The following is a 138302-nucleotide window of genomic DNA, read 5'->3' as shown; positions in this document are numbered from 1 at the left end:
CCAGCAACCATATGGTGACTCACAACTGTCTGTAATGTGATATGATGCCCTCTCTGGCCTGCAGGTATCTATGCAGGCAGAGCACTGTATGCTAACGAAATAAATCTTCAAAAAGAAAGAAAGCAAGAGAGTGACACAAACAGCTCTTATAACTGTGCCACCGTGTGCCTCCCTACGTAACAGCTGCCTAAGGGCAGCAACGGTGATTTCCTGGCAAAAGCAGCCTGGCCCAGAGAGGAGAGGAAAAGGAAAGAGAGCTTTGCTGATGGCTGCATGGCAGAGGTAAGGCCCTCTCACAGGTGACAGCACTGGCAAGTCAGTACACAGGGATGGCCGTGATGAGTGCAGGCTTTGGGAGTAGGAAGCCATGGGGGAGTCAGGCAAGACGGTTCATGCCTGTAACCTTAGGTGGGGGCAACGGGATCAGGGGTTCAAGTCATCCTCAAGTGCATACTGAGTTTGAGGCCAGCCTGGGCTACATGGGACCCTGTCTCAATAATAAAGAGACAAACAGATGCTAAGTAAAGTTGTAGGTAAAGAAGAAAGGCAGCTGCCCAACACTTAGGGTGCAAAAATTTAAGGGAGTGTCAAAACCTCGGCGATCAAGTCAAGTAATTATCTGGTGCAATGTATATTTATACTACATGAGCAGTATAAGTATATTGCAGTGCTGGAGACACAAGCACAGGTCATGAACACCAGGCAGCAGTTGTGTAACTGTTAGCTGGAGAGATGGCTAAGAGCCCTGCTTGCTCATTTGTCTTTTGTTTTTGTTTGTTTTGTTTTGTTTTTCGAGACAGGGTTTCTCTATGATAGCCTTGGCTGTACTTGGCTTGCTTTGTAGACCAGGCTGGCCTCGAACTCACAGCAATCTGCCTGCCTCTACCTCCTGAGTGCTGGGATTAAAGGTATGCACCACCACAGCCAGCTTCTGGTTGCTCATTTGGTCCTGGATTTAGTCCCATTATGCACATGGCTTGTTACTCCAGCTCCAGGGGGTCCAGTACCCTGTTCTGCCTTCCCTCAGTGCCAGACAAGTGGTGCAAATAATACATTTAGGCAAAATGCCCTTATGTAGGCTTAGATTTTTTTCAAAAACCTACTTCATTTGGGGTTCTAAAACACTTCTACTTCAATTCCAACCCACCAACTGAGGGGTGGGAGAGAAAGAAGGTTAACAGGAAAAGAGGGTTGTGGACATTTTTAGAAATAGTTTCTTGGGGTGATTCCACTCTTTGTCATCAGTCCAGCCAAACAGCAAACAGCAAACAGCAAACAGCAAATAGCGATCCGAATCAGCAGTGGCCGCACCATCCAACAGAAGAAACAGCAAGACTCTGCCACATCGGCACAGATCTGAGGAAGCTGCCAAAATCAACCAGAGTACCACATGAAGTTCTCTAGAGCATTTCTTTCTGCAAAGTGTGGAAAAACACCGAAGACAAGCAAAGCGATGTAAACCACGGCAAGGCAGAGTGATGCAGAAGTGTCCTCATCCCTCACATGAGACAGCTTCCAGTAAAACATCACATGATGCCCTCTCACAGGTCTGTTTTCTGCTAACAAAGGTCAAGAGACTGTCTTCTGTGGTGGAAAAACACTCCTACATCCCATACTTGGGACCAAAACAAAACCCTACATTCATATGATACAACTGAGTCTTCAAAAACAAACAAACAAACACCCAAAAACTTCCACTTCACCCGTACATATAAAAATTAATTTCTTTTGTTTTTTCAAGACAGGGTTTCTCTGTGTAGCCTTGGCTATTCTGGAACTTTCTCTGTAGACCAGGCTGACCTCCAATTTACAGACATCTGCCTGCCTCTGCCTTCAGAGTCCTGAGATTAAGAGTTCGCCACCACGCCCAGCTATGCAATTTTTAGAAGTTATTTACTTATTTATTTTGGGTGTATGTACTTGTGTGGTCATGCACATGGCATGACATCAGTGTCTATGCCAGATGACAACTTGCAGAAGTTGGTTCTCCCCCTCTACCACGTGGATCCTGGAGATAGAATTAAAGTAGTCAGAGATGGACATGGCACAGCTTTAATCCCAGCACTCAAGCACTCACAAGGCAGAGACAGGTGAATCACTATGAGTTTGAAGCCAGCCTGGTCTACAAAGCGAGTCCAGGACAGCCAAGGCTACACAGAGAGACCCTGTCTCGAAAAACAAAAAAACAAAAACAAAAAGGAGTTAAAGTAGTCAGTTTTGGCAGCAAGTGCCAGAACCTGTCAAATGTTTGTTTTATTTTTAGAGACAGGGTTACTCTGTGTAGCCTTGGCTGTCCTGGACTCACTTTGTAGACCAGGCTGGCCTCGAGCTCACAGAGATCCTCCTGCCTCTATCTCTAGAATGCTGGGATTAAAGATATTTGCCTCCACAGCAAGGCTGACACAATATTTTCAAAAGACACAATTATTAATAAGAAATTCATAACACTTAAAGAAGTGAGGCCAACATGCTACAGAAGTGCCTGTGCATCTGTGTTTATTGCAGCACAAAATATGGAACCAACCTAAGTGTCTATTAATGAATGGATTCAGCACCTTTACATGCTAAGCCATCTCGCCAGCCCCACAGTGAACTCTCCCACCCCCTGAGACAGGGTTTCTCTATGTAGCCTTGGCTGTCCTGGAACTCACTCTGTAGACTACGCTGGCCTCAAACTCACAGAGATCCGCCTGCCTCTGCCTCCTGATTGTTGGGATTAAAGGAGTGTGCTATCACTGTGTAGCACACAGTAAACTTTAAAAAAAAAATTTACTAAACTTTATTTTATGTGCATTGGTGTCAGATCCCTAGGAGCTAGAATTACAGACAGTTGTGAGCTGCCATGTGGGTGCTGGGAATTGAACCCACGTCCTTTGGAAGAGCAGATAGTGCTCTCAACCACTGAGCTATCTCTCCAGACCTCCCAGTGAACTTTTATTCAGCCATAAAGAAGAATTTTTGCAGGCAACGCAATGGAAATGGAGAACAAATGGAACAAACTGAAGATCATCACATTATCTGAATAAGCCAGACTCAGAAGAAAAAAAAAAATGTCAGGGGTTTTCTTTTATGTCCCAGTGACATAGTGAAATGTACCTAGAAGGACTGCAGGAACATGCTGAAGAAAATCGAAATTGGCCAGCATTCCAAGTGTAGTTGCCTCCTCTCTGGTAAGAGACGAGAGGGCCCTGTGCAGTACCTGTTGTTACTCAGGTTCTGGCATGCAAACGGTGGCTAGTGGGGGCCTAGACCTACATCACCACTTTTGCTGTCACGGTCAAGTCAGCTTCCAGAGGACTGAAGGACCAGGAGTAGTGCGACCATCTGAGACATCCCCAGTCTGCAAGAAGTGGGTTGATTTATGTAACAACAACAGCAAATGTTTGCAACCCACGGGCTGAGCGCACAGCACAGTGGTGGAGCTTCCCAATTGGCCTAGATGAAGCCCTCAGGCGCCTGATGTTCCTCCTGGCCACCAGGAGGTGGCGGAGTCAGCCTGCATCTGGACAATGGTTTCTCACTGAGTCTCAGCTCATGCTGGCTTCTTTCGTGGCAGCTCACATCCGTTTGTAACTACAGCTCCAGAGGATCCAATACCCTCACACAGACATACATGCAGGCTAAACACCAATACACATAAATTAAGAAAAAAATGAACAAGCCGGGCGTGGTGGCGCACGCCTGTAATCCCAGCACTCGGGAGGCAGAGGCAGGTGGATCACTGTGAGTTCGAGGCCAGCCTGGTCTACAAAGTGAGTCCAGGACAGCCAAGGTTAACACAGAGAGAACTTGTCTTGAAAAACCAAAAAGAAAAAAATGGACATCTCTGACTTCCTTTCTAGACTTCTCAGTCACCCTCAGTATCCACCCAGCCATTTAGGAAGGGTCAGATACCAGAATGAAAAAGGCCTATGAGTTATGTGGGTTTGGTTTTGTTTTGTTTGGTTTGGTTTTTCAAGACAAGGTTTCTCTATGTAGTCCTGGCTGTCCTGGACTCACTTTGTAGACCAGGCTGGCCTCGAACTCAGAGATCCACCTGCCTCTGCCTCCCGAGTGCTGGGATTACAGGCGTGTGCCACCGCTGCCACCATTCAGCCAAAGTCTGTGAGTTTAATTTGTTTGTGTGTTCAAAGATTTTTGTGTAGCCGAGGCTGGCCTTGAATTCACTAGGTAGCCTAGGTTATCCTTGAACTCTTAATCTTCCTGTTTGAGCTCCAGCACTAAAGGGAAAAGTTTTGGCTGGGGATTCAGCTCAGCGATAGATAAAGCATGTGCTTAGCACAGCACACACTGGTAACAACAAAAGAAAGCTTAGTATTTAGAGCCAGCTCGTGTCTACAGTCCCAGCCACTTTGGGATACTGAGGCAGGGGAATCACAAGTTTGAGGCCAACTTGGATTATTTTAATTCTGAGTATAGATTTAACTGTTTCCCATTGATTTTTGGTGATGGTTTTGGTTTTCAAGACAGGGTTTCTCTGTGTGTAGCCCTGGATGACCCAGACTCACTTTATAAACCAGGCTGGCCTCAAACTCATAGAGACTCACCAGCCTCTGCCTCCCAAGTGCTGGGATTAAAGCTGTGCATCCCCATGCCCGGCGATTTTTTTTTTAATTACTATGAAATGAAATGAAAATACACAGGAGCTCTCTCTCGTTGTGGTCTAACCCCATCTTCCTAGGGCTTTCACTGCTGAGCCGAGTGGGAGGAACCTAAGGGTAGATAACGGGGATGAGTACAGTGACGTCAAAGGTCTAATGCTTCTCAAGAAATAAGAGGAGACGTTGGGCATGGTGGCGCACACCTTTAATTCCAGCACTCAGGGAGGCAGATGGAGGTGGATCTCTGTGAGTTCAAGGCCAGCCTAGTCTACAGACAGGGCTACACAGTAAGACTCCATCTTGAAAAAAAAATTTAAGTTAAATTTTAAAAAGGGGGGGGCGGAGGGCAGAAGAAATCAGAGGAGAGACCCTCCACGGCTAAGAGTACTTCCAGCCGGGTGATGGTGGCGCACGCCTGCTATCCCAGCACTCGGAAGGCAAAGGCAGGCAGATCTCTGTGAGTTTGAGGCCAGCTTGGTCTACAAAGTGAGTCTAGGACAGCCAAGGCTACACAGAGAAACCCTGTCTCGCGAGGGTGGGGGAGGAGTACTTCTTCCTCTTGCAGAGGACCTGGGTTTGATTCCCAACACTCATGAATGTCAGCTCACAACTGTCTATAACCCCAATGCAAGGATGTACATGATATACAGAGGTACATGCGAGCAAAACACTCATATATATATATATATATACATACACAATAAAATATTTCTTTTAAAGATGGAAATCAGTTCAAGGCCAGTCTGGTCTAGAGAGGAAGTTCTGGCCAGCCAGGGCTACACAGTGAAATCCTGTCTCAAAAACAGCAAGTGTCACCCAACCAGCCCACCAGCCAAACAAACAAAAGACTGAAAAGGAGGAGCGGGGGTGGGGGTGGGGTGGGGGGGTGGGGGGTGGGGGGGTGGGGGGGAGGGTGGGGAGATAGATACCCATGCCTAAAAAAGGGGTGTGTGCTCCTGGAGGCTGAGGCAGGAGGATCCGGAGCTCCCTGCTAACACAGGCTGTATAGTAAGACCTGTCTCATATATAATAAATAAATAAGCAGGGGCTAGGGGTGGCTCTGTTACTAAAGTGTTCGCTGGTAAGTATCAGGGCCTCAGTGACGGTTTCTGACACCCCCATTGGGCTCAGAATAGTGCATGCCTTTAGTCCTCAAGAGGCAGAGGCAGGTGAGTTTGAGGCCAGCCTGCTCTACATATGAGTTCCAGGCTAGCCAGCCCTACACAGTGAGATCTTATCTCAAAAGGAAAATTGTGAAAGGTCCTATGTAGTGGCCCGGGCCTAGAGCTTGATGACTAACCCTTCTGGTCAATTTGGTGAGCTCTAGGTTCAAAGAGAGAAGCTATGTCAAAAAAAAAAAAAAAAAAAGTCAGTCATGCCAGGTGTGGTGGTGCATGTCTCTAATCCCAGCACTTAAGCACTCAGGAGGCAGAGGCAAGCAATCACTGAGTTTGAAGCCAACCTGGTCTACAAAGAGAGTCCAGGACAACCAAGGCTACACAGAGAAACCCTGTCTCAAAAAACAAACTAACAAAAAGGGAGTCAGGACCTCAATCACTGGCCTCCAAAGGCACTCTACACACACACACACACACACACACACACACACACACACACATCTGTATGTGAACATGCATACGCACACACCAAAATAAATAAAGCCAATGAGGACAAGAAATGGGCCTGACCTGGGATTCAGCAGGCCACAGCCTTCTTCCCGCCTCCTTTTCAGAGCCTCACCTCAGGAAGCTGAGGTTGTAGGTGTATTCTGAGGCTCTCTGTGGATTCTGGCAATGTACTGACACAGCTCTTGGGCGGCTCTGCTGATGGCCTTGAAGGTGCATTAAGCCCCGGGGTTGGGCTGTAGCAAACGCGTCTGGAGGTTGTTGGGAATCTGTTCTGTTCAGTAACTGCTGTTTTTGCTCTGGGAAGCAAACAGCTGCTCTAGCAGCCCCTTTGGGGACCCAGGGCGAGGCTGCGATGTGCTCAAGGGGGAATTCTGTCACAGGCTAGGAAGAAGGGAGGGAGAGTCTTAGAGATTGAGAGAAGGGTCCCTGTGAAGCTCCCAGTCACTGACAACCAGACAGGGACCCAAAGCCAGGCTCTTCCCCTGCTGTCCCAGTGGCAGGCACCTAAGGGTCCTCTAGTGAAGCAAAGGTGGGGAGGAAGGGTCCTAGGTAGGGAGGAGGGTAGGAGGTCCTGATCCCCTAGGAATGACCTCTCTCCTGCGGTCCATCAGTTCTTGATTTGGAGAGAGATACCACCCAGGACAAGGAGCCCAGGGCTCAGGTCTAGGCAAATGAAGAAAACCCTTTCTAGAAGGAAGAAAGAACTGGTCGGGGGAGTCAGTCAGAAGGCAGATGCAAACCCAGAGCACTGTCTCCCTGAGAGGTAAGCCGCCGCCCACCCCACCCCCAGCCCTGCCTGCCTGTGGGCAGGCAACATTTCCAGGCTGAGCCACATCTGCAGCTGGGCCTGACTCTGGGCTGAGGAGTGAGAGAGAAGGGGGCTGCTGTCAGGCATGGGTGAGTGTGGAAAGCAGAGGCGGAACACGGAGGCAAAGGGGTGGAGAAAAGGAGGAAGGGAGCAGGAAGAGGCAGGAAGCTAGGAGGGGGCTAGAAAGGCAGCCTGTGTTTAATGTTGGGAGTGAGCTTTGTTCCCTTGGTGTGCTGAGAGCTTTTCAGGACACAGTGCTAGGGGTGGGGTGTGGGAAGGGGGCAGGAGAGGAGGATGCTGGGATGCTGCCAAGGGCTGAGAAGGGGCTAGTGGTGTTAAGAAATGATCTTAAGGGCTGGAGAGATGTTTCAGCAGTTAAGAGCGCTCTCTGCTCTTCCAGAGGTCTTGAGTTCAATTCCCAGCAACCACATGGTGGCTCACAGCCATCTATACTAAGATCTGATGCCCTCTTCTGGCCTGCATACACTCATAAAATAATAAATAAATAAATAAATCTAAAAAAAAAAAAAAAAAAAGAAAAAGAAAAGAAGAGAAGGAAAGAAATGATCTTAAGGGCTAGGTATGGTGGTGTTCACTTTTAATCCCAGCACTCAGAAGGCAGAGGCAGGCGGAGCTCCATGAGTTTGAGGCCAGCCTTGAACTGGTCTACACAGTGAGTTCCAGGAAAGCCAGGGGGTACACAGAGAAACCCTGTCAAAAAAAAGTAATAAATACATAAATAAATGCAAGCAAACTTGGGCCAGTGAGACGGCTCAATGGGTCAAGGTGCTTGCCACAAGCCTCATGATCTGACCTTGATTCTTAGGACTCATATTGTGAAGGAGATAACCAACTCCTGCAAGGTGTTCCGTGACCTCTGCATGTTTGCCATGGTAGGTGTGTGTACACATAACACTACATTAAAAAAAAAATTTAAAACCCTTCTATGACTCCCATGATTTGATGGGGCAGAGGCATGCCAATCATTGACACCCCATCAGAGACGGATGTCCCACCCATCCTGATTCTCAAATCTCTACAATCTTTTTTTTTTTTTTAACTTTCAAAATTAACTGTCAAACACCCAGTTTTACCGAGCTATAAGGCCAGAGGGAGACACGTCACAGGGTCACCAATTTCGTCTAAAAACTAAAATATTCCACCACAGTCTCATTGGTTTACTGTGTCATGCCCAGGGCACTTTGGCACAAAGTATAGAAACCCCAGGTTGGAGCTTTTTAAAAATCATTTTATTTTAGCCAAGCAGTGGTGACACACACTTTTAGTCCCACCACTTGGGAGGCAGAATCAGGTGGATCTCTGAGTTTGAGACCAGCCTGGTCTATAGGAGTTCCAGGATAGCCAGGGCTACACAAAGAAACCCTGTAGTGAAAACCAAACCAAACAAAACAAACACAACAAGCATAGAAAAGCAAAACAATTTCCTCTCTTGGAATGCAAGCTTTCTGGGGGACCTAACCACAAACAATCTATGTAAAAGGCACTGAACCGGTAAAACCTGCCAAATTGATTTTTCCAAAGGAGATAAAAACAGCTTTAAGGCTTCTAATGTGTGGCTTTAAAAAAAGAACTTGCTTGTTTGTTTTTGCCTTTCCTTGTTCCTGGGTTTGTTTCAGGACTGTGAGCCTTGCGTGTCCAGGCAAAAGTGAGCTCAGAGCGATCTCTACTGTGTTCCCTCGTGCTTGCCCCACGGTCTGGTCTCTACGCTTGCCCAGAGCCAGGCCTAGCAGATGGACCTCTCTTTCGGCTCTTACCCTCGAGGTGAAGATTCTGGTGCTTAGTGTGAGGCAGCCACACCTCACCCTTGTGCAAGGGTGCTGTGTGAGTCGGGTACCTCCGTGCCTGTAGCTTCATTTCCTGTTGGAGACTCCTCGGTCCAGTTTCCTGAGTTCTAAAGCAGAGGTAGCTGTGAAGCCAAAAGAGGAGTCATTGTTGTTAAGGGGCCACACTGTCATATCTTGTTATTAAATCTCTGTACCTTACCAGAATAAGTTTCTGGCACTTGGGAGGCAGAGGCAAGCGTATTGCTGTGAGTTCGAGGCCAACCTGGTCTGCAGAGTGAATCCAGGACAGCCAAGGCTACATACACAGAGAAACACTGTGTCGAAAAACCAAACCCAACCAAACCAGACAAAAACAAAGAATAAGTTTGTTTCCTAAGTCTAATGTAGCCTGCAAACCATATTTTTCATGGATATATGGTGTGTGTGTGTGTGTGTGTGTGTGTGTGTGTGTGTGTGTGTGTATCTGCCCCTTTGCCTTGCTGAACTCCTGAGCCTGTGATGCTCCCTTCACAGGATGATGTTCTTGCACTTGTCTACCTCACAGGCAGCCTGGAGCCCTGAGGCCCCAGCTCTTCTGGCCAGGTGCTCACAGCCAATTACCTCAACAGCTGTTTGCCATCAACCCTAACCCTTCCCCATAAAGGAGTCCTTAAAACCAGCGAGGGGCTGCTCTCTGACACCTTGACTTAGGGGGTGGCAGCTGTTTGGTCAGTCTAAATAAAGATTCTTTTCTTTTTTTCTCTTTTTGAGACAGGGTTTCTCTGTGTAACCTTGGCTGTCCTGGACTCACTTTGTAGACCAGGCTGGCCTCGAACTCACAGCAATCCACCTGCCTCTGTCTCCCTCTGATATCTTGCTCCTACAGGGTGGAAGAGGAAACCGATTCACACAAGTTATCCTCCGAACTCCACAAGTGCACCTTTGAGGACACACACACACGAATAAACAAATGTATGTTTGTAAAGAAAAAGAAATTGTACCTAAAGCAGTGCGGGGATTGGGGAACATAACAGCCCAGCAGTCTGAGGGAAAGGGCCGGGTGGGCGAACACAGCTGGCGATGCAGCTTTGAAGCGGAGGGGGGCAGGTGTAAGCCCTAGGCGGTGGAGGAGTGGCCCACACTCCTCACTCAGGGCTCCCTCTCTTTATATCACTGCACCAGGTTGCTACTCTGTAATTCACCCCGTTCCTGTTTCTTGCCAGCGTGTTTTCTTCCTTTTGGATCCTCCAGGCAGTTCCCTCCTAAACTGCCCTCAGCCCTAACCTTTTCTCCTCTTTCCATCCTAGCCACCTGGACTGCTCACCCCCATCACATGACCCGAGCGTAAATCGTAGAATTCTTCCCACGCCAGCTGCAGGTCTGCAGAGGGCTTTGCAGAGGCTGCGGGCAACGCATGCGCACTGTCGGCGCACCTGCGCCTCTGCTGGCCGCGGAGGCCAAACATTTTCTACGCACCCTGCGGCATCATCCTGGTCTGGTCCCTGTGATAAGATATGGGCCATGGACAGGGAACCCGATTGGGCTAAAACTCCAGAGGTGATCCGGTTCTTGTTGCTGATACACGCGTAACAGGCTGGCCACAGAGCCAAACGTCTCCTTCCGCCAGGGCCTTTGGGCTGTGTCCTGGACTCTGCAGTTCTGCCTTCAGGTAGTCAGAACCCGAGTGCAGTTACTGGTCTGCACTTTTAGCCTCGTGACCTTGGCCAGGTTGCTTGACCTTGGCGGGCCTGGAGAAAATAATGATGTTGCGTCTCAGAACCAGGACAGGTAGCTCCAGGTTTTCCAAGCATCCCCAGTCCTTGCCTGCGGTAGTGCGTGGCTGTCATACTCCCACTTCGCTATGTGATCCAAACATTTTGGGTCCCCTTTTTTCTCTCCCTCCTCCCTCCCTCCCTCCCTCCCTCTCTCTCTCTCTCCCCTCTTCCCCCCTCCATCTTTCCTCTTCTCCCCTCTTCTCTCTCTGGTTGCTTTTCTTTCTCTCTCCCACTCCCCCTGCATGCCCCAGAGCTGCTTCCAGTAAACTTGTATTTATATACTTTAACTTGTCTTTCATTATTAGGTCATATCACCTTGATAAGGTTTATCAAATAATGCCACCGACCTCATGGAGGCTGGAGGTGGAGGGAAAACTACTGAGTGTTCTGTGCTGTCTCACACTCTCGGCCAGTGCAGAATACAGACAGTTCACTTGTAATTCCAGAGCTCAAGAGGCTGAGGCAGGAGGATTATCGCTAGTTTGAGGCCAGCCTGGGTTATCTAGGGAGACACTATCTCAGTACTCTGCTATAGGGTGAGTGGTGCTGGTCATTGCTCTGGATCCTCAGACCCACCCTCAGTGTGAGAGGCTTCACAGATGGGGAAACTGAGGCTCAGTGAGAGGCTTCACAGACAGGGAAACTGAGGCTCAGTGAGAGGCTTCACAGATGGGGAAACTGAGGCTCAGAGATGTCCGGAAGCCTGGAGCCAGGTAATAGATTCCACATTCAGCATGATTTCAAAGCAGGGTGGTTTTTAAATTTTTTTCTAATAGGATTTCATGTGAGTTTACGCTGCCCTCAAACTTGCTCCGCAGCCAAGGACTGTGAAAGGGTCATCTTGAACACTTGATACCCTCCCCTTCTTTGCTCCCACCTCCCAAGTGCTGGCATTATCCGAGCCAGAACCCACCAAAGCCAGGCTCCTTGGTGAGTTCACAGTCTGCCATCCCACTTGCTCTTTGAACTATCTCCCCCCCCACCCCCCACCCCAGCCCCCAGACAGGGTTTCTCTGTGTAACAGCTCTGGCTGTCCTGGAACTCACTTTGTAGACCGGGCTGGCCTCAAACTCACAGGGATCCACCTGCCTCTGCCTCCTCAGTGCTGGGATTAAAGGCGTGCGCCACCATGCCCGGCAAACTATCTTTTTTTTTTTTTTTTTTTTTTTTTTTGAGAGAGGGTTTCTCTGTGTAGCCTTGGCCATCTTGGACTCACTTTGTAGACCAGGCTGGCCTCGAACTTACAGTGATCCACCTGCCTCTGCCTCCCGAGTGCTGGGATTAAAGGCATGCGCCACCACGCCCGGCTTGGCAAACTATCTTTTTAAAACTAGCATCCATTCTGATTTTACCCATCACCAGGGGACATTCCAGGTACATCCTCTTGCAGAAAACAATCTTTTTGGGCCCCTGCTTCTACTGAAAATAAGGAGCTGCTTTATATTTGCTGTGATCTTTGAGGAAGTTCCTTGTACACATACCCCACACCACCTGAAAGTCGATGAGTAATGCAGCACCCCCCACCCTACCTCCGAGCCAGCCTCAGGCTCTCCGATGTAGTCCCAATCCCAATACCCTCTTTTTCCAGAGAAGCTAAATCCCTTTCTGTTGCTGGGTCTTTGCACCTACTGTGTGTTCGACAGGGTGCTCTCCCATCCCCTTCTGCTACCTTTTCCTTGGCCCAGGGAGCCCATTCTGACTGTAGCCTCCTCGCCTGTTCCTTGGATCAGGTGGCCTGTCACCAACTTTCACAGCTACCTTTCCTGTTTCAGATCTTTCCAGAACGCATGACTCTTTCACTACTATGTGTCTTTGCCATCAGTCTCTCAAGGGCAGGAATCATGCCTTACTTATGGTGCTCGGTTCGGACATCAGATGGCACCCTTGTTGGCCCACTTGACTGCATGAATGGCAGTCGAGCCCTCAACATCCCGACTCCTTAACAATAAGAGATGTCAAGCCTGGCCTGGTGGCGCACGCCTTTAATTCCAGCACCAGGAGAGGCAGAAGCAGGTGGATTGCTGTGAGTTCGAGGCCAGCCTGGTCTACAAAGTGAGTCCAGGATAGCCAAGGCTACACAAAGAAACCCTGTCTCGAAAAAACAAAACAAAACAAAACAAACAAACAAAAAACACCCCCCCAAAAAAACGAGAACAAGACAAAAACAAAAACAAAAAACCAATAAGAGATGTCTCAAGCTTCTAACCCACATTTCCGTGGTAGATGCATTAACTGTGGAGTCTCTGTTGACACATGCCAGCTGGTTAAGGAAGGCGCATGTGGTATGTCGCAACTGTACCCGGGGTTCCCTTGCATTTACACACACTAGCTCCTTCTCCAGATGAACCCAGAATCTACCAAGTGTTCTGTAAGCCAAGGCCGAGCTGATATGTGGAGAGAAGACATATTGTACCTTCTGTCTAGGAAGGAAACGAAAGTCCCTTCGGGTGCAGACTGAGGTAGAGGGCAGATGTCTGGGTTCCTTTTCCTGTTGCTAAGGAAGAAAAATATTTAGTTTGGTTCACAGTTCAAAAGGAAGTCTGTTATATAGCAGGGTAAGCACAAAGGTAGGCGCTGGAGATGGCTGGTCACGTTCTGTCCACAGTCAGGAAGCCCTGAGCTCACAGCCTAGGGAATGATGCCAACCACAGTGGACGGGTCTTCCCACCCGGCGGGTCTTCCCACCCCAGTGAGCCCGATCACAATACTCTCCCACAGGCATGCCAGAGGCTAACCTTATCAAGCTAAACCCCTCACAGGCAGACCTGGAGGCTTGCATTGTTGTTGATTGCAGCCCCTGCCAAGTTGACAGTCCATACTATCTGTCACACCAGAACACGGTCAAACCTTCTCAGCCAGGTGCTGGTCTCTCGAGCTAGGACATACAGCGTTTTTAAGTTTGACCACAATTCACTTCATGACCTTGGGAAAAACTCTTCCTTAGTCTTTCGCTTCTTATCCTGAGGTGCAGTATCAAATGTGGTTCGGAATTCAAATTATAAAGTTGTATTACTAGGGCCTAGCCTGAGCTCCATTGGCAGACTGATTGCACAACATAAGCCAGGCATGGAAGTGCATGCCTATGAGCCCAGCTTCTCGGAGAGGGTAAAAGGAGGATGAGAGCTTGGAGGTCATCCTGAGCTACATACCAGGTTTAAGGCCAGCCTGAGCTACTTGAGGCCCTGTCTCAAAAAAAAAAAAAAAAAAAAAAAAAAAAAAAAAAAAGCACATGCTAGGGGGATGGGGCCAGTGCTAGCACACACCTTTAGTCCCAGCACTTTGGAGGCAGAGGCAGGTGGATCTCTGAGTTTAATGCCAGCCTGGTCTACAGAGTGAGTTCTAGGACATCCAGGGCCTCACAGAGAAACCCTGTCTCAAAAACTAAACAAAACAAATTATCACAAAAAAAATGAATAAATAAAGACAGAGGTATGGTGGACACCTTTAATCCCAGCACCCAGGAGGGAGAAGCAGGTGTATGTCTGTAAACTCCAGACTAGCCAGGGCTGCATAGTGAGATCTGTCTAAATAAGTAAATAAGTAAGTAAAATACATTTGTTTTCAAGATAATTGAATTACTGCTTAGTCACTACTCAACGCAGCCTGTCTGAGTCTCCAGGTCCCCATCTGTAAAGTAATCACTTAATTTCCAAATGATATGAGAAGGGGTCCTGGATCACAGGGCTGTTCCCGTTCGTGGGGTGCTCTCTGACTTCACTCCTTCATCTGCTGTCCTTGGTGATTTGTTTTCACTTATTATCATTATGTCTGACCGCATGTGGTCAGAGACCAACTCTAGAATCAGTTCTCTCTCGTTATGTGGGCTTGGGGGTGGAGGGTCAACTCAGGTTCTCAAGCATGGTGGAGAATGCCTTTACCCACTGAGCCATACCCATTTGTTTCAGTTTTTCTTTCTTTCTTTCTTTCTTTTTTTTTTTTTTTTGAGGCAGGAGATTGCCATGTAGCTCAGACTGGCCAAAATTCACAGAAAGTCTCTTGCCTCAGTCTCTCAAATGCTGGGATTACAGATGGATTGCAACCATGTCTAGCAATCCTTTAGGCTTAAAAATTTTATTCATTTAGTAGTTGTTATTATTATTATTATTATTATTATTATTATTATTATTATTATTATAATTATATGATGTGTGTATGTACATGTGCTATGGCAGTCATATAGAAGTCAGTCAATTTTAGGGAGTTGGTTCCAGAGAACTGTTGTAAAAACTTTATTATATTTACTTAATGTGTGATGCCGAGTGCCACCGTGCATGTGTGGAGGCCAGAGAGCAACCTGTGGGAGTCGGTTTGCTCTTTGCACCAAGTGGGTTCTGGGGACCAAACTCAGGTTGTAAGCATCTTTACCCACTGGGCAATCTTGATAGCCCTTCCTTTGTGAGGTTTTTGTTTTTGTTTTTTGTTTTTTTAACTGGGTTTATGTAGCTCTGGCTGTCTTCGAACTCACTATGTAGACCAGACTAGCCTGGAATTCTTGGAGGTTCACCCGACTCTGCTTCCTAAGTGCTGGAATTAAAGCTCTGTGCCACTATGCTCGGCTTTAGGACTCTTGTTAACTTACTACGTATACATCGTTCTGTCTGCATGTGCATCTTCTGCAGGCCAGAAGAGAGCATTAAATCTCATTATAGATGGCTGTGAGCTGCCATGTGGGTGCTGGGAATTGAACTCAGGACCTCAGGAAGAGTAGTCAGTACTCTTAACCTCTGAGCCATCTCTCCAGCCCTTTGTTTTTGTTTTTGTTTTTCCGAGACAGGGTTTCTTTGTGTCTTCTTTTTTCCCTAATGATTTATTAATTTTTGTTTTATGTGCATTGGCATTTTTTTCTGCTTGTATGAGTGTCTGAGGGGGTCAGATCCCCTGGAACTGGAGTTACAGACAGTTGTGAGCTGCTGTGTGGGTGCTGGGAGTTGAACTGGGGTCCTTTGGAAGAGCAGACAGTTCTCTTAACCACTGAGCCATCATCTCTCCAGTGCCACCTCACTGCCCCCAGCTTTGTGATTCTTGTTTGTTTTTCTAGACAGGGTTTTTCTGTGTGGCCCTGGCTGTTCTGGAACTTGTTCTGTAGACCAGGCTGGCCTTGAATTCAGGGATCCTCCTATTTTTCTGTCTCCCTAGTGCGGGGTTTAAAGATATGTGCCACCACACTTGACTCCTTTGTAATTTTTTCATTTTTTAAAATTTTTTAAAAATTTTTTTATTATTATTATTTTTTTTTTTTGGTTTTCTGAGACAGGGTTTCTCTGTGTAGCCCTGGCTGTCCTGGACTCGCTTTGTAGACCAGGCTGGCCTCGAACTCACAAAGATCCGCTTGCCTCTGCCTCCCAAGTGTGTGCGCCACCACCATCCTTAAAATGTTTTTTAAAAGGTTTATTTATGTATGTATTTCATGTGTATTTGTCTGCATTTATGCACACCAGAAGAGAGCATTGGATCCTATCAGGCTACAGGCAAAGACAATTGTGGGTGCTGAGACTTTAATTCAGAGCCTCCATAGGAGCAGCCAGTTCTCTTATCCATCTCTGGAGCCCTGTCCCTTTGTGATTTATACATCAGCTGGACTCGATCATTTTTCTTTGGCACCGGTTACATTTTATTTTATTTTTCACTGTCAGGTATCACACCGGAGACGTTGCATAACAAGCAAGCAACTTTACTACTGAGATACTCCTCCCATTCTTGTTCTATATTTCAAAAGTAATCTTCATTAACAAAGATGACACAGTGAAAACCGATATGTGACCATTTAAGTAATATACACTCCAAGAAGGAGATGCTGAGTCCAGAGTTGATTCAATATTGCTAATTAGATTTGGACTTTGGACGTGTGGCTTTGTATCATGTCTTGTGCAGGAGTGCAAGCCCAATGTACAGAATATCAGCTTATACATAATGATGGGAAAATAACATTTATTAGTGAATGAAAGATAAATAGCACAACAGCAAGTGCCTCAGGTGTTTGTTTTTGTACCTGAAAACAAAGATTAGAAACGACGCTCTGTTATTGAGCAAATTTAGTAAAATGATGGATGAAAGGTGGGTGACACTGAGCCTAGCGCTGGGACAGGGATGGGTAAAAAGACCACAGAGACACAGGGATAGTTTCAGTGTACAGTAAGTCTATGTTGTGGCTGGGAATTGGTACAGTTAATAAGAATCTACCCTCAGAGCTCTTGGTTGGCAGGAGAAAATGGAAGGCTCCCAAAAATGCAGAAAGAGCATCACAGCCTTGCTTTCGGGAGATTCCCAGGGCCCGGGCTGCCAATGCAGAGCTGGCGAAGGGGATTTTAGGACCCTGAGCCTCGGGCGCGCGCGTAGGATGCAGGGGAGGGCGCACCCGGAGCCCATCCGCATCCTGGAGGGCGGGGCCTCACGCCGAGGTCGTGCTACGATTGGTGGAAGCGCGCGGGTGACGGTGACGGCTGGCGCGAGGCCCCGCCCCAGAGGCCCCGCCCTTCCCGCGCGCTCTGGCCGCTCGGCAGCCTCGCTCTGGCCCGAGTCGCGCCCCCGCGCCGAGTCCGCGCGTCAGTCGGTCCCGAGCGCGGCTGCGGGGCGACGGGCTGCAGACAAGCGGGGTGCGCGGCTCGGGGGAGGCGACGGTGTCGCGGGAGAAGCATCGGAACCCGGAGACTCGCAGAACGCCATGGCCCCCATTGGCCTCAAGGCGGTGGTCGGAGAGAGTAAGTGCCATCGGGGTGCTGCCCGGGGGCCGGCGGAACCCGTTATCCAGGCGCCGCCCTCCCGAGAGGGAAGCCCCTTCGGCTTCCTGCGGCCGCCAGGCTTCCCTGACTCACGCTTCTCCCAGATCCCCTCTTCATCTCAGTCCTGCTCACCCCGACGCCTCCTCGGTCGCTATTCCTCCATCTCCTCTTCATCTTCTCCCTCCTCCTCACACCCCGCCTTTATAAACATCCCATTTCCCTTTTTACCTTCATCCCTTCACCTCCATCACGCCATCTCTCCTGCTCCATCCCATCCCGTCTCTTCTCTCCCTCTTCACCCCAGACCACGTCTCTTCCTCCCCCTCCCGCGCCTTTATCCCCCTCCAGCCCACTACCCTCCTCTGGAGCATCACCCTTCGGCACCCCAACCCGTCTCCGCTGGTGGTATTCCTTTCCTACCGTCCCCTTTCCTTGCCCTCTACATTTCCAGAGCTCCCGATTCCGCTCCCTTTTTTTCTGTCTCCAGTCCCTCCCTCTTTCCCACTCTCCCTCGTGAATCGTGACGAACGAAGCCTGGCCTGCGTCCTCCTCCCTCCCTGCCTCCCTCTCCCGGGAGCAGGGCGCTGTCCCCGCCTGCAGAGACCCACCTGGGAGCGGCTGGGCGCGCGCCGCCGGGGCCACTCCTGTCGGCAGGGGAGGGGACACGAGGTTTTCCTCCCGCGGGGCTCTCTCCGCCTCCCCTTCCCGGGGCTGGACTTCAAGGGCGGGGTCTTAGCGGGGTCCCGAACCCTTCGAAATCCCAAGGGAGACGGGAAGCGTTTCTGAGTGCCGCGGGAGGAGTGGCCCCAGCCAGCCAGCGCCGCAGTCTGCAGTCTTGCTGCTTGTGGGACTCGGGTCCCCGGGCGTCGCTGCAGGGAAGATATGATTGTTTATGGGTTTGCATGAAAGACACAGCAGGCATTTAACATTTTATTTTAAGATTTACTTTTATATTGGATGGTGATCGTCGAAGTGAGGGCGGGCTATGGGTATTTTAAAAACGGCATTCTTAAATAAGATGGGTGACCTAGGTAGAAAACTAGCACCTCTTCAATATTTTGACACGTCTTTATAATGAAAACGTGTGAGAACTGCTGTGGCTTTCGCTATCTTTTTGGAGTAAGAGAAAATGAAAGCGCCCTTTTCCTGTAGGAGAGGTGGAAATTTACAGTTTCCTTTTTCAGTGAGCTTCTCCTATGATAGCCTGCTCCACCCCACCCCCACCTCCATCAAATGCAGCATAACTGTTGATCATCCTAACTGTCCTCCCCCTATTCGTTTGACTGGTATATGGGAATACTCTTTTGGTGGTATCTAGCCATGTGCAACCTTCCCTGATATAGTACTATATTATACTTGTATTATATATATTTGTATTATAAAAAACAAAACCCAAAATGGACACTTTTTAAAATGCTCATGCGAACACCCATGCTGTAAAGGTTATCTGAGCTGTTTTCTGAGGAGAAAACAGTGTTTAAGGCTGGAAGGATCCATAGGGATTTTCTAATGTCAACATCTTCGTTTTAACCCATGGGAAAGAAATTGAGGCTTGGAGCAGTCAAATGACTTGCTGAAGTCATTGTTAATTAAAAAAAAAAAAAAAAAGGTCCAATGTGCATTTTCTTGCAATTTAAGTAAAACCAACCTCCTTGCTTTCAATATATATACAATTTTCTACAGTACCCCCTTTTCAGGGTTTAGAGGTGTGGCCGTATTCCAGGTGTTATAATCGGATATTACATTTTGAGAGATAAAATGTCTAGTCTAGAACCTCCCCCAAGACAGTCTCTATAGCCCTGGCTGCTGACCCAGGAGGCACCGTGTAACCTAGGCTGGCTTTAAAATGATCTTAATCCCCTCCCCTCAGCGCCACAAACGAAGAGATTATGGGCGTGAGCCACCTTGTCCAGCTAATTTGTTGTTGTTTATTTGAGCGAAGGTCTCTCTTGCTCCCCAGTGCAGGCTGGCTTTGAATCATCGTACTACTCCTACCTCAGTTTACCAAAATGTTGGGATTACAGGCTTGCACCCCCACACCCAGCTCAGAAGTAAGGTTTTTGTATTCTTTTGTCAAGATCCTTGATTATGTAGGTGTCACCATAACCTCTTGCCTTGCCTCTTCTAGAAGTAAGCATCAAGATTTAAAAAAAAAAAACAGTATGCAATATGGCTAAAATTTCTCTTGAAACAAAGTGAAACTGTGGTGTACAAAAATAAACCCAGCTTTTAAAAAAATTGGTGAATGTGTGAACAGCCTTCTATTTCTGTGACAATTGAGCTAGACATGTGCTTTAGGAAAATACATCACTGAAAACTGTTTTAATGCTACCTCCTAGTTTTTGGTGGGGTTTCTACTTCGGCTTTTAGGGTGAGATGAAGATTTTTTTTTTCCTTTTCTGCTGTCCTGAGAACTGAGGCTGGAATAGCCCAGGTGCGCCGGGAGCTGGCCGAGGCTTGGGATGAGCTAAATACTGATCTCCAGCTTCTCTCTGGAGTGTACGGCGGCCACTGTCATTCTAAGCAGTGGGGAGATGGGGGGGATTGAACCTGTGGCCTCTAGTATGCTAGGCTGGAACTCTGTCCACTGAGCTACATCTGCAGCGAAAGCTATGTTTTTTAAATCCACTATGCGGGCTGGAGAGATGGCTCAGCGGTTAAGAGCACCGTCTCCTCTTCTAGAGGTCCTGAGTTCAATTCTCAGCAACCACATGGTGCCTCACAGCCATCTACAATGAGATCTTATGCCCTGTGCTCATATACATAAAATAAGTAAGTCTTTAAAAATAAAAATAAAATCCACTATGCACCAGTTTAAATGTCACCTTCATAGCCTGGTCCTCTTGGTCTATAGTCGTATAGTCATCATCTTAGTTAGGTGAGACCCTGTGACCAAAACCAACTTGGGGAGGAAAGGGGTTGTCCCTGTCACAGTTCATCACTGAAGGAAGTCGTGGCAGGGCAGGCACCTGGAGTCAGGAGCTGATGCAGAGACCATGGAGGGGTGCTGTTTACTGCCTTGCTCAGCCTGCTTTTCTCACAGAGCCCAGGAGCACCAGCCCAGGGGTGGTCCCGCCCACAGTGGGCTGGGTCCTCCCATTTAAATCAGTAAATTAAGAAAATGCTTTACAGGCTTGCCTATATAGCCCCATGTTACAGAGGCATTGCCTTTTTGTTTTTGTTTTTCGAGACAGGGTTTCTTGTGTGTAGCCTTGGCTGTCCTGGACTCGCTTTGTAGACCAGGCTGGACTCAAACTCGCAGAGATCTGACTGCCAATGTCTCCCTGAGTGCTGAGATTAAAGGCGTGTGCCACCACCACCTGGTTCAGAGGCATTTTCTTAATTGAGGATCCCTCTTCTAGCTTATGTCAAGTTGACATAAAACTAGCCAGCACAGTCACTGGCAAAATTTTTCACAAGTAAAAAGTGATCTTGTTCATTTTGCGTTTGTCTGTTTGGCGGGGAGGCCCACCTCTGAATGTTGTATCCATTTGAATGTCACAGTCTGGTTCTGTGATACGGGTTCTGGACCCCAAACTTGCAACTCAAGTTTATAATTAGCAGTTGACAAATATTTGCTGAATGAACAAATGCCATTTAGGATATGAATAAACGTAAAATAAATGTAGTTTTGAACCCCTTGCCTTCCCCTATAATCTGCCCCAGTTTAACATAGAGCCCTGCACATGTGCAGTACCAGCCCCAGTGCCTTCCTGGTCCCTTCTAAGTTAATCTCACTGGACAGCCCACAGGCTGTGGGTATAAGAAAAGAAGAGGATGGGGGCTGGAGAGATGGCTCAGAGGTTAAGGGTACTGACTGCTCCCCCAGAGGTCCTGAGTTCAATTCCCAGCAACCACATGGTGGCTCACAACCATCTATAATGAGATCTGGTGCCCTCTTCTGCCAGGCAGGCATACATGCAAGCAAAACACTGTTTACTTAATAAATAAAAATAACTCTTTCAAAAAAAATTAAAAAGTAAAATGTGATTTCTAGGGCTGGGGAGATGTCTCAGTGGAGAAAGTGCCTGCTATGCAAGCACGAAGACCTGAGTTCCGATCCCCAGCCTCAGGTGAAAGTGCCGGGTGTAGCCAAATGCGTCTGCAACCCTAGCTCGGAGGGAATGCCTGGAGGAGACAGATGGATCCCTGGAGCACAGGGCTAACCAGACTAGCAAATCTGTAGATTGTGGGGTAGAAATGATAGCAGGAGACACCTGATGTTGGATTCTGACCTCCAATTGTTTGAACAAACATTTCTTTTCAATGGCAGGTATACACACACACACACCACACACACACACAGCACACACACACACCACACAAAATATGTACATTTTTAAGAATTTTATTCTTTCATCCAGAGCGGTATTAGTACATGCTGGCTATCTCAACACCAGGGAGGCAGAGGCAGGAGGATTGCAGCAAGTTCTAGGCTACTGTAAACTGCACGAAAAGTTCCAAGCTGGTCAGGGCCATGTAATGAGACCAGCTCCCGCCCTCCCTGAAAGTGACTCCTATGGCATTTGCTGGTGTGTGTGTGTATGTGTGTGTGTGTGTGTGTGTGTGTGTGTGTGTGTATGAGTGTGTGGTGTGCGTGAGTGTGTGTGAGTATGTGTGTGAGAGTGTGTGTGTATGTGAGTGTGTGGTGTGTGTGTGAGTGTGTGTGGCAGTTGTTTCTTTTCATCACTGACTACTGTGCTGTCACATGGGTGTCCTCCATCTTCCAGGTCAAGGACCTTTGAGTTACTTCCAGTTTTGGGCAATTTACAAATAAATGTTCACCCACAGATGAAAAAGCAATTATTGCATTGATTTATTTTATTTTGTATATCTCTGTGTGTGCACGTGCTTACCATGGCACACATGTACAAGTCCAGAATTGGCATGTACATATAAACATATATTACTACCTAAATGCCTAGGGGTAGGGCTAGTGGATTGCATGAGAAGCATGTTTAACTTCGTGAGAAACTGTCACGCAGAATTCTGAAATGGCAGGACCAAATTGTTATTCCAAGCAGTGGTGCTCAAAATTTCTTGCCAGAACTTTGGAGCTTGAGGTCAGCCTGGTCTACATAACAATTTCCAGGCCAGCCTAGGCTACAGACTGAGACTCTGTCTTCTTGTGAGCTGTTGGTATTTTGAGCTGGCCATCCTGAGAGGCGGAAGTAGCTCACAGTTTCCATTTGCATTTGCTGAGAGCTTCCCCAGTGTAGTTCTGTATGCCAACAGTGAAGTGTCCAAATATTTGCTTTTGTTCTCTTCAAGGCAGGGTTGTTTATGCTATTTTTATATTAACTGGCTTTGTTTCTCAGTTTATTTATTTATTTTTCTTGTTTCCCTCCCACCCCCCAGAGACAGGGTCTCTCTGTGTAGCCTTGGCTGTCCTGGACTGGCTTTGTAGACCAGGTTAGCCTGAACTCGCTTTGTAGACCAAGCTGGCCTCAAATTCTCAGCCATCTACCTGTCTCTGCCTTCCCAAATGCTGGGATTAAAGGCATGCACCACCACGCCTGGCTTCTCAGTTTATTTCTTAACCCGGCTATCATACTATAATTGAAACTCTGTTATATTATTAAACAAGCTTCACAGCACAAGAACTGAGCATTTCTTACTCTGTTCTTAACCCTCTAAGCAAAGTTGGTTTCCTCCTAGTTTACATCCCAGAGATACTTGCACACTGTAGCTTTCCCTGTTCCAGCTCCTTCTCCTGATGTCTCTTGGACCTCTCCAATGGCCGAATCCCCTACTTCCTTTCCTATCTAGCAGGAAGTCCAGCCCTATTCTCTCCCTGCTCAGTGATTGGCTGTATGCTGCTTTATTGGCATATTAGGGGACAAGTGGGGAGCAGTGTTTACATAATGTTGAGACAGGACATTCTCAGAACAAGGATTGCAACCAGATATGGGGGAGGGGTACCAAAATCAACATTTGAATAACTTTATGCCTACACAGGGCTTCTCTGTGTAGCTCTGGCTGTCCTGGAACTCATTTTATAGACCAGTCTGACCTTGTCACAGTGATCCACCTGCCTCCACCTCCAGAGTGCTGTGCTGGGATTAAAGGCTTGTGCCGTCACTGCCTGGCAAATATTTGCATTTTTCATTAGGATGTTTGTTTTCCTACTATTGGGTCTTTACATATATATTAGTCATGTGATTGGCAATGTCTTCTCTCTTCTGTGATTTTATCTTTTTCATTCTCAGTGTTTTCTAAAGAGCAGAACTCTATGGCCTGGTGCAGTGGCACATGCCTTTTATCGCAGTACACGGGAGACAGAGGCAGGCAGATCTCTGTGAATTCGAGGCCAGCTTGGTCTACAGAGTGAGTCCAGGACAGCCAGGGCTACATAGAGAAAACCTGATTTGAAGAAAAAAATCCAAGAGCAGAAGTTTGTCAAGAGCAGAAGTTTGTTTTGTTTTTTTTTTTAATTTTTAATTTTTTAAAAAAGATTTATTTATTTATTTCATATACAGTGTTCTGCCTGCATGTACACCTGTACACCAGAAGAGGAAACCAGATCTCACGTAGATGGTCATAAGCCAGCATGTGGTTGCTGGAAAATGAACTCAGGACCTCTGGAAGAGCCGACAGTGCTCTTAACCTCTGAGCCATCTCTCCAGCCCATCTTTTTTTTTTAAAAAAGATTTATTTATTATTTATGCAATATCCTGCCTGCATGTATGCCTGCATGTCAGAAGAGGGCATCAGATCACATTATAGATGGTTGTGAGCCACTATGTGGGTGCTGGGAATTGAACTCAGGACCTTTGGAAGAGCAGTCAGTGCTCTTAACTTCTGAGCCATCTCTCCAGCCCCAAGGAGTTCTTAATGTTGATTATCACATTTTTCTTATGGATTTTTTTTTTTAGATTTATTTATTTATTTATGAGTACAGTGCTATCTGCACATATACCTGCATGCCAGAAGAGGGCACAAGATCACATTATAGATGCTTGTAAGCCACCATGTGGTTGCTGGGAATTGAATTCATGACCTCTGGAAGAGCAGCCAGTGCTCTTAACAGCTGAGGCATCTCTCTAGTCTTTTCTTATAGATTCTTATTTGCTTCCCAAGAAAGCTCTGTCTAGATGAAGTTCATAAAGATTTCTCCCTAAGTTCTCTTCTAAACGTTTTTACCATTTGAGGTATTTACTTTATTTAGATTTGAGTAATTTTGAGTTAAATTTTATACAACATGTGAAGTATAGTCCAGGTTTATTTTATCTCTTGTATTTAAACGTCCAGTTGTCTCCGCACCACTGAACTGTCCTTGGGTCCTTGGTGACATCATCTGGGTGGGCCTGGCCTGGACATTCTGCCCTGTGTGTGTGCTGCATGACCATTTCCATCAGCACCTGCTCTCCTAAGTGTCTCAGCTTTACCGTAGGTGTGGGAGCCCGCCCACACCGTGACTCGGCTTTACCGTAGGAGCCCGCCCGCACCGTGATTCTTCCCAGTTTGCTCCTTCGTCATTTTGCTTTATTCCCTTACCGGCACACATCTCGGAATCAGCTGGTTGATTTCCGTTAAAAACTGGAATTTTTATTGTAATTGTGTTGACTCTGAGGGAGATTTGACATCTGAACAACTTTTCCTAGTTGAGTTTATTTGCTATATTGCAGTGTGTCTATCTAAATTCTTTGTTTCACAAATAAGAGAGCACACGCCATGAAACAGAGAATCCCAGAATACATGGCAAATTTATAACAATTAATTGTGTTTCCCTAAATTAGCAATGAATGACTAGAAAGTCAAATATGGGGCTGAAGAGATGGCTCAGAGGTTAAGAGCACTGGCTACACTTCCAAAGGTTCTGAGTTCAATTCCCAGCAACCATATGATGGCTCACAACCATCTGTAGTGAGATCGGTGCCCTCTTCTGGTGTGCAGGCATTACATGCAGACAGAACACTATGTACATTTAAAAAAAAATCTTAGGGAAAAAAAGTCATGTCTGGAGGTCTGGTCTATGGAGCTGGGAGAGGCACTGAGTGCTGGGGCACTTCCCTCACATCTGGAAGGCTCAGGACTAGGTTTCCAGTGTAGCCTTCTGCCCTTAGGTATAAATCTAGCAATATTTTGCAGATCTGTGTGTTGAAAGCCATAAATCCGAGGGCTAGAGCAATGGCTCAGAGGTTAAGAGCACTGGCTATTCTTCCAAAGGTCCTGAGTTCAATTCCCAGCAACCACATGGTGGCTCATAACCATCTATAATGTGATCTAATGTCCTCTTCTGGCGTTCAGGTGTACATGCAGGCAGAGCAATGTATAAGTAGTAAATAAATCTTTAAAACAACAACAATCCATAACAAAAGAAATCCAAGAAGGCATAAATAGGTATACCATATTCATGGATTGAGAACTGTCACTTTTATTTACTTTTTGAAATGTCCTCAAATTCTCTCTGTATTACAGCAATTTCTTAGCTGTGTAGCACCTCAGTATTGAACTGGATTTCTTGTTTTTACATTTATTTCAAAGGGGAACTTGTGGTAGTCAGGTCTCTCCTTCCACCTTGTTGGTTGGGGATTGAACTCAGGGTGTCAGCCTCGGGGGACAAACACCTGCTGAGCCAGCTTGCCAGCACTCAGACTGTAACTTTCTGAAGAACCTCCAAAGCAGCTGCAGGGCCTCACCTTTCCTCTAGGTGTCTGAGGGCTCTCGTTGTACAAATTCCTCAATTCCTGGCCAGGCTTGCTGCCTCCTCTCCTCTGCTCTTCCCTCCTTCCTTCCTTTGAAGGATCTTTTTATTAGTTACAGGCTAAACTCAATTCCTTTACTTTCTTTCTTTTTTTCTTTTTCTTTTCTTTCTTTCTTTTCTTTTTTTTTAGGCAGGGTTTCTCTGTGTAACCTTGGCTGACCTGGACTTGCTTTGTAGACCAGGCTGGCCTCAAACTGATAGCGATCCTCCTGCCTCTGCCTCCCGAGTGCTGGGATTAAAGGCATGTGCCACCACGCCTGGCCCGTGTGAGTATCTTTTATTACACTTTGGAATACTAGGGTTCAGGGAGGTGGTAAAATGGCAATGGAGAATTTGGGTATCTGGTCTCCCCAAATTACCTGCCGCTCTACCCTTGATCTTTAATGAATTTATCAGGCCAATTTTTATAGTTTCCACTGGCAATTCAGCATCCTTAAATTGTGCACTGTGGTCCTGAGCTTGCCCTAGGAAAACTGTGTCAGGAAGGCCACCAGCTTTGGGGCTGAGCAGCAGGACCCGGGTCTTCCTAAGGGCATGTGGGTGGAGTTAAGCACTGTGAAGTGCTACCGAGAATGCTGTTTCCAGGATGGATCTTTAATGTAAACATCTTTTAATGCTTTTCCTCCAAGCTGTGAAGCTGAGCCTAGGCCATTTGATACATAGCTGGTACCCCGCCCCCCCCCCCAACCTGACTGTCGTCAGCAGAGAACTGTCAATCATTAGCCTCTCCGCAATCTGCCAGATTCTCATCATGGCAGCCCAGTTGCTTTGAACAGTTCACAGAAACTTTAGCAAACTCTTCCTTAGGAGGTTTTGCTTTAGTCACAGCTTCTCCAGACAACTTGCAAGAAAGAACAGAAATAGGTTCTGCTCTGGCAAGCCTCTGTGAATTCTGCAAGACCCTGTGTGAGCTGTTCTCATTTAGGGCCGGAGGGGAGCCTGGCTGTGAAGGTCCAGGTTCAAAGTGGTCTCCAGAAGTCAGTCTTTCTGTAGTGGCCTTTGGAGATCTCAGAAAACCCAAGGGGCATTGAGTGAAGCTGGATTTCACTCAGTGACCGCCAAGGGCCCTTGGAACCGAGCGCCTTTGTTCATTCAGCCACCACATAGACAGCCTATCGGTGCTAGAAGCTGTGCAGTAGGTGTTGGGTGAGGGAACCTGCTCCTCCTGCCTTGACCGTCACAGTGCTAGGACTATAGGCCTGTGTCACCAGGGCCCAGCTAGACCTACTTCTTGTGGGGTCCAAGTAGCACAGCAATGCCCTGTCCTGACTGGGACTCTGGATAATGTTGAGGCCCATGGGAAACAAGTGAGGACAAGGAGACCTGGAAAAGGAAGAGCTAGCCGTGCAGGAGGTAGTGTCTGTGGGGCCTGAGTAAGGCAGGCAAAGGAAAACCTGGATTTGGCAAGAAAGAGGGACCCCATAAGTGAGAATTCTGGAATTTTGGTTTCTTTAAAAAGCACAGAAATAGAGAGCCAGGTGTGGTGGCGCCCGCCTGTAATCTCAGCACTGGAGGAGGCAGAGGCAGGCAGATCTCTGAGTTCAAGGCCAGGCTAGTCTATAAAGCGAGTCCTGGACAGCCAGAACTACACAGAGAAACCATGTCTAAGGAAAAATTAAAAAAAAGACAAAACCCCCACAGAAATATTATAAGAACATGTGTTTGTTTTAATCCCAGATGTGGGGATGTGGGACTGTCTCAGACTGTCCGCAGCAGCTGACTGTGATCTGCCTTGTCCTCTAGCACAGGTGCGGTTTTGCCAGCTGCCTATAGATTCTGCGATTGTGTGACATTTGGAATTCTGGGCCCCAAGAGGTGGGATTAGTGGTTGTTGGTTGTTTAGGGAGATTGCTTGCTGTTTGTTAGTAGCCGTGGTCAAAGAAGAAACAAAAGGAAAGAAATGAGATTCAGGGATTTTCCTATTTCCTTTCTCCCCTCTTTCTTTGTTTCTCTCCTATCTTGTGTTAGGGGATGAAACCGAAGCAGGGGACAAAGGGTGGGAAAAACAAGAACCCACAAAGTAGCAAAGGCCGCTACAGGACCCAGTATAGTTTGGCTGGGGAAGGGAAGACAGCGAGGAACTGGCGGAGTGCTAGAGTTCCGTCCTTAGCCTTTTGGGGTTTGAACACTCTTTTTATTGTGTTTATTTTTTGTGATGGGAAGGGCCATGTAGTGTGTAGGGGTTAGAGGACACCCTGCGGGAGTCGGTTTTCTTCTTCCATCATGAAGATCCTGGGGATGGGACACAGGACGTCATGCTTGGTGGCACACTCCTTTGCCCACTGAGCCATCTCCCTGGACCTTTTGTTGTTTTTCAGAAGCCCTGAAGACCCCATGAAGACCGTTAAGTCAGTGGGAGACTGGTTAGAATAGCTTAAAAAGTGCCCTGCTTCTCTGTGGAGATGGGCTGGGAGGCAGTGAGTTAGGGGCTGTGGTGGTGTCCTGGCCCTGACAATATTTGGGAGGCTAGTAACCTAAGTCTGAGGCAGAGCAGGGGGTGGGAGAGATAGGCGAGCTGGGAGAAGTCTTACAGGTGTTGAATGGCCATTGGATGAGAAGAGAGGGTGGGAAACCAGTCCTGATTTAGAACTTTCCAGCAAGTCCTAAGGTCATCTTGTTCAATGTGAGACAAAGGGCAAGAGAAACAGCAGATTCCGGGGGAACATTAGCTTCCCTAGGCACCTATGCACTGTCCACCCCCCACCCCACCCCCTCTTCCATTACCCCCTCCCCCTCCCCCTCCCCCCGCAAGAATGTGCCAAGAGGCAGTGGGTGGGGCTATCAGAGATCAGGGAGAAATCAAGATGGAGGTCAGGCTGTGTGGGCCATTAGATGACCTAAGCTGGAGGGGACAGTCAGACAGTTGAGAGGATGGGAAATGTGGAAGAATGAGAGAGACACTGACAGTGACTGATAGGCCCAGGCAGAGCAGCCAGAAGGCTTGAGAGTCAGCAGCGAGGCCGACCTGTCAAGCAAGCAAGGGGCCCTTGCAGCTTAATTCTCCGTGACCTTGAGCCAGCTGCAGTTCTCAGCTCAGGGGCAAGCCTGCACGCTCCAGCGAGGGGGCGCTGTAGCTGGACCAAGAGAGGTGCTCGCCTCTTGGTGTTTCCCAGGTATTGGCATCAATAGCTGCCCATGCTGACTTCACTGCTCCTGGTGCCTGGGGGAGGAAGTGTGGATGTGTCTCAGTGTGTGGAAAGGCAGCGTTTGTGCTATGTTAAACATGGCGTCAGACTCTGGGGCTCTGGGAGGCATCTGAGAAACCACCCCAAGTCTGGACTCTTCCCCAGAGCAGGGGACTCAGGTCGTTTTGTCTGTTGGGTGAATCACCTCCCCAGGCCTTTTCCTTCTTTGTGACTTGCAGGGACAGACAGCACCGTACTCGTGTTCCATGCCAGCACAGACTCACAAGGACAAGCCAGAGCCAGGAGGACTGCCAGAAAGGCAGCTTACGCTGAGCGTAGACACAGCGGTGGGTTTTCTCACTCAGCGCTATGAGCTTCCTGTAATGGCAGGAGGAGGCACGGGGCTGCTGCAGCCAGACAGCCTGAGGGAAGCAGGACCTTACAGCTGTAGGTGCTTTTCAGGGATGACGAGTGACCAAGCCCTGGGGAGGTCTTCTGAGGTGACCTAGGTGTTAGTGTAGCCAGGAGGGCACTCAGAGACAAGCCCCCCTCTTCTCAGGAGAGAAAAGAAGCATGGGAGCTGGGCAGGGTGTTCTCTGAAGTGGGGTCTTGTACCTCTGTGGTCTTTAAACAGTAGGCCGCTAAGGGCAAGCCTTTGTAATTACTCAGCATTTAAGAGTGTTAGCCACTTGGGCTGGAGAGATGGCTCAGTGGTTAAGAGCACAGTCTGCTCTTCCAGAGGTCATGAGTTCAATTCCCAGCAACCACATGGCGGCTCACAACCATAAATGTGATCTGATGTCCTCCTCTGCCTGCAGATGTACATGCAGGCAGAGCACTGTATACATAATAATAAATAAATAAATTCTAAAAAAAAAAAGTGTTAGCCACTAAACCCAAGTGTATGTGTGTGCTGCGGCATGAACACAACCCGTGCTAAATAAATAAATAAATAAATAAATAAATAAATAAATGTTTAAGAAAATGACTCAGGGCCGAGCGTGGTGATGCACACACTGGGAAGGCAGAGGCAGGCTGGTCTACAAAGCAAGCCCAGGACAGCCAGGGATACACAGAGAAACCCTGTCTCCAAAAGCCAAAAAAGAAAGAAAGAAAGAAAATGACTCAGCCTGCAGGCTCATCTTGTTCGCGCATAAAGGCTGCTCCCTGGAATCTATTTTTTATTTTTGTTTCGGTTTTGTTTTTCAAGACAGAGTGTCTCTGTGTAGCCTTGGCTGTCCTGGACTCACTTTGTAGACCAGGCTGGCCTCGAACTCACAGCGATCCGTCTGCCTCTGCCTCCCGAGTGCTGGGATTAAAGGTGTGTGCCCCCACGCCCGGCTGTTCCCTGGGATCTGAAGATGAAGCTGTCATGGCTTTCCTTAGGTATTCTCAGGGGTTGCCTGCTGGGAAAGCACCCTAAATAGCCTCTGGGTGCCTCTCTCTCTGGGAACCTCGGCCATTTGCGTGTCCCACCTCATGGTGCTCAGTCTTTCTTTTCTTTCCAATCATCTGTCTGCGTTTTCTAGGAGGTTTCCTCAAAATCCCTCAAATTTATCATTCTATTTCTCTGCGTAAGTTTTTGTTTCTACTCTCATAGCCTTTCTAAATTCCAAGTAGTTTCCTCTTTTTTTTTTTTTTATGACTCTAAAGTCTTGACTCATGGATGCAGTAATTTTTACATCTTCCTCTTTAAACACACACACACACACACACACACACACACACACACACACACACACCCCTCACTTTGATTTTCTTCCTCTTCTTCCTCCTCCTCCTTCTTTTTGGTGGTAGTTTTATTTGTTGTAGTGTCTGTTTTCCATGCAGGAATTTTTCCTCAGATGTTCAGCAAACTGTGCTGTCTGCTTATGATTAAGAGTGGGAGACGCAGACAGCAGTTGGGAGCTTCCAGCCTGGATCAGATGTTTTGTTGAGGGACCCCCAAATCAGTGCCTTTTTCTCCTTAGTCCCCACAAAGTGTCCTCCTGCCTGACTCCACAGTCTAGTGACAGGAATTCTGGAAATTGAGTGGGTGAAAAAGACTGGCGATAAGAAGGGGATTTTCTTTCTTTTTCTTCCTTTCTTTGGTTTTATCCCTGAGACAGGGTTTCTCTGTGTAGCCCTGGCTGTCCTGGAACTCACTTTGTAGACCAGGCTGGCCTCGAACTCACAGATCTGCCTGTCTCCCCTGCCAAGTGCTGACACTGAAGGCACACACCACCACTGTCTGACAGGAAGAGGATTCTTGACAAGCTGGTGTGTGTGGCTCCTTTGGTTCTCCTTTTCCGAGTTGAGGCCTGTAGTGAGAATTCTGGAACTTTGGTGCTCTAACAGAGGCGTGGTTTTCCAGCTGCAGATAGTTTCTGTGATTGTGTGACACTTGGAGTTCTGGGAATTTTTCAGAGGGCGTCTACTTGCTAGCTCCCGGATAGGTGGGGTTGGTGGTCATTCAGAGAGGTTGATGGAGGTGTGTTAGAAGTTGTGCTCAAGAAGAATTAAAGAAATTACATTCAGCCCTCTCTCCCCCCCTCTCTCTTTCCTCTCTCCTCGCTTCTCTCCTGTCTAGTGATAGAGGGTGAAATCGGGGTGGGGGATAAAGGGTAGGAAAAAGAAGAACCCACAGGGGCTGGAGAGATGGCTCACAGGTTAAGAGCACTGGCTGTTCTTCCAGACGTCCTGAGTTCAATTCCCAGCAACCATGTGGAGGCTCATAACCATCTCTAAGATCTGGTGCCTTCTTTTGGTATGCAGGAGTACATGCAGGCAGAACACTGTATACATAATAAATAAATAAGTCTTTAAAACAAACAAACAAACCCACAAAGCAACAAAAGATCAACAAGAGAGACCCATACGTCTTAGGTTCTCCAGGCCAAAGGGAAGCAGCACTGTTTAGCCATGTTGGAGGTGTGTGACTCCCCAGCTGTGGACAGTGGGGAAAGGTACTGGGGGCGTAAGCACTTTTCACACACAGTCAGCCCATGCACCTCACTCGTGCCTGTTTCCTTTCAAGTTCTACAGACATTGCACGCTGCGCGCTGCCAGCTCCTAAAGCCTCCGAGGGTCAGGACAGACTGACACGCTTGGATGGACTTAGCTTCCGTGGGTGCAAAGCAGCTAGCATGTCTGCTGTAAAATGAGGTATCAGTCAGGAGAACTGCATCCTAGGAAAGAAAAAGGGAAGTGGCCATCAGAGGCTGGGCTCCACCACACCCTGCTAACAGCCAGTGATAGGCCTTTGGGCCACTATTTTTTTTTTCTCTTTCTCTTCCTCACTGATATAAGCAGTCATAAATCTTAGCATTTTAGTGCTGGTTATGTGGACAGCAAATAAGAGCTTGGCTACAGGTTAAAAACAAATATTTGGGCCCAGTTTGGTGGCACATCTTTAATATTGGCACTTGGGAGGCAGAGACAGATGGAGCTCTGCAGGTTTGAGGTCAGCCTGGTGTATATAGGGAGTTCCAAGCCAGCCAATGCTAGAGAGTGAGACCTTGTCTCTAAAAAAGACAAAAGAAGGCCAGGCATGGTGATGCACGCCTTTAATCCTAGCACTCGGAAGGCAGACGCAGGTGGATCTCTGTGAGTTCAAGGCCAGCCTGGTCTACAAGGTGAGTTTCAGGACAGCCATGGCTATCCAGAGAAACCCTGTCTTGAAAACAAAACAAAACAAAACAAAAACCCCCAAGTATTTGTGATAGCCTATACCCAGGAATGTCATGATAAACTAGTTTTCCAGCCTCCAATGTACATGTTCAACAAAGTGGTCTTGGGCATTGAGCCTTATGCACTTACAGGGTGGGGACTTCACCAGGCACCCTCTGCCACCTTCCCAGTGCACAGTTGAGGGCAGGTTGCCAAGACCACCCCAGCACCCAAGCTTCATGCTTAGGAGAGTGCATACAGTGCATAGGGAGCCAGAGCTACCTCCTGTCATTTCAAGTGGAAAAGAACAATAAAATGTCTGCATAGGAACTTGAAAAAAAATGTTGTTTGTGGGAGAGCATGGTGGTACACCCCTTGAACCCGCAGTATTTGGGAGGCAAGAGCAAGCCGATCTCTGGGAGTTCCAGGCCAGCCAGAACAACATAGTGAGATTCTCAGAAACGAAACAAAGCAGTTACAATGTTTTCTGGGGAAGGAAGAAACACAGCAAAGGCACATGTGCAGGAAAGCGATTTTAGCTATTCTTATGAGCTAACAGCCCAAAGGAAAGGTAAAGTCACTTGCCCTGCACACGCAGTGGAAGCTAGCATCTGGTCTTTCTCCTGGTGTGTCAGCATTCTTTTCCGGGAGCCCCACCTTTTTCCTTTGCTTGACCCTGAGCCCAAACCCAAATAGGATATTTTCTTTTTCCTGTTTTTTTTTTTCAATTCTTTAAAAGATATTTTTAGATTTATTTATTTTATTTTACGTGTCTGGGTGTTCTGCCTGTATGTCTGTGCACCACATGTGTGTCTGGTGCCTGCAAAGGTCAGGAGGGAGCTTTGGATCCCCTGGAATTAGACTTACAAAGAGTTCTGAGCCATCCTGTGGGAATCAAACCTGGGTCCTCTGCAAGAGCAGCAAATGCTCTTAACCACTGAGGCACAGTTCCACCTCGGGCTTTTTTCCCCCCTGGTATCTTATAAACAATTGCACAGACTCGGGAAAAGGAAGAATCCCCCAGACACTGGACATTTCCGTGTGCTTACTCCTGGTGGGAGGCTACCTCCTGCCTCTAGAAGCTTCCCTTGGGACCTTTCTCTCATGTCAGTGCGATATGTACAGAACTCTGTATCGAAGGTTCCAGAGGGACTTTCAGTTCTTGCACTGACAGGCTGGATCAGGGTGTCTCAGCTGCCCAGGGAACTCAAAAACATCTCAGGTCAAGTGTTCCCCAGTGCAAATTCAGTCCGTGCACTGGACTGCCCTGTCCACACTGGATTCCCGAGATCCAAGGGAACACACTCCACTGCACTGCCCTCTTCAGAGTCTGAGGTTGGTCTCTGGGACGCCCACGCATGAAATGTAACTGTGAACCATTAGATGCCACTTCAATTCAGGTGGCTGCTGGCCATGCCTAGGTCCCTACAGTTCATAGACTTACTGCTTACCTCAGGGTCCGTGCTGAGAGAAGCTCAGTGGTTGACAATGAAATGCATTCAGACTGGAGACCAAACTGCTGGTGGTGCAGGAGGACAGTGTCTTTTCTTTTCTTTTGTTTTTTTGTTTGTTTTGTTTTGTTTTGTTTTGTTTTGTTTTGTTTTGAGACAGGGTCTCTCTGTTAGCCTTGGCTGTCCTGGACTTGCTTTGTAGACCAGGCTACCTGGAACTCACAGAGACCCACCTGCCTCTGCCTCCCAAGTGCTGGGATTAAAGGTGTGCGCCACCACACCGGCAGTGTCTTTTCTTGAGCAAATATAAACTACCTTCCTCATCACTGAATCATTCGTGATTCTTTCTTCCTTCCTTGCTTCCCTCCCTCCTTCCTCCCTTTCTTTCTTCCTTATTTATATATTTATTTATTTATTTATTTTTATGTGTGAGATGCCAGGGATTAAACCTCAGGCCTCCTGAATGTCTGGTGAGCACTCAACACTGAGCAGCCCTGCCTTCCTTTAAACGTTGAGACTTGGAGTAACTTGCCTAATAGGCCTTGAACTTGTAATCCTCCTGCCTCAGCCTGTTGAGTAACTAGGATTACAAGTGTGCCCCTGCCCTAACCCCCAACTGACAGGTGCGAGCGCTCTCTCTCTCTCTCTCGCTCTCTCTCTCTCTCTCTCTCTCTCTCTCTCTCTCCTCTCTTTCTCTTTTGGTTTAAAGTATCAAAATAAGGGTTTTTCTTTGAGACAGAATTTCTCTGTTGTAGCCTTGACTGTCCTGGACTTACTTTGTAGACCAGGCTGGCCTCGAACTCACAGGGATCCACCTGCCTCTGCCTCCCAAGTGCTGGGATTAAAGGCATGCACCACCACCACCCAGCTTTCAAAATAAGGCTTTAGGAAAGTAGAAATTGTTTTAGTTTCCATTTTGCCATCTGTGTGAGTTTTTATAACACAGCTCCTTTTATCTGAGAAACACTATGTTTAGGCGACCTTAGGAAGGAGAACAAGGTAGCTTTTTATTTATCGTTGTGTCTGTTACTATTTTGGCACTGTTTATTGAGGCTAAGGCCACACCCATGCTCATGGTCCCCAGGACGTCCTCCATGTTGACCATCCTGAGAGAAGCTAGCTTCTTGACTGGCTTTCAACCTCACAAGGTTGGGAAAACACAGGGAGAATCTGCCTGGAAAGTGAAAGCGGAAGTCTTTCCTGAAACTTGGCCCAGCACCCTTCGGTCTCTGAGAGAGCGTCAGCTGCCATGCACTTCTCTCAGCTGCTGGCAGGCAGCCACAGCTGGATGTCATAACCTTGGGCGTCTGAGTCTTAAGCAGAGTCTGGGCGTGCTCACCAGTGTAATCAAGCCATGGCAACCCAGCTCCAAACCCTTGGGCCCTGTTCTTTCCTCTAATCCCCCACCACCCCAGAATCAAGCTTACATGGACTAGGGAGTAGCTACTAAGCAGTTACAGAGAGGGGCAACCTGTTCTTGCCCTGTGGCCGATGGCTTTGTGGTCTCTTTTATGTCTGCAATGTACAGTTTAGATACAGATAGTAAATAAAAGTCTTAGCTAAATGATGTTTTATAAGGGTAGGTTGGGGACCTGTCATCTGAAAGCTCTTTTGGCAATCCTGTGTTTTAAAAATCTGCGTTATTTAACTTTTTTTTTATATATAAATTTTATGCCCATTGATGCTTTGCCTGCATGTGTGTCTGTTTGAGGGTGTCAGATCTTGGAGTTACAGACAGATGTGAGTGGTGGGAATTGAACCCCGGTCCTCTGGAAGAGCAGCCAGTGCTCTTAACCACGGAGCCATCTCTCCAGCTCCTTAACTATTTCTTTACAAGTGAGTTTAATGCATTTTATTTTTAGACAACCCACATGACATGTTTTTTAAAAAAAAAAGCCCCAGCCAAGTGTGGTGGCACACACCTTTAAACCCAGCACTTGGGAGGCAGAGGCAGGTGGATTTCTGCGAGTTCAAGGCCAGCCTGGTCTACAAAAAGAGTTCCAGGACAGCCAAGGCTCCACAGAGAAACCCTGTCTTGAAAAACCAAACCAAACCAAACCAACAAAACAAAAAACCAAAAACAAATAAAACCTCCTCAGTGTCTCCCTCCATGTAAATGATGGCCAAAGGAAAGGCCAAGCTGCCACCAGTCCCATTTGTCGTAAGTCCTGGTGCTGCTTGCATGGTCAGCAGCAGCTGGTTATGGTGACAAAGGATAGATCTAAAGTAATCCCCAATTTGTTTCTGCAAAACAGTATTACATGGGCTGGAGAGATGACTCAGAGGTTAAGAGCACTGACTACTCTTCCAGAGGTCCTGAGTTCAATTCCCAGCAACTACATAGTGGCTCACAACCATCTATAATGTGCCCTCTTTTGTTGTGTATGCACACATGCAGGCAGAGTACTGTATACATAATAAATCTTTTTTTAAAATTACATAAAGAGCTTTCCCAAATTGAATGTGCAGCTTTCCTACCATGCAGACGTGCTCCCCAGTTCAATCTGGACGCCACAGGGAGCACTTCTTTTGCATCCTAGTGCAGACCAGAAGAACAGCCACAAGGTGCTCAAGGCTGTCAATGCACGCAGACATTTATTTATTTATTTATTTGTTTGTTTGTTTATTTATTTATCAAGACAGTCTCATTATATAGACCAGGCTGGCCTGGAACTCACAGTGATCCACCTGCCTCTGCCTCCCAAGTGCTGGGATTAAAGGCATGTGTCATCACACTTGGCTTTCTATCTTTATTTTATTTTTGAGACAGAGTCTTATTTAGCCTAGGCTAGCCTTGACCTCACTATATAGCCAAGGATCTGGGACTCTTTTGTGTTTGTCTGTTTTTTGAGGCAGGGTCTTACTATGTAGCTCTGTCTGACCTAAAACTCACAGAGAAGCCGGGCGTGGTGTCGCACGCCTTTAATCCCAGCATTCGGGAGGCAGAGGCAGGTGGATCACTGCAAGTTTGAGGCCAGCCTGGTCTACAAAGCAAGTCTAGGACAGCCAAGGCTATGCAGAGAAACCTTGTCTCAAAAACAAAAAACAAAAAACAAAACATAACAACAACAACAACAAAAGAACTCACAGAGATCCTCTGCCTCTGCCTCCCCATGCCTGGCTGACTTTGAAACTCTTTTCTCTGTGTAGTCCTGGCTGTCCAGGAACTCACTCTGTAGACCAGGCTAGCCTCCAGTTCACAGAGATCTGCCTGCCTCTGCCTCCTAAGCACTAGAATTAAAGGCGTGCGCCACCACCGCCCAGCCCACAGCGTAGGTTTGTCATACATGAGATCCTGGGTCTGTCGCCAGCACAAAACAACACCCCAGCAAGTGAGTACACAGAGCACTTCTAAGGTGGTGGCTGTTCTTACCTGGGCGTTGCTTGTGTCTCTGCTTTTACACAACACCGTAGTCCTCACTGCATTTAGAAGTTTTCTGGTTTGCACTGTTTGCCTGTGCTGTCCTTCCAGAATGAAGGGGGGGTGCCCCCAGCAGGCCCTGTGGGAAGACCTCTGAGGCCTCTGTTCAAGCTGTGGACTTTGGACTGGGTCTTCTGAACACCGGGGAGGTGTGAGAACGGAGACGCCTGGGCTGAGTCGCCCCCTTCAGCTATGAGGCCTACCATAGATCACTGTTCGTCTCAGTCACAGAGCTCTACCCATCCACGCTAGAGGGTTCTGTGGGCATTTTACCCAGTCATCATGTCATCCCTGATGTGGGATGTGGTGGGAATGCAGATCCGGGACGGGAAGGGCTCTGACGTGTTTGAAGGGGACTAGGGCCTGCGGGAGTCCTCAACAAGTCCTGCTATCACACCTGGAAACCACTTTCACCACACCACGGTTCATTAAAGTGTGTGTGTGCATGTGTGTGTGCATGCATGCCTGTGTGCGAGTGCATGTGAGCGTGTGCATGTGGGTGTATGTGGGTGCACGTGGGCATCAGAGGACAGTGTTGGGTGTTGTTCCTCCTGAGCTGACCGTCTTGCTTTCTCTGATTGGGACTTAGGGTTCACCTAAGCAAGGCTGCCTGGCCAGCAAGCCCCAGGAATTCTCCTGTCTGCCTTCCTATGCCACCGCGCCTGGCGTGGACACTGAGGTTCAGACGCAAGTCTTCATGCTTCTGTGGCCTAAGGTGGACGGTGGAAACAGCGTTTTGGCTGAGCAGTTACTTGACCAGTTCTAGAAGGTTCTTGGTCTCTCTCAGTAGAGGAGGTCTGCAAAGTAGAGGGAGGTGAGAGGGGATTATATGCTAGAAAATAGCCCTGGCCACTTGATTCTCTGTGCTAAAATGGGCTCTAATCCGAGTTTCCTTTTCAGTATTGGATTAAAGAATGTAGGGCAGGGCTGGGATTGGCTGTTAATAATACCCAGGACAGATATATGCTCCGAGAACTCGGGGGAGGAGACGAGGCCGCTGCAAGGCTGCAGTTGCACCACTGAGGGATGCCTGTGAACACTGCGCTCAGTTTGGGTTTTCTCATGCGCCTCCACATTCCCCAGTCTAAGTGTCTCTTGAGCAGTGCTTTTCGCCGCATTTAAATTTTTGTTAGCAAAAGATATCTTCAGCCCCAGTCATCTGTTAGGCTCAAGTAAAGCAGAAGGGGTGGACTGTATGCAGGTCAGTGGCAGAGCACTCGCCACCCTCTGCTGTGTCACAAGGCCAGCGCAGCCACAGGGAAGGAAGCACACCTTCCTGCTGCGGGAGGAAGACAGGGTCCTGCTGGTGGGAGAGTCCAGACAGCCAGCTGAGGCAAAGGAATTCAGCCTGGGACACCTGCACTTGATGCCCCTCCACATTCCAAGAGGTCACCCAACCGAAGACTGCAGAGGAATGCAGAGACACCCCTCCACACAGCGGTCCAGAGCACTGTCTTCTGTTCTCTGGGGCGTTGTTGTTGTTATTTTGTTGTGTTTTGTTTTTTTACTAGTAGGAGCATGGAGCAGCATTGGGACCTACCGACAATTAAAGCTAATCATTTTGTCTCCTAAAAGTAACATTTTGCTCTGTTTTTCCAATTTGCCCATGCATATATGCTTTTACAAAACAGGTGTGTGTACAACATTAAAGAAGAAAGAGGCCATAAGTTTCAGTAAAGCAATGAAGGGTACTTGGGAGGGTTTGGAGAGAGGAAAAGGAAGGGGAAATTATGTAATTATATTATAATGGAAAAAAAATTAGCTAGGTGGTAGTAGCACACGCCTTTAATCCCAGCACTTGGGAAACAGAGGCAGGCAGATATTTGTGAGTTTGAGGCTAGCCTGGTCTACTGAGCGAAGACATCTCTGTCTTGAAAAAACAAAATTAATTTATTAAAAAGCCCAAGAGTCCCAAAAGAACGCAGGTATTCCCAGGTAGTAGGCAGGGAAACCCATTTGTCTTTGCACATGAAACATTGACATGCCTATTTCTATGAAATGGTAGAATTCTAGTGCTCTTGATGTGGATTTATGATTTCATTTACTTAAATACAAAAACAAACAAACAAAAAAACAGTTGTGGGGTTGGAGAAGTGACTGTGTGGGCCTGACCCGAATGCCATCCCTAGAACCCTGTAAAGATGGCGGGAAAGCCAGGTGCAAAGGACCCTACAACCTCAGTACTCAGGAGGCTGAGGCAGACGCATCCAAATTGGAAGTCAACCTTGACTACATAGTGAGTCTCAAAAAATAAGATAAAGTAAAAATTCAGGCTTCCCAGCTTCACATAAAGTGGTGCTTTTAGAACTGCCCGGAAACACTAAAATGTGGAAGTCCACTTCCCTGATCTCCAGGAAGACGCGCTGTTTCTTCTTTTTTTTCAAATCTTCCGCAGACACTGTTCAGGTTGCGGATGGCTTCACCCCCAGCCCGCCTCACACCGCAGTAGCCTGTGGTCTCAGCCTCTTCTGCTCAGGTCAGAGGCTGACTCCACTGTCGGATCTTCTTTCAGTTTTGCCAAATCTTCTGCTCTCTCACATCTTTCAGAACAAACAAAACCTTCCTTTGCTGTCTCATCTCTGTTCTGTCAGTTTCTTTGTTCTCTGCTACCTTTTAGCAAGTCTTTCTGAAAGGATTGTCAAGGTCATCTCTCAGTCCGCCCTCCTCCCTCCCTCTAGTCCGGTTCCATCTTGTCTTGCTGAAAGCCTGTCAAAGTAGCCAAGCTCATGTCTCCGGAGTTGTTGTTGTTGTTATTGTTGTTATTATCATTATCATCATCATCAGTTGCTTGTTTGTTTGTTTTTTATTTTTGAGACAGGGTTTCTCTGTGTAGCCTTGGCTGACCTGGAACTCACTCTGTATGTAAACCAGGTTGGCCTTGAACTCACAGAGACCCAGTCTGCCTCTGACTGCTGGGATTAAAGGCTTGAGTCACCCACCACCCGGCCAGAGTTACGGATTTTATCCAGTCTTACATCCTATTTCTCTCTATATATATATTTTAAAGTTTTAGGTTTATTTTAATTTCTAACCTTTATTTTCATTTTATATGCATGGGTATTTTGCCTGTATGTCTATCCTTGCACCATTTGCATGTAGTGACCACAGAGGTCAGAAGAAGATGTCAGATCCCCTGGGACTGGAGTTATAGATAGCTATGACTTGCCATGCGTGGGTGCTGGGAATCAGCCCCTGAGCCCTCTGCAAGAGCAGTCAGTTCTCCTAACTGCTAAGCCATTTCTCCAGAAGCTAAAGTTTTAGTTGTTGTATGTGTGTGCGCGCGTGTGCGTGCAAGTACTTGAGGTGGCCAGAAGAAGGCGCTGGATCTGCTGGAGCTGGCGTTCCTGGAAGTTGCGAGCTGCCCTTGTGAGTGTTGGGAGCTGAACTCCAAGTCCTCCGCAGAGCGGCGGGTGCTGTCCTCACTGCTGAGCCGTCTTTCCAGGCCCCTCCTGTTGCTCTATAACTTCTCCGTTTGTAGCCGCTGCTGAGACCATTCTTCTACACTGGGGCGCCATCGCCCCATCTTCAACTACCTACCCAGCACCGCCCCCTTGGATGGCTCTCATCCACCTTATCCAACTGCCACACCAGACAGGGTCTGGTCACATAGCCCTGGCTATCCTGGAACTCACTATGTAGACCAGGCTGACTTTGAACTCACAGAAATTCTCCTGCCTCTGCCTCCCTTTTAAAACTTTTCTTATCTTATCTGTGTGGGTGTTTTGCCTGCATAGTGCTCAAAGTGGCTGGAAGAGATGTTTGCTTGCCCAGAACTGGAGCTGTAGATGCTGTAGGCAGCATGTGGGTGCTGGGAGTGGAGCCAGGTCCTCTACAAGAGCAGCCACTGAGTTATTATTTTCCCCGCCCCACTTTTCACATTTTAAAAAGGCCAAATAAAACTGGTATTCTCAGCCGGGCGTGGTGGGGCACACCTTTAATCCCAGCACTCGGGAGGCAGAGGCAGGCAGATCGCTGTGAGTTTGAGGCCAGCCTGGTCTACAGAGTGAGTCCAGGACAGTCAAGGCTACACAGAGAAACCCTGTCTCGAAAAACCAAAAACCAAACCAAACAAACAAACAAAAAACCCTGGTATTCTCCTATTGGCCATGTCTCCTCTCTTTGTACCCCTATAATAATCTCTGTCTCGGTGTCTGATCCTATCTCAAGTACTGGGGTTTTCATATATCATGTGTCACATCGACCCGCTGCTTGCCACCCTCATGCACAGCACATAGGTTAGCTCCCTATCTCCCATAGTTTCACAGCACCCAGCCAATAAAAACATACCCTTTGCCAAGGGCCACAGTGCACTGTGTGGTCAGCCTCCATCCTCGGCCCCAAGCAAATGCCAAGTGTCTTTTCTTTGTCCCCTGCAAGCCTCTGTGAGTGTCCCTCTCTCCTCTCTATCTGGTGGCCCTACTTCCTGGGGACTGCCTTGCTGCTGTTTGTGCTGTGTCCTGGCTCCCTGAGTATTCCTTTCAGGGTGCTTAGGAGATGTGTCGGGTGCTGCTTTCATTGGGCAGTTGCTCCATCCTGAGCCTGTGAGGCCTCGGGAGCTGGCTGGAGCTTGTGTTGCTCCTCCATGTTGTGCAGTGTGGTTCACCAAGGGAGGGAGTGAAGGCATAGACATGTGCTTTCCTGTCCCATTGTTTCCAACAGGCGGGCGCACAGTAGTCTATTACAGTAATACACCCTAATTTACTCAATCACTTTGTGTCCAGTTTTTCACCATACCACAGTATAAGCAAATTAAATGTCCCCTGAGAATATTTTTGAGTAAGCTGTAGCCTTTTATGCTGGCATTTAAAATCCTAGAGAGCTGGCTGGGGATGTAGCTCAGTGGTAGAGCATTTGCCTAGCGTGTGTGCGACTCTACGTTCAATCCTCTGAAATTACCATGAACAACTAAATCCCAGGAAGTAGAAGTGTTTCTCCCATATTAATCTTATTTTTCTATTTTATTTATTTTAATTTTTTTTTTCCCTGAGACAGGGTTTTTCTTTGGAGCCTTGGCTGTCCTGGACTCATTTTGTAGACCAGGCTGGCCTGGAACTCAAAGCGATCCACCTGCCTCTACCTCCTGAGTGCTGGGATTAAAGGTGTGTGCCACCATACCATGCTCAGCTCTATTTATTTTAACTTGTTTTTTAAATTTGTGTAGCCTTAGCTGTCCTGGACTCACTTTGTAGACCAGGCTGGCCTTGAACTCACAAAGGTCCACCTGCCTCTGCCTCCTGAGTGCTGGGATTACAGGCATGTGCCACCATGCCCAGCTTATTTTAACTTTTAAGACAGGGTTCCATAAGGTTATTTCCATGCAAGCATGTAGTGTACTTTGAGCATATCAGTTTTATTAACACATGAAAATGAGTACGTAGAGTAAAAGAAAAACATTAAATGTGACCTCAGCTATATGAAGTTACATAGGGAAAGCTGGCATAAAATGAACTAAATGTTAACTAAATACATTTTAAGTGGGCAAGATTACAAATAAATGGCTTTTCTTTTGTTCCCTTTTATGATATTGGCTATTGGACCCAGGGCCCTGTGCGTGCCCTGTCACTGAGCTTTGGAGACAGTTTCCCAGTTATTACCCAGGCTGTCTTCCAACTTGCCATCTTCCCTCTTCAGTCTCTTGAAACAAGCATTAGGTGTATTTTAAGTATGACTTATCTGTGTTTTTCAAGTTTTGTATTGCTGCATTGTATGTAGTGGCATACATCTTTTTGTTTGTTTTTTTGTTTTATTTTTCGAGACAAGGTTTCTCTGTATATTCTTTACTGTCCTGGACTTACTTTGCAGACCAGGCTGTCCTTGAACTCACAGAGATCCAGCAATGAGGGAGGCAGAGGCAGGCAGATATCTGTGAGTTTGAAGCCAGCTTGATCTACAAAGTGAGTCCAGAATAGCCAAGGCTACACAGAATAACAAAAAAGACCTTCCGTGTCCTAGAAGGGCAGCAAGGGCCTGAGGGCTTGAGACATCTGCCAATCTCTGCTGTGAGCCTTGCCATCATTGCAGGATAGTATAGGGCCTGGCCTTTCTGAGCAGCAAAAATCATATTTCCTATGTGGCTTCTGTGGCTGTCTAGATATGTGTGAGGCTTCTGTGGCCGGTCCTGTAGGGCTGTGGAGTTGTAGAAACTGGCCTCCTGACATGACAGCAGTGGCGGCAGCGTGGCACAGATGAGCTCAGGAGACCTCGAGCTGCTCCCGGCTGTCGAGTTTGAGGGGGACCCTTGGGCCTGAGACCTGGTCAGAGCCTTTTGTGTACTTACAGCAGTGGTTCTCAGATCTACCATCCTGGGGGTGGGGACACAGATCACAGCTGCCTCCATAGGAGGGCTGTGAGGCCACTGGCCTCCTTTTCATGCTCTTCTGAGCCCTGTCCAGATGTCACCCGATGCCAGACAGATGGGCTTCAGAAGCAGAAGGGACAGACAGCTGTCCCCTTGAAGCCAGACATTCAGGAGAGCTACAAAAATGTAAGACCCCAGCGTTCTCCTAATTTTTTTTTATTGAGGAAAATACAGTTACTATTCATTCACTAAAATATTATTTATGTTGACATACGCTGGTTTAGTATTATTTTTGATGAATCAGTTAATGTTTTTTTTCTAGTTTGTTTTTGGAACAGTATCTCTCTATACTGTCCAGGCTAGCATTCTGTTTTACCTCTGTGTCCCAGCCTGGCCTCAGACTCAGAATTTGCCTACTTCAGCCCCAAAGGTCTGCAATTACAGAGGTGGCCACGTGCCTGGCTCAGTCTTGCTCCCTCAATGCCTACAGTTACTTTATAGCCAATCTCGGGGATTCTTTGTTTTGAAAAACAGCATCAAGAAGCAAGCCCTGAGATCAAAATGAGTTAAGGAGACAGGAAAAGAACCGCCTGGGGGGGGGGGTGGCTGTGGCTCTGTGAACAGATGGGTTGAACTGCGCGACTGAGGGAGCAAGGGAAGATGCCCTAGTCTAATGGCGGGTGGAAGTCTCTGAAATTACAGTAACATATTCTCTCTCTCCCTCCCTCCCTCCCTCCCTCTCTCCCTCCTTTCCTCCCTCCCTCCCTCCCTTTTTCTCCCCCTCCCTCTGTTTTTAGAGATCATGCACGATGTGATCAAGAAGGTTAAGAAGAAGGGGGAGTGGAAGGTGAGTAGAGTAGTCTGTGACCCTAAGGGTTCGTGTGCGTAAAGGGCTGGGGAGACCGCTCAGGGGATGAAGTACATGATGCGCGACAGTGTAAGGACCAGAGCTTACATCCCCACAGTCTTACAAGAAAGCTGGGCAGGGTGGCGACCCGTCTGTGATCCCATCCCCCTCTGCCCCCCCCCCACACACACACACTCAGGAGCTGGAGCCTGGCTCTCTGGGCAAGCCTGCCAACTGCACTAGCAGAATCAGGGAGTTGGGGATCAGTGAGAGACCTTGCCCCAGAAAACCAGCTGTTGAAGAGAACACCTGACATCAGCTTGTGCATTCCTTTGCACACACATGAACACATGCATGCAAACATGCCTCTCGACCCCTCCCACACACATTCAAGAGACAAAGAAGATAGAGTTGGAGTTGGGGGGCGGGGATAGAAACAAGAGCTTTTCCCAGGGTGAGTATGGTGCTGTGTGCATTGTGTCTGAGCTTTGGTTCAGAAGTCTCTTCCTGGATGTGGAGCCAGGGTGATGGCTCAGCCGGTGAAGGTTCTCTGAGGTAGGCATCGCACTGGCCCTGAGCTGCTGGGATGCTTCTGGAACGTGCCCTGTGCTGGTGAAGGTCCCTCACTGTCCGTTTGGAACTTCACATTTCCCTGGGGTCAAAGCCCACACATGCTCAGGTTCGTTGGGCCTCGGACTTCAAAGCTCAGTTCTGGCCTGTGGTGTTGTGTTTTGGTTCTCACAGGTTCCAGAGGGGAGGTCATCTGGTGGGAACTCATAGGCTAGTCTGTCTGTCACCCTTTCCATCAGGTGGGGCTTGGTAGACATGGGGACTTCAGCTGCCTCCTCAGATGTAACCAGGGGACTGCTGTACAGAAGCTCTCTGATCGGGTCGTCTGCGCAGTTGGCTCCCATGCTCAGGGCCTCTTCTTGCTTTGTATCTTGAGGAGAAGAAAAGGCCTTGTTTTCACTGTTGCCTTTTTCTTTCTACTGTGGAGTGAAAGGACATAGGAAAGATGGACACTTCAGGGCGGAGCATTCTTGTGTTTCCAGCCTGGACAAAGATGTGTGCTGCTTGGGGTGGGGGTGGGGAGCCTGACGGGAGCTGCGCTGAGCCCCGGGAGCCGCCGTGTGTGTGGACACGAGCCAGTCCCCAGTGAGAGCGAGTTAGGATCTGCAAAGACCCCCAGATATGGCTGACTCTGAGTGCTGCCACTGTACATGAGTCCTCCTCTTTTCACTTCAGTTCGTGTAAATGCTTCTGAGTGTCTTTGAGGTTTATGAAGTCACGTCAGTGAGAGTAAACACTATTGTCTAGCGGGTCAAGTTGGGAAGGAAAAGCAAGTGTGTATCCCAGTGTACCTGGGGGCCACAGAGGACACCTTCTCCCATATTCTACATTCCGATTATATATATTTGTTGTTGTTGTTTTGTTTTGTTTTTCGAGACAGGGTTTCTCTGGTTGTCCTAGACTCGCTTTGTATACCAGGCTGCCCTCAAACTCACAGAGATCCGCCTGCCTCTGCCTCCCTGAGAGCTGGAATTACAGGCATGCACCACCACGCCCAGCTTCTTCTTTTAAAAAAATTTTGTTTTTTATTTTTTATTTAAATAATATATTCAGATCACATCTCACTTGTATCTTGCTGTTCCCCCCTCCTTCCCTCTTTCACCCTATTCCCCTCCCCTAGGTCTGTGACAGAAGAGGACCTCCTCCTCCACCTGATGATCAAAGCCTATCAGGTCTCTTCCTGGTAGCCTGCTTACCCTTCTTCTGAGTGCCACCAGGTCTCCCCACCAAGGGGAAGTAGTCAAATATGGAGCACTAGAGTTCATGTCAGAGTCAGTGCCTGCTCTCCACATAACTGTGGAGAATGTGCTGTGCATTGGCTAGATCTGAATAGGGTTTTTTGTTTTTGTTTTCTTTCTTTTTCCTTTTTTTCTTTTTTCCCGGCCGAATGTTCCTTGGGAGCCTCCTACAGGAAGCCAGGGAGAGAATGAGGGCAGCCAGCCACTGTGCAGCTCTAAGCCGATCTCTTCCTTCCAGGTGCTGGTGGTGGATCAGTTGAGCATGAGGATGTTGTCCTCCTGCTGCAAGATGACAGACATCATGACCGAGGGGATCACAAGTGAGCACGGCCCCCTCCACCTTCCCTTGCAGCATGCCGTACCCTCCCTGTTCATTGCTGTCCTGGGCACTTAGATGCTTCCGGCAGCCTGTGTGGTAAGACTGTAAGCCTCTTTGGGCCTGGAGCCCTCACAGAGTGCAGCACAAGTGCTCCTTAAATGCATGCTAAAGGGCTCGGCACTCAGGGAGGCAGAGGCAGGCAGATCTCTATGAGTTTGAGGCCAGCCTGCTCTACAAAGCGAGTCCAGAACAGCCAAAGCTACACAGAGAAACCCTGTCTCGGAAACAGACAGACAAACAAAATGCATGCTAAGAATGCCACATAGAAGAGCCAGATGGAGAAACAGCCTGGGGTTGAGGAGATGGTTAGGTGACTAAGAACGCATGCTGCCCTTTCAGAGATCCAGGTTCCGTTCCCAGCACCCACATCAGGTGGCTCATTGCGGAATCTGCTGCCCTCTGCTGGCCTCCAGGGGCCAAACCCACACACAGACACGCTTATATATGTAATTTAAAAATAAACATTTTAAAAAGCAAGATGGCACTCCACCCAATAGAGGGAGAAAACAACGAAATACTTAAGGAAGAGACCCAAATAGCTGACACACATGTGAAAAGTTCCCGCCTGCATACTGATGAGGGATTTGAGACACCTGTGTGCTCCAGCTGAGGCTGGGGGAGCTGAGTGAAGAGACGTCAGTCTGCAGCGGCTGCAAAGAGCACTTGACAATATGCGATAAAGTTTAAGGTATGCGTGCCTGTGGCACAGCAGGCTCAGAGGTAGATGCGGATTCTGCCCCAGCTCAGGCGCGTGCCCAGCAAACATGGACTCGAGTGTTCACAGACTGTTACTCACAAGAGGCCCGCAAGGAAACAGCCAAAACACCCATCAAGGTTGGAAAGGTTGGGGCTGGTGATATGGCTTGCTGGCAAGGACATTTGCTGCCAAGTCTAATAACCCATTTGGTCCCTGAGGACAAAACTCAGGTTTTGGAGGAGGGAACCAACATCCATAGGTTTTCCTTTGGCCTCCATGTGCACGCATGCACACACACACACACATACATACACACTAACTCAGTAAGCAAACAAGTGTAAAACAATTAAAAAAAAATAAGAGGAGAATGGTTAGATGTGTGGCACACGCCTGTAATGTCAACACTCAGGTGTCAAGAGGATTACCATAAATTCAAGAATAGCTTGGGCTATGTAGTGAGATTTGGGCCCAACCTGGGCTATGAGTAAGATGCTGTATCAAAAAAGAAAAAAAAAGGAGCCGCGCATGGTGGCGCACACCTTTAATCCCAGCACTCGGGGGGCAGAGGCAGGCGGATCGCTGTGAGTTCGAGGCCAGCCTGGTCTACAGAGCGAGTCCAGGACAGCCAAGGCTACACAGAGAAACCCTGTCTCAAAAAACCAAAAAAAAAAAAGGGGGGGGGCGGTAGAGAGGGCTGGAGAGACGGCTCAGAGGTTAAGAGCACTGACTCCTCTTCCTAAGGCCCTGAGTTCAATTCCCAGCAACCACATGGTGGCTCATAATTATATATAATGAGAAGATCTGGTGTCCTCTTCTGTCGTACAAGCATATATGCAAGAAGAACACTATGTACATAGTAAATAAATAATCTTTTTTAAAAAGGTAGAGTGCTTACACTGCAGCACATCTTACAGCCGGGGAGACAGGCAACCACTGACTGCTCACAGTTACACTGCTAAGTCTGATAAACAAGGGACAAGAAGAAAGTGACTGAGGAGATAGGTGAGTCAGTAAAGTGCTGGCTACATAATCATGTGGGCTAGCCTGGTATGGTCGCGCACATCTCTGATTTCAAGGCCAGCCTGGTCTACATTACCGTCTCCGTGTCTATAAAGAAAACATGTAATCCAAAGCCCCTGGCTTTGCTGCATCTTGGAGCTCTTGGAAGAAGCGCAGTCACTCGGACGATACATTTGCAACACCTCATTAGGAGTGCACAGGAAAGCATCTGCTTGGTGCATTGGTGCACGGAGCTGGCGGGGGAACCCTGGGCCACATGTGTGCTTGGCAAGTGCTCTGCACCACGAGCTGTGTCTCCAGCTCAGGAGAGCTGTTGGCAGATACACCCGTCGTGGGATTTGAAAGGAATTCTAGGGGATCAGTTAGGCGAGAAGGAACTGAAGGGGCGAAGGGGCTCAGAACAGGCCAAAGCGTGCACGCTGGAGCGGGCAGGACCTGCTATGGTAGGATTTCGGGGTTCTAGCACCTCAGGCCTCATTTCCCAGGAATGAGGTGCTTAAAGATGGTGCAGGGGGTCTCTTTGGGTCCTGCCTGTGCTAGTCTGAGGCCTGGCCGGATAGCTTGCAGTTGTCTTACTAACTCCAGCCTGTGTCTTTGTCTAGTTGTGGAGGATATCAACAAGCGCAGAGAGCCGCTCCCCAGCCTGGAGGCCGTGTACCTCATCACCCCGTCTGAGAAGGTACGCCCCTCAGTGTCCCCGGCTCAGGCTGAGGCTCCGGCCCAGAGCTCCCGACGTTTCTAGGTTAAGCATGCATTTAACACGCGGCTCTGTTGAAGCATGTCGTCAGAGGCAGGCAGGGAGGGGGCCCTTGGGCGTGCGGTAAGCCGCAGGAAACGCAGCTGCCGCAGAGTGGACAGCCAGCACACAGAGTGGACAGCCAGCACACAGAGGGGACAGCCAGCACACAGAGTGGACAGCCAGCACACAGGGGACAGCCAGCACACAGAGGGGACAGCCAGCACACAGAGGGGACAGCCAGCACACAGAGGGGACAGCCAGCACACAGAGGGGACAGCCAGCACACAGAGGGGACAGCCAGCACACAGAGTGGACAGCCAGCACACAGAGGGGACAGCCAGCACACAGAGGGGACAGCCAGCACACAGAGGGGACAGCCAGCACACAGAGGGGACAGCCAGCACACAGAGGGGACAGCCAGCGCTGGCGCCCTGAACTCCCCTCTTCAGCAGTCGAGGTTCCGCATGCTCTCTAGGTGGATCTACTTCCAGGCCTTGGCATTTTGTGTTTCCAGGGGTTATTTCTTCAGTATCCAGCTTGTACTCAGATTTGTCAGAACAGATCTATACACGGACCGTCTCCCTCTTTTTGGCTGATAGTTGTTGCCAGGTGTTTTGTTTGAGGTTTGTTTGTTTGTTTTGTTTAGTCAACTTGACACAGTTTTCTGGGAGGGTCAGGCCGTGGTGGCGCACGCCTTTAATCCCAGCACTCATGAGGCAGAGGCAGGTGGATCTCTGTGAGTTTGAGGCCAGCCTGGACTACAGAGGGAGTTCCAGGACAGCCAGAGCTGTTATACAGAGAAACCCTGTCTCTAAAAACCAAGGAAAAAAAAAGAGTTTTCTGGGAAAAGGAACTTCAACTGAGAAAATATCTCCATCAGATGATCTGTGGGCAAGCCTGAAGGACACTTGATTTCTTGATTATTGACTGATGTGACCGGGCACATGGGCAGTGCCACTCATAGGCCCAAGTGGTTCTCTGATGGTATGTATTTTCAAAAGCAGGCTGAGCAAGGCAGTCAGCCACCCTCCTCTAGGCCTCTACCTCAGTTCCTGCCTTCAGGTTCCTGCCCTGCCCTCTGTTCTGACTCCACAGACAGTGCTATAGAGCTATGATTGGAAATTAACCCTTTCCTCCCCAAGTTGCTTTGGTCATGGTATTTTAGCACAGCAATAGAAACCCTAAGGGCTCTTATGTGTATGTATGTATGTGTATATAATATATTTTTTAATTCCCCTGAGTTTCACATGTTATTTTTACTTTTAAAAACTGGCTTTCCGGTAAGTTTCTGTAGCTAAACTGCCAGAGCATCATCAACATGAGACTTCTGGAAGGTTCTGAGCAGTTTTGTGGGTCCAGGTTCCAGGGGCACTGACGCTGTCACTCTGGAGTGAACCACGTTCTAGAACAATCCTGTCTTTAAGTGCTCAGGGCCCGATTCACACGGCAGAAGCCCTTGGCTGCAGTGCAGTGAGCCTGAAGCCAGTGGACTCAGTCACCTATGGGTTGCACTGGCTTCTAAAATAAAATTTAATGGCCCCTCCCCTTATTTTTTTTTTCCTGTTCTCAGTCTGTCCACTCTCTCATCAGTGACTTTAAGGACCCGCCGACTGCTAAGTACCGGGCTGCTCACGTGTTCTTCACAGACTGTAAGTACCCTGTGGGCTGCTCCTGCCGGCCGGTGTTAACATTTCCTCACAGCTCCACTGAGCCCGAGCCAAGTCAGGACAGCAGAAGAAATGATTTGCACTGTAGTGACGAGATCTTCTCTCTTCAGAAGATGAGCCGTGGAAGACAGAGTTCCTGTCAGTTGTCCCAGAGTCGGCTTTCTGATTTTTCGCTGGCTTGTGTGTGGATAAGCTATTAGGAGCAGAGTAGCTGCAGAGAGAAAGTGAGGTAGACTTCAACCCATCTTCTCCCTCAGGATAACCCCACAGGCCACCCCTTAGAATACAGAAAGGGAGTAGCAAAGAGTGTAACCTTGCAGATGAGAAAGAAATAGGGAACACAGCACTGATGACGGTCAACCAGTAAGACGGCCCCTGGCACCACAAGCTGTTTCCCTGGCCTGGAGGGCATCATGGCCTCCTGTGCCGTTGCTCTCGATTCCCCTTGTGCCTTTCCCTTCTGGTTCTTTCTTCCTCACCTTTTCTTAGTGACCTCTGTTGTTTGCTCTTCTTTCCTTGGGATCAGCAAATAGTTTTTATTAGCTTGTGTGTCTCAGTGCGTTGCCGTTTGCTCTGTCGAGGGCCCTGCAGGTAATTTTCCATTTCTGTACCTCAAGGTGCTGGATAGCTGAGGATGTGATGAACTTATTACTAGGTGCCGTTTTAAAAGTCTGAGTGAAATGAAAGGGACAGTGACAACATGGCTGTTGACTGAGCTGGCCGACGGACGGACTGAGACCCCACTGTCTTTGGTCATTCTTGCAGCATGTCCAGATGCCCTGTTTAACGAGCTGGTGAAGTCCCGAGCAGCCAAAGTCATCAAGACGCTGACGGAAATCAACATCGCGTTTCTCCCCTATGAGTCCCAGGTGCGGTCTGTGTCCCAGCTGGTCCATCAGAGTCAGGTGGGGGAAGGGAGCATATTCCAAGTCGCCAAGCGCTTTGAACTGTGCGGGTGTTTACTTAAGGGATACTGGCCGCCTTGGCGTCTGCCCAGTGTCGTCATCGCTGTGGTACCAGTGGTCACTTGCTCCATCCTCTTCACTGGCTCCTTGAATAATCCAAAGTAGCTGTTCCTACAAGAGGGAAGGAGAGGCAGGGCAGAGGGCAGAGCACCCCATCTGCTGCAAGGGAGGCTGTGTTTATTGGCAATAACCCCAGCTTGTCATGTGCTGAGGGAACAGATGGTCACCTCCATCGTCAGCTGTTAGCACTTCATTCACCCTCACCCGAAGGTTCCAACAGCAAAGTCCTCGCCATGGGGAAAAAAAAAGCTTTTTGGCCCACAAAGGTAAAGCTGAGTGTGAGAGATTATATGAAATTGATTTGAGTATTTTTAGGGCTTGTCCAAACATTTTCTCCCAGCAAAAAGAATCAAAAGCCCCAGGATTTGCATCCATTCTGAAGTGGTGAAAGCCATCTACCGGGTCGCTGTAGATCAGCTCCTAAAACCATGGAGTAGCCTGCTGTTAGATAAAGGCAAGATGCAGCTCAGCGGGCAGAGTGTTTGCCTGGAGTGCACGGAGCCTTGAGTCAGACTTTTACAAATGGAGTATGGCAGCACACGTCCGCAGTCCTAGCATTTGGGAGGTGGGTGGAGTAGGAGGATCAGGGGATCAAGGTCACAAGTTTGAGATGAGACTGGGCTACATGAGACCCTGTCTTTAAAAAAAAAAAAAAAGGGCGGGGGTGGAGATAGAGACAGAGAGAGGAAAAGAAAAAGATACAGCAGGAACAGTCAGAGCTGGCTCATGGCCTTTCTGCTTGCTCTGAGCCCTGAAGCCTGCCTCCTGCTGGAGAGCCATGTATATGTACCCACTTCCCTGTGAACCCATCATCACTGAAGCAAACAAAATCGAGCTTTAGCACATACCACCATGTTATTTTTCAGAAAACATGAGAAAGTAGTATGTTTTAAAAATCACTTTTTGTGGGGCTGGAGAGATGGCTCAGTGGTTAAGAGCACTGTCTGGTCTTCCAGAGGACCAGGGTTCAATTCCCAGAACCTACATGACAGTTCACAACTGTCTGTAACTCCCAAGATCTGACACCCTCACACAGACATATATGCAGGCAAAACACCAATGCACATAAATGAAAATAAATTCTATTTAAAAATCATGGTGTGAGGACTGGAGAGATGGCTCAGAGGTTAAGAGCACTGTCTGCTCTTCTAGAGGTCCTGAGTTCAATTCTCAGCAACCACATGGTGGCCCACAGCTGTCTATATTGAGATGTGGTGCCCTCTTCTGGTGGGCAGGCCCACATGCAGGCAGGATATTGTATACATAACAAATAAATAAATCTTTTTAGAAAAAAAAATCACGTTTTGCCAGCTTTAGTGGCATGCCTTTAATCCCAGCACTCAGGAGGTAGGTGGCAGGCTGATCTCTGTGAGTTTGAGGCTAACCTGGTCTACAGAGCAAGTTCCAGGACAGCTAGGCATGCTTAGAGAAACCCTGTCTCAGAAATAAATAAGCAAATAAAATCACGTTTTAAGGTAAACACAATCTCATCTCTATAATCCCAGCATTTAGGATTCTGAGGTGAGAGAAGCACCTCAAATCCAAGAATATCCTGAGCTAAGTAGTGAGATTCAGGTCAGCCTGAACTACAGAGTAAGGCCCAGACCTCACCACCACCATCATCACCACCATCATCACCATCATCACCACCATCACCACCATCACCACCACCATCATCACCATCATCACCACCATCATCACCACCATCATCACCATCATCACCATCATCACCACCATCATCACCATCATCACCACCATCATCACCATCACCACCACCATCATCACCACCACCACCACCATCACCATCATCATCACCACCATCACCACCACCATCATCACCATCACCACCACCATCATCACCACCACCACCACCATCATCACCATCACCACCACCATCATCACCACCATCACCACCACCATCATCATCACCACCACCACCACCACCATCATCATCACCACCATCATCACCATCACCACCATCACCACCATCACCATCATCATCACCACCATCATCACCACCACCACCATCATCACCATCACCACCATCACCACCATCATCACCATCATCATCACCATCACCACCATCATCATCACCACCACCACCACCACCACCACCACCATCATCACCGCCACCATCACTTCCATTATCATATCTCTTTTAAAAGGAGATCCAGGGAGTTTACACAAATGAGAACATGAGAGAATCCTGATAGTTGGGGCACTCTATCGTAAAGCGAGAATTCTAACTTCCACAGCCCTTTACAAAAGGGTGGGAGGAATAGGAGGAGGAGAGTACTTAGAGCAGTTTGCCAAAGACAGGATATTATTAAACCTATAAAAAGCTCCTTTATTTGCCCACGGTTGTAGCACAATCTCCAGATCATTCTCTGTTTATTAAAAGCAAACTCAAGTCAGCCTATGAACCTTGCACTGACCTCCAGTGACATTGCTCACCAGACACCCTGGGTGTACACACCCTGAGATCCTCAGCATTACCTTCCCTCCTCACGGAAGTCTGCTGCGCCAGTAAACACCTCACCCCCTTGTAACCATCCCCAGACCTCCCCGCCCCCCCCCCCCCGCCCCAATCAGTCCAGGGCATGCTTACTTTATTCTTTTCTCAGCTACTTATCAAATTCTTCATCCCATACAATTCACTTCCATTGTGTTTCATGTCTCTCTTAGGTGACAGACAGACGCCTAAGGGTCAGGGATGCTCTGGTCACTCATACTTGAAGTGCCTGGCACTAGGATAAACAAAAGCAAAGCGTGCAGCAGGCCGGCAGGGCGACAGACGCTCCAGCAGCTCACTTGTAGGACTTACACCCGTGTGTGTTTCTTTACCCCCCAGGTGTATTCCCTGGACTCCGCTGACTCTTTCCAAAGCTTCTACAGCCCTCACAAGGCTCAGATGAAGAATCCTATCCTGGAACGCCTGGCAGAGCAGATCGCAACCCTGTGTGCCACCCTGAAGGAGTACCCGGCTGTGCGGTATCGGGGGTAAGGCAGCACGCTAGGCTGCTCTGCATGGCATCTTTTGTGTCCCACAAACACCTGAGTTCAGTCCCTAGAACCCATGAAAAGATGAAAGGAGGGAAACCATTTCACAAAGTGGTTTGGGACTCACATACATGTGCCGTGCTCACATGCCCTAGCATACATATCACAAAGTGATAAATACATAAAGATATTCTTTCAGTGATTTTTATCTCTCAGCACATTCAGAAAAGAACATAATACTCTTTGCAATGTTTTCAAGCCCACATCATCTTTGCAGGGGGTTTGAAAGTAAAATACAAAGTCAGCTATGGTGGGCAGCACATCTGTAATCTTAGCACTTGGGAGGGAGGCAGAGGGAGTTACAGATTGCCCTCAGCTGAAAGAAAGAGGAGTCGGGGAGGAGGGAGGGAAGGGTGGGGGGCAGGTGAATGATTCTCTAAAGGGCACAGTCTTTGGATTTTTAAAAAATGATTTATTTAGCCAGGTGGTGGTGGCACATGCCTTTAATCCCAGCACTTGGGAGGCAGAGGCAGGCTGGTCTACAAAGTGAGTCCAGGATAGCCAAGACTACACAGAGAAACCTTGTCTTGAAAAAAAAGAAAAACTTTTTTTAAAATTTATTTTTATGTCTCTTGGTGTTTGCCTGCATGTGTGTCTGCATGAGGATGCCGGATCCCTCGAACTGGGGTTACAGACAGTTGTGAGCTGCCATGTGGGTGCTGAGAGTTGAACCCAGGTTTTTGGGAGAGCAAACTTCTGAGCCATCTCTTCAGCCCCTAGTCTCTGAATCTTTAAGAAAGATTTAGTGTTAGTAATGTTGGCGCACACTTTTAATCCTAGTACTCGGGAGGCAGAGGCAGGCAGATCTCTGTGAACTCGAGGCTAGCCTGGTCTACAGAGTGAGAGGAGGGCTACACAAGAGAAACTCTGTCTCAAAAAACCAAAATATAGAGATGGAGAGATGACTCAGCGGTAAGAGCACTGGCTGCTTTCCCAAAGGACCCAGGTTCAATTCCCAGCACGCACATGGTAGCTGACAACTGTCTGTAACTCCATTTTTAGGGGATCTGGCACCCTCACACAGACATACATGCAGACAAAACACCAATGCATATAAAAATAAATAAATCTTTAAGGAAAATAAAATAAAATAAAAAATAAACAATAAATATAAAAATAAAATTAAAAGATTTAGTTTTACTATCTTTAATATTACAAGATATAATAAAGATATAGCATATAATAATATGATATAATAAAGGTATCACTATCTTTAATAGTGCATGTATATGTTGGTACATGCACTAGTACAGGTAACCTCAGAGGTCAGAGGGACAGAACCCTCTAGAGCTGGAGTTACAGGCAATTGTAAGTCACCTGACACAGGTGCTGGGAATTGAACTTGGGTCCTCTGGAAGAGCAGTACATGTTCCTAACCACTAAGCCATCTCTGCAGTGCCCAGTCTTTGGGTTTTAGGATGTCATTGACTCATCCCTTGCTGTGTGTTGAGTACCGGGGGGACTTCATGCTGAGGACACAGCCCCACCCTCAGATGCTCCAGATGGAGAGCGGGTAATGGTGGGTGCACTATGTGTGAAAGAAGCACTCACTTCCCAGGGCCTTCAAGCAGCAGACCAAAGTGATGGGGTGCCCAGAGAGAGCAGGGGCCCTGCAGCCTAGGACAGTGCTTCTGTGGCGGTAGAGGCAGGAGAAGGATGAGGGCATTTGCGTTGGCACTTGGCTCTTGCTGTTGGTGCAAGCAGTGGCTTTGGGAAATCAAAGGGTGAGTGTGGTCTAGTCTGGCGCAGTAGCCATGTAGGGCAGGTTTAGTTTCCCAAGACTTCCCGAGAGGTTGGCACAGGGAGCAAAGCAAGAGTTTTAGGAGAGGAACTGAGCAGGAGTCAAGGCAAGGAGAAGCAGAAGGGGACAATGAGGCCAGGCCACCAAAGGCAGAGTGAAGGCCTTGGCTGTGGTGACAGCTGTAGTCTGACGAGCAGACGCTCTGTGTGTCTCAGGCCCAGCAATGGGTGAGGCCAGTGGCTACCAGTGTGTGGCTCCGAGCTGACTGCTTCTGAAGGCCACAGGCTGAACCTGCCCTTGTTTCCTGGTCCGCTGAAGTTCGGGACCATAGAAAACACCAGTACAAGTTAAGAATGGAGCCCTGGCCATCCTCCTGACACAGGAGCAGGAACAGAGCGACAGTGGCCCAGAGGCTGGCGAAGGGTTTGAATGGAGGACAGGGTATTTCTGCTTCTGCATAGACTGGAAGAAGGAATGAGAAAGATAATTTATAGGCCGGGCACTGAGCTGCGTATTTCAGTTTTCTCTTTAAACTGCACATATAACTTGTGGGTTTGTTTGTTTACTTTTGAGATAGTGTCTTACTATGTAGGCCAAGCTGGCCTTAAACTCACAGTGGCTTTCCTCCCTCAGCCTCATACACATTGATACATTCTTTTCCTTCTTGTTTTTCTTCTTCTTGTTTTTCTTCTTCTTCTCCTCTTCCTCTTCCTCTTCCTCCTCCTCCTCCTCCTCCTTCTTATTCTTTTTATTTTTTTTATTTTTATTTTTTGGTTTTTCGAGACAGGGTTTCTCTGTGCAGCCTTGGCTGTCCTGGACTCACTTTGTAGGCTGGCCTTGAACTCACAGCAATCCGCCTGCCTCTGCCTCCCGAGTGCTGGGATTTAAGATGTGTGCCACCACGCCCGGCCCATTGGTACATTCTTACTATAAAAATCTTAATATAGACCATGCTTCACCTCCCCTGTCCGTCCTGCTGTGTACTGTGTGCTGCCTGGAGGCACTTGCACTTGGCACAGTATTTGGAGGCACAGGTGGCTCACCCTCTGTCTTTTTCCTTTTGTCAGGGAATACAAGGACAATGCCTTGCTGGCTCAGCTGATCCAGGACAAGCTGGACGCTTATAAAGCTGATGACCCAACCATGGGGGAGGTAAGTCTGGCCTTGGACCACAAGGTTCTCGGTGTGAGTAAACAGTGTTTGTATGGCTGACCTTGAGGCAGCGTGGCCCTGCAGCTCAGCGAGCATATGTGAGGGCTGCTTTTCCTGTCTCTAATAGAGTGCCCAGTGCCCCCGGGGCAGGCTGATGCAGGAACACGCAGCATGGCCAGGACAGCTAGCTTGTTCCTGCTTGCTAGCACTCCCAGCTTCAGCCCTCAATGGCCAGGGAACTCACCAGTAGCAAAGTAGCAAAGGTAGCAAGTTGAGAGCGGTGCAGTCCGGTGTCTGCACATATGCCATGGGTGCACAGTTCTGTGCACTTTATGTAACTTAGAACTGCCTCTGAGATACAGAGCTGGGGCCGAGGGCCCAGTCAGTGGCAGAGCGCATGCTCGCTGTGGGAGACCCCAGCTGGTTCCCTAGACCCAGAGCTGCTCCGTTAGGGCTGTAGACTTGTAATCAGAGCCCCAAGCAGTGAGCGCTCCAGACAGCTGGTCACCACGTTTGTAACAAGCGGCTGCTCGGTTGCATAAGCTTCAGGGCTGTGTCAGAGGCCCATAGGAAACCAGCGCCTCACCTGGAATTGCTGTTGTGGTGGCCTTGCTCCCCAGAGCTCGCTCCCTGGTGCCCTGTAACAAAGAGGCTCTGCTCGTTGGTTGGGTGGCTTTTGGAGCAGCTCCCTCTCTCTTGCCAGGGTCCCGACAAGGCGAGGTCCCAGCTCCTGATCCTGGATCGAGGCTTTGACCCCAGCTCCCCTGTGCTTCATGAGTTGACTTTTCAGGCCATGAGTTACGACCTGCTGCCTATTGAAAATGACGTTTACAAGTAAGTATTAAGTGACAGGGTCCACAGTGACCAGCTCTGCAGACAACTGGAATTCCTCTGACTAAAAAAAAGGATGTTTTGGTGTTTTTTTTTTTTTTAAATTCTTCTTTTGGTATGTGTGTGAAGTTTGCATACATGTCACGTGTGCTATGCATGTTTGGGGGTGGGGCATGTGTATGCACAAAGGTAGGCCCATAATTGATGTTGGATGACATTTTTTAAAATCACTTTCTGCCTTATTGAGGCAAAGTCTTTCACTGAACCCAGAGCTTGTCAGTTTTGACTGTCTACCTTTTAAGTTTACCCCAGGCACCCACCCCCTTGTCTCAGCCACCCCAGTGCTGGATCATAGATGGCTGCTGTGCCTGTTGACGTTTATGTGGCTTCTGGGCATCTGAACTCTTGTCCTCAAACATTGGTGGCAAGCGCTTTATCCATTGAGCCATTTCTCCAGCTTCCCCCTCCCCCAAAAGAATGTTTTTGTTTGGTTGGGTTTTTTTTTTTTTTTTTTTTTTTTTTTTTTTTTTTTTTGTCTATTTGGTTGGTTTTTGGTTTTTAAAGACAGGGTTTCTCTGTGTTAGCCTTGACTGTCCTGGACTCGTTCTGTAGACCAGGCTGGCCTCAAACTCACAGCGATCCACCTGCCTCTGCCTCCCAAGTGCTGGGATTAAAGGCGTGCGCCACCATGCTGTGCCCAACTGAATTGGAAGTTCTTAATTACAGATCATAAAATATGATTGTGGCAAAAATGTTTTGTTCTGTGCAGTGAAAGTGCTTTCTTCATCACAAGAAATATCACCTGCCTGTAAGCTCCACACTCGGGAGCCTGAGGAGCCTGAGGGCAAGAGGGTCGTGAGTTTGAGGTCAGCCTGGACACTTCAGTGTGAGACCCTGTCTCACAACAAAGAATGGCTTTAAAATGGAGGTTCCAGGACTGGAGAGATGGCTCAGTGGTTAAGCACATGGCTGCTCTTCCAGACTCCCCAAGTCTGATTTTCAGCACACACAAGGTAGCTAACAGCCATCTGTAACTCCAATTCCAGGGGACCTGACGCCCTCTTTGGGCCTCCACGCACATCAGGCACCCACATGGCGTACGGACACACAGGCAAAACACAAATGTGAAATAAACAAACAAACAGAATGATTCTAGAGCTGCAGAGATGGCTTCGTCGTTAAGAGCATTGGCTACTCTTGCAGAGGACAGGAGTCAGTGCCCAGCACCCACATGGTGGCTTGAAAACTGGTTGTAATTCCAATTCCAGGGGAATTGGCACCTTCTTCTGGCCTCTGTGGGCACCAGGCACATACATGGTACACATACATGCATATAGGCAAACACTCATATAAATAAAATAAAATAAATACATCTCCCTTTTTTTTTTAAATGAAGATTCTGCTGGGTGTGGTGTCACCCGCTTTCTTTTTTTGTTTGTTTGTTTTGGGGTTTTTGTTTGTTTTGGTTTTTCTTTGTGTAGCCCTGGCTGACCTGGACTCACTTTATAGACCAGGCTGGCCTCAAATTCACAGAAATCCGCCTGCCTCTGCCTACCACACCTGGCTGGCGTCACACTTCTTCAATCCTAGCCCTCAGGTGGCAGAGGTAGGAGGATCTCTGAGTTTAAGACCAGCCTGGTCTACGTAAGCAAGGAACGTATGTAGGACTGCACAGAGGTACCCAGTCTCACTTACTTACTTACTCAATCTTAAACTGATGTTTCTAAATCTATTCATGGCTTCCATCCCTTCTCTCTTTTGGTTCCTGATCTTGTCTCCTCTGGCCATTCACGATTCCATGTGTAATATTATGCTGAGGACCCATCCCAGAAGCTTCTGGAAACATGTAGGCAGATGCATCCCTCCCCTTTCCCAGAGAGGGGCAAACATGTATGCCCATGTAACTCTAGACTCACATGTAACTGGTACAGGCCCTCGACCTCCCAGCTCTGAAGGCTTAAAACACAGCTCTCTGGCTTTGGGCAGAGTGCTTTCCCCTTGCTCATTTGTGCTGTCCCAGATGGCCTGGTCAGCCTGTCATGTGGTCAGTGGTGTTATGAGCCACACCTGGAATCATCTGGCAGCAGAGAAAACAGGTGTTATCCTTAGAAACCAAAAGAGACACCTATCATCCCAGCACTTAGGGAGGTGGAGGCAGGAAGATCAAGAGTTCAAGGCCTGCCTTAGCTATTTAGGGAGTCTGAAGTTATCTTGGGGCACATGAAACCCTGTCTCATAAAACAAACAAAAAATCCAAAGGGGGCACGGGACATGCCATGGGGATGTGGGGCATGCCATTGGGATGTGGGACCTGGCACGGGGATGTGGGCCCTACCCAAGTCCTGTCTCCTCCAGGTATGAGACCAGCGGCATTGGAGAGGCACGGGTGAAAGAGGTTCTTCTGGATGAGGACGATGACCTGTGGATTGCACTGCGCCACAAGCACATCGCAGAGGTGTCCCAGTAAGAACTCTGTCACACCTTCCCCAGGGTGGGCCCTCACCCCTGGGCTGGGGTAACCATGCACACCCAGCCACTTGGGAAGTAAGCTCAGACTCTTCCCCTTGGCAAAGCTGCCAACGTGCTAACCAAGGCTGACAGTTCCCTCCTGTTCCTTCCTCGTGCGATTCTCCAATTTGGCCAATTTAAAAAGTCCACCTCTACTGGGCATGGTGGCACTCAGGAGGCAGAGGCAGGCGGATCTCTGAGTTCTAGGTCAGCCTGGTCTACAAAGTGAGTCCAGGACAACCAGGGCTACACAGAGAAACCCTGTCCCAGGAAAAAAAGAAAAAGATTATGCTGGCCTCGAACTCAAAGATCCGCTACTTCTGTTGGGATTAAAGGCTTTGGTGAACCACCATGCCTGATATTGGGGAGGAAATACTGACCCATATTTCCTGCCATTACATTTATGCTACATGCGTTTGCATTTTCCAAACATAAACCATGAATGTTTCAATTTGTGTGCATTTGAAAAAGAAGAAAGAAAATAAACACAAGGGGACAGTCCAAGACTGATCTCTTTGCCCTTGAATCATCTGGCACACACTGCCCTGGAGACAGACCAGTGATTTAGAGTGTCAATTGGAACAGCATGTGCCCTTCACTTTAAATACATACCTCAGTGGGAAGAGAATTGTCACTTAGTCTCTCAGGAAGGCTCCACACGGCTTCAGTGGTCTCTGCGGAGAGCCCTGGGCACTGCATTGAGCATGGCTGCCTCCCCACCCCCTCCATTTTTCAGGGAAGTCACCCGGTCGCTGAAGGACTTTTCCTCTAGCAAGAGGATGAACACTGGAGAGAAGGTAAGCCTGCTGGTGCCCAGATGTCCTGGGATCAGTAAGTCCTGCCCGTGTGCAGGCATCCTGGGGGTCAGCAGGCCATACTGAGGCCCTGGTACTCGGGGGAGAAGGTAAGCCATGCCAGTGCCCAGACCCCCTGAGGGCCAGCCCCTGCCCTCTCTGTGTCCCACCAGGAGTGCATGGGTGGGGTCTCCATTCATTAAACTGTCTACTTTGGTTTTGCTTTTAAGACCCATATCTGGGGCACGGGTGTGTGGCTCAGTGGCAGAGTGCTTGTTTAGTGGGCACAGACCTTGGCTTTGACCCCAGCACAGCAGACAGATCCTGTCTGGAGCTCCTGCTGTCAGTGTTTGTGAAGAGCTGCTTTCTCGGATCTGGATGGTTAAGATACCGATCTTAAGCCAAAAGAGTTGACAGAGTGTCTTAGCTTGTGGTAGGCCTACTGAGGCCACTGCTGGCTCTGGCCTTCTTTTACTGTGTTAGAAGTGTCCTGCCCAGCCAGATGTAGTGGCGCTTACCCTTAGTGCCAGCCAAGATGGTTCGGCAGGTAAAGACTTTGCCTGACGACCTGAGTTTAGTTCCTGGAACTCACGTGTCAGAAGGAGAAAAGTGGCTCATGTAAGACATCCCCTGAGACTTCTCTAAGTGTGCTGTGACACTCATGCAGGTGTACTTGTGCGCAGGCACAATCACATAATTAATTAGACTGTGATTAAAGGGCTGGAGACATGGCTTAGTGACGAAGAGCAATTACTGCTCTTACAGAGGACCTGCGTTCTCTGTGGGTTCCCAGAACCCACGTCAGCCCACAACTGCCTGTAACTCCAGCTCCAGGGGGTCTGATGCCTTCGGGCCCCCACAGTTGCATTCAGCTGTGCACAACCCACACACAGACATATAATTAAATAAATAAATCATTTAAGCATGTATGATAAAAATAAAAATATATACAATTTAAAAGTTAACCGACTTCAAGGTTTAATCCTCCCCCTGAAGACAGCTGTGACATTTGGGTCACTACATTGGAGTCCAGGAACCGACATTTGTGAAGTCTACTGTGCCTGCTGTCCTGCCATGGGCCTTGCAGCTTCCCAAGGCTTTATTAGTGACACGGGGTTTCCTTCCTCATAGACCACCATGCGGGACCTGTCCCAGATGCTGAAGAAAATGCCTCAGTACCAGAAGGAGCTCAGCAAGGTATGGAGACCCCGCCCAGAGTGTCCCGCTCATCAGAGCCGGGCTCCAGGCTGCTCCCGGCCTGCTGCACCTGTGGCTGCATGGAAACCTACAGCCCCTGGCTTCCACTCTCACTAAAAAGGGAAGGAAAGAGAGACTGTTTCCTGTTGCTCTCTCTTCCTGTCTCCATCTTTTTCCTTCCCTCTTGGTCCTCCCTTACTGTTGACCAGGGGTTCCTCACCTCCCTGGCCTTAGCTGATGCTGGCTGTCCACATACAGCTGCCAGCCTCCCTCGGAGGGGCTGGCGTGAGAGAGGGCCAGGAGGTGGCAGGGCTTCTGTGCTGATCATAAAAGTGAACCGCTATCACGACCTGCAAGGTGTTCACCAGGAGCCGCTTCTGGAGGGAGGTGTGCCTCGTGCCACTGCACCCTCCTAAAAGATGTCTCCTTCCTCTCCTGTGGGCTGTGGTTCGCCCCACTCTCCCTCTGTGAGGACACCCCGTCAGCATTATGTGAATCAGCAGTTCTCTCTGTTCTGACTCTTACGCTTTTCCTAGTATTCGACTCACCTGCACCTTGCTGAAGACTGCATGAAGCATTACCAAGGCACCGTGGACAAACTCTGCCGCGTGGAGCAGGTGGGATCTCCTTCCTTCCCTGCCTGCCTGGTGCTGCCCCACCTGTTCGCCCCACTGGGTTTTAACCTGTAACCTTGAACATCTTACAGAACCGTAGGATCTAGAGAAGGGAGAGCCTCTGACCCCGGGTTGGCTCACCTGTGGCGCCAGTGTGGCTCCACTTTGACGGGTAGGGCCTAGATGGATCTGGAGTGCTGTGCCGTTTGGACTTTGCATGCGTGCCTCTTTCCAGAGGCTCTGTTTTTCCTGGAGTGACAGCTCTGAGGGAGTTGTGAGCCTGACAGTGGCAGGGCGGGCTGATGTTTATGTTCCGATGTGCTCTGGTCCCACTGTGACCAGCGTTGGCACCCCGGGCTACCAGGGCCGTAGCAAGGTCTGAGTCCTCCCAACCTTGTTAATCCCAGGCCTGGGAGCTGAGGTCAGATGGAACTTCTGCTCTCGCTGGGGGTATACGATGTCCCCTGCTTCCCTTTCCCTACCGGCTAACTCATAGCCCTGACATCATCTTCGCCTTGTGGAGAGTTCCAAAGCCAGGGGCGCGGCAAAGCTCCTGAGCTGTGTGGCATCTGTTTTGTTATTGACTTCAATCCCCTCGGCTAGTGGCCTCAAGAGATCAGACCCAGGACCTCACATGGCCTGAGGAGGCCCTCGGACACCGAGCCATCCTCTTAGCCTCCGTGTGTCAGCTTCTAAAGCAAGGAAGGAGACACTGAAAGGTTTTGAACTGCCAGCTTGGTGGCACAGACCTGTAACCGCAGCTGCTTAGAAAGCTGAGCCAGGAGGACCACAGGTTTGAGGCCAGCCCGGACAGCTTAGGCCACCCCATCACACATGCCACCACCAAAGCCATTACAGCAGAGCTCTCGGTGTGGAGCTCAGATCCCCAGGCGTGGCTTGCTGGAGAGGCTCAGTGGAGGCTCACGTGCTCCAGTTCAGTAGTGTTCCCTGGCTTAGAAGGTGCCAGTTTCTCAGGCGCCCTCCTCAAACACACACCCTCTCCTCAAGAGCTCCACCTTCCATAGAGCGGAGTCTGTCTGTCTAGCCCAGCATTTCTCAACCTGTGTGTCACTCCCCCTCTGGGATTTGAACAGCCCTTCACAGGGGTGGCACATCAGATAGATGTTTACATTACAACTCATAACAGTAGCAAAATTACAGTTATAGAGTAGCAAATAATTTTATGGTTGGGGGTCACCACAACATGAGGAATTGTATTAAAGAGTCAAAGCATTAGGAAGGTCAAGAACCACTGGGCTAGTCAGTAAGAAGCGAGTTGAAATTAATTTTGGAAGCACAGTTGTTGTTTTTTTGCAAGTGGTTAAAAATATAAGAAGTATTAAGTGGGTTGTGGTGGTGCACACCTATAATCCTAGCACTCAGGAAGCAGAGGCAGAACTCAGCGTTGTGAAAATTTAGTGTGCCCTTCCGTGCCAGGAGAGTCAGGATGGAAGGGATCCAGCCACGCAGAGGCCCCTTGTGATGCCCAAGTTTTCATGGGTGGGAAGCAAGCCCCAAGTCCCTCAGCTAGGTTGTGTATGTCACAGGTACAAGTGCCCTGGCCTCCCCCTGTAGGGAACAGTGTGACCAATCACTGTACCTGCTTTGGGGAAGAATCTCAGGGGTCTTGAGCACGGCCTTCTGGGATTCCGGGTCAGCCCGTTGCTGCAGGAGACCTGCTCACAGCCAGCCCCAACCACACCACAAAGTCGGGCACTTGTAGATAGTGGACTTTCTGACTGTCACAGACTGTTACAGAAATAGGGCCAGCAAGCTGTGTTTTCTACAGGACCTGGCGATGGGCACAGATGCTGAGGGGGAGAAAATCAAGGACCCCATGAGAGCCATTGTCCCCATCCTGCTGGATGCGAACGTCAGCACTTACGACAAAATCCGCATCATCCTTCTCTACATCTTCCTGAAGAACGGTAGGAGCCGGGAAGGACAGGAGGAGGAGTGGGAGATGGCCAAGGCAGACGCCAGCGTGCAGCCCTGGAAGCGGGGGACCGGGAGGGCCAAGGGACTCCTCCAGCATGAGCTGCAGAGGGACAAGGTCAGATGCCCCACAGACTGGGCCTGCTCAGCAGCCCTGAGTGGATAAGAAGCAGGTGACACAAGTGGCACCATCTGACTCCTCCAGCCAGTTAGCCAGCACTCAGCCTGCCACGTGTTTCCTAGTTGCATCTCATTAGTAGTCAAGACCTTTCAATGACAGCTATTCTGCCTGTAATCCTTTGGGAGGTAGAGGCAGGGATATCAGGAGTTCAAGGCCAGCCTTAGCTACAGAAGTAAGTTTAAGGCTAGCCTAGACTACACAAGACCCTGTCTACAAACAAACAAAAACAACAACAAATAGTTTTTGCTCATGTCATTGTACGACAAAAGGGTAATGAGACTTTGGTGCGGGGTGCAAGTGAGGAAGGAATGCTGGGAAGCCCCAGTGGATGGAAACAGACCGGGAGGGGCAGGTGCCTCGGGTCAGGCTGGCTCCGGTAGAGTGGGGGGTTATTCTGACTCCACGGTAGGTATGGCTGACAGAGCAGCACCTGGACCGCCACCGCCACCACCGAGGAGGAGAAGGAAGGCCGCTGGCTCTGCCTGTGGGGTGGGCGTGGCAGGGCTTAGGTGAGGTGACCAGGAGTCTTGTTTTTCAGGCATCACTGAGGAAAACCTAAACAAGCTCATCCAGCATGCGCAGATCCCTCCGGAGGACAGTGAGATCATCACCAACATGGCTCACCTTGGCGTGCCCATCGTCACAGATGTAAGGGCCCGTCTGTAGGCCGGGGAGAGGAGGAGAGAGAGTCAGAGATGAGGCAGGAAAGGACAGTGAGACAGAGGTCAACGTCAGGAATTAGACACGTGTCCAGGAGTCACATGGCCACTAAAGCTGAGCTGTCTCTGAACTCGTCCAAAATGGGTCACCCCCAACTTCCCTGTCATATCGTGTGTGTGACCTTGCCTTTGGGCACATTAGACTCAGCACCTCCTGGAAGGATGGCAGCATTGTCAGGCCAGCTCTTTTCTCCATGTCTTTGGCAGTGGGGTGACTGAGAGCGACATCAGGCAGACAGAGTAGAAGGCCGGGGGCTATACAGTGTCCTCTGAGAGAGAGGGTGGATCCTCTGTTTAAGACAGTGCTTTGAACCCCAGATGGAGGAGCCCCACTGTGTGCTTCCACCCCCCCAAAGCCAGCAGGGATCTCCCAGAGGGACCGGGTTCCATTGATCTGACCAGCGGCCGCTGCAGCTGGCAGGGGTCGGTGTTTTTAGAACCTGGGTCACAAATGGCTCAAAACAGCGAAACTGATTGATCTAGAGCAGCCGTGCTGCTGACATGAAGCAGAAGTCCAAGCCAAACCCAACCTCGCGTCTTCTCCATAGACAGCAAATTGTTTGTAACTACCCATATTTCTCTTTTGGCACAGAGCCTCACTCTGTAGCCCAGGGCTGGTCTTGAATTCACGGTCCCCTTGCTTCAGCCTCCCAAGTGCTGGGATTGCAGATATGAGTCGCCACACCGGGATGGATCTTTTGTTTGCTGTTTTTTGTCACAGCACTTCCATATTTGAGCTCCTGTCTTAGTCACTGGTCTGTTGCTGTGAGGAGACACCATGATGAAGGCAGCTCATAAAAGAAAGCATTTAACTGGGAGCTTGCTCCGCTATTATCCTCATGGCGGAGAGCATGACAGCAGATGTGTGGTTTTGGAGAGACAGGCCAGGCCTGGCAAGGGCTTTTGAAACCTTAAAGCCCACCCCCAGTAACACACTTTCTCCTACAAGGCCGCATCTTACTCCTTCTAATCTGTTCAAATAGTGCCACTCCCTGCTGACCAGCATTCAGACATATATGAGTCTGTGCGCACCATTCTGAGTCAAACCACCACAGTTTTTCATGACTTAAAAACCATACTTTGATGCCAGGCGTGGTGGCACACGCCTTTAATCCCAGCACTCAGGAGGCAAAGGCGGGCGGATCGCTGTGAGTTTGAGGCCAGCCTGGTCTACAAAGTGAGTCCAGGACAGCCCAGGCTAACACAGAGAAACCCTGTCTCGGAAAAACAAAACAAAACAAAACAAAACAAAAACAAAAACATACTTTGAGCTGGGCGTGGTGGTGCACACCTCTAACACCAGCACTCTCTGGAGGCAGACAAAGGGAGTCTGGGACAGCTAGGGCTACACGGAGAAACTCTGTGTCAAAAAAAAAACCCCAAAACAGCAAAAACCGTTTTCTCAAGTCTCCCTTGTTTTCAGACTTTGTTAAAGAGGTGCATTTGGCGGGTGGGGCAGAGGTACATTTTGGGGAGCTGCTGGGTGGACCCTCTCCTTTATTGCTCTTTGCCAATGCTAACTCTGAAGAGGGACCTTGAGGGACCCAGGCGGCCCTGACCCAAGTCTGACCTTGTGTGTGCTTGCGTTCAGTCCACTCTCCGCCGCAGAAGCAAGCCGGAGCGGAAGGAGCGCATCAGCGAGCAGACCTACCAGCTCTCCCGATGGACCCCGATCATTAAAGACATTATGGAGGTCAGTCTGGGATGTGGCAGCAGGACCTGGATGCTCTTCAGTAGGTGGCCCAGGTCCCAGCACCCCTGTTCTCAGGTAGCCGCGACACCCCGTGACTTAGTTCCTGTGGGCATAAGTACCCAGACCTCAGGGGCTCTGTCAGTCCTCCCATAGCCACACATGAGAGGGAGCCTCCTCTCATGTCGAGTAAAACTAGGGGGGAAAGACAGACACGTGGAGACTCATGGTCCGCCTGCCCACTGCTGCGGTCTTAGGGGATACAGCCGCATGCTGTAGAGGTGCCTCTGTGGTGCAGAGCCCTGAAGATCCAGGTTCATGTCAGCCTGCCACGTTCAGATGAGGAACGTGCACACACTGTGCTAGGGGATGTGGGCCTTCTACATCACACCCAGCCAGATGTGGCAGGGTGGCCACAGGGGGGGCTGCAACCCACCCAGGTCTCCCCCTGCTGCCCTCCTGAGCTCTCCCTATACCAGCACACCGACCTGGGCTCTGCGCCTCAAACTAGTCCCCTGGAATAGTCCTGTCCTTACCCCCACTTCCTGGTCCTGCTTCCTGCCCATGGCCCCTCATGTGTCTGACTGTCCAGCATCACAGAACCTGTTACGTGCCGAAAGCTCTGGTCAGCGATGCTATTTACATATATCCTTGCTGCCCTGGTGGAGGCCATCTTTTGTTTTTGAGATTGGGTCTCAAGCCCAGGCTGGCCTTGAACTTCTGATCTTCCTGTTCTCTCTCATGTCAGAGCTGGAGTAAAAACATGTTCCACTATGCCCAGTTTCTGCAGTGCGGGATCAGCCCAGGGCTTGACACATGCTAGACAAGTACTCTACCGACTGTGTCACACCCCCGGGGTCATCTTCTAATATGGTGATTCTGTCACTTTGTGCCCTGTGTCCATGGCACAGAGCCTCAGGCTAAGCTGCGACGCCATGCTTGTTGGCTGTCAAGGGATGCAAGGCGGTGGGCTTTGCAGCAGCTCTGGGGTGTGGCTCCCAAACCTCCTCATCACAGCAGGAACCCTGCAGGGCCTACAGCACTAGGTCCATTAGGTTGGATGTGACAATCCGCCCAACTTCTGCTCTTGATAGGCAAACAAAATGGGCATCCAGAGACCAGCTAGCACCTTGCCTCGTCTCCCTGAGTTAGTTCAGGTATTGCTACCAAATTATAAGCTAGAAGGAGGGTATTTATGTAGGCTGAGTCAGTGTCTTATTTTTAAAACCTACAAACCAGAAGGGTGAGTGGGACAAACTGCCTGTCCCTGGCTGTGGGACGGAGGAGGCTGCGCTCTGGTGCGTCGCCCCGGTTTTTCCTGCCCCTCCTCCCTGCTCCCTTAGGAGGCCTGTGTAGGCTTCTCGTGCTGCTCCTGAGTGGAGTGTGGATTTCCAGGTGGCTAGAATCCACCAGCCGGACAATTCGCCCTGTGACACACGACACGGGAGGCGCTACCCAAACCCAGTTTTCACCAGGCTGACAGCACATGTCAGGGATTTAGTGGACAGAGTACAGCGTGTTTGGCCTCAGTGGGTTACACAGTGGAGTACACTGCAGGCATGAAGGGAAATTAGTGCTTTGTATGTCTGACAGAGTGTCCCATAGGGCCAGGCAGCCTAACAGCCTGCAGCTGAGTGAGCACCATAGCCTGGGCCTGTGCTGGGCCCCTGGCACAGGAAGAGTGCCTGCTGCAGACGTGGTCGCTACCTGACTTTCTCTTCACATCCTCTTGGTTTAGCTCCCATCGGACTAACCAAGCACACGTGGCTGATCTGTGTCGTTCTCCTCTCTAGGACACTATTGAAGACAAACTGGACACAAAACACTACCCGTATATCTCCACCCGCTCCTCTGCGTCCTTCAGCACCACTGCTGTCAGGTGGGTTGATGCGGGGAAAGCTGGGGGTGGGGGGACCTCTGTGAGTGTCTGGGGTGCTGTGGCTGTGAATGGCATGTGTCATCAGAACCCCACACACACATCATACACGATGGCGAGGGCGCAGCGGGCCCCACATCATACACGATGGTCAGGGCGCAGCGGACCCCACATCATACACGATGGTCAGGGCGCAGTGGGCCCCACATCACACACGATGGTCAGGGCGCAGCGGACCCCACATCATACACGATGGTCAGGGCGCAGTGGGCCCCACATCACACACGATGGCCAGGGCGCAGCAGGACCCCACATCATACACGATGGTCAGGGCGCAGCAGGACCCCACATCATACACGATGGTCAGGGCGCAGTGGGCCCCACATCATACACGATGGCCAGGGCGCAGCGGGCCCCACATCATACACGATGGCCAGGGCGCAGCAGGACCCCACATCATACACGATGGCCAGGGCGCAGCAGGACCCCACATCATACACGATGGTCAGGGCGCAGCAGGACCCCACATCATACACGATGGCCAGGGCGCAGTGGGCCCCACATCATACACGATGGCCAGGGCGCAGCGGGCCCCACATCATACACGATGGCCAGGGCGCAGCAGGACCCCACATCATACACGATGGCCAGGGCGCAGCAGGACCCCACATCATACACGATGGTCAGGGCGCAGCAGGACCCCACATCATACACGATGGCCAGGGCGCAGTGGGCCCCACATCATACACGATGGCCAGGGCGCAGCGGGCCCCACATCACACACGATGGCCAGGGCGCAGCGGGCCCCACATCACACACGATGGCCAGGGCGCAGCAGGACCCCACATCATACACGATGGCCAGGGCGCAGCAGGACCCCACATCATACACGATGGCCAGGGCGCAGCAGGACCCCACATCATACACGATGGCCAGGGCGCAGCGGGCCCCACATCATACACGATGGCCAGGGCGCAGCGGGCCCCACATCATACACGATGGCCAGGGCGCAGCAGGACCCCACATCATACACGATGGCCAGGGCGCAGCGGGCCCCACATCATACACGGTGGTCAGGGCGCAGCGGGCCCCACATCACACACGATGGCCAGGGCGCAGCAGGACCCCACATCATACACGATGGCCAGGGCGCAGCGGGCCCCACATCATACACGGTGGTCAGGGCGCAGCGGGCCCAGGTCCACACAGGCCGTAGGCTTTTCCTTTGGCTCCCAGCCCTTCTTCCTTCCTGCATCCTGTCTGCCTCAGGCACTACCTCCTTGCTCATCCTTGAACAAGCCAGGCCTACTTGTGTCTCTGGACCTCTGCATTTATACATGTGTGTGCACACACATCTGCAGCCCCCCTTTAGTAGGTCTTTATCGAGTGTTCTTTGAAAGTCCCTAGCCACCTGTTTAATCACAGAAGCTCAGCTTCACAGCACTTCTATTCATAATTGCCTAGCGTGGAAATGGCCTGGGTGTCTGCCAGCTGACAAGTATTCCGACAGCGGCTCCTAAGAGCTGGAGGCTGAGCCTGGAGAGCTGTCAGTGGCTGCAGTGGGGACCGATGGCTCTGTGCCCAGGGTTGACACTTCTTTACTCCTCCTTTTGCTTTGTTTTGTTTGAGGCTTGTTCGTTCGTTTGTTTTGTTGGGTTGTTTTGTTTTTCGAGACAGCATTTCTCTGTGTCGTCCTGGCTGTCCTAGAACTCACTCTGTAGATCAGGCTGGTCCCAAACTCAGAGATCCACCTGCCTCTGCCTTCGGAGTGCTGGGATTAAAAGTGTGTGCCACTACCACCCTGGCTTTTTTTGTTTGTTTGTTTGTTTTTTGTTTTTGAGACAAAAATCTCACCTTGGCTGTCCTAGAACTCACTATATTGACCAGGCTGGCCTTGAACTCACAGAGATCCACATGTGAGTTCTGTCTTCCAAGATTGGGATTAAAGGGTGCTCCACTGTGACCAGCAGCACTGTAGAATACAAGCTGCTGTCCCTTTTCTTTGGCTTGACTCTGGCTTTTCTTCTTTCTGTGTGCACCCTTGGCCTTTGCCTGGGCCTGGGCCAGAGGTCTGCAGTGGCTTCTATGGCAATGACCATCCCCTTGGATGGCAGCAAAGGTGAACAAACCATTGCCAAATGTGAATAAAACACCACCTCCAAGTGCTGCCCTTGCTAGGCTGGCGGTTCATAGAAGAGACTGACTGATGGTGCCCAGCTGCTTCCAGGGCTGCCGGACAGCGCATCCTGGTGTCTAGAGGGTGCTTGCTTCCTCCCTTTCCTGATGTCTGTTTTCTCAGCCTGGACAGTCCATCTCTCCTTGTATCTGAGTCCAGGTCCCTACTGAGGAAGTCCAGGGACAGAGGGAGGTCTGGTAGTGAAGAGCCGCCTGCTTTTTACCTCCCCAGTAAAACCTGAGCAGCACTCTGTGGCCCTTGTCTGTCCCAGGGCATTCAGCCATCCCTATCCTGTGAGCCTCTGACTTCTTAGAGGCAAGTGCCTTTCCCTGGGGACACAGTACCAGGACGTCTGGCCCCCTCAAAGCCTCATGCGATCAGTGTGCCAACCTGACGCAGCCCTCCGCCTCTCCCCACTGCTCAGTGGTGCAGAGTCCCAGGCAAGCTCAGGGCCAGGCCTGATCTGAAGCAGACATCTGACTGAGAACCAGCCAGGCAAAGCTGCTGAGACCAGCCAGTCTTGGTACCTGTGTATTTCAAAGAGGCTGGCATTCACAGCCCAGGCACCTGCAGCACTGTGCAGTTTGGCCAAAACCGGTGTGTGGCACAGAACCCTCTGGACACCGAGTCACCTGTCACTGACCTCTCTCCCCCCTCAGCGCCCGCTATGGACACTGGCACAAGAACAAGGCTCCCGGGGAGTACCGCAGTGGCCCCCGTCTCATCATTTTCATCCTCGGGGGCGTGAGCCTGAGTGAGATGCGCTGCGCTTACGAAGTGACCCAGGCCAACGGCAAGTGGGAAGTGCTGATAGGTGAGCAAGGCATGCGCTCTGCTGGAGTTGCTGCCTCATTGCACTGTCAGTCCATCCCATGCTTTGTGTCGCATTCCATCTTAGGTCCTCCCTCACCCCAGCTAAACTTGGCCCTGGGGAACAGTTTGGGAATGGCAGGAGCTAGGGATAACTGCCCTACTCTGTCTCTTGCTGAAGGACAGCAGTTTGGGATCGAAAGAGCCCGGTCACAGAGTCTCAGATCCATATATGACGGTGCCGAGGGCAGTCACCTTGAGTGAGAGAGGAGCCCTCCAACAGAACAGAGGTGCTCCAGAGCACCTCCTTGCGTCCTGGAGCAGGGCTGAGAGGGGAGTTGCCCGTTTCCTTGCATCAGGCCTTGGACCACAGCTGATGTCAGAGCTGTCACTACTGTCCTCCCTACCACTCTGTTGGAGATACTGTGTCCATAGATGCTGCCGAAGGCCACCAGCCTGGTGGCTGGGCCAGAAGGATTCCCAGTCACTTCCCAAAAAGCAGAAGCAGCTGGAGGAAGATGGTGTGCGGCAGCAGGAGGCACTTCCTACTTCCTGTCCCTAGAATCTTCTGTAGCTTCTAGGGCTGCCAGAGAAATCTGGGTTCTTTCAGATGTCTCCCTTTTGACCCCAAACAGAGTTCTATGTGCCACTAATTGTCAGGTGCCATCGAGGACACTGTCCTGTCTAGTCTCCCCCTCTGTGGGAACACAGGATGGATAAAGTGTAAAGCCCAAGATCGTGATCCAAGAAGTGTGCCTGGGCACCGTGGAAAGCAATCCCCTTTAGGGCCATTGGATGCCACATGGGCCACACACACTCGTACTGCTACCAAGGAGCAGCTGCCCAGCCAGAAAGGCTTCCCTCAGCTCACAGGTGCCTGCTGCTGCCCACACTCTCAGGTGAGGTCAGCGCAGCAAGGGTCACTTCTGTCTGTCCAGCTTGGGTGACCAAGGCCCAGCACCCCCAAGCTGTCTAAGCAAGCAGGCTCCACAGAGCATGCTGTAAGATAGCTGCATCTGCTCTCTGAGACAGGCACAGGGGTCATCACCGTCGCATAGCAGCAAGGGAAGACTGTACACCCCTCCCCGGCTCCCACCAGCACCCACGATTAGCTTCCACGCCTGTTTCTCTGTCCGACATAGGCCCCATGAGTGCTCCCTGCTCACTGCCTGCATATGTGTTGCATGAATGTGTCAGGGGACCCTGCGCTCAAACACAGCTTTCCTGGACAGCAGCTGGCACAGCCAGGCTTTAGGCGTGACCCTTTCCTTAAGGTTCCTTGTGCAGGGGGAGGGTGGTGCCCAGGGGACAGATCACTGCCCTTGTGAGTTTGGGGAGGGGGGGTTTTCTGCTGTGTGGCCTCACATGCTCTGTGCATGCCGGCGCCTTGCTGCCTGTGTACGTGTGTGCATGCGCCCGTGCATGCCTCCCCCCTCACGCCTCTCTGGCTTCGGGCGCTGGGGCCTCCGTTGGCACGTCCAGGGGCGCCCCCGTTCAGCCGGCCTCTATTCTCCCACAGGTTCTACTCACATTCTCACTCCCACCAAATTCCTCATGGACCTGAGACACCCCGACTTCAGGGAGTCCTCTAGGGTATCTTTTGAGGATCAGGCTCCAACAATGGAGTGAGAGCTAAAGAAACAAAAGTAAAAGCAGCTTATTACAGAAAGAAACTCTTCCATCTGAAGGGCTTTCTTTGATTATCCTGTCACTCTTTTCCTTTCTTTTTCTCTTTTTTACTTTATTATTTCTTTGAATTTTTTTTTCTTTTTCCAAGAAAATGCTTGCAGTTCTTAACGCTGATTGAAAATGTGTCCAGTGCTGCCTTCACACCCTGGGCTCCATCCACCAGCTCACTCAAGCCCTGGGTGAATGCTGCGCAGTCACTGGGGTTAAATCAAGTGACAGTAACTGTGTGTGGCTGTTCCTCCAAGAGGAGCCTAGGAGTCGAGGGATGTCTGAGGCGTGGTGTCCAAGCCTGCTGCCCAGGGTGAAGTGTAGGCTCCTACAGGGTATGTGAGCTCGAGAGTGAGGCCAACAGATGTTCAGGATGGCCACATGCAGAAGGCCAACCCTTGGGAGATGCCTGCAGCACCCGAGGGTGAGAAATGAGTAACAGAGGAGACCCCAGGCCAGCACAAGGCAGGGGATGGACACCTTCGCTCAGGATAGGTACAGCGCTGTCAGGTGACCGCCCTCCAGCTGCTCTGGGCTCGGTGACACACTGATCATGTGCTGCTCCCTGCAGAAACTGCACTCTTTCGTCCTGCTTTTATTCTAGTTCAATGGGGTGGGTTGCAATCCCAGCTACTCAGCAGGCAGAGGCAGCTCTAAGGCCTACCTGGGCTACAGAGTGAGTTCAAGGTCAACCTGGGCAACTCAACAAGACGGGCTGGAGAGGCGGTTTAGTGGTTAGGAGCATGTCATACTCTTGCAGAGGACCCAAATTCTGTTCCCAGCACCCACATTCATCAGCCCCGGTCACCCATAACTCCAGCTCGAGAGTGCCTGATGCCGTTGGCCTCTGTGGGCACCTGCGTGCATGAGCACATACACACTTATGCGTGATTGAAATAAACGCAAACCTTTTCTTTTTAAAGTAAGAGGAGGGCTACGGTGTACCTTAGTGGTAGACCGTTCGCCTAGCATGAGGAAAGGAAGGAAGGGAGGGAGGAAGAAGGGAAGAAATCGCGTTTCCATTGCTACTCTGAATCAATCTCTCTCTCTCTCTCTCTCTCTCTCTCTCTCTCTCTCTCTCTCTCTCAGGCCTCTTATCAGATTTTCTTCTTCCATACCCTCCTCTTCCCTTCTCCCTCTCCATCCTTAAGTGTGCTGGGAACCTCCTGTGTTAGTAATTCCTTAGGGTTCTTACCTGTTTTATTATGGGCCCTCAACGTATCCTTTCAACATAAGTTGACTCATGGCCCAGGGAGTCAGCAGGTTGGAGTGTCCTGTAAGCATGGTGAGCAAGCTCCCTGGCCACAGAATACAAGCACAGGGACACTGGGTCACTGCCCCGAGGCTCTGGTGGATCTCAGCCCTTCCAGAGTTTGACTAGATACCACCAGAAGCTGCCTTGCTCGGTGTGGGTTCCCTGTTGGAAGAAGGGATAGAGGCACCCCCCGTTTATCTGCACTTCCCACAGCAGAGGGGAACGGTCTCCAGGGCAACAGCTGCAAGCCAAGGAAATGGAGTTGGCCGCGGCCCCTGGGCCTCAGCTCCATCTGTCCTGTGCTCATCTTCCTGTGGAAAGCCAGGTCAATAGGAGATAAGGCATAGAGGCGCACATCTGTCAGCCTAGGCCTCAGGAGACGGAGGCCCTTGGATCTCAAGTTCAAGGCCAGCCTAGTGTACACAGGGTCTAAAAACTAAACAAATAAGCAGGGCATGGTGACAAAGCCCTGCACTCAGGAGGTAGAGACAGGTCAATCTATGTGAGTTTAGGGCCAGCCTGGTCTACGTGAGAGTTTGGGAACAACCAGGGTTCCAGACTGAGGCCCTGTCTCACAAGTAAATAAGAATTGTAAATAGAGATGTATAGAGGGAAGCGGAGAGACGGAGCCATAGCCACAGAGCCCTTCCACCAGCGAGGCCGGCGGCAGGGGACAGCCACGCCCCTCTCCTCCTGTGACCATCCAGGTGACCAGGGTCGGAATAGTGCAGACCCTTAGAGGGCATTGGGAGCATTGGTTCTGTAGCTTACCTTTAAGGAGATGAGTCCTAGCCACGAAGATAGTGTCCCGAGCAAGTATCACGTGTTCCAGGAGACAGCGCCTTGCTGAGTCTTCCTAGTTCCCATCTCTCCAGTCACCGAGGCAGCTGTGGGTCAGATGAATCTTGACCATTGAAGAACCCCAATTCTACCAAGCCTCATCTTAGTCCCTCCAGACTGCCCATGAGTGATGCCCTCTGATATGGTTTCTACATCCTTGCCTTGTGATGTAGGTCTGCAGTACCAGTCGTGCGTGAATGGCCAGGAAGCCACCAACACAAACAAGAGAGGGGCTGAAGGAATGGCTCGGTGGTTAGGAGCACTGGCTGTTCTGGGTTCGATTCTCGGTGCCTTCATGGGATCCAGTCACAAGGGAGCCAGTGCCCTCTTCTGGCCTCATTGAGCACCAGGCACAGACATGATGCAGTAACATACACTGAAAGCAAAACACTCATATACATAAAATAAAAGTCATTTTTAAAAAAGAAACAAGGAGCTGGGTGTGGTGGCGCACGCCTTTAATCCCAGCACTCAGGAGGCAGAGGCAGGCGGATCGCTATGAGTTCAAAGCCAGCCTGGTCTACAAAGTGAGTCCAGGACAGCCAATGCTACACAGAGAAACCCTGTCTCAAAAAAACTTAAAGAGAGAGAAAGAGAGAGAGAGAGAGAGAGAGAGAGAGAGAGAGAGAGAGAGAGAGAGAGAGAGAGAGAGAGAGAAAAGAAAAGAAAAGAAAACAAGGGCTGGAGAGATGGCTCAGAGGTTATGCTATATGCTCTTCCAAAGGTCCTGAGTTCAATTCTCAGCAACCACACATGGTGGCTCACAACCATTTATAATGATATCTGGTGCCCTCTTCTGGCATGCAAGTGTATATGCAGGCAAATAAATACATTTTAAAATAAAAAGAAAAAACAAATGAGAGAATTCTCAGACTAGATTAGACCTATTTAGTGCACATGCTTCTTATGAGGGTTTTTTGCTTTGTTTTGTGAGACAGTGTTTCTATATGTAGCCCCACTAACCTGGAACTCACTTTGTGTACCAGGCTGGCCTTGAACTCACAGAGATGCACCTGCTTCCGCCTTGGCCTCTCAAGTGCTGGGATTAAAGGCATTTGCCACCACTTCCCACTCACTTGTGAGGTTTTTGTGTGTGCTTCTATAGAGAGCATGTTCCAGTGTTCCAGGTTGGGGCTGTTGGTTCTGACACACAGACATCCCGTGCAGATCCCTCTGATAAGGATGGCTTTTCCAGAAGGCTCCGGGGACCATGCCCCCCCCCTTAAGGCTTTGAAGCATGAGACTGGAGGCCACTGCTCACATTTCCTAATCACCCAGCCGTGTGGACTAGAAGAGAGCCTCTGAGTTCTTGAGTAGAAGGCCGGCGTAGCCAACCTCCTGGGGACCAATGTGAGATCACTGTGGTTTAGGGGCTCGCTTCGTTCGCTCCCTTTGTCACGTAGGTGGTACCAGGCTCCACACGCAGTACTGAAGCAGCTCAGATGTCAGCGCCTAGCTATGCTGACCTGATCAAGGGAAGGCCTCACTGGGTCTCCAAGACTCGGCTCTACACTTGTTCAGTAAAGGCTAGGCAAGCCCAGTGGTTAGGGATAAGGCGGGATCAGAAAATCCTACGACATAGGTTCCCTGACCTCCCTGAGGTTCTGAATGGAGGCTTTGGAACAGGCCTCTGATCAAAGGGCTTTGAATTTGCCTTCAAGATCAAGCCAGCCTCTCTGTTTCCTAGACCAGTGTCCAGCATGGGGGCAGGGCATTCTCCAGCCACTGTGTTCCTTGTTGACTTCAGGAGGCCCGAGGCCACTCCTCACCGGATCCGGAGCCAGCTGCCCGGAGTGAGCAGAGGTCTGGCTCACGTTGACATCCCCTCCCCTGGGAAGACCTGTGGCCTGCCTCAGGCCACCTAGGAAGGCTGGCAGGCTCACTCAAGTAGGTGTTATAAACACTCCTGACAGCACATCCGCTCTGTGCAAGGAGCTGCAGATCTGCAGAGTCATGAAACAGCCTTAAAGTACAGGGCCAGCGCAGGGAACGCTCAGGGCAGCGTGCTTGTTGACCCCGGGACATAGCCAGGGACGGATTCCTCGCTCAGAAGAGTGACTGTAGGGACAGGACCTGGACGATGCCTCTGAGATTGATGCTTTTCTTCTGGTCCACACTGACCAAGAGGCTTCCAGGTCACTAAGCACATGACGGCCAGAGGCACAGGGACCAAGCCTCCTTGTGCCTGCCCTTGGAAGGGAAGGAGGAAGCGGGGGCTCAGATCGGCTCCCGCACCACCACAGAGGCCTACTGCTTCCAGGTCCCCAATGAGGCACATTTTCAAGGACGGATCTTTGGTTGAGTTCTCCCGCCCCACCAGGCCCCTGCTTTGCGCCCACTGCTCATGCATGCACGCTCATGCGCACACCACCTGCCACCTCCATTCTGCCCAAACCACTCGGCCCATGCATCATTTTAGTGCACCTACATCTCTACGAAAAAGCCCTCCATTTTTAAAAAAATATTTTTTATTTTAATTTTATTTTTACATTTGCTCTAGAAGTATTATCTGATTCCATTAGCTTAAACTTTTGCAAGCATTTCCAATCTCTTACAATACCGGTCTCCACAAGGTAAGGCCTCAGGTCCCTGCCCTTTCCCTGCCACACCTGAGGTCCCCCACGGTGTCACTGGGTCCCCGTGCCCCACCAGGCACCATTTGCTCCCCTGCCCTGCTCAGCCACTGTCCCTTGCCATACTTGATATTTCTCTCCTTGGCTTCATGTTGACTTCAAGAGATAATGAACAGAGCATGGCCACTGCCCGTCACCTGGCACATGGCGCTGGACTCTGACTGAGAGATGGTTCCTAGGTTCAGCCTGGGGCCCTGCCTGAGCCCAAATGCCTCCTGAGCCTCTTCTGACAGGGCCCAAGGCTTCCACCCCCAACCCCCTCCCAGCCTCCACTGGACCCAGACCAGGGTTGGGGGGATGGAGAACTGGGAAACGCAGCCTCAGGCGGCACTAGGTGAATGAACTGTCTTCTCTGCCTTCCCAGGATCCACGCACATTCTCACCCCACAGAAACTGCTGGACACGCTGAAGAAGCTGAACAAAACAGACGAAGAAATAAGCAGTTAAAAACTAAGCTGCCCCTTCAAAGCCCTGGCTCACCCTTCCCACAATGCTCTGCAGCTCCCCAGCGCGACACCTCGGTTACTCTGCTGCCTCCCCATCCCTGCACGCCCTGGCCACCCCGTTGCCACGCTGAGTTCTTCTCCTGTGCGATGACACCCCCATCTTGTCCTCTGAAAAGCAAGAGAGTACTGTGTTGTTATTTTTTACAAAATGAGTCTCTTCTGTACGTTTCCCACAGTAAATTCACATACAAGTGGCACACTGCAGGAGCGCCAGAACTCTAGACCAAGTGGACTCCCCTGACTTAACGATCCTGTGACCTGTATATAGCCCTGTGCCATGTGCGCACACTGCTTGAGTATGGAGAAGGTAGACGTGTGGGTGTTTCTTAAGGCTTATTTGGGCTTGATTCTGTTCATGTCGGGAATCATAAGGTATCTGTCCTCCAAATATTCCACACCAAGGAAGCAATCTATTTTTCTCTGCGGTCCCACTTACTGCCTGTTCTCCCGACTGAAGAACGGCAGTCATCAGAGACCCCTAGAGGCCAGCATGGAACCGGCCTCTCCTTTCCCAGTGTTGCGTGTGTGTGTGTGTGTGTGTGTGTGTGTGTGTGTGTGTGTGTGTGTGTGTGTGTGTTTATGAGGGTTAGGGTGTCCACAGGAAGCCAGACTAGGTGCCAGCCAGTCTTCTTCCAGAGCCTAGCATGGCTTGCCCTGACCTGTGTCCACAGTGCTGTAACGTGAGTTAAATCCTCCAGCCTAAACCAGCATGCCTGGCGCCCTCGGGTCCTCAAGAGAAGAGTTAGACACGACCAGCCCCCTTCCTTCCCAAGGCTTCACTTGAACAGGGTCAGCCTGGATAGGGGTCAGGGGTCAGGAGTGGACAGAAAGATGTGGGTTTGGCATCCTGGTCAAAGGGTGCGTTGCTATTGAAGGTAGGCCTGAGGAATGGGGGCCCTGCTGCTCAGAGTACCCTCAGTTTAAGACACATCATCAATCTTAATTTTGTGTAATGTACAGTCATGTGTTGTGGTCTTACAAAAACAATGATCATTTTATTCTTTGTATTAAAAACCGTCGCTGTATAAAGCATAGCTCGCTATAAAGCAGAAATTACAGAAGCAGATGCTGGAAGGATGGTCTCCATCCTCAGGACGCAGCGGCTCCCTGAGCGTGCCACTCACTCTGCTGCTGTGGCCGCAAAACAAAGACAGTGGAAGTCACAAAAAATGTCCCCTGCCCAGCCCCCGCCCCTCCCTCCCACAGACTTGTGTATATTACTGTGTCTTGTGCTGTCTTCGCAAACGTGGTGTATGCCTTCCTCCTGCCGCAGGTGACCTGTGCCCTCTGCCCGCCCCGCCACCGCTAAGTCTCTCCTCTCCTTAATTTTCAGGCCGTGCCCCCTTACCCTTCTCCCTCCAGTGAACTTCTCCCCGTAGACTGAACCATAGTAGCTCCGGTTGATTTCTTCGCTAACCGTTTCTCTCCTTCCCCTCTGGTCAAGCACCGCTCATGCTCCCAGGCCTTGTTTGTCGAACGCGTGGGGTTCCCTTTATGTTATTTATATAAATAATTTCTCAAATGGATATTTAAAAGAAAATCTAGTCTGTCTTGAAACTTGTTAACTTGAAACTCTCTCGAATCTCAGTGTTTAAAGTATGGAAGCACAACCGTGTACCGCTCTGTACCGTCGTCCTGTACTGCAGCATTTGAGTCTAATAAAGACGTCAGCGCTCGCCCGTGTGCAGGGCCCACTGCAGAGCCGGTTTTACTTTGGGGACTACTGAGGAGCCCACAGCTGCAGCTCAGAACCTTCTAGATCCCCTGGGATTGTGTCTTGCATTGCGTCTGTACCTGTCTCCCATTTGGGGACAAAGCTTGTCCCTTGCGTCACGCAGCAAGAAGAGGCTGCTCCAGTGGCCATGGACACACCCACCACGGGTCCCAGTACTTGGGAGGCAGAGGCAGGAAGCTCTCTTTTGAGTTCAGCCAGTCAGGTCTACATAATTAGTTCCAGGCCCAGTCAAAAAAACATAGTGTGACACTGTCTCAAATGATTGAATAAATAAAAAGGAATAAGGGCCTTTTTAGACATGAGGAGCTTTTCGACCTGTGCCTTCCTGGGCTGCCTCAGACACCAGTGTCCTCTCTCAACTCGAGTGTGTGGTCCCGTATCTTTAAGGCACTGGGATGTCAGTCTCTCCTTCAATGTCATTGCTTCTGCACCAGCTTCCTTCCTCTAGATGGCATCCTGTGAAATCCTGCTATGAGGTCGGTCCAGAGAAACTAGAGATTCATGGGGCATAGGGCAGCGAGGCTCATTAAATGCTCTCCTGCTGAAGTTCGCATACAGCTTGTCCCTGGGAGCTTGGCACTTGAATGCCCAGTGTGACAGTCCTGGGAAAGATTGATGGTGCTGTGGTTCTCACCAGGGGGCGCTGTTCTGTAGTCAAGCCTGGCCTCTTCTTGGCTGGGTGTTTCTCTCACATACTCCAGCCTCAGCCAGGAAGTGTGCTTGGACCTCCATAAGCAGCTGAGTAAACCAAGCCTGGGGCCACAGGCTTTTTAATTCTAAGGCTGCCTATACTACAGGGCAAGTTCAAGGTCAGCCTTAGTAAGCCCCTGTTTCAAAACTGAAAAATGAAGAAAAAGCTTCAAAGTTGGGATATGACACCAGGTAGAACACTTCCCAGGCATGTGTGAGGCCTCAGGCTCCATCCCAGCACCACAACACACAACAAAAATCACTGGGCCTTGGTGGTGCATGCCTCCAGCACTTGGGAGGCAGAGCCAGAGGCAGGCAGATCTGTGAGTTCAAGGCCAGCCTGGTCTACAAAGCGAGTCCAGGACAGCCAGGGCTACATAGAGAAACCCTATCTTGAAAAATTAACTAGTAACGTGCAGTGATGCACACCTATAATCCCAGCACTTGGGAGGCAGAGGCAGGCAGATCTGTGAGTTGGAGGCCAGCCTGGTCTACAAAGTGAGTCCAGGACAGCCAGGCTACGCAGAGAAACCCTGTCTTGAAAAACCAAAAGGAAGGAAGGAAGAAAAGGACAGACAGAGTAGCTAGTGCTGGAGTAATGACTCAGCAGTTAAGAGCACTTAACTGTTCTTTCAGATGACTGGAGTTCGAGTCCCACAGGATGAGTCATAACCTCCCGTAACTCCAGTTCCAAGGGATCTGCCTCCCCCTTCTAGCATCTATGGGCACTGCATGCAGATATGCAGGCAACACACACACACACACACACACACACACTTTTTTTTTTGTTTTTGTTTTTGTTTCTTGTTTTTATGAGACAGGGTTTCTTTGTGTAGCCTTGGCTGTTCTGGACTTGCTTTTGTAGACCAAGCTGGTCTGGAACTCACAGAGATGCGCCTGCCTCTGTCTCCCAAGTGCTGGGATTAAAGACCTGCACCACCACACCTGGCTGACACAGAAATATTTTAAGGCAACTAATTAAACCTCTATATACATTATCCAGCCTCAGGTCTCTTGTTACAGTAACAGAAAATGACACCCTCACTGCATGAAGGAATAGGTCCACTGGAGGCTACTCTGTAGTTCTTGCACATGTCCCTAGAATGTGCCCAGGGTGGTACTGGGGATGAACAGAGTAAGCTACATCTACCGACTTCTCTAAGGTCCCAAGGACAAACCGAAGTTTGATTCCACCAAAGGTCCTCCTGGGGAACCAATGAGTGAGTGGGCTTATTCACAGAGCCTGAGTGAGGGGTTACAAACCGGAGCGTGGGAATGTGGTGGCCACATAGCCACCTCCAGTTAAGGCAGAAGTGCGAACAGTTGGGGTCCAGGACCCCCACCTCTGCCCCTTCCTAGAAGGGGGGGGGTCAACAGCTGAGGTAATCTTTGCAAGTAGGCCCAGTTGAACTCACAAAGATGGTTGGGATTTGGCTTTAAGGACAGTCCTGGTGTAGAAAAGCCCGTTCAGCTCCTCCAAGGCTCGCCTTGTAGTAGGCGGTGGTGACAACAGCCATCTTGCAGTCAGACCAGGCCTCTCGTGTGTTAGTGAGCCTGCTGCCACTTTACAGCTGAGGAAGCTGGGGCTCACAGGGACGCAGCGTTCCCTAAAGCTCACTCCTGGAAGACTTCGGACAGCCAGTGTGTCATGTCGCCAGAGTGCCTGGAATGAAACACAAAACGGGGACTTGAGTGCTAAACCGAGTAACTGTTGAAGCAGAGCAAATACTGTTTATTCCTTCTCCCACAGCCCCCTGTCCCTCTCGCTACGGGAATGATTTTTTGTTTGTTTGTTTTGATTTTTTTTTTCTTTCCGAGACAGGGTCTCTCCTTGTAGCCTTGGCTCCCCTGGACTCTTTGTAGACCAGGCTGGCCTTGAACTCACAGCGATCTGCCTGCCTCTGCCTCCTGAGTGCTGGGATTAAAGGCGTGAGCCACCATGCCAGGCAGTGGGACTGGCTCTTCACCTCTCTCTGCTGTTTTTGGGGTTTTGTTCTGTTTTATTATTGCTGTGTGTGTGTGTGCGCGCGCACGTGTGCAGTGACGTACATGCAGATGACAGAGAAGGATTTCCAGGAGTTAGTTTCCTCCTTCCACTGTGGGTTCTGGACAAAGCTCATCAGCCTTGTGCTGCAAGCGATTTTACCTAGTAAGCCTTATTGCTGATCCATGTTTTCTTATTTTGAGACAGAGTCTCACAGAGTTGCCCAGGCTAACCTTGAATTTGTGTCGCCTGCCTGCTCCCCAAGAAGCAGGTGTATGTTAGCATACTTTTGTTTGTTTGTTTGTTTTTTCAAGACAGAGTTTCTCTCTGTATCCTTGGCTGTCCTGGACCTGCTTTGTAGATCAGGCTGGCCTCGAACTCACAGAGACCCACCTGCCTCTGCCTCGAACGCTGGAACTAAAGGCGTGCGCCACCATGCCCAGCATTTTAGTGTACTTTTAAAAACTTCTTTATTTTGGGTTCTTTAAATCGCTTTCTGCCTGCTCCTTCCCAATCCCTTCCAATACCCCAACCCCGGGTAGGAGAGAAGGGTTAGTGGGGAGAGGGGCTGTAGTTTTCCTTAGCTCCTTCCTGCTCCTTGGGGGCAAATCTTCATTTCTGGATATCTGACTTTTCCTCATCACACTGCATCAACAGCAACCAAGAGCAGCAAGAGGAGAGCATCAGCAGTCTTTGTCTCTCTCAGAGCCCCCAAGCTCTCTGTCTCTCTCTTTGTCATTTATCCCAATAGGCAAAGACCACATCCCCTCAACCCCCCCCTTTCCCCCTCCTCACCCTGCCCCCCCCCCCCCCCGCAGGTAGGTAGCTCACAGCTGACACACATCACACACATCCTCTCATGAGGCAGCTGGCAGCTGTGGACAAATTGGAGCAGCCCCCATATCCCACACCTAGAATTAAAACAAAAATGTGTTTACATAGAAACCAAAACTTCCACAACAGGTGTGCACGGCCACACTTGGCTGCCATCCTCTGTTCTCCCCCACCCTGCCCCACTTCCCTTAGCCCAGGCTTTCTGTCATTCTTCTCGCCCTATCCCACCAAACAGCAAAGAAGTACAGTGTTTATTTATTTATTTATTTTGGTTTTTCGAGACAGGGTTTCTCTGTGTAACCTTGGCCATCCTGGACTCACTTTGTAGACCAGGCTGGCCTCGAACTCACAGCGATCCACCTGCCTCTGCCTCCCAAGTGCTGGGATTAAAGGCATGCACCACCACGCCCGGCTGCTGAAGTACAGTGTTTTAACGTCCTGCAGAAGCCCTAGTTCCCAGTCTCCCAGGGCTCAGAGGGAGCCCCGGGCCACTCCTCCAAAAGCTGCAGCGTGTCTTCAGGGGGAAGCTCCTACGGCAGGCCAAAGCACAAGCCACCAGCCCGCTAACCCTGGAGCCCAGGCCACAAGCTGCAGCTGCTCTGTCCTTCCAGGGGCGACACCAGGCATTCACTCCAGTGACTGGGAGGTTCAGGCAGACCTTAGAGGAATCCTCTCTAGGGCTCTGCATAGGATAACTGTTCCCTCCTGTGACACCCGCAAAGTTGAGCCTCACTCACAGCGAACCCACTCAGTGCTCAGTCATTGCTGATCGTGATGAGCGGCCCCAAGCAAGCCTAGGGACCAAAGAGCAGACACACTCATAAACTGAAAAAGAGCCCAGTGTGACTGGGGAGATGGCTCAGTGTTGAAAGGATAGAGACCTCACAGCGAGATACCTACTGTCCCCATCTCACATCTGTACGCTGCCTCCCCCGCCCCAGGGGTTTTCCCTTCCTACCAAGCTACAGCCAAGAACTTCACTCATCCCGGGTAGCACTGCACAGACGGAGCCCTGCCACTAAACTTTAAGGAAATCCCAAGACCCCGGCCTGGGAGCCTCCACTCTAAAATGTTATGTGGCTGTGCCACTAAAGAATTGACAGGCTGAGCCGGGCGTGGTGGCGCACGCCTTTAATCCCAGCACTCAGGAGGCAGAGGCAGGCAGATCGCTGTGAGTTCGAGGCCAGCCTGGTCTACAAAAGTGAGTCCAGGACAGCCTAGGATACATAGAGAAACTCTATCTCAAAAAAACAAAAAAAGAAAGAAAAAAAGAATTGACAGGCTGGTTTAGGGGGGCACTTCCTAGCTGGGGACTCAGTGATTGTTTATTCTGGTCTTGGCTAAGAAAGAGTCTATGAGGAGGTTGGACCGGCTCAGACCTCCATCTTCTGATTATCCAGTCCCAAAGTGACAGGCGAGGCCCCTTGATGATTGTAATTAACTTACCCCATTATTTATTCCCATTTGAGGGAAGCAAAGGTCTTGCTGGAACCCAAACCTGTCCCCAAGAGCCTGGCATCCTGTCTTGAAAGGCTAGGCCTAGGCCAGACATGGGCTCCCTGCCAGGAAGGGGACAGTGGCCCTTTAAAGGCCGCCCTCACTCTATCAGGCTGTTGCTATGTGTAGGACCAACTTCCTTAGCAACTACCTGGCTTCTTTTAAAGGGGACTTGAAATAGTGGTTGGCATCGGCCATGGCTCCCAAAAAGAAGCCAAACAAAGCAGGAAAGGAGATTGAAGGCAAGAAGAAGAAAGGAGGCAAGAAGGACACCAGTGCATCCAGGAAGTCTCCAGAGTTGGCCATGATAGAGGAGCTGAAGGAATTCTACCACAAACAGATCCAGGACCTGGAGGACAGGCTGGCCCGGTGCGTGGCCAGCAGGGGCTCTCAGTGCTCAGACAGGGAGAGCCCTTAGGTCTGGGCCCTCCCTGCCTCAGTTTCCTCTCAGCGGGCACCCCTGAAGGTGCTGAGAGGATAAATGGGTTTCCCTGACCCTTCACAGCTCCCAGAGCTTGGGGAGCACACCGCTACTTAGCATTAGCCTCTCAGTCCCAGGTAAAACCCCGCACTCCCACCCCGCCCCAACGGGATTTTAAGCATTATAAAAGGGGACTTTAATCAGTGGGATAAATTGGAAATGGCTCCCTCTGGTGGCCAGGGAGATCGCTCATTCCCTTCTTTCCTTACTCCAAGATCCAGTGTTGTTTCTCTCGGCTGGAGCTGTTTCCCTACGTGTATTTGTTTTGTTTTAGAGACAGGGTATTACCCTTTAGCCCAGGCTAGCCTCAACCTCCCAAGTGCTGAGTGCGAGTACAAGTGTGAACCACTTCAGGTTCCATAAATGGGAGCTGAAGATGGGGACTTTCCTGCATGTGGCATTCTATCCTAGGGCTGGTCTGTATGTGGCAGAGACGACAGGGAAGGGACCCTCTTAACATTCAGCTAGAGACGTTGCACTTGCTCACTATTTATTTTACTTTAAAACTAATTTTTTCGGGCCAGTGTGACTGCTCAGTGGCACTTGACCCTCATCCCCCAGGACCCACACAGTAGAGGCGAGAACCAACTCGCCTGCAGGTTGCCCGCTGACCTCCACTGTGCGAAATGGCCCACATGCATGTGTGTACCCAAGCAGTAGATAAAAATACAATAAAAAATGTTTGTAATGAGAGCTGGTGAGACGGCTAAGCCATTAAGAGCAGTGGCTGCTCTTCCAAAGGTCCTGAGTTCAATTCCCAGCACTCAAATGGTGGTTCATGATGCCCTCTTCTGGCCTGCAGGTGTACATGCAGACAGAACACGCATACATTCACTCATTTAATATTAATTAAAAATAAAATAAAATGTAAAAACTAAAGCCAGGTGTGGTGGCGCACACCTTTAATCCCAACACTAGGGAGACAGAGGCAGGAGGATCTTTGTGAGTTCAACACCAGCCTAGTTTACAAATCAAGTCCAGGACAGCCAAGGCTAACACAGAGAGACCCTGTCTTGAAACAACAACAAAACAAAACCAAAAACCTATAGTTTCTAAGCTGGGCATGGTGGCAGGTGTGTACAATCTCAGGTTTGTTCTAAGTTCCAGGCCACCTTGAAGGCTACCCAGTGATTTCCAGGCCAGCCTGGACTTGCAGCTGGGTCTTAAGAGAGCAAACAATAGCCAGGCGGTGGTGGTGCATGCCTTTAATCCCAGTACTTTGGAGGCAAAGGCAGGTGGATTGTTGTGAGTTTGAGGACAGCCTGGTCTAAAAAAAAAGCAAGGCTACACAGAGAAATCCTGGAGGGAGAGAGGGAGAGCACATCAAGCTAACTTGCTGACAGCTGGGAGGCACCTGCCCCAGTCCCCAAGTGTAACACTTAAAAAGATAAGCAGGTGCTGGGAGAAGGGTCAGGGACTAGAGCGCCTGTCACTAAAACGTGAGGACTAGAATTTGGGTCCCCAACACTCATACAAATGAGCAGGTGTGGTGCCCACCTGTAGTCCCAGTACATGGGGAGCAGAGATAAAAGGTCCCCTAGAGCAGCAGTTCTCAACCTGAGGGTCGCGTCCCCTTATGACCATTGGAAAATACAGATACTTACATTGCAAATCATAACAGAAGCAAAATTAAAGTTATGAAGTAGCGATGAAAATAATTTTATGGTGGGGGGGGCTCACCACAGCATGAGGAGCTGCATGTGTTAAATTAAAGGGTGCAGGGTTACAAAGGTTGAGAGTTGAGAACTGGGCTGGAGAGATGGCTCATTGGTTAGGAGCACTGTCCGCTCTTCCAAAGGACCTGGGTTCAATTCCCAGCAACCACATGGCAGCTCACAACTGTCTATAACTCCAGTTCCAGGGAATCTGACACTCACACACCAATACACATAAAATTAAATTATATATATAATTTATATATTGAGAACCATTGCTCTAAGGCAGGCTTAGTGAGCTAGCTAGACTAGTGAACTTGTGAGCTCTGTCTCAATATATAAGGTGGCAAGCCTCGATTTCCTTACCTCTAAAATGGGTTTACTTATCACAGCCCCTACCTACATCCTGACATGTCACTGGGGAATGCCTGTACACAGGACTCATTCAAAAGATTTATGAATAAATAGTTATGAATAAAACAACTTTCCAAATACTTCAATTCTGCCATTTGAAACCAATAAATATGGCACTCCTACATTTACAAATGTCGGGGCTGGAGAGATGGCTCAAAGGTTAAGAGCACTGATTGTTCTTCCACAGGTCCTGAGTTCAATTCCCAGCACCACATGGTGGCCCACAGCCATCTATTCTGTGATCTGGTGCCCTCTTCTGGCCTGTGGGTACATGCAGGTAGACCAGGCTGGCCTTGAACTCACAGCAATCCACCTGCCTCTGCCTCCCAAGTGCTACAATTACAGGTGTGCACCACCATGCCTGGCCACAATTAAATCTTTTTTAAAAAATTTACAAATGTCGGCCGGGCATGGTGGCGCACGCCTTTAATCCCAGCACTTGGGAGGCAGAGGCCAGCCTGGTCTACAAATCCAGTCTAGGATAGCCAGGGCTACACAGAGAAACCCTGTCTCAAAAAATAAAAACCAAAAGAGAAAAAAAAATTTACAAATATCCCTTGACCTAAGATACCAGATGGAAATATCAGGAAAAATAACATTTAACACATAGTTATTGGGTGCTTAATGTTTGTTAGGTCCTGAGATGCAGAGGCAGGGGTGCCCAGTGCAGAAGGGCTTGACCAGCTGAGCAGGCTGACTGTAGAGACAGGCATTGTGGGTAAGAGCTTCAGCTTCCAGGTCTGATAGGCTTGGGTTCAAGTCCTGATCTTGTCAGTTTCCCTGTCTGTGTCGCTGGGGAGTCTCAGCAAACGCCACCTCCTGCAAACCAGAAACAGGCATGAACATCTGTTACCACTGTGAGCACAGGATAGGCTCAGCCCCCACGGGACATACATTTGAGGGAGGCAACCAGGCGGAGGTAACACACCTTTGGTCCCAGCACTCAGGAGGCAGAGTCAGGTTGGGAGGCCAGCCTGGTCTACATAGTGAATCCCAGGACAGCCAGAACTACATAGTGAAATCCTGTCTCAAAAACTTCAAAACAAACAAAAAGCCCAAGAAAACAAAACAGAGGCGAGGTGAGAAATATAAAGTGCTGCCCAGGACTCAGTAAAGTCCTGGAGGGCAGAGTTCAGAACCCAGAACCCTGGGGGGGGGGTGGGGATGGGGAAGCCAGACACATAACCCTGGCCTTGACAGGGGTGGCTCTCTGAAGTTGGCCAGCTAGCTCGCCCAGGTAAACTGGTACACTTTAGGTTCAATGAGAGATGCCTGGTATGGTGGCGCACAACTTTAATCCCAGCACTCGGGAGGCAGAGGCAGGTGGATCTCTGAGTTTGAAGGCAGCATGGTTTAAAGAGTGAGTTCCATTCAGGGCTACACAGAGAAACTCTGTCTTAGGGGCAGGGGGTTGAGGGGGGGTAGTCCAAATGCTGAGCACAGGCTGAGGTTAAGGCCTCAGGGCAGGAGGCACAGTGGGAGATGAGACTGGATTCTGACCAAGGGAAACTCCAAATGGCTCTTTATGGAAGAGGGTCTGGGAGAGCAGGTCCAGTGGCCGCTGGTGGCCAGGCCTGGCCCGGCGTGACCGTGAGTCTCTGCCCTGCGTCACCCCAGGTACCAGCGGAAGTGGGATGAGCTGGCTGTACAAGAGAAGCTCTTCCGCCAGGAGTTCGAGCAGCTGGCCACCAACAAGAAGGAGATTGTGGCCTTCCTCAAGCGGACCCTGAACCAGAGAGTGGACGAGATCACGGACCTCAACGACCAGCTGCAGAACCTGCAGATGGCCAAGGAGATGGAGAAGGATGCCTTTGAGGCGCAGCTGGCCCAAGTGCGCCATGAATTCCAGGAGACCAAGGACCAGCTCACTACAGAGAACATCGCCCTGGGTGAGGGAACCAGGGGACCAGCTCTGTGTGAATTTGCCGCTGAAGGCTGCAGGGCCCAAATCCATATTGTGGCAGGGGCCTCACTGCCTCACCTGAGAATTGGGCACACCGCTGCTAAGTAATAATAGCATGCCACTTCAAACACAATCTCCCTTAACTGTCCGCACGTTCCCAAGGCCAGAAATGCTCCCTTCCCCCTCCCCAGTTTGTAGATAAAGAAATACTTCAAAAAGATGGGGAACATCATCTAGGCCACCCATCTGAAAGGGCGTGTTGAGACTTGTCTGCCCTGGGGCAGCTGCTATGGCCACTGTTACTCTCATCTGGGGAGGTATGGGGGGGGGCTTCTTGAGGAGTGGGGACCTGAACCATGGCTCGGAGGGATTAGAGTGTGGTGGGAAGGAGCTCAGGGCTAGGCACGGCATGCGCAGACCTGTCCTGTTGGGAAAGCAGAGAGCACACTGTGGGGAGGGCGGGGAGGAAGAGGCGGGCAAGGCTGCGACCTCGGAGGGGTGTTATCAGGGCCCTCAGAGGCAGCTTCTCACCAGCCTTGTGGCTCCTCCTGATGGGCAGCGGGGAAGCTGACCTCGCTGGAAGAGTTCCGGCTGCAGAAAGAGGAACTCACGGAGAAGTTCTTGGTCCTGGAGGACCAGCTGCAGAAGCAGGAGGGCGAATACAGGAATTACGTGTACAACCTGGAGAAGAAGTCCGTGCTGGACAAGGACAGGTGGGCCGGCCGGCTGGCCACCTGCTGGGGCCACACACGCCAGTCCCCAGCTAGCCTCACTAGAAGGGGACTCCCCTGCCTCTGTCCCCCCAGGACCCCCAGATTGGGACTGGGATTTATAGGGGGTGGGGTGAAAAAAGGAGTAAGCTCCCAGCCAGACCCCAGGATGGCACTGGACAGCCCCGTCATTTTGCCACTCGTTGCTTTGTGTTTACTGAATAGATATGAATGTTTCAGGGGGCCTGGAGAGATGGCTCAGAGGTTAAGAGCACTGACTGCTCCTCCAGAGGTCCTGAGTTCAATTCCCAGCAACCACATGGCGGCTCACAACCACCTCTATGGTGGCTTACATCTATAGTGAGATCTGATGCCTTCTGGCCTTCAGGTGTACATGCAAGCAGAGCACTGTACACATAATAATAAATAAATCTTAAAAAAAAAAAAAAGAATGTTTCAATGGTCCAAATTCAAAAGACTCAAAGATTCTCTGAAGAAGAGCCTGGGTACTCTGAGACACCTCCTCCTTCTAAAAAAAAAGGGGGGGTTACTAAAACTTATACCCATCTGCTTGCCTCCCTCCCAACCCCACCCTCCTGGCCAGACTGAGAAAGGAAATCATCCAGCGCGTGAACCTGGTAGCCACTGAGTTCCGAAAGGTGGCCACCAACCAGATGTGGGAGACGACCAGGCGGGCCATCTTAGAGAACAACAGCATGACGCTGCAGCTGTCCAAGGTGTCCCAGGAAGGCATGCAGCTGTTGCAGGAGAACGAGCAGCTCAGGGGCACGCGGGACAAGCTGTACCAGCAGCTGGAGCTGCTGGAGAACACCCAAGAGATCATGGCCCGGAACAACAGGGGCCACCAGAAGGTATGGCCACCGGGCCCTCCTCCGTCCGCCATGTGAAAACGAGGGTGGGCCCCATGGCAGAACTAAGTCATGAGGGGAGGAGGGTTCGCAGTGAGGTCCTAGGCTTTCCTCATGGTGCGGGGGGAGGGGTGGCGCTTGGCCCTAGCTCGGCAGTCTGTTGGCTTTAAAGCCCTCATAACTAAGTTGGAGCCCACCTCCTGCCTGGCTGCTGTCCAATGGTGCTGCTGGCCTGCCTGTACATGGGAGCAAGTCCTAGCTGTATCTCAGGGAGGGAGGGAGGGAGGGAGGGAAGAAAGGAGGGGTGGCCGGGGTCCCACCATAGGTAGGCGGTAGGCGACACCTGCCCACCCCTGCAGATCATCCTCATGCTGACTGAGAAGTGCCGCCAGCAGAGACAGGACACAGAGGAGATGGAGCATCTGCGCCTCCTGCTGTCCCAGGAGGAGCAGACCGTCCAGCAACTGCAGAAGGAGCACGAGACCCTCAAGTGAGCCTGAGCTGGGCAGAAGGCGGTGGAAGCCTGCTAGGGAATTAATTCCCTTGTGGAGAGCCTCGGGGTTTGGTCTGCCAGACCAGCTGAAGGCCGGGTTTAGCTGGGCTGCAGATAAAAGGCAGGGCCGGGGGACTGGGCAAGCTGTGTGCTTTCTCTCGTCCTGGACCAGGAGTGAGAAAGAGCAGGTGGAAGAGCAGTTGAGGGAGCAGCAGGCAAAGGCGAACAGGCTACAAGAGGAACTGACTGAGAAGGAGAAGGTTCGGGCCAACCTGGAAACAGTCCTGACCCAGGCCACCTCCCTCCTACGGGATATTGTGCAGGTGAGCAAGCAGTGGGCGACGCCAAGAGGCCAGTGGACCAAGGACAGAAGTTGACCTCAAGAAACTTGCTACAGGGACCAGTTGTAGAAGGCCTCTTTCCTGAGAGGCTCACGGCCAGACTCCTTTTCTGATTCTGGACCTCAAAGATCCATTCAAGAGTGGTGCACGCCTTTAATCCCAGCACTTGGGAAGCGGAGTCAGATGGATCGCTGAGTTCAAGGCCAGCCTGGTTTACAAAGTTAGTCCAGGATAGCCAAGGGCTACACAGAGAAACTCTGTCTTGAAAAAAAAAAAAAAAAGAGTGGTTCTAATCATACTGGGGCTGAATAAGTTCAAGGCCAGCCTGGGCCAGGTGTGGTAGTGGAGACCTTTAATCCTAGCACTTGGGAGACAGGGGCAGGTAGTGGAAGAAGAACAGAAGAAAGAAAAGATTCCTCTCACATCGCCAAAGAGTTGACTTCCTCTTCTGAGGCTCCTCCGGCATCGGAGCATCTCACAGAGAGGCAGGTGGGTAGCTGGGCCGCTGTGGCATTTAACCCACCTTGCACCACGCCAACAGATGAGATCGGACGCAGAAGATGGCGACTTCGACGTGGTGTTCCAACTGCAGCGCAAGGAGCTGCTGCAGCAATTGCTGGCTTTGCTCAGCTCGGCTGTGGTTTCAAAAATACACCTGCATGTGGGTTCCCACCAGGACAAGCAGACCCAGGGCCTGCCCAAAGAGAGGTGAGCAGATAGCCCTGGGGGCTGGAGGTGGGGGAGGGGGAGCCTCAGCTGACCCTGGCTCCTCCTCTCATGGAGATGGAGGGGATGACCCCCGGGGTCCTTCTCTACAGCCAACTCAGCACCCAGAAATCCAAGATGGTGGGCGCCTCTCTGCTCCAGCAGCTCTCTACCATTACAACCTACCAGCCAGGAGATCTAGGGCTGGTGCCCCGTCGGGTCCGCATCCCACCCAACCCCCAGGATCTCAGGTCACTCTCCCACGTCACCCGAATGGGGATCTGCCAGTTACAGAATACTAACGAGGTAGGGGTGCCAGGGACCCTGAGGACCCCAAGGTGACAGCTGGCCCTAGTTCTGCCAGGCTGTCGTTGGGTGGCCTCCAGTGGAATGGCGGAATCATTGATCCTTCCCGCCTATAAAATGGCCTGACGAAAAAAGGCTAAAGCATACCCATGCATCCCTTGGGAAGAGGGTTTGACAGACCCTTTTGTCCCCACCCCACTGGCAAGAAATGGGCTAGACGCCCCGCCCCTTCTCCCCCCACCCCCCCGGGAGGCTTCAGATTTCAAGCCAGCATCTTTTAATTTTGCAGATCTACCCATCCAGCACTCTCAAAAGGTTCAGAAAGTTTAGCCTTCCTAGACGTTTCCTACACCGCAAGTAGCACACTGAGGAGAGACGCACAGAAACAGACTGCTGTGGACACAGTCCCTCCTCGAATCTGCAAGTGGCCTGGGGCAACCCAGAGAAGTTGCATAAACAGTGGTTACCACACGAGTCAATGGCAGTTCTGTGGCCCTTTCTGGGTGTCAGGGCACCGGCAGGCAGTCCATCAGGTTGATATGTCCACTGGTGTTAGAGGCCTGGCAGTGGACCCTGGCTTCGAGCTTGGATGTGGTCCAGGAGCAGGTCGGTGGCCTGATCCAGCAATGGGGGCAGTAGCTCCTGCTCCTCCGGGGAGAAGCGGCCCAGGACATGAGCCTCCACCATATTAGGGTGTGTAGGGCGCCCGATGCCTACCCGCAGCCTTGGCATTGCCTGTGCGGTGCCAGGAGAATGAGGGTACCTTGGTGAGATACACTGGGAACCCATGCTGGCCACCCCCACCCAGGGGGAAGGCAGAAGGGTAGACTCACGCTGGACTTGAGACAGCTAATGCAGGAACGGACTCCATTATGGCCCCTTGGAGGGATGTAAAGAGTTGTCAGTACTTCCTGAGGCAGTGCCCTTCCTCACTTGCGTTGCCCAGGCCTCCTTCAGGGCAGCCCCCAACAACCCTACTCCACCCCAACAAAGGCCAGCATCCCTACCCAACCCTGACCACATGCGAGCCTCACCTTGCGCTGCCCCCCAGCTTCAGCGCCAGCTTTCCCAGGGGCTTGTCCAGTTCGTCATGCACCAGATAGATCTCCTCCGCCGTCAGCCCAAACAGCTCCGCTTGGCACAAGGAAATGACACCCTACTTAACTGCCCATGTGCTCAGAGGGATTGCAACAACCCCCATATATAAAGAAATAGGCTCCCCAAGTCCCCACTGTAGTAACTGGGGCTCTGTGGTCCCTGTGCCCTCTTAGCCATGAAACCCACAACTCACCAGCTTGGGCCACACTGCGTCCATTGACGTTCATGAGGCGCCGCGGTCGGAGCAGCACCAGCTGGGCATCTCCAAGCGGGGCCAGGGCGAGATCGGCAGCGCATCGGGAGTCACGAGCCCAGCTCTCCGCCACTCCTAGTCGCCGCGCAATTTGTCCCAGCACTGCCATGCCCACGCTGTGCCGAGTGCCAGGCATTCCAGGGTTCCCCAGGCCAGCTACCTGCAGGCAGCACCACAAAAAACAGACCAGATAATCATGTCACATCACATAGGAGTCAAAACAGTGGCTAGAAAACAGAGAGGCGAGCCAGTGTCGGGAAAGAACCTTTAAGGGCCTGGTGCAGGAGCGAGACTCCTAAAAGTTTGGAGCCGATCAAGATTGCACTTATTTAAGTAGAAAAGCTGACAAGCAGCCGGGAAAGATGGCTCAGAAGCTAAGGGTACTCGCTGCTCAGCCTGGCAACCTAGGTTCGATCCCCGGGACCCATCTCCCATGGTGGCGAGAACCAACTCCCAAGTTGCCCTCTGACAGCTACACGGCACACGCACAGAAACGCATACACAAATGAACGTAACCTAAATGTTCAAATGTTGGCGGGGGCGGGGTGGGGTGGGCACTGACAAGGAACTTGGGAGACTTTATCCGGGAGGCAGTGGCAGCAGCGGAGCCAGGTCCCGAGTCCCTGAGGAGTCACCCACGCCCTCCCCCCCACTCACTCACCAGCCACCGCTTCCCGGGGAACTGGGCCTCGGAAACCTGCCGGCTCAAGGCCCAACTTCGCCGCATCCTGGGCCGAAAAAGGCCAAACTGCAACATGCTTACCCCATTCACGACCGGGACCCCGCCCCTTGACGTCAGGCAGCCCTAAGCCGATAACATCGCCACATGTCGAGCGACGACCAATCCAGGCTGGGTTCGGCGTCCGCCACGTTTCCGTGGGGCGGAAGTGGGCGGGGCGAGTACCAAGGCGAGCCTCTTGAGTGCATTCCAGGACAACGCGTCATTCGGTATTGCCCATCGCTTTGCTCGGGGGCTTGTGCCTCGTCACGTTTCTACCCTGGCCCGCCTCGGCACCACAGGTTCTTTCCTTGACGTAGGCCTGGGCCTGCCCTGCTAAGTTTCTATTGACTCTCGGAGGCGTGGTCAAGTGGGCGGGGCCTGTGGGCATCCTGGAGCTGGTGCCTAGCAACAATGAGGCCAGGGAACCTAGGACTTGGCTCAGCCCAGAGGTCAGCCTGGAAAACCCACCATGACAGACGACAACCAGGTGAGGGTTGAGGAAGGAGAAGGGGAAAGCCGATGCAGAGGGTAGGGCCGCAAAAAAGGCTTAACGTAGAACCAGTTTAGTCCTTAAAGGGAAGCCTGGGAGAGCTCATTATTTATAGTGTGGGAGGGGAGAAAGGTGACGGGCCTCCCAGTCACCCTCCCAGAGAGTTGTTTTTTTTTTTTTTTTTTGGCGGGGGGTGGGGGGAGAGGTTTGTTGCTGTTGTACCGAATTACGCGATGCCCTGGGATACACTCAGAGAAACCCGCCTGCCCCAGCTTGTCAAGTGCAGGTATTAAAGGTGTGCACCACCATGTCCAAGTGGAGAGATCTTGAGTAATGAAACACGGGACCTGGGGACTGATGGGTCCCTGTTTCTGGTGACAGTGGGAAGGGTAACCACACAGAAGTGAGAAGTCCTGGGAAAATGTCAGGTGAAGTGCTTGTTCAGTGTGGCCGGCTGGCCGGGAGAGTGCCAGGGGACTCAGAAAAGAACTGACAAGGAACCCCAAAGCCTGGATGTGGAGCAAAGTCTGAGCTGGGGTGCTGAGAACAGTGGGCGGCTTGAACACAGAATGAGAGCAGGCAGAGCCCACGAGGAGAGGGAAGGGTGCAGTGGCCACAAAGACTCATCGCCTTGACCTTGACCACAGGTGGGAGAGAGAGGCGGGGCTAGAGACGTGTTGGAACACACCTGTGGGGCTGGTGAACCCCAGACGGGCTGTGTCTTCTACCAGGTGGCTTTCACAGAGCTCGCAGGGAAAAAGTGTAGACGTGGTGCGGAGTGGGTCCCTGAGGCCTTCCAAGCTCACTGCCCCTGGTTTGGTCCTAGGAGTCCAACAATGACGCACAGAAACCCCCAAAAATAAAGGTCCCAGAACCCCCAGAGAAGACCCTGCGACGCATCTTTGGGACCAGCCAGGTGTTCTATAGCAACGATGTTATGAGACCAAGGATGACAGGGTCAACAGTGCCTATCAAAGTCAAGGAGTAGTGAGTGATTCCCTTGTCCCCAGCCCCAGGTTCCTACTCCACACAACCACTACCGCCGGGCGGCGAAAGTCTTAAATTAAGGTGGCTGCTGTCCGTCTCTGGGCCCCGGTGAACACCAATGGACAAAAGGATGACAGGCTGACGCTCCGAAGCCCTCTTTGGAACTCTGATTCCACACCCTACCCTTAACTCCCCACCCCGACCCCGCTTTTCCCACTGTGGCCTGAGAACATCCCGGGCCGATCCAAGGTCAAGGCCAGCCCCGCACTGCCTGTACCCTTGTCCCCACAGCTATCACCAAGGCCATAATTGCCTAGAACATGAGGACTGGGAGATGGCTGTGCTGTTCTTCTCCCGTGCCCTCCACCTGGACCCCACACTGGTAAGCCGAGGGTCAGAGTGGTCACTGGAAGGCACTGGCTGGGGTTGGGGTTGGTCTGGTGCTGTGTATTCTGATGGTAATTACCCAGGCAAGCGCCATTCCCATGTACATCTGTCTGTCTTTGTTGTGTAAACCTTGCTCTGCAGCATTTCAATTTGATTGGCTAAATTAAAAAAAAAAAAGCTGAACCTTGGGATTTGGTGGGGGGGGGGGAGAGAGAGAGAGAGAAAGAGAGAGAGAGAGAGAGAGAGAGAGAGAGTGTGTGTGTGTGTGTGTGTGTGTGTGTGTGTGTGTGTGTTTGAGGTTCACAGGCCTGGGGTCAGGGGACCATAAGGATCTTGGGTAGTAGAACAGCCATGATGGGTTATCAGTTATTGTGGAAAGGAGCGCATGACCAGATCGGATGGAGGAAAGCTGCTCAGATAAAGAACATTAGCAAGTATTTTGGGATTATGGATGGGAAGTAGCCCAGATAGGAATGAGTAAAGCGGATGACCTGGGATGGTGGCTGGGCGGTGAGTTATGCCCAGTCCCAGGTAAGATTCTAAAACACAGCAGGCGTCTGTGTCTTTATCATTTATGACAGCGGGTTAGGTAACACTGCCATAATAATTATAGGTATTTAGTAATAAACCTTTGTGCTACCACGCCCAGCTAGTAACAAACCTTATTAGATATTTTTTATTTACTACAACAGGCTGGCATACACTTCCCCCTCCCTCACTGTCACACCTCCCAGGACCATCAAATTCTTGCTAGGTCTTAAAGAGCCACCCCCAACAGGCAGAGTGTTATATTTAATAATTATAAAGCTATAAGGTATAAGAAGGTACCAATTGGGGCTGGAGAGATGCCTCAGAGGTTAAGGGCACTGACTTCTCCTCCAGAGGTCCTGAGTTCAATTCCCAGCAACCACGTGGTGGCTAACAACCATCTATAATGTGATCTGATGCCCTCTTCTGGCCAGCAGGTGTACATACAGGCAGAGCACTGTATATATAAGTGAATACCTCTTTAAAAAAAAAAAGGTGCCGGGAAAAAGGTGCCGGGCGTGGTGGCCCACTGGTCTACAAAGTGAGTCCAGGACAGCCAAGGCTACACAGAGAAACCCTGTCTCGAAAAAATAAAATAAAATAAAAAATTAAAAAAAAAAAGGTACCAATTTTATATTTGTTTCAGCATCAATGTTATGATTAAAGATTAAGGCAGTAAGATATAAGGTGATAAGGTATAAGATGGTACCAGGCAGTAGATATTATGATGTAAAGGAGTTTATTAGCATCTCTTTTTTTTTTAAGATTTATTTATTATGTATATAGTGCACATTAGATCACATTATGGATGGTTGTAAGCCACCATGTGGTTGCTGGAGATTGAACTCAGGGCCCCTGGAAGAGCAGATAGTCCTCTTATCCGCTGAGCCATCTCTCCATAGAGAGCCCCATAGAGGAGTTTATTAAATAAGCATGGGTGGAGAAGGAAAAGGGGGACGGGGTACCCCAGAGAGAGAGAGGAAGAAGGAGAGACCACGTGGAAGGTCTGTCCTTTTATATGGCCCTGGGCAGGGTCACACACAACACCCCTCTTTCATTCAACCCCCCCACCTCCCACTTCATCCGCTCCACCCCCCACCCGGGCAGGTAAGCGATGACATCACCAGTAGGCAGACTGAAGCAGAATGCCAACACAGATGATAGAGAGGACACAGCAGTCTGGGTCTCTTTGCCTTCAGGTAGACTTCTATGTTTTCCGTGCCGAGGCCTTCATCCAGCTCTGTGACTTCTCCTCGGCCCTGCAGAACCTGCGCAGGGCCTTCTCCTACGATCCAGAGAATGACAAATACCTGGAGCGGCTGGCCTTTGTACTCTACCTACAGGTGCCTAGGCTGGCCCCACCCACAGACGGGCGTTCTCCCAGCTACCGGCTTGCGTTCTTGGGATAGGATCGGAGAGCTGGGGACTCCTGGTCCTTGTGTCTGTGTCCCCACCTTCTGCCCTCGTCACCAGTTTATGAATTTCGACAGCCGGGGTATCTAAATAGAACTTCCGCAGTAAGGATATGATCTGCTCTGTAATAGGGTCGCCACTGGCCACAGGGAAATGTTGGGCCCTTAAAATGTGGGAAATGTGACTGAACTAAATTTTAAATGTGATTTGGGTGAGTCAGTAGGGGTGTGGCTCAGTGGTAGGATGCCTGCCTGGCATCCAGAGGGCCCTGTGCACTATCCCTAGGACTAAGTCAAACTTTAATTGCTTAACATTTATCTATTCATGTGTGTATGTGTGCATGTGTGCATGTGTGCATGTGTGCATGTGTGTGCGTAGGGAGGTCAGAAGGCAACCTGCAGAAGTCTGTTGTCTTCTTGTGCCAGGTGGGCCCTGGGCATCAAGCTCGGGTCAGCAGGCCTGGTGACAAGCACCTTTCCCTTTGAGCCATCTCACTACACTCAGTGTCTGTTATATCGAAGGTTAAAGACTGGGTAGAAGTTGAGTTGGGTGTAGCAGTGGTAGAACGTGTGCCTAGTATATACAGCAAGGGCCTGAGTTCAAAACACCAAATCATTCAGGTCTTACAAAGAAGCATTGGGGGCCAGTGAGATGGCTCAGCAGATCTGGGTGTTTGCCCCTTAAGCCTGACAACCTGAGTTTAATATCTGACATCTACACGGTGGAAAGAGAACGGACCCCTGCAAATTATCTATGACTTCCTACGTGTGTGCTGCGACCCGTGCCTGCCCCAACTCATACACAAAATAAATACATGTAATAAAAAAGAAGCACTGGGCAGACACGGTGGCTCAGGCTTGCAAGCCCAGCACTCCAGGACGGAGGCAAGAGGACCATCATGAGTTCAAGGTCTGCCAGGGTTATTACACAGAGCCCGGCCAGTGTGGGCTACAGTGTGAACCCTTAAGAAAAGAAACAGCAGAGAAGGCGGGCGAGCCCTCAAGACAATCAAATGTGTCCTGCCAGCTCGCCTCTCTGAGTCTTATTTCCTTCACCTGAAGGGGGAGGGGGGGGCGGATGCTTGTGAATCCCAGGCCTTTGGCCAGAGCCCCATGGCTCTCACCTGCTGTCGCCTTCTGTCTCAAATCTTGGTGTTGCTGGATTCCTCTGCTTTTCTCTACTCAGCTCTGCATCTCTTTCCATCTCTGTCTCTGTCCGGGCCTCTCTCCCTGTCCCTTGCCAACTCTAGAGTTCAGAGGAGCTGGTGTTATAAGCAGAACTGACGGTCCCCTCTCCTCAGGGCCAGTGCCTGTATGACCTGTGTGACTTCCAGGAAGCCCTCCTTGTCTTCCTGCAAGCCTCTGACCTCCAGCCCAAGAACAGTTCCTTCAGTTACCGATGGTGAGTGCACCGCACCTTCCACTCTCCCAGCAGCCTCTCTCTGGCCCAGGCTGAGTGTCCTCCGCTCTCTGCCCGCAGCATAGCCTGCCTGCTGGCCCTCGAGCGACATCAGGACTGCCTCACCCTCATCACCAGGGAGGTGAAGCAGGGCAGGGCCAGTGCTGATATCTACATCCTCAGGGCCCGGATCTACAACGTCTTCCAGAAGGTAGGGCACAGTGGGAGGGGCAGGTATGTGGCCTGGAGCCCCCGGCGTGTCCCCAGAGGATGGAGGGAGCAAGGCCAGCTGAAGTCTTATCCCTGTATGTCCACACAGTGCATCAGGCAGCCCTGCCTGTGTCCCAGACCTGTGCTAGGCTCTATGGTAACCACAAAAGGGGCGGGGAGTGAAAATGTCATGCCATCCTTGTATCCCTAGAACTCTTTCTTTTTCTTTTTTTTTTTTTTTCTTTTCTTTTCTTTCTTATTTCAGTTTTTTTGAGACAGGGTTTCTCTGTGTTTCTCTTGGCTGTCCTAGACTCGCTTTGTAGACCAGGCTGGCCTCAAACTCACAGCAATCTGCCTGCCTCTGCCTCCTGAGTGCTGTGATTAAAGGGGTGTGCCACCATGCCCAGACCTAGAACTCTTGACTGAGACACGGATTCTGGGGATCCACACTGTGGTCCCCTAGCCTGTGTAGAAAGCGCTTTACTGGCTGATCCATCCCAGCCCTCAGCTGCATGGCATCCAGGGTACCATAGACATGTCTTTCTTTCTTTCACTTTTTCTTTTTTTGTTGTTGTTGTTTGTTTTGTTTTGGGGGGAGGATTGTTGTTGTTTTGGGTTTTAGAGACAGGGTTTCTCTGTGTAGCCCTGGCTGTCCTGGAACTTGCTCTGTAGATCAGGCTGGCCTCACACTCACAGATCCACCTGCCTCTGCTGGGATTAAAGGCGTGCATGCACTAGGACACCAGGCATCCTGTCTTCCTTTTGTACTTGCACAGTGGACAAGTTCTAAAGCTCCTTGCCTCTGTACTGGGCTGAGCATGGTGACAGAGAGTGCACGGAACAGCCTGGGGACAACAGATGCTGGGTCACAGGGACTAGATGGAGGATGTAGGCAGAAAGGAGGGAGAGGAGACCAGTGGGTCTCCAGTTGTCCTCAGTAGAGTTCCCTGGGACAGTGACCTCTGGGAAATACTTCCAGCTGCTGAGGAGTACGTCAGTTGGACGGACAGCCCTAGGAGGAGACAGTGCAGGGGGTGGGGGGATGAGGAGCATGTCCACAGTCCTGACAGAACGGAAGGGAAGAGGTTCCTGAATAGTGTGCAGCCTTCTAGGTGGATGGGGCTGTTGGCAACAAGATGGGGAGAAGCCTGAGAGGATGGGGTGGGGGTGGGGGGGACAGCGTGACGTCAACACGGGGAGTGGCTGATAAGGGTACCCACATAGGTTCTAGCCAGAGGCTAGGCTTTAGTGTCTCACAAGTGACTCCCTGGAAGTCCCCTTCAAAGGCAAGAATACACCCGACATATTTATTGCTGACTCCGCCTCCACTCGTAAAGAGCTGTTCTGAACCCCCAGACTTTTCCCCAGGTTCATCCCCAAGACTGCCAGGAGCCTTAGAGGAAGGCGAACAACAAAACAGCCCCCAGGTGCCTTGAGTGAGGTCATACAGCCAGTCCCCCAGGCCTCCCAGCTCACCCTCCAGTCAGGAGCCCACAGGACAGTGAGGAGCTTGCTGAGACTGCTGACTGGCCGGCTAACCCGCACACCAGTGGAAAGCGTTTGCCTAGGGATGCTCCCTGCTCATCCCCAGACCTCCGTCTGTCCTTGGTCACAGCTGCTGGGGGTGTAAAGGACGGGGAGTGGAGGAAGGATGCAGGAGAGGATGAGGCGACAGATGGGGGGCTGCCCTCACCACAGGACTCCTACTAGGAGATGACATGGCCACAATCACTACAGTTGGCCGGTCTCACTGAGGTCACACAGAAAGGAGCTGTTAATGTTGAGGCTGGGGGTCCGTGTTCTTTCCCCAGTGCTGCCTGTCTCATTCAAGAGGCCAGAAAAGTTGAACAGTACCGCAAGGGAGGGACACAGGAGGGATGCTGTGATGCTAACTTATCTCCCTGCCTTCCTCCTCCCACCACTGGGGTAGCAGCAGCCCACCACGCCACCCTTCACCCCTGCAGCCCAAGCCACTGGGGTAGCAGCAGCCCACCACGCCACCCTTCACCCCTGCAGCCCAAGCCACTGGGGTAGCAGCAGCCCATCACGCCACCCTTCACCCCTGCAGCCCAAGCCACTGGGGTAGCAGCAGCCCACCATGCCACCCTTCACCCCTGCAGCCCAAGCTCTGCTATCAGGACCTTCGAAGTGCCTTGTTGTTGGATCCCAAGCACCCAGAGGCCAAACAGCTCCTCCAGATGATGGTAGGCCAAGCCAAGCAGTCTCTCCAAGATGCCAGCATCCTGGCCGTGCAGGGCAAGCTGCTCCGCGCACTCAAGTGTATCACCTGTGCCATTGAGCACAACCCCCTGGACCCCAACCTCTTCCTCTTCCGGTACCAGGGTGTAGAAGGGCGGGCTGGTCCTGAAGATCTGCTGTGTGGTCTCAGCAAAGTCTCTGACCCTCCCTAGGCCTCAGTTTCTCTCTCCAGCCCCTAAATGACCTTTCTCTGCCTTCAGCTGGGCTCATGGCACCATAGGGCTGGTCTCCACAATAATCTGGGAATCCTAGGACCCCAGCCAGGCCTGTTGGGAGGTCATGAGACTAGGGATTCTACCTGGCCCCCCAAGGATTTGGTGCCATTCAATTTCCCTGACCTTGGTTTTCTCACCTAGATAGTTGGCTAAAGTGTGTGTATACAAAGTCCTGAACAGGGACATGTGAGTTGGCTGAGCTTGCTGAACAAAATCTGTTCGATTCCGGGCTGGAGAGATGGCTCAGAGGTTAAGAGCACTGACTGTTCTTCCAGAGGTCCTGACTTCAATTCCCAGCAACCACATGGTGGCTCACAACCATCTATAATGTGATCTGATATCCTCTTATGGCAGGCAGAGCACTGTATACATAATGATAAATATATAAAAAAAAAGAAAAACAAACAAACAAAAAAATCAGTTCGATTCTTAGAACCCACAGAAAGGTGTAAAAAAACTAACTCCACAAAGCTGTCCTGAACATTAGAGGCTCCACATATCTGGCTCCCAATCTGGGACACTGTCCTTGAGAAATAACAAATCCAGATGACTAATAGGTTATTCAGGCAGAAATCTTGGGCCAGCCCCACGCGTCAGACCTAGGCTTGTGGCAGAATTCATGACTACAGTCAAAGGTCATGGGTCAGAAGGCCCAGGGTAGCCAGTAGCCTTCTAGCCAAATGGGATGCTGCGTCATCCCTGCTACCTGCCATGTCTGCCACAATAGGGGTACCTTGTACAGACGGCTCCAGCAATTCGAACCAGCTGTGGAAGACTTCTTGAAGTCGCTGGACATGGTGACTGACAGTCGGGACAACCTAGTACAGCAGGCACAGCGCCAGCTGCTGCTGACATACAACGACTTTGCTGTGCACTGCTACACCCAGGGCGCGTATCAGGAAGGTGTGCTGCTGCTGAACAAGGCGATCAGGGACGAGCAGAAGGAGAAGGGCCTGTACATCAACCGTGGGGGTAAGCTAGGTGGCGGTCAGGCCCTTGCTCACTGCCAGAGGAGTCCAGGCTGGGCCCCCCTTTTCCTCTGGGAGTTGGGGATGTACTCAACCCTCATCCTCGGGTCCCAGACTGCTTCTTCCAGCTGGGCAACCTGTGCTATGCGGAGGCAGACTACAAGCAAGCACTGGCTCTGAGCCCACAGGATGAAGGAGCCAATTTGCGCATGGGTGTGCTGCAGGAGAAGATGGGCTTCCTTGAGCAGAAGCACAGGTGCGCCACAGGTGGACATGAGGGGCGTGGCCAAGGGGGCATAGCTAAGGGCAGTGCTAGACAGGGAAGGGCCTCATCAGAAGCCACCTGCTAGTTGTGGACAGTTTTGTGTTTTTGTTTTGTTTTGTGTTTTTGTTTTTTGTTTTTTGGGTTTTTTTTGGTTTTTTGAGACAGGGTTTTTCTGTGTTATCTTGGCTGTCCTGGACTTGCTTTGTAGACCAGGCTGGCCTCGAACTCACAGCAATCCGTCTGCCTCTGCCTCCTGAGTGCTGGGATTAAGGGTGTGCAGCACCATTCCCAGCTCCAGAAATTTTACTCACATTTTCACCACAAAATAAATTTGATTGCTTTAGCTTTTAATGAAAAAAGTTCAGCTCTTTAATGAAAAAATAAATAAACAAATATTCAGCCGGGCATGGTGACTCACACCTGTAATCCCATCACTTGGGAGGCAGAGGCAGAGGCCGGTGGATCTCTGTGAGTTCAAGGCCAGTCTGGTCTACATATCAAGCTCCAATAAAGCCGGAGCTATATAGCAAGACCCTGTCTCAAAACATTTAAGTAAAGAAAACAACAACAACAACAACAAAATGGTTACACCAAAGTTATAGTATCCAAGTGTCAGGGCCATCAAGGGTATAGCTGACAGCAATGGGAGAGTGGAGCATGTCAGCAGCAGAGGCTCCTAGTTTTCCTCCAACTCCTTGGTGCCCAGTAGCTGCCATCTTTCCTGGCAGCTCATGGCATCCTTGGCCATGTCCTCCAGGCAGTTCCAGACCGCAGAGGACCACTTCTCAGTAGCCATAAAGCACAACCCCGAGAAAGCCCAGTACTACCTGCACCGCGCCAAGATCAGACAGCTCCTGCAGAACCTTTTGGGGGCCCGCCAGGATGTTGCCACCGTCCTGCTCCTGAACCCCAACTATCCAAAGGTGAGCTCCTCCTGAGCCAGGAAGGCTCACACCCAGCTACTTGACTGCTGCCCCTGTCCCTAGAAGACAGTGGTATCCCTGGTGATTTTGAGGGGCTACCCATACCAGCCCCTGTTCACACTAGCCCTCCGCTCCACCAGCATTCCCTCCTTCCACCCACAGGTGCAGAGGGGGCTCACATAGGCTCTGCTTTTCAGAAGCCAGTTCCCATCCTATCTGGCTCCCAAGCCATTAGGAAACAGTCCGTTTCTTGTGTCTCCTGCTCCTTCTGGAAGTTTGCAGAAGCCTCTCTGTTCATCCCCGAGGTCAAGGGAGCTCCAACCCTCTGCCTACTGCTCCAACTCTGGCCGCCCTTTTCCTGGCAGATGGCCCCGGTGATAAGCAACCTGTTTCCTGGCATGTCTGTGGAGGACGTGCTTAACAGTGAAGTGGCCCAACTAGCCAAGCTTGAGCTAAGCCGGATGGTGGGGAGCGGTCCCAAGGCCAGCCACCCTCAAAGCATTGTGGTGTAAGCGTGTGTGGACCAGGACCTGTGGTCAGGGGCGGGAGCTGGTGGGGACTCAGAACTCCTCGGGTTCTGCTGCCTTGTGGGGCCTGCCCTCTCTGGTCTCTGGGGACAGCAGGTCGGATTCCAGAGATTGATCAGGGGCCCTTGGCACCATGACCTGACAGGCAGCGGTTAATGGAGCGCCAGAAAGCCCGCACCCTGATGGAGACCTGGGTGCCAGAACAGCCTTTCCCCGAGATCCCTCAAGAGGAAATGGCTGCTCTCTATATTGTACAGGGAGATAAGACCCAGCTCAAGAGAGAGGACAAAGAGGTGAGTGGGACTTGTGCTGAGGCCCCTAGAATCTGATGTGAGACTGACCTACCTTCATCTGAGACAGAGAGACAGGAACAAGGATGCCTCTGTGACTGAGACATGCTCACACACCGCCTGGGACACTAGCCACGTGTGCCTTGCTCTCCTTACCAAGTGGGCCCTGAGTCTGTCTTCCCACTGACTACAGCACAACAAGTGCACTCTGTTGGGGGTGGTGCAGGGGGTTTGTGTTACGTGTGTGTTACCTGTGCAGGGCACATGCTCACATGGAGGCCAGAGGAGGAAGTTGGGTGCCCTTCCTTCTCTAGCATGTTCCACCATTGAGACAGCCTCAGAACGCCCCTCCCCCAATCTCCATCCCCTCCACTGGACCCCAGTGCTGGGGCTGCAGGTGCACACGGCCATCCCCAGATTGTATGTCGTGCTGGGGTGTCACAACAGGGGCTCGTGCATGCACAGCAGGGACTTTGCTTACTCGTCTATCTTCCCTGCCTGCTATTACTTTTCAAGGCAGATCTCACTACATAGCCCTAGCTGGCCTGGAACTCACAACGTAGGCAAAGCTGACCTCGAACTCACCATCCACCCGCCTTTGCCTCCCAAGGCGTGTGCCATGGTGCCCCAGCTTCAGCCTGTTTGTTTTGAGCTAGTGTGCTGTGTATCCCAGCTGGCCTAGAACGTATTATGTAGGTTAGGCTGGCCTCAAACTTTTCAGCAATCCCCCTGCCTTAACCTCCAAAGTGCTGGGACTACAGGCATGAGCCACCACACCTTCTTAAGCACAGGTCTTGTGAGGGGTTAGCTGAATTTTCAGACTGAGTCTGCCATGGCCTCATCACCCAAGTCAATGAACACATTCTCAGCTCCCAGAAGGCCCTTTGTACATGCACCCTCCTGGGCCCCTGACCCACTCCCCACTTCTGCACAAGGCTGCCCCAATTCCCAACTCCATATGCGAGGTTTACCTTTTCTTTAAACGAACAAGTATGGCTTGCGGTCCTGTCTCTGGGCCCTTTCCCTAAGGTTTATAAGGTTCATCCCCACCTATAGCTGTGGTCATGGGTCCTGCTGGATACAAAATGTGTTCTCTCTTCACAACAAGGGGCCCCAGCAGATTACTGAGGAGACTTCTTCTCTAAGCCATAACTGAATGAATGTGGGAAAGAGACGTTCCAGTTGCGAACCTGCATTCCCCAGGCCTCAGCACTTGAGTTTACAGAAGCCTGGCCGCATGTGAGCCAATGCCACCACGCACCACTTCCCGATCTTACCTTCCTGTGTTCCCACCCATATAACCTAGTAGCTGTGAGGAAGTCTAAACTTGGGAGACAGAGTGCTAGATTGGAAAAAAGAGAGTGGAGATATGGCTCAGGGTTAAGTCAACGCTCCCTTTGTGAAGACCTTAGTTGGTTTCCAGTACCCACACTGGGCTGCTCACAAATGCCTGTTGCCTTTAATTCCAGCTCCATCTATCTGGCCTTTGTGGGCACCTGTACTCTTGTACACACAAACACAAATATATAGTTTTTTTTTTTTGTTGTTGTTGTTTGAGACAGTTTCTCTGTGTAGCCTTGGCTGTCTTGGACTTGCTTTGTAGACTAGGCTGGCCTTGAATGCAGAGATCCGTCTGCCTTTGCCTCCTTGCCTCCTGAGTGTTGGGATTAAAGGCACCACCACGCCAAGAAAATAAACTCCCCCCCTCCCCCCACCCCAGTCAGGGTTTCTCTGTGTAACAGCTCTAGCTGTCCTGGAACTTTCTCTGTAGACCAAGCTGGCCTCAAACTGACAGAGATCCTCCTGCCTCCACCTCCCAAGTGCTCTGGGATTAAAGGAATTGCATCACCATCTCCTGGCTAATAAACCTTAAAAAAAAAAAAAAGATTTGCTAGCTGTGTGGTGGCATACGTCTGTAATCCCAGCACTTGGGAGGCAGAGGCAGGCGGATCTCTATGAGTTCAAGGCCAGCCTGGTCTACAAAACCCGTTCCAGGACAGCCAGGGCTACACAGAGAAACCCTCTCTTGGAGGGGAGAAAAAGGCTGGACTGCCCTGTGGCCTCATAGACCCATGGCTGTGACTGCAAGGGTCTACCAATCCACAGCTCTCCAGCCTTATTTTTGCTCTAGGGGACGGTGTCTCAAAAGGTGACATCCCTGACAGACAGCTATGTGGACCAGGTCTCCTCAGGCTCAGTCTTCAGTGGTAAGTTCTTGATGTCCCTAAAGCCTAGTAGGAAGCAGCAGAGAGGCCAAGCACTGAGCATGACCTTGGGCTCTGTCCTGCTTTGACCCTGCAAGTGACTCGAGTTAGGCGTAACAGCCTCAGCCTCACAAGGGATGTGGTAAAAATGACGGGACAGTGCCTAGCACAGGGCAGGGACTGCTCACCCGCGGGCCCTTCCCAGGTGTCACCATTTCCTGCTTCTCCTTCCAAGGCCTGTCCTTTTTCTCTCTGTTCATAGTAGGTCCCTGAACTGAGCCACACACCTCAGCATGGCCAGTGGGTTCTGACTCCCAATTTTGCTGTCACCAGCCAAGAGGGATGAAAGGGCAAAGCAGGAAGCTGCTCCCCAGAACCCCTGGGGTGGGGTGGCAGCAACACAGAAGGGTCCTGGGTGCAAGGTGGCAGATGAGTCCCCCTCCCAACAGGCCCTGAGCCAGCCTGTGCCCGACAGCTCATAACAGGCCTGGCCCTGGCCCCAGGAAGTGGCTCTTAGGTCAGCTAGGGGGAGTGGAGCCTAGAGCACAGCGGGGCAGTGGTTAGCTGCATAGCAAGGGATGGAGCAGAGCTCGGAGGCCTGTGAGAGAACAAGGCTGGGGAGAGGTAGGAGAGGCTACTATGGGCTGCTTGTCACCCCGCGGCCCGGAAAACATTGAGACGGTGGGCCTGGTGGGAGCTGGTCGGCCTCAGGGCTACTGGCTGGAGGAGGCCTAGGAGGCCCCTCTGCCCGGAGCTGCCTGGAGAGGCCAATGGCTGCTCTTGGCACACTTTCCCAGTTTTAAGCATCAGCACGTCAGGCTTCGAGGTGTCAACCAGTCAGGAATACAGGAGCACTTCCAACACGGCGCTCTCCAAGTCCTCACTGGTAAAGCCTCAGTTCTCACAACCCAGGAAGAAAATAGAGCACCGAAGCCTGAGCAGGGGCTCCAAGGCCACCCAGGCCGCAGAGTACCTAAATCGTCCCAGCGGCCAAAGGTGCAACTCCAGCAAGGCAGAGGCTCCCCAAGGCCCAAAGTCAAAGCCCAGGAAGACAGAGGCTCCCCAGAGCCCGCACTCCAGCACAACAGAAGTCACCAAGGTCAAAAAGCCTAGCAAGACCAGGGCTGCCCTGAGCCCCAGGCAGAGGCTCAGAAGATCCAGGGCTGTCGGCACCCAGAGCTTGAAGCCCAAGGCCCACGGCAACAGCCAGAAACAAACAAAGAGGTCGAGCCGGACCCACCTTCCCCAAGACAGCAGCGAGAGCCTGACCAGTACCAATGAGTCCCAGGACCGGCCTCCAGAGCGCAGCAAGGATGACCCCTCAAGCTGGAGTGAGAGCCTAGCTACGAGCTCCAGCAAGAGTGGTAACCTCCTGGAACAGAACCTACAACTCAGTAAATCCCAGGTGTCCCAGGAGTTGGAGGATGCGCCCGCCCCTTAGCCACAGTGCTGCTTCCTGAAAGAGCCGATGGAGCCCTTGCTGAGAACAGACTGCAGCAGAGCTGTCTCCCCCAGGACAGTAGGAAACCCCGAGCCGCGCTCTAACCCACAGCTACGTTTATTATCCCTGTTTGCTTCTTGTACAAAAATTAAAAACTTTGGAATCCAGGCCCAGGTGGCCGCTTGAGTCCCTCCGCTTGGTGAAACTGTGAGGCGCGAGCCTGGCCTTGCGGGATTTCCAGGCCCAGCCACAGGCTGTAGGCCGAGACCTGGGTATACAGAGGCAGGCAAGGCGTGCGGGTAAAAGCCCCCAGGTGGGAGCAGCTGTGAGGCTTCGTCCCTGAGTTGCAGTTCACAGTGAGAACTGAGAAGGCTGAGGCCGCAGACAATGGCAAGGCTGTGACGTTCTGGGGACCCAGGAATTTCCCCGGCAAAGATGCCTTCCAGGCTTTTCTTCACCGTAACTTTGTGCTCGGGGTTCCACTTGCCAGCCAGCTTAGGAAAGATTCCTCCAGGAGACACCCTGGCCTTTCTTGTTCTGTCTATGCAGAAGAGGCACTGGCACCACCTGGGGCTCTCAGAGGAAAAATGTGACTCGGGAGGCCACTGTCTTGCAGCCATTAGAGGAGAAGAGCCGTTCCTCCTCAGGGAAGTAGGTGGTACTCTCCAGCACAGCCTGGACTACCTCCTCTCGGGGCTCCAGGCCCAGCTGAGCCAGCTCATTGAGTACACAGTGGCGCACGTGATGCCGCTGGAGTGGGAGGAAGGGCACCACAGCATCCAGCAGGTGTTCCTCCATTATGCCAGACCGCCAGAAGCCATCTGCAGGAAGGGCAGGCAGGCAGGCACAGAAGCGAAGGTGAGTTTTCAAGTCGGAAGTTCGTGCCCCCTAGAGGTAATGGTGGTGTAGTGCAAGCTGCGGGGCTGGGGGCTGTGTGTTCAGGTCACAGGGCGGGGTGCGCAGAGGCCTGGGGAAAGAACTACAGCGCAGTGGGCAATGCTTCAGAATTAGGGGTCCAGCCCACTGAGATGACATATGAAGGCCCTACCAGGATTGGTCCCTGAGCCAACTTACGATGAGGGTTGTCCAGCACAGCTCGGGAGACTGCTGGCTCCAGCTCCTGCAGGCTGATTTCCTCCCTGTCCCTGCGGCTGCGCCATGCCTCCAGGGCCACCTGGTTGATCTGCTCGCCACCAGTATTGCTGGAACACAAGAACCCAGTGAGGGACCAGAGGGTCAGACTTAACATGACTGAGGGGAAGCAAGGTGGCCCGTTTCCTTCTCCTCCCTAGGTCCTGTGACAAACAAGTCACTGCATATGTATATATATGCTGTGCACTTTACGATGTGTGTGTGTGTGTGTGTGTGTGTGTGCGCGTGCAGGGTCTTGCTATTGCAGCCCAGGCTAGCTTCAACATGGAAGCCATCCTCCTCCTTCACCTTTCACAACGCTGGGATTACATGTGCCACTGCACTCAGGCTACAAAGTCCTTTTTGTGTCCTTTAACTAGCTTTCTCAGGAGGACGGGATTAACACTGGCCTGGCTTCAGAAACAGGGAACAGAGCTCTAAGAGGCTCAACAGTTTTGCTTAGAGTCACAGCTTGAAAACGGCTGGGGTAGAAGCTGGGGACACTGGTTCCTTTCTTATGAGCCTGTGTGCTCTCACCTACCAAAGAGCGAGGACTGTTGACCAGGCAGGGGTCACAGGGGTTGCACAGGGCAGCAAGGATCTAGGACTCAGAGCCCAGAAGGGCTTTGAGAATGCCAAAGGGGAAGTCAGCCACCTCAAATGACAGCCACCAGGGATTGTGTGAGGAGCTGGGAGAGCCTACAGTGGGCTCCTCACACAACGGCCCTGTCTCCCACGGTGCCTGCCTGCTTGCAATGGGGGCGGGCTGTACCTGATAAAGATGAAAATGGCTTTGCGATAATTGGTCCCATACACAACCCAAGAGGGGCCCAGGAAGGGCTGCAGGACTTCCATCAGGCCAGGGGGCAGCTTGTCCATCTCATCGAAGAGGAAGAGAGAGCGGCCGCAGGCAGTGAGGTTCCCCTGGACCCAGCTCTTGAGCTCCTTCTGTGGGTGGAGACCGGAGTTCCAAAGGAGTCCAAAGACACTCCCCCCACAACCCCAAACTTCTTCCCAAGCCAAGAAAAATCCCCAGAGAGAGATGATCTACATTCCCAGAGAGCACCGACCCCTTGAGACATGTGGTAAAAAGAGTCCAGAGAGGTGCAGACACTTGTCCAAGGTCACACAGCCAGTCAGCAGAACAGGGACACAAATCCATGAGCCCCAGCTGTCTGTGCAGGACGGCTAGTGACATGTATGCGAGGGAGGTTGAACCTGCCCCGCGGTGTCGACAGCTAAGCTCAGCAACAGTGGGAACCAGAGCCGGCAGTCACCGGGGGAGGGTTTCCTAAGCCTAACGGGGGATGATAATACAGACACAGGTACTCTGTAATATCTGCCCTGTGTAATCCCCACGTCTCCCACGAGGTCTCTGACCCACAGGCACCAGCACTGCCGCCTTCCCTGTATCACAGACAGCCAGCTTCTCCACCACAGCATGCATGGCAGGCTCTGTCCCCAAAAGGTTCCGAAAGCTGAGCCTCTGGACTGGGACTGAGAGGAGGGACCCAGGACGCACCCAGCCTACCTTGTACTGCTCAGTGTTGCTGGGGTGCGGGAAGTGGATGATAGGGGAGAAATGGTGCACGTGAGGGCTGCGGAGGCCACCCTGGAAGAGATACTGTGCCAGCAGGGAGCTAACGTAGGACTTGCCGGTGCCTGTCCAGCCGTGCAGGGAAAGGACCAGTGGCTTTCTCGGGGCTGGGTCCTGTACAAAGGCCTTCAGTGACTTCACCACCAGGGCCTTGGCCAAATGCTGACCAGCTAGGTGTTGAGCCAGGTCACATTCCAGACCTAAGGGCCACAGAAGGAACGTGTATCAAGGCAGGTGACAAGCCTGTTGACTCATGCCAGCAATCTCAGCACTTGAGAGGCTGAGGCAGCAATGTCCCTGCTAATCAAAGTCAAGTCTCGGCTTAGAGTGATTCCAACAGGCCTTTAATCCCAGCCCTCGGGAGGCAGAGGCAGGCAGACCTCTGTGCGTCTGAGGCCAAGCAGGGATACACAGTGAGACCCTGTCTCAAAAAAAAAAAAAAAAAAAAAAGAGAAAGAAAGAAAGAAGAAAGGTGTGCAGAGACGGCTCAGTGGTTAAGAGCACTAGTTGCTCTTGCAGAGGACACAGGTTCGATTTGTACCACCCACAAGGTACAACTATCTGTAAGTGCAGTTCCAGAGGTGTCAACACTTCCTTCTAACTTGCATGAGCACATGGTACACACATATACTTGAAGGCAAAATACATAATAAATATTTTAAAAATATATTAATCAATCAATCAGCCGGGCATGGTGGGGTAAACCCTTAATCCCAGCCCTCAGGAGGCTGAGCCAAGTGGATCTCTGTGAGTTTGAGATCAGCCTAGTCTACATAGTGAGTTCCAGAACAGCCAGAGATATGTTGAGAGACCCCGTCTCAAAACAAAAACAAAATCAAGGCAGAGGTTCGAAGGGATGTCAAAGACCTCTGGGAAACTTGTCCCATCGACGGCTAAGGAGCAGTCATCCCCGAAGAGCCGACGCGGCAGCGCCCCCTCGAGGCGGTTCTCCGGATTGCACCAGCCCCAAGTGGGCGCCTGCCGTCCACAGGTGCATTCTCTCCGGGTGACAAGTCCCCTCAAGGGAGGCTTACCGGGCGCCCCGCTGTCAAAGGCCTCTCTCCACCATGCACCCCCAAACCCTCGCCTCAGGTTCGTGCCGGTTTCCCGCCCCTGTGCGAGCTCCCAGCTGCCCGCCCCTCCCTCCCGGCTCCCACCCCTCACCGGGGAAGTCCGGCCTGAAGTCGCACTCGCAGAACGAGCCGAAGCTGCAGCGCAGAGAACCCACGTCCCAGGCGGTGGCGGCGGCCAAGGCCAGCCCGAGCAGCCCGAGGATCGAGCCCCAGGGCTGGCAGCCGTGCCTAGCCACCGCCATCCGGTTGAGGCCCGATTTCGGTGAGAGGCCGCCCACCGCCTGAACCTGTGAACTACAGCTCCCGGTGTGCACCGCTCCGCGGCAGCCACACCCATTGCCTACAACTCCCGGCTCCCCTCTTTTGCGTCTTTGACAGTACCACAAATAGGCCTCCTGGGGGAGCCCGCGAACCGCCCAATCCGAGACTGCTACAGCGTTTCCACGGACACGGGTAAATACGCGCTCCCCCCTGCCCCCCCCCCTTACCTCAGAAAGAATAAAGGATTGTTAAGAGGATGACGCAACAACAACAACTTGTACGGAATCTTACATTCCTGAGCGCCTTTTCCAAGCTCTTTTTAAAAATTTATGTGACAAAGAGTGCTCACAACAGCTTTTTGAGAGCATCAACCTGCCAGTGTTGGGTGCTTTACATGTCCTGTTATGTATGTAAAAGACAGCATCTGTTATATATCCAGGGGTGGTGATATTCAATGAGATGTGGTCACAAAATTTTTTTTTTGCTCAGAAAATAGGAGGCCTGTGAGATGACTTGGTGGGCAAAGACACTTGCCACTAATCCTAAAGACCCGACCGAGTTCAATCCCCAGAGCCTGCCTGCTGGAATCAATCCTGCAAATTGCCCTCTGACCTCTACACATGAATACACACACACACACACACACACACACACACACACACACACACACACACACAATATTAAACTAAAAGGCATCAGAAGCCTAAGTAATTCAGAAGAGTGGTGTTTGTTTTGGTTTTTGGAGGCAGGGTTTCTCTGTGTAGCCTCGGCTGTCCTAGAATCGCTTTGTAGACCAGGCTGGCCTCAAACTCACAGTGATCTGCCTGTCTCTTCCTCCCAAATGCTAGGATTAAAGGCGTGCGCCACCACTCCCAGTAATTTTTCCCTTTCATCCTCCCATCTCTCTCTTTTTGAGATAAAGTATAGCCCTGCTGTTCTGGCACTCAATCTGTAGACCAGGCTGACCTCAACTCAGAAATCTGCCTGCTTTTGCCCCCTGGGTGCTGGGCTTAAAGGCGTGTGCCACAAATGCCTAGCCCCTTCTTTCTCTTTTCTTTTTTTAATATTTATTTATTATCTATACAGTGTTCTGCCTGCATGTACACATGCTTGCCAGAAAAGGGCACCAGATCACATTATAGATGGTTGTGAGCCACCATGTGGTTGCTGGGAATTGAACTCAGGACCTCTGGAAGAGCAGTCAGTGCTCTTAACCTCTGAGCCGTCTCTCCTGCCCCTTCTTTCTCTTTTCTAAGCACACCCCTCTAATACTTTGGACTCCACTCTTTCTCTAAAGCCCTCTATGTGACTGTCATGTAGATGACCTTGTCATCTTATGTAGTGACAATTCTGGAATTTTGATTTCTTTAAAAAAAAACACACACAGAAATAGGGCTGGAGAGATGGCTCAGAGGCTAACAGTGCTGTCTGTTCACCCAAAGATCCTGAGTTCAATTCCCAACAACCACGTAGTGGCTCACACCCATCTACAATGAGATCTGGTGCCCTTTTCTGTTGGGAAGGCACATATGTGGGCAGAATATGTATAAATATAAATCTTTTTTTTAAAAAATCACACAGAAATAAGAATTTTTTGGTGCTTACTTTGGCAACACATAAACTAAAATTGGAAATATGTTTTTACTTAAATCCCAGGGATATGGGGCTACTTCGGACCATCCAAAACAACTGATATGATTTGCCTCATGCTCTAGCAGAGGCGTGTTTTTGCCAGCTGTAGATAGTTTTTTCAATTGTGTGACATGTAGAATTCTAGGGACTTTTCAGAGGCTAGGTAAGTGCTAGGGTCAAGAGAGGCAGAGCTGGTGGTGGTTGGTAGTTCAGTGGGGTTGGTGGCAGTTTGCTACTGATGCTCAAAGAAGAAACAAAAGGGGCAGGTGTGGTGGCGCACGCCTTTAATCCCAGCACTTGAGCGGCAGAGGCAGGTGGATCTCTGTGAGTTCAATGCCAGCCTGGTCTACAAAGTGAGTCCAGGACAGCCAGGGCTACATAAAACAAGCCTGTCTCAAAAACCAAACAAACAAACAAAAAACAAAGAAGGAGGAGGAGGAGAAGGAAGAGAAAGAAGAAGAGGAAGAAGATGATGAAGAAGAAGATGATGATGAAGAAGAAACAAAAGGAAAGAAATTAGATTCAGGGATCTCTCTCTCTCTTCCCACTATCCCTCGTTCTCTCTTGTCTAGGGATAGGGGGTGAAATCGGGGTGGGGGGATAAAGGGTGGGAAAAAGAATAGCCCACAAAACAGCAAAGACCAGCTACAGACTTAACTAACTCCATCCTCCTCCTCCAGGCCGCTGCCGAGGTTTACAGCTAGCCTGCCCTAGAGCTTTTCTTCTAAACTCTAATAAAAGTGCCCCGAGCTTACAAAGAGAAAATTTTAAAATAGTAATAACAACTGAACGCTGCTTTCTTACCAGCTGCAACACAGTAAATAAATACATAACTCCAAGGAGAAGGATTCCCTTATTGTCCCTGTTTTGTTGTATTTGGAACCCGAGGAGTTAAGGCCCTTATCCAAGTTTCCCAGTTACTGAGCAATAGAACTAAAGCCACCAGGATGCTATATCCTTAGTCATGCGCTCCCAGCCTCTTGCAGTCAAAGGACTCAGAGGCAAAGGACCCCAGCGTCACTCCCGAGGACCAAGGTCTGGCTTCGCATTGGCGCCAGCCAACCTCTACTTCCCCATCTGCTTGCTTGCTTTCCTACCAGGTGTCAGTCTCTAAGGGAAATTGGGATCCTAGATTTCATTATTTAAAGAATTGCGTGGGTGAGGGGCGGGATGTGTCTCACTATGCAACTTTGGCTGGCCTCAAATTCAAAGATCTGCCTACCTCTGCCTACAAAGTGACGGGATTAAAGGCATGAGCCACCACACCCAATTTAAAGATTTTTTTTTTAACTTTTAACATTTATTAATTAGGAGCCAGGCATGGTGGCACACACCTTTAATCCCAGCACTTGGGAGGCAGAGGCAGGTGGATCGCTGTGAGTTCGAGGACAGCCTTGTCTTCAAAGTGAATCTAGGACAGCCAAGGCTACACAGAGAAACCCTGTCTCGAAAAACCAAAAAAAAAAAAAAAAAAAAAAAAAAAAATATATATATATATATATAATGTATACAGTGCACATTTGATCACATTATAGATGGTTGTGAGCCACCATGTGGTTGCTGAGAATTGAACTCAGGAGCTCTGGAAAAGCAGTCAGTGCTCTTAACCCCTGAGCCATCTCTCCAGCCCCTTAACTTTTAATTTAATTTTATTTGTATGGGTGTATTGCCTGCATACCACATGTCTGCCTGGTACCCAGGGAGGCCAGAAGAGGGCATCCAATCCCCTTGGCCTGGAGTTACAGATTATGATCCACCATAAGGGTGCTGGGAATTGAACCTCGGTCCTTTGGAAGATCAACCACTCAGCCACCTCTCCAGGACCCTAGACTTCTAAAAGCCCCTTCACCCCAAACTCTGGGCTCCTTGTATATGGTTTCTCTGGCCAGGCCCCTACTTCTTGCACTGGCTTGGACTGACTGTCTTCTCTGTTACTTCCTGAGCTTATGAAGGTCAGGGAGTGGCTTCTTGTTGGTGTAACCGTGGCTCCCCTTATAATCTGGAAAGTCTTTGGTGCTAACCAGGTATTGGTTGAGGGTTTTCACCATTCGCCTAAAGAAAGGGTTTCTTTCTACCCAGGACAGAAGAAAGAGTCATTTAAAGTTTATTATATGAAAGAGACAGCATGACTTCTGTACATATATTTACAGTCAGACTTATTTACAGTAAGATGGAGGCCGTGGCATCTCTAGGCATAGATGCCCGGAGGAAGGAAACGGGGTGGGGAGCCTCCCATGGCTCAAAGACAGGGAACCTCGGCAAAATGGGGACCAGGAAAAATTGGTGGGAGGAGCAGAGGCCCCTGTCGTTTTGGAAGGGAGACTTGGCAGGCGTGTGATGGAAGGCGGGTGGAGCTCAGAGTCCATTTAGGACCCTGGAAGTGCAAGGGAGAACCTGGATTTGGACCCAAAACATTCTTGGGCTGATCACAGTGTCCCTGTGGTGCTCCGGGGGAAAAGTCCTGAGGCCCCTCTGCCCCCAATGCAGCCCGCAGCTGCAGAGAGGCAAGGTCTCCGGGGTCACAGCTCACTAGAGCGGATGGCAGGTTCCAGCTTGTGAGACAAGGCAGTGAGGACTTTGTCAAACTTCTCATAGCGCCGCGCCTGGCTGCTGTTGGCACCCTGGCTGCCCCAGAGGAGACGCATCTGGAACTCTGTGCTGAACACTTCCAGGAGCTCTGGGCGGGGCTGGAACCCTGCAGGGTGGGAAGACACAGTCAGGGGGGTCTCTTCGTCCTTCTGGGCTCTACTCCTAGGGCTCTTTCCCGGAACCCAACAAAATGTATTGAAGATCATGACCTGGCAGGTAGCATCTAGTCTTTCTTCAACTGTTTGCAACTTAATGAGTTTGAAATGACTAGACGATAATCTGTGTCTGCGCATGTGCGTGGAGGCGGTGCCAGGACCCAGGGCTTTGAACCTCAGCACCCTTGAAAGGCAAAATACTCCTGTAGGTTTAGGGGGCGATCGCAAAAGACCTTTCTTGTATTTTTGTCAGTTTCTTTCCTTTCTCTCTTTCTGCCTGCCTACCTTTGTTTGTTTGTTTTGAGACCGGATCTCTCTGTGTAGCCCTACCTGTCCTGGATTTCGCTCTGTAGATCAGGTTGGCCTGGAACTCACAGCGATCCACTTGCCTCTGCCTCCCCGAGTGCTGGGATTAGAGGTGTGCACCACCACGCCCGACCTAAATCTCTTTTTAATTATTGTTAATTTTTTGGAGACAATCTGTCTATGTAGCCCTGGCTGGCTTGGAACTTCCTATGTAGACCAGGCTGGCCTTGAACTCAGAGAACTACCTGCACTTGCAGGCTGGCCTTGAATTTGGTATGCAGTTGAACCCCGTTGCTCTTGCCTCTATCTGAGTCCTAGGGTTGCGGCAGCTCACAACTCCCAGTCTATGCGGTGTATTCAGCCCGGACGACTGAGTCCAGGGCTTTATGGCTAAGCACCTTCCTTACCTACTAAGCCACATCTCCAGCCCTCCAGGGTTTTTGTGGTTTAAATAAGGCACAAAGCAGTAAAAGAGCCATTATTTGAAGCCACTTTCTCTGCTCCTCTCCCAGAATTCCGTGTCCCCCCAGCCAAGGCTTCCTAAAGACAGGCAGGTCTGTCTTCATCCTGGGCCTTGGCTGGGGCACCTTGCAAACAGCTATGGAAAGACAGCGGCTCCGCTTCCCAGAGAACAGTGAGGCCACAGTTGGTTGGAACACACGGCAAAGGTGTTCAGTGTCTCTCAGCCCACCTCACTGAATAAATGAGCGACAAGATGGAAGGGATATAGAAGCCAGGAGTCGAGACGGAGGAGTGGAAAATGTCGATGGATGCTAGGCGAAAGGGAGCATGCGCAGAAGGAGATGGGCAGGAAGCCAGGGACCCCAGGATCCTAGGTGACAGCCACTCACCCTGCAGCTTGACCTCAGCGTTGGTGTGGTAGAGACCCCCATGGTGTGCCACAGTGCGGGCGGCCTCCAAGTGGGCTAGCACAACCTCCACGCCATGCTCTGTGCTGCCCCAGGGTTCAGGACCCTCGGCGGGGGCGGAGTCACACTCCAGCAGAGTAATGAACGGCAGCACATGTGGAAACGTGGTGTTGCTCAGCGGCGGGCCTTCTGTGGAGAGGGGAAGCAAGCACTTAGACCGGAAGGCCCTGCCTGAGGCCACCTAGGACAATCCCTTCTTTCCCCGGACGTGACACGGCATGCATGACTACCCCGGTGAAGCAGTGTCAGGCTCTCAAGCTCACTGCCCCAGAAGAGTCTTGGGCAACCCACAGGCTGGCACCTCATGTCAAGATGGGGATGTGGGGTACCTTTGCCTTCGTTGAGGCTCTTGAGGAAAGGCTTGAGTTTCTTCTCATACAGAATGGCACCCTCTGTGTGTCGCTGCCTCAGGGTCACCCATGTCTGCTCCAGCCTTGAAATCTGGAGAGACCAGACTGTAAGAGACTGGCCGAGGAAGGAGCCCCCCCCCCCAGGAGCAGCTGACCACAGGCCACCCCCACTGAATGGTGCGGTGTCCGGGAATGACTTCTATTTTTCTTGCTGTCGCTCACAAAATGGGAACAGCGTTAACTGTTTTTCATATGTCGTCCGTGAAGCGAGTGTAACACATTTTTATAAACCCTAAATCTCAGCTTTGGGCTGTGTGACCTCATCTGGTTACTGCTCTGCCTCTGTAAAATAGGACAACACGGGAAACCTCCCTCTTGAGGTTCATCTGGGGGATCAGTGCTGGTAAAGCAAGCTCATCAGATAGATGATGTACATCTTATTTTGAAGGAGGGGGTCATGTATGGAATTTCTGCTTCCCAAGTTCTGAGATTTCAGCCCAATTTATGAAGTGCTGGGGACCAAATTCATGCTCAGCTCACTCTATTAGCTGAGTGGCAAAATTAAAAAAAAAAAAAAAAAGCCAGTCGTGGTGGCGCAAGTCTTTACTCCCAGCACTCAGGAGGCAGAGGCAGGTGGATCTCTGTGAGTCCAGGACAGTCAAGGCTACACAGTTTTAAAAAACCAAAAGCAATAACCAATATATATATATTTAAAAATGTATTCGATGTGTATGTGTGTGTGCCTTAGTGTATGTATTGCATCATGTACACCCAAATGCCTGTGGAGACTAGAAGAGGGAGTTGGAGTCATCGCAGGTTGCCAGCTGCTTGACATGGGGGACCAGGAACACACCCTGCGTCCCTAGCAAGAACAGTATGCGCTCTTAAAGGCGGAGCCATCTCTCCAGCGCTCCCGCCCCACCAAACACACTGTACACTCTCTAAACTCAATGTTTCTGTTTTTCCTCTTACAGTTGGGGAAACAGAGGCCCAGGGCAGGGATCTGAACTTAACATCTGGAAGAACTAGGCTCTCCCGGCTAGTCTTTCACAGAGGGCGCCTAGAGACTCCGGAAGCTCTTCTGTTTTCCAAGGACAGGCTTCCCCAGGGAACGCAACCCCGGCCTCTTGTACACAGCCTAGTGGATACCCCAGGACCCCGCGTTACCTGAGCCATCTCCAGGGCTCCCATGACCGCGGCGAAGCTGAACATGTTGCCCATCGTGCCCCGCAGCTCCGCCGCCAGCTGGATAGTCTTATGCAGCAGCGCAGCGCGTTCCTCTGCGGAGCCCGTGCAGCCCAGGATATCCACCGCCAGCATGATGGACATGGTGTGGAACCTGTGAGAGGGGTCGGATCAGAGGGGGCGTGACACACGGCGGGGCGGAGCCCTGCAGCTGTCGGTCTTAAGATGCTAAGCCCGAAGATGGTCTCGAAGCCGGTCTCGGGGACTAAGGGGCGCAGCCAGAGTGACAGGCAAGGCGAAGGGAGCCCAGTTGGACAATATACGTTAGGGGCAAGATCGGGATGCTAGGAGGAGAAGCTTGATCAGCGAAATCCAAAGGGCAGAGTTTTAGAGTGAACACTGTGGACTGTAGTGGTGGGCGGGGCCAAGGTTGATGGACATGGGCATGCGAGAGGAGAAACCGATCAATATACTGCAGTCTTTGGGTAATTAGGTTGGCTTTGGGCCGAATACCAAGGGGCTGCGATTGGCTAATTGGATGAGAGGAGCAGTCAGAAGCCTTTGGACAGGCGTAAGGTAGCCGTGGGCTGGTGCACACCTTACCTTTCCAGCAGGTCTAGTCTTAGCTGCCGGCCATGGGGGAGGGTGAGCAGCTCCATGCCCCAGCGGACTCCCATTAGGGTCTGCATCTCCTTGGTAACACCCAGTATCCTAGCAACCTGCAAAGACGCCCAAAGGGCTGATTAATTTCCTGTCAGGGTTGGCCCAAGCCATCTGGGAGTCAGAGCTTCATCTAAGAGGGTCGCCTGACAGAGGGGCGTGCGTGGGAGGGGGCAGGGTTTGAATCCCAGCTCCACTGGTAACGTGGAACAAGTGATTTCCACATTTTGAGTGAGCCTCAGTTTCCCAATCTGGGGAAAGTGGGGAGTGGGGAAATGCCCATAGGCGTGTGCCATGTTAAATACTCAAGATTAAAATTTAAGATGCCACTGGGCAGGGTGGAGCACGCCTATAATCCCAGCACTCAGCAGGCAAAGGCAGGTGTATTTCTGTGAGTTTGAGGCCAGCCTGGTCTACAAAACGAGTCCAGGACAGCCAAGGCTAAACAGAGAAACTCTGTCTCGAAAAACAAACAAACAGAGCTAGGATGGAATTATCCCAAATTCACAAGCCAAGGCCTAGGAAGAGAATGGACTTGGCCAAGTTCACACACTTGGACCTGCAACCCAGTTTCTCCCTCTTCTCGCCCAGCAACACCCCTCTGGGTCTGTTTTCTAACTCCCTGATTTCTCAGACCACCGTACATTCCCAAAATACAGAGTGAGAAATAGGTACGGAAAGAGCTGTGGCTCTTAGCGGGAGTCACTTGAACCTTGACAGTTTACGGTCCAGGGAACGTTTTGCTTGTTGTCCACTAGGGGGTGTGGGGGCGGGGGCCCAGACTTTTCTCTTCCCCAAACCAGAAGTTGACTTTCTATAGGCTGGAACCAGACCAGTCTCTAAGTTACCCCAAAAAAAATCAGCCCTCATTCCAAAACAACATCTGGAGGCTGTAGAAATATCTTGGTTTTCACTTCTTAAAAGAAGAAAATTGGGCTGGAGAGAGGGCTCAGCAGATAAGAGCACTGGCTGCTCTTCCAAAGGAACCGAGGTTCAGTTCCCAGCACCCACATGGCAGCTCCGAACCCCCTGTAACTCCAGTTCCAGGGGATCCGACTCCCTCACACAGACATGTATGCAGGCAAAACAGCAATGTACATTTTTAAAAATGATGATGATGAAGAAGAAGAAGAAAAGTGGCAGGGGGTGTCGTTGCACACTTTTAATCCCAGCACTAGAAGGCAGAGGCAGGCGGATCTCTGTGAGTTCAAGGCTAGCCTGGTCTAAAAAGCTAGTTCCAGCCCAGCCAAGACTACATAGTGAGACTCTAACAAAACAAAGCAAAACAGTCTAAAAGAAAAAAAATGGAGGCTGACATGCCATATGACCAACCCAGAGTCCCATAACCAAGAAAGGCACCTGTGATGTCAGAATCCAGGTCACTGGCGTCACTGTACCTGGGGAATTTGGAAGTCAGCCCTTCACCATCTTGACTCCTGACTCCAAAGCCAGAAGTTAGAGGCTCTTGTCCCCTCCCGACACATTCCTAATACCTACCAGGCAGTCGACCTTGGTGACGTGTCTGGCCAGCGTCCGGGCATCCACCTCCGAGAGCAGCTCCTTGACCTTGCGCAGAAGCCCCACCTCCAGAGGCCGGTTCTCCTTGGGGATCAGCTTGGACTGGAAGGTAGCCAGATTGAAAGACGAGGTGGCTTCCACCACAGGGACTGTGAAGGTCTTGCCCCACTCCCCCTCAGAGACTCCATTTTCTGACAGTTCCTTTTGCCTCTCTCCGGAGCTCTTAGCCTTCCGGGGCGTCTCCCCCGCTGCCCACTCTCGGCTGCCACGGATGGGAGGCTGGAGCTGACAGTAGTGGCCAGAGTCCGGGTCACTGTAGCTGCTGAGCGACGGTGACGGCGAGGCCTTGCAGAGGCTGTGGGAAGGGCTTGCATGAGGGCCCTTGTCTGACTCCCCAGGAGGCTTTGGAGCACTTCCAGGACATAGCTGGGGTTCGCTAGAGCGGCGGGCGACTGGGGAGGCAGGCTGTGCTGTGGTAGAGGGGGCGGCAGGGGCAGCGTGGACACGGGTGACTATAGAGAGGAGAGAGAGAGAGTAGTTATCTCAGCTGCCCTTAAGAATGGGGTTCCCATGCCGGGCGTGGTGGCCCATGCCTTTAATCCCAGCACTCGGGAGGCAGAGGCAGGAGGATCGCTGTGAGTTCGAGGCCAGCCTGGTCTACAAAATGAGTCCAGGACAGACAAGGCTACACAGAGAAACCCTGTCTCGAAAAAAAAAAAAAAAGAATGGGGTTCCCTCCCCTATTCCCTCAAAGAACAGCCTCCATCTTGTGGGGGGGGGGTGATGCCCCGCCTCCCAGCATGTGGAGGCGGGCTCTCTGTGATACTCAGAGGTTCCGTGGACCAGTGGAGCCTGTGTGCCCGTGCCCAGAAGAGGCTGCAACATCACGAAGCCGCAGAGGTGGTCCAGGGAAGCTAAGCCTGCTGGAGTCTATTGTGCCCTGTGGAGATGTCACCCAATGAATCAGCACTAATGACTTACGGAGTGATGGGTGGAGGTGCCCAGAGCTGGTAAAGTGCTAAAGAGTTACTAACAACAGTAAGACCATCGATGAGAAGAGATGGAAGCCAGGCATGGTGGCGCACATCTATAATCACGGCGCAGGGGAGACTGAGGTAGAAAGATAGTCTTGAGTTGGAGACCAGCCAGCGAACTACACGACAGCTTGAAGTACTTAAAGAGATCCTGCCTCAAAAATGGGGAGGAGGCGGATATACAGCTCAGCGGTAAAGGCCTTTGCCGCCAAGTCTAACAACCTAAGTTAGGACCCACACAGTGGGACAAGAAAGCCAATAGTCTGGGAAGTTGTCATTTGACCTCCACACATGTGCTGCGATCCATTCATGTCTCCCATACACCACACACAAATAAGAAATGTAAAAGAACTTAAAAAAAAAAAAAAAACAAGAGCAGTAAACCAGGCGTGATGGCACACAACTGCAATTCTAGCCCTCAGGAGGCAAAGACAACCAGGTGTCTTCTGTAAATTTAAGGCCAGCCTGGTGTGCATAGCAAGTTCCAAGCCAGCCAGAGCGATACAGTGAGACCTTGTCTCAAGAAAAAGAAAAATAAAAAGTTGCATTTTAGGGTAATAAGGGCTTTTATGGTCTTCAAACTAGAGCTGAGAAAACGAAGGCCCAGATAAGGTAAGACACTTGCCTGAGGTCACTCAGCTTGCAAGTGGCAGGGCTGGGACTGAACTAGTTTGCCACCTAACTCTATTTTCACCTCATTGCTAGAAACTGTCCTACTAAGCACTTATAGTTAAAAAATAAAATAAACATAAGCTGGTCGTGGTGGCGCACGCCTTTAATCCCAACTCTCACTCAAAGAGGCAGAGGCAGGCAGATCTAGAGTTTGAGGCCAGCCTGGTCTACAAAGCGAGTCCAGGACAGTCAGGGCTATACAGAGAATCCCTGTCTCAAAAAACATAAATAAATAAATAAATAAATAAATAATAAACATGATTCAGGGCTGGAGAGATGGCTCAGAGGTTAAGAGCACACTGACTGCTGCTTTCCAGAGTTCCTGAGCTCAATTCCCAGCAACTACATGATGGCTCACAACCATCTATAATGTGATCTGATGCCCTCTTCTGGCCTGCAAGTGTACATAAAAAAAAAATTCTTTAAAAATAAAACAAACTGTTTGACATAAATGTGCTATTTTGAAAGCAAGGGTGTGCACGATAAAGTTGGTGGCCTTGGGTTTAAGGGAAGACTTTTGGGGGTGCACACAGAATGCTTCCCCCAGGCCATGGGTTTAAGGGAAGACTTCTGGGGACGCACTCAGAATGCTTCCCCCAGGCTAAGGCTTCCAGAACACTACCCCTCTCACAATGCTTTGACTGCCTTGGGGGCAAAACACTCTAACAGTTTTGGGTTTGTTTTGCTTTGTTTTCATCAATAAATTGGGACATATTTTTACTTTATTTGTATTTATAAGCACAGAATACCATTTCAATTTTGTTATAAACTTTAAAGTGCTTTAAATTTTTAAAAAAGAAGAACAGCAAAGCATAGCCTGCACTAGCCTGGTCTAAGCCCAAACTAGAACCTACAGATGTACTTGTTACTAGAGTCCTTGCTAAGGCAGCCGCAGCGGGAACTTTGTCTGCTGGGGCCAAGCACTACAGCATGAGTGCACGTCACACCCTCACATCTTGGCCCCGTGGTGACACACTTGCACCTCCAGCAGGCTTCCTCCTTCCTGCCACTCACACTGAGAACCCATTTTGTGTCCACTGCCTGGCACCTGTGGGACCGCTATCAACTGGACCAGCGATTCTGCCAGAGGCTTTTTCTAGCACATTCCTGAGGACACTGCTCCCAACACAGCGGCAAAAATGGACAGGTAACAGATGTTCCCCCGCCAAGACGGTAGCATTTCAAACTCTTCCCCCACCCTCACCAACCCCCCCACCCCCCCACTCCCCCACCCCCTGCTAACTTACCAGTACTATAGGCAGGGGAGCTGGGGCTCTCGGAGATAGGAGACAAAGGTGAGTGTAGATCTGGGATCTGGTCCATGCTGAGGGCACAGTTTCTGATGGAGTCCCGGGGATGGGGTAGTGAGGTGCTATGGACAGAGATTCCATGAGCCCAGAGGTCAGAGATCAGGGGCCTTGACTCGCTGTAAGATCCCATTCCCCCACCCGCCGAACTTCAGAAGCGGGAAAAGGCCTGATTGCCAAGTTCAGTATTTCAAAGGACAAATACAAAAGCCAGAGAAGGAAGGGCCGGGCTAACATGGAAGAGACTAGACTCCCCAGCCCTGTCCTTCCCCTCACCCCTCTTGCTGGCCTTGCTCTCAGCTGATACACAGCAGCTCTGGACTCCCAGACACACCCCCAGTGGGCTGCCTTGACTCCTACAGACCCCGACCCTCGGGCACAGGCCTATCGGCCCCCACTTGCTTACTTTCTGGTCACACCTCCCTCCCTCAATTACCCTGCTCTCCCTCTCCATCCCTACCCAGAATTATCTTCTCGCATGACCAAAAGACACGGAGGCACAACTTGGGGGTACCTAGCTGAGCTAAAGCTGTTCAGGCTCCTCTGTGTCTTCCCTGTCCCTAGGAGAGTGACCTAGGAAGAGACCTGAAGGCCAAAACCCAGCATATCCTCATGGTCTCTGTAAATTACACCATGGACCCCACTCTCTGCATAGACAGCCTCTCACTAGTGCCATCGGCCAAAGCAAACCTGTGTCTGCCACACCAAAGCTCAACCTCCCAACCTTCTGCACAGAGCTTCGCTTAACTCAGGGAAGCTGGGCCTCCCCCCTTCCATCCCAGCGCTCTCATTAACTGACACCCCATTTCACAAGCCGGGGCAGTGGGGGGACCTTACTGACCTGTTGGGGCAGCCATCGCTGCTGCGGGTGACCTTGTCCGAGGTGAGCCCGTCAGTCATGGTAATGCTCCTTCTCTTCATGTGGCTGCCCTTGGAGCCTGAGGGGCTGGCTGGGCTGGCAGCCTTGCTGCCGCCCTGGCTCAAGCCATAGCTGGCCTCGAGGTAGCGCAGAGGGAAGGTGCGGTTGACAGGGCAATAGATGATGGCCCCACTCTGTTCAGACACAGCCTTCCGGCTGCCCACGTGGTAGCGCACAAGGGCGGGCACGTGGTCGAAGCTCTCCTGCTCAAACAGGTACTGGATGTGGGTGTAGCTCTCGCCAGCCTTCACCACCACCTTGTTGATCTTGAAGTGCAAGGCCTGATTGTGCCAGCGACATGTGAGCACATAGTCCCCCAAGCTGGTGAGTGAGTCCCGAATGAGGAAGTCGCCATTGCGCTGTACCAGGGTCTCAGAGACCTACAGAAGGTACAGAGAAACTAAGTGTGGTGGCAAAAAAAAAAAAAAGCCAGAGTTGGGGGGTGGGGGGACACACGGTGATTTTGAGCTGGGGACACCAAGACGGCATCTAGAGCACAGAGGACCTGGCTCAATTAGATAGCAGATATCTGAAGCTTACGGCCAGATTCCGAGGTGGAACCTCAGCCCAGGCCATGCATGGGTCAGCACCATAGAGGCCCAGAAATGGCTGGAGGTGGCGCTTGAGGATGGACACAGGGGTGCGGTGACCGGAAATGCTGGAATCACTGAAAGATCAGAGACAGAAGTCTCAGACCCAGCCCCCGACCACCTGTGTTTCCGGGCATCTCTCCACTCTTACACTTCTTTGAAAGGTTTAAAATGCTCTGCACCCATCCGGGGCCAGCAGCCACCAAGGCAGCTCCCACCTAGCCACCTCTACATCCTTGATCCCCTGTGGCCCCCCTCAGGCCAGGTCTGTGACTTCACCAAATCACTTCATCCCAGATACTCAAGACTGAGTATGGCCAAGACTGAGTGGCCCCCAAATGGATGCTCTCTAACCAAATTCACATGAGGCTGGATATAAACCAGGGATAACAAAATAGAGTGAGAACAACACCGCTTGGGCTCGCAGCCACCAGCGTCAGACATTCTGCTTTACCTGCTCCCTCTCTCTCCTCACCTTCACAATAGTCCCTCCAACCTGGGACAGGGAGCCTCACTATGTAGAGCACAACTGCCTCAGGAGGAGACAGTCTCTCCGTGCTACGGATGAGGATGCTGGTCCCAGAAGAGGGGATGTGACTCTCTCAGGGTCACACAATAAATGGTAAAGCTAAACCCCGTCGTCGCCAATGAACAGGCCAGAGAGTCTCCATGGATGGGCCGGGGTTGGCCAAGGCGTGGGTGGAAGGGTCCAGGGCTGAGATCCCTGCCTGGGGCCCCAGCTCACCTCGCGAGGGATGCGTCCGTGGTACCAGGCATGGCTTCGGAGGTCTGTGCTGCTGAGTTTCAGTTCTTCTTCCAGCTCCTTGTGCAGTTTCTCTGGTGAGGAGTCGAGAATGTACTTCTCCTTGGAGAACTGTACGGGGAATAGCAAAATCGGCGTCGGATTCCACAGCCCTTCTCTTTTGTATCTCTCATCCAGTCCCGCCCCAGGTCGTCTTCAATTAAACACGCGCCCTGCTGGATGGTCCACACCTATCCCAGCCAGAGTAAAATCTCACCACATTCTACCAGAATGCACGTTCGCGAGGGGAGGATGCAATGAAGCACAAATCAAGTCCTGTCCTCCCAGAAGCAGGCTAAGAGGCAGCCCGGGCTCCTCCATCAGCACCACGGTGCTGGACAGCGGCAAAGAGCCCTCGCGTGCGCTCTCTAGGCACCCTGGGATTAAGTTTATGAGGAGTGAGGGTCTAGACACTTCCTGGAAGATACCGCAGGACAGAAACCCACCAGAGACAGTAGGGCCACATTGAAGGAAGGCCATCTACAGGACAGTCTGAGAGGCAGCGAGTGCCTGCGCCAGCTAGCTGAACAGAAGAGGCTACTCTCAGGAATGTGGGGCCCAAAGACAGCCGTGAATAGGGGCGCGGGCCACACACGGACATCCTTACTGCCCACTCCAATCCTCCAGGCCCCACCTCCCCCCAGAATCTCAAGTGATCCTGCCAGACTGGAACCTGCAGCCCTGCAGGGGAGTCGAAGGTCACTCCCGGTAGTTAATGCCCAAGGATGTGTCTTGGTGGGCAGTTGTGATTTTTAGCAGGTACCAATCCCAGGCATCCTGTGGTCAGAGGAGAGTCCCATTGCCAGGCACACCCCACCATAGAGGTAAGTCGACCCCATGTGAGCAGCCTGGCCTTCAGTAGCATGAGTGGGACCCCAGGATCTACCTCACCTCACAGCTACTCCTGTCACTTTGCCAGTCCCTAAAGATGGCTGCTCCGAGACACACACTCCGAAACTGACCAGAAGTGTGTGGACAGGTAAGGCAAGGAGACAGAGTCTCTCCTGGGTACTCCTGGAGTCTGGTAAGCCACTCTTCACACTATTTCAGTCCTAAGACCCACCATCCACACAGGTTCCATCCTCATCTCCTCTGTTTCCCAGCAACCATGTTTCCAGCGATGGCTAAACTCTTCAACTTCATTCGTTCAACATGGATCAGCCTCACCTTGGGTCCTATGCTGGGGGCTGGAGCCCAAGGCAATCAGCATAGTCCACTGCCCTAGGGCAAGTCCATGCAGAACCCCCCACCATTCAATTCCAGGTGCCTACATCTTCGGAGATGCAGTGTCCCTCTGCCTGGTCAGAAACTGAGGGAAAGCAGCAGGTGGAAAAGGGGTGAGCCAGGAAGAGCTGAGGCAGAGGTGGGCAGATGCCGGTCTATGGATGGTGGGTAAGTGGGGCAGGGCTGTGACGCCACCTGGAGGGGGAGGGGGACCACGCAGAAATCTCAGAGGAGTACAGTATGGGGTCAGCTGAGGCCCACAGTCCATGGCAGAGCATCCCGAAGTCCTGGCCCAGAAACACAGGAGTGTAAGGGAAGGAGGCTGAGGGGCCAGCCAAGCAGGATAGACACCAGGGAAAATTCTGGGAGGATGATGGGTCGTTTTTTGAAAGGCAGCTAAGGCAGAACCAGGAACATATGGCAGTGAGCCGGAAACAGTGTGGGCTCTAAGAAGCCTTCGGCGTTCTGGAGACAGACAGTCGGAGTGGTCTGGCTGCACAAGGATAAGGCAGGGACCAGGGTTGGATGCTGCAAGGCCTCTGCCCACAACACAGCAGAAATCAATGCCCTCGCCACAGGCAGAGAGGGCTTGGCAAAGCCGACACTCAGGCCTTTTCAGATTCCCACACTTCTCCAAGAGGTCTCCTTATTCCTTAGGATCACTGGTCTCATTCCCTTTTACTCTGCCATATTTAAACCAGCCCAGGCCTCTCCCTTCGAATCACATAGGATTCTGGGGAAAAAAAGGTGAGAGGGGCACATGGGAGTAGAACCTGTACCAGCCTTACACACACTCCACTCTCTGCTCCTAACAGCACCACTGAAACCCCTGCCCCCCTTCCGCAGCAAAGTAGAGGCAGGCTGCGTACTAAAGCATGTGGCCCCAAGACAGGGCTCTAGGTGACCTTGGACCAGTCACTTCTCTTGGCTGGGTTTGAGTAGCTTCATCTGTAAAGGGTGCTAGAAATTGGCACCTCGTTTCCAGCCCTAATCAATGGTCAGAGTTGGGGGTGAAGGGGGCATTGGTCCTCCCACACACCTGGGGTGGGAAGCCCGAGGACCTCCTCCTCACCCTGGCCCTTGGGGTCCTTAGCTCCCAAGAGTGTGCGGGCAAGGAGGGCGGGGGGGGGGGGGAAGGGGGGGAGTAGGTGCGAATGCAGCATCCCTTTGCTCAGAGCACTGCGATTGGCCAGAGATGATCTCACCGCCTCCCGGCCTGCGCACGCCTGATTGGCCCGAGCGGGGATGCTGCGCTCCGCCGGTGGCGGGGCCGTCATTCAGGCGGGCTCCGAGCAAATGTGTGTGTGAGGTTGGGGGAGATCAGAGGTGAGGCGCCCCGCGTCTCCCAGGATGTCCCAGAGTCAAGAGTACGGAGAACCTCTGTCAGGGTCTCAGCTTCTTCCCACCCGGCGGCTTCCCACTACTTCCCTGACTCCCTTAGGTATCCCAACCCCTGGCACAGCCACCCCAGAGGATGCTCCGCAGAGAGGCGGGGTCGGGTCCTCCCCTCCACCCCCTTCCGTTTAACCCTCGCACCGCCGCCGCTGGCTCCCGTGCTGCTGGGCCAGCTGGGATGTGAGACCTGCACCCCCAGCACCCCAAGTCCACTCAGATGGTAGAAGGGTGGCGACACCGTGGTGTCCGCAGCATGCCCTGCAGCATCCTGCTCTTCGCTCAGCCTCTAGACCCCAGTCCTGTGTGCCTGGTACAATAGGGAGCCAGGTGGCCCGGGGTCAGCATCTGGGACTCCAGAGGAGACTGGAGGAAGCCCACTTCCCAGTCTGAGTCCCACCTCCAACTCGCTGCCACGTCTCCTGCAGTCCAGAGTCCGAGGAATGCCCCCCTGCACCCGCGCCCCACGGAGCGCCCCGGGTACCCTGAGGTGAGCTGGGGCGACCCCGCCCCCTCCCTTCGCCCGCGGTACAGGCTGCGCGACCCTGTGGGGATGTTCTTGGACTGCGGTCCCCACCTCAGCGGCAGGGCGCAGTGACCCGGGCACCCGCGCCGCCCCCTCACCTGCACCTGCACCAGGGAGCCGCGGTAGAAGCAGCAGGCGGCGGCGGAAAGTGCACTCCACAGGCTGCAGCGCTCGGTCATGGTGCGTCCGGGAGACCCGGGTCCCCCGAGCGTACCGGGGCTAGCGGCCGAAGGGGCAGGGGCGCGGGGACCGACCGGGCTGGGCACTGGCTGCGCGTGCCTCTCAGCGGCGCGATTACCTCATCGCCTGGTCGGGGGAGGAGCGGGGAGGCGGGGCAGGGAGACCCCACCCTCCAGCCAGCTGGGGAGGGAGGGGAACGAGGAGAGGGAGGGGAGGGGACCATTGTTCCTCCCTCCACCGCTACCCCATTCCCCTGTGCGGGTTCCCCAGGACCTGCCAAGAAGGATAGCATCCAGGGCAGAGGGGTGGAGTAGGGACCCCGGGCAGGCGATGAGAGAGAGGTTCCTGCTTTCCCCGACTCTCGCACCCCTCCAGACCCTGAGCCCGCAAGGACTTTGAATTCAATTCGATCTAAAGCTACAAAAATCCCCGTGTTTAACCCAATCCTTTGTGGCTTCGGGTTTCTCATCTCTAATTGAGAATAGCAGGGTTAGACTGGCTGTCTCTGGCAGTGCCACGCTCAGAAGGCTGTTAGGGCGCCAAGCGCAGGTCACCTAGCCCTCTGACTCCTGGGGTTTCCCAGCCTGGGGCCCTTCTCTTTAAACCCCGACTGGCTTGTATGGAGATGTCTGAAATACACGGTGGAGACCTGTGCTGAACTTTGTGAGTGTCGCCAAGCTCAATCAAAAACAGTTGACAGGGCCACATAATTACCAAGGAAAGACGCTCTGGTATTTCCTAACTGGGTTATCACAAACCTGGATTTGCGGCTTCTTAGGGCTCACATAGCTGAGCATGCCTAGCAAGAGTTAGGCACTGAGTCCAACGCCCCCACAGAAGGAATCAAACAATCAAAATCTGGATTGGAAGGTTGGGGATGTGATTTAGCTGGCAGAATGCTTGCTTGCCCAGCAAGTGCAGTCCCCGGCACTACAAAAATTGGATGTGGTGGCACACATCTGTAATCTCAGCAGGTGAAAGCAGGAATATTACAATTTCAAGATCATCTCTGGCTACATGATAACCTCAAGGCCAGCCTGAGATACAGGAGACCTATTTTAACAACAACAACAACAACAACAACAACAACAAACAATAATACATCTAGATCCAGTATCCAAACCCTTACCACAGGCTGTGTGACCTCAAGCAGGTGAGTCCACCTCTCTGGTCCCCAGATGGTTAGTTTCTGTAGACACCTGAAGCTCTGAACTCGGAGCTTGATACTTTATATCTTTACTATTTTGAAATCCTGAGAGTCCAAGATTCCTGTCATTGTCTGGGGATTTGGGGGCTCTGGACACACTTCAAAGATGAACACTCCAGGGAAGGAACTGAGTTCGGAAACAATGGATTCTGACCCTCATCAGCAGAGACTTTATTTATTTATTTATTTTTGTTTTGTTTTCCAGACAAGGTCTCTTTGTGTAGCCTTGCCTGTCCTGGACTTGAGTTGTAGACCAGGCTGGCCTCAAACTCACAGATATCTACCTGCCTCTGCAGAGACTTTAGAAACAAAGCTAAGATTGCTTTAAGGACCGTGAGTTCCCAGTCCAATAAGCAGGTGATATTCCACTTACAATTTTTTTTTTTTTTTTTTTTTTTGGTTTTTTGAGACAAGGTTTCTCTGTGTAGCCTTGGCTGTCCTAGACTCGCTTTGTAGACCAGGCTGGCCTCGAACTCACAGCGATCCGCCTGCCTCTGCCTCCCGAGTGCTGGGATTAAAGGCGTGCGCCACCACGCCCGGCTCCACTTACAATTTTTAAGAAATGGTTTACTTATTTATTATATATACAGTGTTCTGCCTGCAGGCCAGAAGAGGGCAGCAGATCTCATTATAGATGGTTGTGAGCGCCCCCCTCCCCCCCATGGTTGCAGGGAATTGAACTCTTCCATGACCTTTGGAAGAGCAGGTAGTAGTATACTTAACCTCTGAGCCATCTCTCCATCCCATAATTTTTCAAAGTCTTTTCCTCCTCTAATGAATGGAGCCCAGGGCCTCAAACAAGCTAGGAAAAGGCTAGACATGCTGTATCTGCAGGAAAAGGCAGTATCTGCAGCCCTGAAATCTATATTTCAACTCCATAAGGGGACAAGAGAGAGCCACGAGCCCTCAGAAGGCTCAGTTGCCTTGACAAAGTTAGTAGCAGATCTGTGAGATTCATGACAGCCCCATCCCTGGCTCAGCTCCCCCATATAACCTGTCCCTCGTGCTGCAGCAGCTCAGTGACTCAATGTCCCTGAGATCTGGGGCCAGGCCAGCCTGCCCCGGTCCAGACTCAAGCATTTCCTCATCGGCACAGGTGCAGTCTCGCTGAGCTCCTAAAATCTCCAGCTTCACATGAGCAAATGCTAAGTCTCAGGGAAGCAAGCCACCAAGTCACTGCCAGACTTGGGACAAAAATCTAGACCTGAGCAGGGCGTGGTGGCACATGCCTTTAATCTCAGCACTCGGGAGACAGAGACAAGCGGATTGCTGTGAGTTCGAGGCCAGCCTGGTCTACAAAGTGAGTCCAGGACAGCGAAGGCTACACAGAGAAACCCTGTCTCAAAAAAAAAAAAAATCTAGACCCAGAAGCCTTGGCTTTCATGCTCAGCACCACATAATGCAAGCATGGTGGTGATAAAGGTGAAAAGATAAAAAGTTCATGGTAGTGGGGTGGGGAGGTGCAGGGAGATGCACACAGGTGCATGCCTTTAATGCTAACACTCAGGAGGCAGGGGCCAGCCTGGTCTACAGAGCAAGTTTCAGGATAGGCAGGACTACACAGATAGATCCTGTCTCAGAAAACAAAACAAAATAAAGCAAAATACAAGACAACCCCCCCCAAAAAAAATCTCAAGGTAATCTTTGGCTACATTGTAAGATTGAGGCTACCCTGGGCTACATAAGACCCTGTCATAGGTGTGTGCGTGGCACACACACACATACACACATACACACACACACACACACACACACACACACAATGCACGTGCTATTTAAGATATAGCTTTTTTTTAATGTTATAGAGGAGTTTATTAAATGAGCATGGGGAGAGAAGGAAAGGGGGTATGGGTACCCTAGAGAGAGGGTACCCTAGAGAGTAGAGGGAGAGAGCAAGCGAGATATAGCTTTAATCCCGGCACTGGAGAGGTAGAGGCCAGTGTCTGAGACCAACTTGTTCTACATACTGAATTTCAGGCCAGCCAGGGCTACATTTAAATTCATCCATCAATCCTAGTTCTGATGGGTCATAAAATGTGCCCAAACTGTGTAATTCTTCTCTGGTTCCTGCCCCCACAAATCCCTCGTGACTGTGAGGGAGCCCTCAGTTTCTGATCTGCAAGTGGAAAACCCAATATGAGTTGGGTTTCTCTAGAGAACAACAAAAGCTTCGGGAGATGGCTCAGCCAGCCACCTCACCGCCAAGGCTGAGGGAATGAGTCTCCTCCCATATCCCACGTGGTGGAAGGAGAGCTGACTCCCACGGGTTGTCCTCTGACTCCAACATGCACCTTAAATGAATTAGTAAATGTTTTTTTAAAGTTTACAAAAGAAGTTGAGCGTGGTGCCACACCCTTTAAACCTAGCACTCGGGAGGCAGAGGCAGGAGGATGGCTGTGAGTTCGAGGCCAGCCTGGTCTACAAAGGGAGTCCAGGACAGCCAAGGCTACACAGAGAAACACTGTCTCGAAAACCAAAATAAATAGATAAATAAAAGTTTACAAAAGAGCAAAAGGTGCCTCTGTCAGCACTCAGCATGGTTTTGCAGGCAGTTGGCCTTTAAAATGTTATTTAGTCTTATTACTTTTGCTCTTGTTTTTCGAGGCAGGGTTTCTTTGGCTGTCCAACTCACTCTGTAGACCGGGCTGGCCTCAAACTCACAGAGATCCGCCTGCCTCTGCCTTCTGAGTGCTCAAATTAAAAGCAAGCGTGTGCCACCACACCTGCCTTGTTTTCTTTTTTAATATATACACATCCTGGTCATAGCCCCATCCCTCCTCCCAGTCCTACCCTCCATCCACTTACCCCCTCCCCCTCCCCCTATTCCTCAGAAAGGAGAATTTCCCCACTTCCCATCTGCGCCAGCTTATCAAGTCACATCAGGACTGAGCATGTAAAAACCCATGTTTTCTTGTTTAGACAGGATCTTACACTGTAGTCCAGGCTGGCCTGGAACTTGCAATCCTCCTGTCTCGACCTCCCAAGTTGTGGGATGACAATCATGTGCCGTCAAGCTCAGCAAGCAATGACAACAAACCGTATATGCTGTGGCTGGCTCACTCTGTGAAGTGTTTGGCATATGAGCATGAGGACGTGAGATCAATCTCTGGCAGCCATATTGAAAAAGAAAAAAAGAAAAAAAAAACTAGGTGTGACAGCACTGCTTTGAAACAGCAGCATTGGTGGTGAATATAGAAAGATCCCGGGAGCTCATGAGCCCCCCCCCCCAGGTCCTAGTGAGAGCCACTGTGAACAGGAACAATTACGAGGTCCTCTGACTTACACACACACACCACACACAAAGACACACATGCAAGCATGTACTCAGACATGCAAACTGTATCTTCAACAGTCCTGGTCCCTAGGACAAGTCCGGCTTTTTGTTCAAAGCTGGCCTCAAATCTTACTATGTAGCTGAAGATGATCTTGAATTTATCCTTCTGCCCCTTGAGTGCCGGGATTACAGGCATGCAGGAGCCCACTCGGTGTATGTGGTGTGGGGACTGACCCCCAAGGCCTTCTGTATA

General features: G+C 50.9%; 6 protein-coding genes and 1 long non-coding RNA gene across 21 annotated transcripts in view; 4 read left to right on the top strand and 3 right to left on the bottom strand.

Annotated features, from left to right (window-relative positions):
* Positions 1–17084: 17084 nt before the first annotated feature.
* On the top strand, positions 17085–82022 carry STXBP1 (syntaxin binding protein 1). Of its 2 annotated transcripts, XM_084799373.1 has the most exons (20): positions 17085–17294; positions 44763–44812; positions 46859–46940; positions 49319–49395; positions 51026–51104; positions 51888–51991; positions 54999–55147; positions 58016–58100; positions 58804–58934; positions 61287–61394; positions 62176–62236; positions 63365–63430; positions 63967–64047; positions 65834–65972; positions 66699–66808; positions 68471–68572; positions 70363–70448; positions 73281–73435; positions 74951–75077; positions 80201–82022. In XM_084799373.1, exons 1-19 carry the CDS (start codon positions 17258–17260, stop codon positions 75058–75060), a joined length of 1812 nt encoding a protein of 603 aa, XP_084655499.1. In that variant the 5' UTR covers positions 17085–17257; the 3' UTR covers positions 75061–75077; positions 80201–82022. The 2 variants fall into 2 exon arrangements, with proteins under 2 accessions (XP_084655499.1, XP_084655500.1); XM_084799374.1 differs by lacking the exon at positions 74951–75077 and having other exon boundaries at positions 17086–17294.
* Positions 82023–87143: 5121 nt separating this feature from the next.
* Positions 87144–95433, top strand: CFAP157 (cilia and flagella associated protein 157). The gene is made up of 9 exons (XM_084798119.1): positions 87144–87451; positions 91250–91521; positions 92095–92248; positions 92850–93117; positions 93474–93604; positions 93780–93930; positions 94490–94656; positions 94767–94959; positions 95249–95433. The coding sequence occupies exons 1-9, from the start codon at positions 87279–87281 to the stop codon at positions 95318–95320; spliced, it is 1581 nt and encodes a 526-aa protein (XP_084654245.1). The 5' UTR covers positions 87144–87278; the 3' UTR covers positions 95321–95433.
* On the bottom strand, positions 89199–97205 carry PTRH1 (peptidyl-tRNA hydrolase 1 homolog). 5 transcript variants are annotated; one of them, XR_014782420.1, is made up of 8 exons: positions 96972–97181; positions 96251–96470; positions 95994–96093; positions 95793–95838; positions 95427–95694; positions 94472–94583; positions 92067–92216; positions 89199–91409 (listed from the first exon to the last, which is right to left on the bottom strand). XR_014782420.1 is itself a non-coding variant. In XM_084798123.1 (5 exons), the coding sequence occupies exons 2-5, from the start codon at positions 96444–96446 to the stop codon at positions 95512–95514; spliced, it is 525 nt and encodes a 174-aa protein (XP_084654249.1). In that variant the 5' UTR covers positions 96447–96470; positions 97074–97205; the 3' UTR covers positions 95220–95511. The 5 variants fall into 5 exon arrangements, 2 of the variants coding, with proteins under 2 accessions (XP_084654249.1, XP_084654248.1); XR_014782421.1 differs by having other exon boundaries at positions 92067–92174; XR_014782419.1 differs by lacking the exon at positions 92067–92216 and having other exon boundaries at positions 89199–89924; positions 94185–94583.
* A 174-nt stretch (positions 97206–97379) lies between these two features.
* Positions 97380–111538, top strand: TTC16 (tetratricopeptide repeat domain 16). Of its 6 annotated transcripts, none has more exons than XM_084798114.1 (14): positions 97386–97518; positions 98348–98508; positions 98800–98890; positions 100623–100766; positions 102137–102237; positions 102316–102445; positions 104565–104779; positions 105646–105890; positions 106001–106142; positions 106909–107074; positions 107440–107582; positions 107747–107894; positions 110023–110098; positions 110893–111538. In XM_084798114.1, exons 1-14 carry the CDS (start codon positions 97501–97503, stop codon positions 111534–111536), a joined length of 2424 nt encoding a protein of 807 aa, XP_084654240.1. In that variant the 5' UTR covers positions 97386–97500; the 3' UTR covers positions 111537–111538. The 6 variants fall into 6 exon arrangements, with proteins under 6 accessions (XP_084654242.1, XP_084654243.1, XP_084654240.1 ...); XM_084798113.1 differs by having other exon boundaries at positions 107380–107582; XM_084798116.1 differs by lacking the exon at positions 98348–98508 and having other exon boundaries at positions 97380–97518; positions 107380–107582.
* A 97-nt stretch (positions 111539–111635) lies between these two features.
* Positions 111636–115705, bottom strand: TOR2A (torsin family 2 member A). Of its 2 annotated transcripts, none has more exons than XM_084798120.1 (5): positions 115429–115686; positions 114199–114464; positions 113440–113615; positions 112611–112738; positions 111636–112357 (listed from the first exon to the last, which is right to left on the bottom strand). In XM_084798120.1, exons 1-5 carry the CDS (start codon positions 115577–115579, stop codon positions 112113–112115), a joined length of 966 nt encoding a protein of 321 aa, XP_084654246.1. In that variant the 5' UTR covers positions 115580–115686; the 3' UTR covers positions 111636–112112. The 2 variants fall into 2 exon arrangements, with proteins under 2 accessions (XP_084654246.1, XP_084654247.1); XM_084798121.1 differs by having other exon boundaries at positions 112117–112357; positions 112607–112738; positions 115429–115705.
* Positions 115706–119318: 3613 nt separating this feature from the next.
* SH2D3C (SH2 domain containing 3C) overlaps positions 119319–138302 on the bottom strand; it is a 38511-nt gene continuing 19527 nt past the window's right edge. For 2 of the 3 annotated variants that reach the window (XM_084798110.1, XM_084798111.1), the window contains 9 exons: positions 130190–130318; positions 128777–129234; positions 127876–128000; positions 124902–125434; positions 123348–123463; positions 122727–122898; positions 121539–121650; positions 121132–121338; positions 119319–119925 (listed from right to left, as the gene is read on the bottom strand). In XM_084798110.1, the coding sequence (XP_084654236.1) occupies positions 119750–119925; positions 121132–121338; positions 121539–121650; positions 122727–122898; positions 123348–123463; positions 124902–125434; positions 127876–128000; positions 128777–129234; positions 130190–130318 (2028 nt within the window). In that variant the 3' untranslated portion in view covers positions 119319–119749. Of the gene's footprint in view, positions 119926–121131; positions 121339–121538; positions 121651–122726; positions 122899–123347; positions 123464–124901; positions 125435–127875; positions 128001–128776; positions 129235–130189; positions 130319–133486; positions 133696–138302 lie in introns of those variants that run through there. The other variant, XM_084798112.1, reaches the window with a different exon arrangement.
* The window catches only part of LOC311606741, an 11700-nt gene continuing 7213 nt past the window's right edge, over positions 133816–138302 (top strand). For both annotated transcript variants that reach the window (XR_014782422.1, XR_014782423.1), the window contains exon 1: positions 133816–134721. This is a non-coding gene — a long non-coding RNA (uncharacterized lncRNA). The remainder of the gene's footprint in view (positions 134722–138302) is intronic.

The sequence above is a fragment of the Acomys minous genome, assembly GCF_964271855.1.
Source record: "Acomys minous genome assembly, chromosome: 10".
Taxonomy (NCBI): Eukaryota; Metazoa; Chordata; class Mammalia; order Rodentia; family Muridae; genus Acomys; species Acomys minous.
The sequence above is the reverse complement of the archived record's forward strand: the minus strand, read 5'-3'. Positions and strand labels throughout refer to the sequence as shown.

Bases quoted from the DNA above. Each gene is read 5' to 3' on its own strand.
- STXBP1 (XM_084799373.1), top strand. From the start codon at position 17,258: ATGGCCCCCATTGGCCTCAAGGCGGTGGTCGGAGAGA. The intron at 58,101-58,803 runs GTAAGTCTGGCC...CTCTCTTGCCAG, and splicing joins ATGACCCAACCATGGGGGAG to GGTCCCGACAAGGCGAGGTC. The intron at 65,973-66,698 runs GTAGGAGCCGGG...CTTGTTTTTCAG, and splicing joins CTACATCTTCCTGAAGAACG to GCATCACTGAGGAAAACCTA.
- CFAP157 (XM_084798119.1), top strand. From the start codon at position 87,279: ATGGCTCCCAAAAAGAAGCCAAACAAAGCAGGAAAGGAGATTGAAGGC. The intron at 92,249-92,849 runs GTGGGCCGGCCG...CCTCCTGGCCAG, and splicing joins TCCGTGCTGGACAAGGACAG to ACTGAGAAAGGAAATCATCC. The intron at 93,118-93,473 runs GTATGGCCACCG...CCACCCCTGCAG, and splicing joins ACAACAGGGGCCACCAGAAG to ATCATCCTCATGCTGACTGA.
- PTRH1 (XM_084798122.1), bottom strand. From the start codon at position 97,067: ATGTTGCAGTTTGGCCTTTTTCGGCCCAGGATGCGGCGAAGTTGGGCC. The intron at 95,839-95,993 runs GTGAGGCTCGCA...CATCCCTCCAAG, and splicing joins AAGCTGGGGGGCAGCGCAAG to GGGCCATAATGGAGTCCGTT. The intron at 95,695-95,792 runs GTGAGTCTACCC...GGCACCGCACAG, and splicing joins TTAGCTGTCTCAAGTCCAGC to GCAATGCCAAGGCTGCGGGT.
- TTC16 (XM_084798113.1), top strand. The intron at 98,509-98,799 runs GTGAGTGATTCC...TTGTCCCCACAG, and splicing joins CCTATCAAAGTCAAGGAGTA to CTATCACCAAGGCCATAATT. The intron at 107,583-107,746 runs GTAAGCGTGTGT...ATGACCTGACAG, and splicing joins CACCCTCAAAGCATTGTGGT to GCAGCGGTTAATGGAGCGCC.
- TOR2A (XM_084798120.1), bottom strand. From the start codon at position 115,579: ATGGCGGTGGCTAGGCACGGCTGCCAGCCCTGGGGCTCGATCCTCGGG. The intron at 113,616-114,198 runs GTAGGCTGGGTG...CTCCACCCACAG, and splicing joins GCAACACTGAGCAGTACAAG to AAGGAGCTCAAGAGCTGGGT. The intron at 112,739-113,439 runs GTACAGCCCGCC...CTTGTGTTCCAG, and splicing joins GCCATTTTCATCTTTATCAG to CAATACTGGTGGCGAGCAGA.